The 144,179-nt window shown below is 37.0% G+C and overlaps 13 protein-coding genes, 1 long non-coding RNA gene, 1 other non-coding gene and 3 pseudogenes across 18 annotated transcripts; 8 read left to right on the forward strand and 10 right to left on the reverse strand.

Annotated features, from left to right (window-relative positions):
* Positions 1–12,074: 12,074 nt before the first annotated feature.
* On the reverse strand, positions 12,075–13,892 carry LOC106448354 (transcription factor HHO5-like). 2 transcript variants are annotated; one of them, XM_048762673.1, is made up of 3 exons: positions 12,869–13,892; positions 12,583–12,707; positions 12,075–12,499 (listed from the first exon to the last, which is right to left on the reverse strand). In XM_048762673.1, the coding sequence occupies exons 1-3, from the start codon at positions 12,885–12,887 to the stop codon at positions 12,128–12,130; spliced, it is 516 nt and encodes a 171-aa protein (XP_048618630.1). In that variant the 5' UTR covers positions 12,888–13,892; the 3' UTR covers positions 12,075–12,127. The 2 variants fall into 2 exon arrangements, with proteins under 2 accessions (XP_048618630.1, XP_048618629.1); XM_048762672.1 differs by having other exon boundaries at positions 12,583–13,892.
* Positions 13,893–15,871: 1,979 nt separating this feature from the next.
* LOC125589953 lies at positions 15,872–18,285 on the reverse strand (annotated as a pseudogene).
* A 199-nt stretch (positions 18,286–18,484) lies between these two features.
* BNAC07G12420D lies at positions 18,485–19,727 on the reverse strand. Its single transcript, XM_013876488.3, has 3 exons — positions 19,385–19,727; positions 19,118–19,191; positions 18,485–18,765 (listed from the first exon to the last, which is right to left on the reverse strand). Exons 1-3 carry the CDS (start codon positions 19,649–19,651, stop codon positions 18,687–18,689), a joined length of 420 nt encoding a protein of 139 aa, XP_013731942.1. The 5' UTR covers positions 19,652–19,727; the 3' UTR covers positions 18,485–18,686.
* Positions 19,728–19,830: 103 nt separating this feature from the next.
* BNAC07G12430D lies at positions 19,831–21,430 on the forward strand. Its single transcript, XM_013876484.3, has 4 exons — positions 19,831–20,149; positions 20,350–20,472; positions 20,805–20,907; positions 21,028–21,430. Exons 1-4 carry the CDS (start codon positions 20,055–20,057, stop codon positions 21,283–21,285), a joined length of 579 nt encoding a protein of 192 aa, XP_013731938.1. The 5' UTR covers positions 19,831–20,054; the 3' UTR covers positions 21,286–21,430.
* A 400-nt stretch (positions 21,431–21,830) lies between these two features.
* LOC125589954 lies at positions 21,831–23,598 on the forward strand (annotated as a pseudogene).
* A 2,301-nt stretch (positions 23,599–25,899) lies between these two features.
* Positions 25,900–26,696, forward strand: LOC106435587 (S-protein homolog 5-like). Its single transcript, XM_013876491.3, has one exon. The coding sequence runs from the start codon at positions 25,932–25,934 to the stop codon at positions 26,385–26,387; it is 456 nt and encodes a 151-aa protein (XP_013731945.2). The 5' UTR covers positions 25,900–25,931; the 3' UTR covers positions 26,388–26,696.
* A 5,075-nt stretch (positions 26,697–31,771) lies between these two features.
* On the forward strand, positions 31,772–32,308 carry LOC106435580 (S-protein homolog 5-like). Its single transcript, XM_013876486.3, has one exon. The coding sequence runs from the start codon at positions 31,787–31,789 to the stop codon at positions 32,240–32,242; it is 456 nt and encodes a 151-aa protein (XP_013731940.1). The 5' UTR covers positions 31,772–31,786; the 3' UTR covers positions 32,243–32,308.
* A 3,234-nt stretch (positions 32,309–35,542) lies between these two features.
* Positions 35,543–38,164, reverse strand: LOC106435583. 2 transcript variants are annotated; one of them, XR_001287003.3, is made up of 4 exons: positions 37,017–38,163; positions 36,756–36,843; positions 36,516–36,680; positions 35,543–36,299 (listed from the first exon to the last, which is right to left on the reverse strand). It is a non-coding gene; the product is annotated as an uncharacterized LOC106435583 (long non-coding RNA). The 2 variants fall into 2 exon arrangements; XR_001287002.3 differs by having other exon boundaries at positions 36,516–36,843; positions 37,017–38,164.
* A 2,906-nt stretch (positions 38,165–41,070) lies between these two features.
* LOC106435573 (E3 ubiquitin-protein ligase MPSR1-like) lies at positions 41,071–41,837 on the reverse strand. The gene has a single exon (XM_048762675.1). It carries the CDS (start codon positions 41,835–41,837, stop codon positions 41,184–41,186), a length of 654 nt encoding a protein of 217 aa, XP_048618632.1. The 3' UTR covers positions 41,071–41,183.
* LOC106378582 (beta-1,3-galactosyltransferase GALT1) lies at positions 41,071–45,105 on the reverse strand. The gene is made up of 7 exons (XM_048762674.1): positions 44,826–45,105; positions 43,614–44,671; positions 43,254–43,535; positions 43,049–43,177; positions 42,787–42,966; positions 42,598–42,705; positions 41,071–42,525 (listed from the first exon to the last, which is right to left on the reverse strand). Exons 2-7 carry the CDS (start codon positions 44,613–44,615, stop codon positions 42,313–42,315), a joined length of 1,914 nt encoding a protein of 637 aa, XP_048618631.1. The 5' UTR covers positions 44,616–44,671; positions 44,826–45,105; the 3' UTR covers positions 41,071–42,312.
* Positions 45,106–54,396: 9,291 nt separating this feature from the next.
* LOC106434753 lies at positions 54,397–55,863 on the forward strand. The gene has a single exon (XM_013875609.2). The coding sequence runs from the start codon at positions 54,397–54,399 to the stop codon at positions 55,861–55,863; it is 1,467 nt and encodes a 488-aa protein (XP_013731063.2).
* A 509-nt stretch (positions 55,864–56,372) lies between these two features.
* On the forward strand, positions 56,373–59,987 carry LOC106434754. Its single transcript, XM_013875610.2, has one exon. It carries the CDS (start codon positions 56,373–56,375, stop codon positions 59,985–59,987), a length of 3,615 nt encoding a protein of 1,204 aa, XP_013731064.2.
* A 12,379-nt stretch (positions 59,988–72,366) lies between these two features.
* On the forward strand, positions 72,367–72,963 carry LOC106393228. Its single transcript, XM_013833954.2, has one exon. It carries the CDS (start codon positions 72,367–72,369, stop codon positions 72,961–72,963), a length of 597 nt encoding a protein of 198 aa, XP_013689408.2.
* A 4,376-nt stretch (positions 72,964–77,339) lies between these two features.
* On the reverse strand, positions 77,340–78,564 carry LOC106394500 (ribonuclease 3). Its single transcript, XM_013835061.3, has 4 exons — positions 78,374–78,564; positions 78,130–78,285; positions 77,755–77,953; positions 77,340–77,676 (listed from the first exon to the last, which is right to left on the reverse strand). The coding sequence occupies exons 1-4, from the start codon at positions 78,461–78,463 to the stop codon at positions 77,453–77,455; spliced, it is 669 nt and encodes a 222-aa protein (XP_013690515.1). The 5' UTR covers positions 78,464–78,564; the 3' UTR covers positions 77,340–77,452.
* A 3,450-nt stretch (positions 78,565–82,014) lies between these two features.
* LOC125590504 (purple acid phosphatase 10-like) lies at positions 82,015–82,583 on the reverse strand. The gene is made up of 3 exons (XM_048764090.1): positions 82,500–82,583; positions 82,307–82,428; positions 82,015–82,255 (listed from the first exon to the last, which is right to left on the reverse strand). Exons 1-3 carry the CDS (start codon positions 82,581–82,583, stop codon positions 82,015–82,017), a joined length of 447 nt encoding a protein of 148 aa, XP_048620047.1.
* An 11,237-nt stretch (positions 82,584–93,820) lies between these two features.
* On the forward strand, positions 93,821–101,576 carry LOC111205151 (annotated as a pseudogene). The gene is made up of 3 exons (XR_007326124.1): positions 93,821–93,899; positions 94,029–101,201; positions 101,327–101,576. The product of XR_007326124.1 is annotated as an uncharacterized LOC111205151 (transcript).
* A 3,490-nt stretch (positions 101,577–105,066) lies between these two features.
* On the reverse strand, positions 105,067–105,897 carry LOC125590505. The gene has a single exon (XM_048764091.1). It carries the CDS (start codon positions 105,895–105,897, stop codon positions 105,067–105,069), a length of 831 nt encoding a protein of 276 aa, XP_048620048.1.
* Positions 105,898–131,606: 25,709 nt separating this feature from the next.
* On the reverse strand, positions 131,607–131,713 carry LOC125590869. The gene has a single exon (XR_007326871.1). It is a non-coding gene; the product is annotated as a small nucleolar RNA R71 (small nucleolar RNA).
* Positions 131,714–144,179: the final 12,466 nt, after the last annotated feature.

Genomic DNA, 144,179 nt, shown 5'->3' on the forward strand with positions numbered 1-144,179 from the left:
CAATTGACCGGTATGAAGGTAGCCAGAGCGTGTCCAGCTATCTCTCACTTGCTATTTGCAGATGATAGTTTGTTCTTTTGCAAGGCAAACAAAGAAGAGTGCCACACTATTCTTAGGATACTAAAGGATTATGAGGCTGTATCAGGACAACAAATTAATTTTCAAAAATCCTCAATTCAATTTGGACATAAGATTGAGGAATCAAGCCGTCAGGAATTGCGAGATATATTGGGAATTCAGAATTTAGGAGGAATGGGTTCTTATTTAGGTCTGCCGGAAAGTTTAGGAGGATCCAAGGTTCAAGTGTTTGGTTTTGTACAAGATCGTCTGAATAATAGGGTGAATGGTTGGACCTTTAGATTTTTCACTAAAGGGGGAAAAGAGGTGATTATTAAGTCTGTGATAACTGCGCTACCAAACCATGTGATGTCCGTGTATCGGTTACCGAAAGCTACAGTGAAGAAACTAACGAGTGCGGTAGCCCAGTTTTGGTGGAGTCCAGGAGGAAGCACACGAGGTATGCATTGGAAATCATGGGATAAATTGTGTGAACATAAGGATAATGGTGGGTTAGGGTTCAAGGATCTGAATGATTTTAATACGGCAATGCTTGGAAAGCAATTGTGGAGGCTGATCGAGAAGCCAAATTCTATTTTCTCTCGAGTTTTCAAAGGACGGTATTACAGGAATGCTTCACCCCTGGATCCGATTCGCTCATATTCCCCGTCGTATGGCTGGAGGAGTATCACCTCTGCTAGATCTCTGGTTTGTAAAGGACTAATTAAAAGGGTGGGTACAGGATCATCTATCTCAGTATGGAATGATCCTTGGATCCCATCCACTCGCCCGAGACCAGCTAACAAAAATTCTCATCACAGTTATTCGGACCTTACAGTGGATTCCCTTATTCATCAGGATTCCCGCACTTGGAATTTACAGGCACTTAGGACTTTGGTGGAGCCTAACGATGCAAAGTTGATTGAAAGTATTCCTCTGAGTAGAAATCAGATGGAAGATAGGAATGGTTGGCATTTCACTAATAATGGGAAATATTCGGTACAATCAGGGTATCAAGTAGAAAGGATCTATCCTGACAAGGAAAAACCACCAGATTGTTATGGTCCCAATGTGGATATACTCAAGGCATTTTGTTGGAAAGTGAAGTGTCCTCCAAAACTACGGCATTTTCTATGGCAGTTGGTGACAGGTTGTATAGCAGTGACAAAGAATCTAAAATCTAGAGGAATACAAGGAGATACAGTTTGTGCACGGTGTGGAGACGCAGAGGAATCAATAAATCATGTCTTCTTTGAGTGTCCTCCGGCACGGCAAGTGTGGGCACTATCTAAGATTCCATCAAATCCAAATTTTTTTCCAACTGGTTCTCTTTTTACTAATATGGATCATTTATTTTGGAGAGTTAACCCAAAAATGGAGGATCATCAGTTTGCATGGATACTATGGTATATTTGGAAGGGCCGGAATAATAAAGTTTTCAGTAATATTGATATTGAACCGAGAGAGACGCTAAACTTAGCAGAATTGGAGTCAAGACTTTGGGCTGAGGCACAAAATATCAATAATCCAAGGGTCGTACCTGAAGTACAGCTTAGATTGCCCTTAGTGACCACAGGAAGATGGTGTTTCACGGATGGGTCTTGGAAAGATAAAGATGTTTTTTCAGGACAAGGTTGGCTCAGTACCCTTCCAGGGTTTGAGGGTTTGTTAGGGGCAAGGAATGTAAGGGCAAGTTTATCACCTCTTCATGCGGAGATAGAGGCATTGACTTGGGCAATGGAATGTATGAAAAACTTAAGACAATATCAGGTCACATTTGCAACGGATTGTTCTCAACTGGTGAAGATGGTTTCAGAACCAGAGGAATGGCCAGCATTTGGAAGTTACCTGGAGGATATCAAGCTTTTGAGAAGAAGCTTCATCAACTCAGAAATTGTTCATGTTTCGAGGACGGACAATAAAATGGCGGATCGTTTGGCACGCAGTGCTCGGATACAACCGTCGTTCGTCATACACATGGATGCAGAGTTGCCACTATGGTTTACGGAGTCTATATGAGTCTGTAAATGTTCTTGCTGTCAAAAAAAAAAAAAAAAAAAAAAAAAAAAAAAATTGAACATAAAAGCTTGCGGACATTTAAAATGTCATTCTGAGATTACCAATCAACGCGTTAATGTCGATAAGTTTTATCTTTCACATGGCCCAGATTATAGTATAATAGTATATGGGTTGGTTAAGGCCCTATCCGAGCATTTTTGCTTGTATTTTTGCTTTTCTTAACGGAAGTAGTCACATGTACAATACTCACACTGTCGCCTTATGATTTATGTATAAAAATGCTGCAAAATTGATACATACGACAATGGAAAATTTGGAAGAATTTATTTCAGTATATGGCTAGGATGAAATACGAGTTAATGGAAATTAGTTATTTTTAGAGTCACCAAAATAGATAGTTTTTCAGAAATATACACATTTTTCAGTTCTTAAACATACATGAACAAAACAGTTAGCTCATTATATCATTGTTTTTTTTTATTTTACACCATCAGCTCCAGGGACATTAGCATAATCACAATTATAATTGGGGACTAGGGTGAATTTAGGCTGAAGAATCTCAGACCTACTATTTGGTTACAATGAAACTATGACAACTCGGTTTTATATCATGATTTAGCAATTTAAAAGTTAATTATGGTTACTAGGTCTGTTTCCGCGCTACGCGCGGATTATGTAGTTATATATATATTTTTTAGATAAATATAAATATATGTTATTGATGGTTTAATCATTTTGTAGTAAAAAACTACAAACTTTGTACATGAAGTAGGATAAAATTTTGTTGATGATTTCATTTGGCTGTAATTGGAAAAATTATTGTTGGTCATTTTGAATAGGATTAAGTAAGAAATAAATTATATTATTGATAGATGGTTAACAGTTCTACTTGGTGTAGCATAAAAATAAGAATTATTATAGAATTTTTGTTGAGCAAAGAATAACATCAAATACATGACCTCAAAATATAAACAATGTATTGGTTGTTGAAAGAAATTAACCGAAGACATTGGCTTTGTTAAATCAAGTGGTGGACTTGCATGTGGTGCAGCAGACTTTGGTTCCATTGTTTTTCTTTCTGGTTTTATCTTTATAAATTTGTATGAAGTTCTTAATATTCTCCGTCTTTGGTTAAATTAAATCGGGTTCTTTAAGTAGAAGTGGGTACCAATTTCCCTAAATTTATAACGAAAGTAATAGAATATTGTTAAGTTACAAAAAAAAAGTAATAGGATATTGTTTAAGGTTAAAATTTATATGCTTTATTTTTGAATGTTTGGTTTAATGCTTGTGGCGAAGTCAAATTTATGTTTGCAAGATTGTATGTTTTGCAAAAACAAAATAGTTTACATAATATTTTCCGGTAAATTATTTAGTTATTAAAATTACTCTAAACCTATCTAAGTTACAATGGATTTATAATTTTTTAAAAAAATATATAATTATAATATACTAACTTATTATATTGTAAGTAAATACCTCTAGTAAAATATTTATCTTGTAATTGAAAATAAATAATTATTTGATCTCTATCTAATTATATAAGTAATTGTTTTAAATATACTTATTTATCTTGCATTTATTTAGATGGTTATTTTTTAATAAAAATACATTAATTAAAAATATCCTTAAAATTTAATTTCATTTAATTTTATGAAAATATAGTTTCATATCTTAGATAAAGAACTTAACTAAATGCAATGAAAAAAATTAATCTGATTTGGATGAATTATTATCAGAAATATTGTAATTCAGTTTAGAGCGATATATGTAATTCAACACATCTGAAAGTTAATTACCGAACCAATCTAAAATTCTTATACCAAAATCAAAATTTAAGTAAAATATAAATAGTGTTATTTAAAATAATTTTATTTATTTATATACATTTAAATTACGGAATGATTCAAGATCTATTAATAAATGTAACTGGAATTTTAAGTAAATGTTATTATTTAATTATTTTAGAAAATTATATATATGCATGAGCTTTTAAATTTTAAAATGATCAATACTTTAATTTTTTTTATTTGATTCTCCATAGAACATATATCAAAGAAAACAAAGTGTTACTAAATTCAAATTTACGAATCTAAGACAACAAACTAAACAAAATGCATTAACAAAACTAATCAAAATTTATATTAAAAAAGATTATTATGTTGGTTTATATCTAAAATAATATATTGATCCACCGTTATTTTACATTATTAGACTCTACATCTTAAAACAAAGAGAAAGCCATTTGAGGAAATAAATTTGCAATAATAACTCAAAGATCCACCACTACATTTAGTTTAATAATGTAAAATAGAAAGTGATCCTATAAGATTATTTGAAGCAAACGGAGGTGGACTTCCTTGTCACGTCGACTTGTTTGCTGCATGACGAACGCTTGCTGGTACAGCAGATGAGGATAGTTTAGGGTCGTCACTTGTAGTCTCTCGGACTTTTGCTGTCACACAAAGTAATAACTCTACAACAGTGTTTTGCTCACCAGTCAAGCGGGCCTTGTGGCGAATCCGACCTTGATAAACTTATTAAGTTCTGTGTTTCCCTAGGCTGATCCGAGGCTGAAAAATTCTTTGTTGGATGCAGCGTATGCTTACGGATATACATTCTATATTTCTGCAATTAATTTTCATTTCACACACTATCAAATCATTCATTCACACATCAAAGTTTTTCAAGTTTGTACAAAAAAAAAGATAAGGACTTCTACTTGTAAATGACTCTTGACTTCATCATTAGTTAAACCATCAACTTTCATGATATCTCTAATTTGCTTTGGTGTTGCCACTGGTTTCACCAACAACAAACATAAACAACATTAATCTCAGTATAACCAATCAATGGATAATTGAGAAACAAAGTTGGTTCGTTGTTTGAGTAAGGACTAACCTTGTGACCCTCCAATCTTCTGAAGAGCATCAACGATCCTCCGGTGAAGATCCTCACACTACAAGAAAACACACCGAATTCCGACGGAGGTTCCGACGGACACCAATGTCGTCGGACATTTGTGACGGAATACTGACAAATTTCCGACCAAATCCAAAAAAAAATAAGTCGTCGGAATTCCGTCGGCCATTTCCGACGGAATTCCGACGAAACATGGTTCGTCAGAATTTTCCGACGACTTTTCGACGACATTCCGATAAAAAATGTAACCGTTTTAGTCGTCGGAAGTTCGTCGGTATATTCCGACGAATTTCCGACGACATTCCGATTAACAGCAAAGTCGTCGGAATTCCGTCAGTATTTTCTGACGGAATTCCGACGAACCATGTGACAGTTGCCGACAAATATATATGACCGTTGTATAGCCGTTTGAGATTGGACAATACCGACGGAATTCTGACGGACTGCTTTACATCCGTCGGAATTTCGTCGGAAAGTCGTCGGAGGTCCGTAAGCAATTTCCTATAAATACAACCCCTCCTCATTCAACTCATTCACACTTCATTCTCTCTTCATTCTCTTTAGTCATAACAATTCAGTGAAAATCATGTCTTCAGAAGTTTATTATCGTTCGTGGATGGATAAACCTCATTTGGATCCGAACACCAATTTGCTTACGGAAGAAGACGTTCAAGGGATTAGAGAATTCATGAGGCTTGTTCAACAGCAACCGGATGCAAAAAGTGGTATGTTAAGATGTCCCTGCTCTTCTTACAATAATAATAAGGTTATAAAAGAATTTGATGTTTGGACTCATTTGTATATGAAAGGGTTTTCACGTAATTATAAAGTTTGGTACCTTCATGGGGAAACTGGTTATGAATATGGTAGTACTAGCGAACCCCAGCCTGTTAGTGAACCTCAGCCTGATATTAGGTTAGAAGAATCTAGAATGGATATAGATTATGGTGTAGGTACTGAGCAGATGGTACATGATCATTATAGAGGGGAAGAACCAAACCCCGAATCTAGGAGATTTTTTGACATGTTGGATGCAGGAAAACAACCTTTGTATCAAAATTGTAGAGATGGTCATTCAGTCTTATCATCTGCAACTAGATTAATGGGTATTAAGACAGACTATAATTTGGCTGAAGAATGTATGGATGCGATTACTGATTTTGTCAAAGGTATTCTACCTGAGGATAACCTTGCACCGGGTTCATACTACGAGGTTCAGAAACTTGTTTCAGGTCTTCAACTACCGTATGAAGTGATAGATGTATGTATTGACAACTGCATGATCTACTGGAGAGCGGATAAGACACGGAATGTATGCAAATTTTGTGGGAAACCTCGTTATCAGAAGACGAGGGGAAGAGTTCCGATCCCATTCAAAAGAATGTGGTATTTGCCTTTGACGGAAAGATTGAAGATGTTGTATCAGTGTGAGCGCACAGCAAAAGCAATGAGATGGCATGCAGAGCATTCCATAAATGGTGAGATTAGACATCCTTCAGATGCAAAGGCTTGGAAACATTTCCAGTCAACATATCCAGAATTTGCAGAAGAGAGAAGAAATGTTTATCTTGGATTATCTACTGATGGTTTCAGCCCATTTGGAAAGCATGGAAGACAGTATTCTCTATGGCCAGTTATTGTGACACCGTACAACTTACGGCCGAGCTTGTGCATGCGACGAGAGTTTTTGTTTCTCTCAATTCTCGTCCCCGGGCCAGATCATCCTAAAAGATCACTAGATGTGTTTCTTCAACCACTAATATATGAGTTGCAACAACTATGGGCGCATGGTTTTGAGACATACGATGTTTCGCGCAAAGAAAACTTTCAGATGCGGGCAGTACTTATGTGGACAATAAGTGACTTTCCAGCATATGGTATGTTATCTGGATGGACAACACATGGGAAGCTATCATGTCCATATTGTCAAGATGACACAGATGCTTTCCAACTAAAGAACGGAAGGAAAACGTGTTGGTTTGACTGTCACAGACGATTTCTACCACCTGATCATCCATACCGCAGGAGTAAGACTTCGTTTACGAAGAACAAGCAGGTGTTTGATGGTCCACCTGAGGAAGTTAGTGGGAAAGATTTGTTGAAGCAGTTTAGGTATTTTGATGCAGAAAGGACGCCAGATGTAGGTGGACATGAAAACATTCGAGTCAATGCGGTTGGAGAGCTACATAACTGGCACAAAAAGAGTATTTTCTGGGATCTGCCATATTGGGAGAGTCATCTATTGCGGCATAATTTAGATGTCATGCATATTGAGAAGAACTTCTTCGATAATCTGATGAACACAGTCCTTAACATCCAAGGTAAAACTAAGGATAATTTGAAGTCAAGGTTGGATTTAGTCGATATTTGTGATCGTTCTGAACTTCACGTTGATGAGAACGGTACGACCCCTTTTCCCATTTATCGGCTAGATGGTGCTAGAAAAGAAGAGTTCTTTGATTGGATTACAGATAAAGTGAAATTTCCTGACGGATATGCATCAAATTTGGGGAACTGCGTTGATAGAAGCGAAGGAAAGTTTACTGGCTTGAAGAGTCATGATTGTCATGTAATTATGCAGCGCCTCCTTCTGTTTGCTTTTTCAGCATTATTGCCACGTAATGTTCATGAAGCAATTGCAGGTATATTATATTTTTACAATTTAATTTATTTTTATATTTAATAATTATGCTTATAAAAAGTTAATACTTACGAAAATTATGTCTTTTATCTATGTATGGATTAGTGTTTTCTTCCGCGACTTATGCAGCAGAGTAGTGACTGAAGAGGGTATTAATAATTTGAAGACAAACGCACCAGTCAGCATGTGCAACCTTGAGAAGATATTTCCTCCATCATTCTTTGATGTAATGGAACATCTTGCTATTCATCTCGCAAGAGAATTGGAACTTGGTGGTCATGTGCAGTACAGATGGATGTATATTTTTGAGCGTTATATGCATCATCTGAAGAAGATGGTCAAAAATCAAAGCAGGGTGGAAGGATCTATAGTGGCACAGGTGATCAATGAAGAAACTGCAATCTTTGCTGAAAATTATTTTCCACCAGAAGTGCATACAAAACACCGAAGACCTGCTCGGCATGATGATAGAGGGGAGAGAGCAACATATCATGTTACTGTCCCAAGCATGTTCAAGGAAATAGGACGACTTAGTGGAAAATTCACGAAGCGGAGACTTACGGACACTGAGCACGCTCATTTGCAAACATATTTGCTCACCAACTGTGAAGATGTTCTACAATATGAGAGGTAAAAATATTTATTCATTTATTGTTAGATTAATATTCAATAAATTTATTTCATATTGATAATATTTTTGTATATAGTGTATATATGGCGGAGTTGCGTATGACTCACAGGCATGCAACAGAAGATGAGTTTCGACAACTTAGAGATAACGGATTTTCTGCGTGGCTTCGTAGTTATGTGAGTCATATATCATATTACCCTATGCAAATGATTAGTTTAAATTTAATATATATAAACTAATTAACTTTTCAATCATATATGTTTTTAATTTATAGGTGAATGATGGTTTGGCCAGAGGTCTTGTGTTCGATGATTGGATACGCGAATTTGTGCAGGGACCAAACTATGTGGTCAAATCATATCCTAAATTTTGTACGCGAGGATATGCATTCACAAGGAAAGGTCATTCTAAGACAACATATGATGCTGGTGTTTCATCTTCTTCTGGTGTGAGATGTCTACTACGGCAACATAAAAGAAATATTGGAAATCCAATTTCCTGGAATGGTTGGATTGGGTTGTGTAGTATTCTATTGTGATTGGTATGACACCACCCCAGATAGAGGAGTGAAGATTGATGCGTTTGGTGTTACATCAGTTCATTCGCGGCGGAAACTTCAATATTATGATCCCTTCATTCTTGGTTCGCAAGCTGATCAGGTATGTCAATCTATTCATAATTTTTTACCAATATAATTAATTAATGTTATATATTTTACTTATACTTGTATAATTGATATGTATAGGTGTGCTACATCAGTTACCCTCGGGTGACGTACAGAGACGATCCATGGGTTACTGTAACGCAAATCAACCCAAGAGGACGAGTGGATGGAACTTCTGATGATGATGAACCATTGCAACCAGAGTCTACCAGCAACGCCCAGGCAGTTGAAGATTTGGAAAATGTTCAACTCGTTGAGAATTTGACTGTGTTTGGACATGATGCTGTCGTACATTCAGAGCCGGAAGCCGAGGTTGGGGAGTTTGATGAAGATTCAGAAGATTCTGATTAGTTTTTTTTTTTTTTTTTTTTATAGGTCCGTCGGAAATCCCTCGAAATATACCGACGACATAGCGACGACAATGGGTTTCCGACGAAATACCGACGACATGTGTTTCTATAAAGTTTCAATCATAAAAATCTATAAATTTAGATGCCAAAACTATAAAAATAACACATAATAAGTGTTTAGTATAGTATTAGATCGCAACCGTTCAAATATAACAACTCATTAAAATATTTATGTATGCATATCATTGTTTTCATAACATCTCATCTTAACATTATATACTTATACAATCATATTTATATAAGCTTACACTACAAAAAATGTTATTGTGTAAAATCGTGTTATAAAACATTTTTATTGTTAAATCTTTATGCAAATACTATATATATTATCAAAGATTTGGATTTTGCATTTAGAAACTTGAAATCAACACCCTAAACACTAAGTCGTCGGAATTCCGTCGAAATATACCGACGGAATGTGTCCGTCGGAATATACTGACGGACACATTCCGTCGGAATTTCAATTTGCCCGGGAGAACCAAACCACTTGAAAATTTTCGCGAATTGGCATTTGGTATATTTTAATTATACCGACGGAATACCGACGAACCCGTGTCCGTCGGAATCGTCTGATATAATAACCCTCCTCCTTCTTCTTTCTTCCTTATCTCCGCATCTCTCTCTCTAAATTCCTCTCTCCACCGGCGATTCACCGGCGATTCCTCTCTCCACACCGGCGATTCCTCCCTCTACACCGGCGATTCCTCCCCCAAACCCTAAATCATGTAAGAATCATCCCAAACCTTCTTTAATCTCAATTGTTTAGGGTTTTGGATGTTAGATCTCGGATTTTAGGTTGTTTGATTGATAGTTTAGGATATATAAGTTAGGATTGTTGTTTGGATTGTTGTTTTAGTTTTTTTTGGAACATTTTTTGATTTTTAAAAACGTTTTTTGATTTTTAAAAACGTTTTTTGATTTCTTAAAACGTTTTTTTTTTTATTTTTAAAAACGTTTTTCAAGTTTCCAGTAATGAAATATATATAATAAAACGTTTTTAAAATTTTTAAAAATATTTAACAACATTTTTCTATATTTATAAATTTTTTATAATTTTGTATACATATATATATATATATGTAAATCATGTATAATAAAAAATTTAAATTTTTTTATAATTTTTTATAAGTTTCCACTAATAAACTATGTATAATAAAACATTTTTTTTAAAAAAAATATAAATATTTAACAACATTTTTCTTCATTTATAAATTTTTAACAAAATTTTTCTATATTTATAAATTTTTTATAATTTTGTATACATATATATATATATAAAAGGTTTAATAGTTTTTTTTAAAACGTTTATAAAACCTTTTGTAAATATATAAATGAAAACATTAGGATTGTGTTTGTTTTGTAGCAAGAGTTCTACTGGCACTCCGATCTTACGGAAACACTTCGTAAGAAATTCAACGAAAAGGCCATGGACTCTTACACAAAGCAGATAAACGCGTGGAAGACAGTTTGGCAGAAGGACAAGAAGCCACAGTTCATCAACGGGACGGTGTGGGAGCAGTTGATAGCTCATTGGGAGAAGGAAGAAACTGCAGAGACGTCTTCCCGGAACTCCAGGAACCGGAAGAGCGATCGTGGCGGGAAAGGTATGTATGTGCACAACCTCGGCGCTTGCTCTATGTCTACTAAGGAGGATGAACTTGTAAGTTTTTTTATTATTATTTATCTTTATATTTTTAAAATAAATATTTTATATATTTCTTGGCTAATAATGGCGGTTTTTTTAGATCGAATCAAATGACGGTAATCCCGTTGATCGTCTCCAACTCATTAAGGTGGCTCACACTAACAAGACGACGGGTCAAATTCAGGACCCCGTGATCAAAGGTGTAGTTGATTTGGTGGAAGCTGAAATAGTTTCTCAATCTCAGCCTCTCTCTGATGACGGCGACTCTACGCGAGCTTCAACCAACCTGTCTCTATTGCAAATAAATGAGATGGTTGAAAAGGTAATTTTTTTTATTAATATATTTTTTTTATAATGTCGATTACTTACTTGTCCCTATTTACTTACTTTAAATATTTTTGTAGGCGGTTCCTAAAAGGAAAGAAGGCCGTTTAGTTGGGTTGGCCCGTCGTGCTTCTTCGTATCCGGCATCTTCTTCGCAAGCTCCGTATGCCGATCCCATGATTCTCGAGGAGCTACATGACAAAGATGAACGGATTGGGGCATTGGAGGAGCAGAACACCACTATCCTTTCGGAGAATGCCACTATCCGTTCGAAGAATGCCACTATCCTTGCTGAGTTGGCATCCCAGAAGAAGTTCAACACCGAGATTATGCAGAAGCTAGATCGTTTGATGTCTTCGAGTTCATCTTAGTTTATTTCGGCTTTTTAAAACTTTCGGAATGTTTTTTTTTCTATTTCGGTTTGTATGAATTTTAAACTTTCTGAATGTTTTTTTCCTATTTCGGTTTGTATGAATTTAAATTATATAATATTATTAGTTTTAAATTTCTGATTTTTTTAATTTATTAATATCAAAAAATATATAAAAATGCAAAATCAATTCGTTTTTAAAATTGGTATATACCGACGGATATATATCCGTCGGAATTTACCGACGAACTATTCCGACGACCATTGTCCGTCGGTATATTCCGACGACCAGTGTTCGTTGGAATACACCGAGGAACACCCTACGTCGGAATTGTCCGAGGAACGTTGTCCGTCGGTACGTAGTTTTTCCGATGAACTCTGGTCTCGTGTGTCCGCATCGTAACATCGTCGGAAGTTCGTCAGAATGACGTTTCTTGGTATTTGTCAGAAAGTCGTCGGAAGTACTGACGAAATTCCGACGAATTTTTTTTTTCTGACGAAACGATACCGACGGACGGTTTCGTCGGAAATTCGTCGGAATCGGGCTATTCCGACGAATTTCCGACGATTTCGACCATCAGAATCCCCCTGTTTTCTTGTAGTGTCAGACCATTTCCTTCTCAGCTCTTTCTTCTGAATTGGATGACTCTGCTCAATTCTGCTGCTATAGTCAGTCAATATTTCTGACTTTGGCAGAGACAGAGGAGCTGAAGGAGGAGGAGGTGGAGGACGGTTAAATGACATAATTGCCCCTCGTTGGTTAGCGTTATTATTATTACAGGTCTGAGTCACACACCGGTTTTCTTCTTCGTTTGTCTGTCACAATGATCTCAGAGGTTAAAGATCAATCAAACACAGAACAAAACATCAAAAGGTTTGATTTTTTTTCCTCATCTTACCGATTGCGACTGTGAGTTAGAGTTTGAGATCCATAACTGGGCAGAGCTCATCCAGTTCTTCTTATTATCAGTTTTCAATTCTACCCCTTGTACTGATGAAGCCTCTTGCTTCAACCTCTCAATCGCTACACAGAGAAACCATTTCATTAAATACCAAAACACAAAACAAAATTGAGAATCGAGAGAGAAAGAGAGAGAGAGAGAGAGAGAGAGAGAGAGAGAGAGAGAGAGAGAGAGAGAGAGAGAGAGAGAGAGAGAGAGAGAGAGAGGTGAGAGAGAGAGTCACCTTCGTTCATCAAGAGCATGCATAGAGGGAGTTCACGTTTGAAAACATCGATCTTTTTTGTAAGAGGCCGATTGGAGTTTACTGTAACAATAAGAACTATAAACCAAATTAAAAGTGGAAAAGACCTTTGGAGTTTTCGTTGGCTTCTCTGTTTCCTTTGAATTACAATCACTACTCTACAATTATTGTAAGCCAAATGGAAGTATATATCCAAATCTAAACCAAGTAAAAAACACTAAACCAAAACAAAAAAAACCTAAATCTAAATCTGAGTTGAATAATCATCAGCCGCATAACGTCGTCATCTTCATCCACCGCATCACGCCATACATCCTTTGTTTTCATCACTCTCCGGTGAGCAGATGCTGCTAGCACCACCACCACGCCATACCTCCTCTGTCTTCAAGCTCATGACAACCAACTCTGCTCACGGTCCACCTTCCTGTACCAAATCAAACGAAAATCAGAGGGAGGGAGAGAGAGAGAGAGAGATTGGTTCTCGTGAAGAAATATGCGCAACGAATCCGGAGTGGCCAAGGTGGAGTAGATGACGGCATAAACGCAGAGGCTTGTTGGTGGTAGAGAAGCTTGTCGCTGTCTATGTCGGTGAGTCTGAGAGCTATAACTATCTTCCGGCGGCTGTAGAGCTTCGAGTTGACTCTGACTTCTTGTAGTGGGAGAAAGGGAGGAAGTTGGAAGGGTATTATGGCTCACGCATATAAGATTAAAGAAGAGGAATGAATGATCTGAGAGTGGAGAAACGCAAGAACATGTAGAAAATTGAAACGATTAGAAGAATTAGAAGAGACGCTTGCGACAAAATGCAAAATTGTGAGTAGCAGGTTTGACGTGGCAAAACAACACCTTTTCTATTGGTCGATTTTTTAATCTGACGTGGACACCTTCTCTACTCCTCATATAACCCTTTTAGTATTAGTTAAATGAGAAGTTTACGTTCACGTGCCAATTCTATCTATCTTCAATATTCTTCTCATTTTTGTGTCGCTTTTTTTATTTTGGTTATTGCTCGATATAAATATTGATTTTTGAATTTATTCTCATTTCGTTATTTTGTTTTGGCATGAGATTTAGAAAATATATAAGATTTAAAATTATTAAAGAGATACATACTTAGGTTAAGATCCGCGTCTTGAGCAGAATACACATTTTATATTTATTATTTATTTTATGTTTTTCTGCATATTATGAAATAATAAAATAATAATTATATATTAATTAACTAAGAAATCAGTTACTATTATGTAATAAATTGGTGTGCGCATATAAATCAAACGACCGATCTTGTTTATTCGCAATCATTTTATGGTAAATAAATCAAAACAATCAGTTTTATCTATCGTATATGATAATAACATAGACATATAGTATACTTTTAATATGTATATTTATTAAATGAGGTTTCTACTCATATGATTTTATGATTATTTTCATATTTGTGTAACAAAATTTTACACCAACAATTTTTTTAATGTGGAATGTTTAGTAGTTTCAATAATTTATAATCAATTTTTTAGAAAATGAAGATTTCAAAATTAAAATATTAACTTTTCAATATATGTTCAACGCAAATATCAAAATATAAGTATGTATTTTCATATGATGTATAATTTAATTTAAAAGATATGAAATATATATATATATATATATATTAGCATAAACACGTATTAAAATAAAATTATTTATTCATATGATTTTCTAATAATTGTATCTTATTATAGAAAAAAATAAAACCGTGATCACAAAAGCTTATGTGAAACTTTTAACAGTTTTAGTAATTTATACTCATTTTGAAAAATTGAAAAATACAAAGTATACAAAAAATCTAAATTTTTATCATATGATTAATGTAATTGTGTAATTTATTTTAATAATAAATATTTAATCAAAAATGATAGAAAATATACAGATTGTTAGCAAATCTTTATTATTTAAAATCATTAATTGTCATATATATCTTAGTCACATTGGTTAATTTCGTTGGTTTTATTTAAGGAAAGAATATATAATAATTTCAATTTGATAAATGAATGGTCCATAATGGATATACTATATAATATAACATTCTCTAGTAATTTAATTTTGGACTAACAAAATTTTCAATTGATTCTTAAGCCGCCACATAAGCAAAATTAGCATTCCAATTACGTGACAACTCAGCAGTGCATTTTTTTAATTAATACAAACTATAGGTTATAACTTTTTAAATGTTTCTCTATTAATATATAGGGGATATCTTATCAAACGGGAAAATGGATTTTTTAGACTCCAACAATTTGCGTCATGCCTTTTTTTAGACCCAAACAAAATATAAGTGCGAAATCATTCTTGAACTGAATTTTTTTTAAAAAGATTTCGACCCAAACTTGACTCCGTAACATAAATCATACCTTGACTAACTTATCGTTAGTCAACCATTAAACCATGCTTAGTCGGATAAAGAAAAATTGTCGATTTCAACACGTACAATTTCGCGTGCCTTTTTACACCTAAACAATGAGTAACTGCAATTTCATACTCAAACTGAACAATAATTTGAATTTCATACCCGAACTGAACGATAGTTTGAATTTCATAAAAAAACTATTCAGACTAACGTTTGGTTAGTCAACCATTATTTCTGAGCAAGTGAGTGTCTAGGTAGAAATGACATGTCGAGGGAGAGTTAAAACGACGTCGTTTAGCTAAAATAATAAAATTTTGTCACTTGGAGGGCCGAACGCACGCCAGACAAGTGAATTAAACGAACACTTTATCATCAGGTCAGCAACTTTTGTCATATTTACATATATACTGACTTATATCTTTGTTTTGTTCGCCAATCCGCTCTCTTTCATGTTACACCATTGTTTTACTGCTTCTTGATACTAGGTTTGCTCATGGATTCGTCGAGGATCGATCCCTGATCAAATGGATTCGATTTCTTAGGCTTGATAATGCCTCAGTTCATGCTAATTCATTTTAGACGAAGAAACTAATCTTCGCTGTTGTCTACGTTTTGTAGTCGGAGCTACTCTTTTTGGCTTCCAACATTACTTTTTCATGCGATTTTAAAATGTTCATTACTATCAAAAATAGAACTTTATAAAGACTGAAACTTCTAAAATTGGCAACTGAGAGAGAGATAGCCAGAGGGAAAAGAAACTTTGGTACCTATATAATTTAGTATATATGTATATTTTACAAAATTTGTTTTAGTCCAGTGGTTTAATGCTCAGTTTGGTGCTTCTCTGGTTCAATGGTTTAATGCTCAGATTAGGACCAAAGCTAGTGCTTCACCTCGATTCCTGTGTCTGTAGACCCTTTAATATATTTATAGCAAAATCACTTTCAAAATTTTGTTTTTAGATTGTTTGTCTTCTTTCTTTTTTTCCCGTTAATATTTTAATTAATTTAAACAGGCCGAAGCCCAAGGATTACAAAGCCGAAGCCCAAACTACCAAATAAGCCCAAACCAAAGGGCAACAAAAAGGTCTGAGGCCCAAACCGCTAGAAACCAGACACCTGCTTGCACGCCCACGCGTCAAGGAGGCCGGACACGTGTTCGTATCTTCACCATCTCATCCCGTCCGCCTCGACTTGACCGTCACCGCTTCGAGAGTAGCACCATTGAAACCCTCGTTTCATCGGAGCTCGTATTACCGTCGAGCTTCCATCGAATCAACTTGGAGATCTCATCCCGAGCCTCCCAAACACCCTCCCCATAGAGTTGAAACCACGAACCATCTCTCTTCATTCACGCTTTTTCTTAACATCGGAGAGCTTCATCTATTAAATCGAGATCTCATCCAACAGATCAAAGCCGGGAACCACAGGAACCATGAACCAATAACCACCCCCGATCCAGAATCGGGAACAAACCCTTACCCCCACTAAAAGATTGAAACATCTAAAGCTGGCGACGCAAGATTATGAAAGCCTTCACCCCCCGGAGACAAAAGTCGGCGATGGCGGAGCTGAAGAAGCCCCCACCTCCCGAAGACTATGCCGGCGGCGACGGAGCTGGATAAACCTCCACCTCCCGGATTCGAAACTTAAACTGACAAACCTACTTCACCACGCCAAAATCCTCCACACGACCGCGTCGTTACTCCAGCCGCTTAGCCACCATCGATGTCGGTTCACTCCCCCGAGTTGACGACGACGGTTGGGAGCTGGACCAGAGCTCAGACAAGGCGATCGGGGATAGCAGGCGAAGGAGAAGCAGAGTAAGAGCATCTTAACGAAGAACGGAGGGCTCCGGCGACGGCATGCTCGCTCACGTGCCGGCCGTACGCCGGACCCAAAGTAGATTGTTTGTCTTTTATACTTCAATAAATGTAATGTTTGAAAATATATGTTACATAAAAACTTGTATATGTTCATATATTTATATAAAAGTAATTTTAAAAATAATAGTTGGTTGATTAATCGGATGGCCAGATGAAAAATTCATTGACTTTTTGTTAACCGATTCTTGACTGATTTGGTTTACAACAACTTATTTGTCTCAAAAACCTTAACTAAAGTACTTTATCTACTTATCAGTTTATCATATGCTTTTTATAGTAACTTCAATCTCCAGCGTAACCATCAGGAAAGTGGCAAGGCCTTCAATACTCGGTTCTTAGGATTGGTTGCTCCTCGCTGTATCCGAGCTCGAATCCATCTTTTCCAGGGGAAAGACCAAACTCATGAGTGGTCGCTGGAGTAATTACTATACCTTTAATCTTATCTTTATCGTGTTTTTGTTTATAATGCCCACCGGAGAACCTTCCTTTGGAAAAGGAATCTTCATGATATGAATCAAGAATGTGAAGGAAACTTCTAAACTTACAACCTTTCTTTTTGCTAAGAAACTTTCGGTTCTTTAGAGTTTGTATTGTTACGATTGTATTCTTTGTTTTTGTTTCGGAGACTCGAACCTGGATCAGTTCCTATGTGGATGTGATGCATCTCATGACTTCCAACCGCACCCAAACCAATGTTACTTGAAATGTCTTTAGCTCCGAAATTAGTAACCTGAGCTGTAGTTTCGACATGTTTTGGTGTAATCTGAGTGGCGCGGCGCTCATCTTGTAGGTTGCGGCCAAAGATAGTAAGAACATGAATCCTATGCATAAAAGATTATATGTTGGCGTTGTCATTTTCTCCACTTTCTACTTTTTCAACCGATAGGGCTTATAAAAAAATAAATGCTCCTCAAAGATCATTTCTTTTACGATTGTCGCTTTATTGTGAATACAGGTTAGAGAACGAGCATTTGAATCAGTTCTATTACCATTCAACTACGACCAAGAAGAAGAGATAATTAGGTATTAGATACGATATACTAACGTTTTCAAAATAGCAATGTTCAATTTCTCATGTGGTTATTGCTGTGCTCTGTGCTCTGGCATTTGAGGAAACCAAAAGCAACTAACATTGCACTGTTCCAGTCACAATGTGACCAAATCAGTTTCCAAACCGAGATTCATAGCCCTACAGGATAAATAAAGAAATAATTATCTGTGTTACTACCAGAGAACTGTGTCATGCCTGTGAACTATTATAGCATTCGGCGAACCTGGTAGAAGAGCTTGTTTACTCTTTTGCAGATGTAGCTGTTCGTTTTGAGTCTACGCGAACATATATATTATAAATGGGACTTTGCAATAAGCAATGACAATAATATAATTTGTCAAAAAGAAGCATGAGCATATTGATCATGCAGGAAAAAAACCCAAACAATTTGATCAAAACAGAGTCAACAAAGTCGAGGCTTTCTTCTTCTAGATTATCCAACAAGTAACAATCATAAAGGAAATCTTGAATAGTTTCTCTAATTGCCTTGCTCAGTAGGGTTTCCCCGCTCACCGCTGCAACAGAAGAAATGTGGCAGCTTAACTCTCCCGCAACTCCTGCAAACACAATAGTTTGCACCCGGTGAGATCATAAAGAAGGAAACAAGCGTAGAATCAAGTACATCTAAGGCCAAACAAGTCGACTCATGTTTTGCAAAGCGCTCAACACACCAACTTCCTCCATCAAACTCGTTATACCTTTCTAGTTACTTGAACGTAGCTGCTACCAAGTGAAGATAGTAAGGACATGACACTAAGTCAGAAAGCATATACATTTATTCTCGAGCTATTGCAGCAGCGACAGCCTAGGGAAACTAAAAAAAGAACAAAAATCCATGACAACCCCAAAACTAGACCTCATACCAAAGCTCAAACCTATGGGTAGATCAAGAGAAGCCAAATCAAGTACCTGCAACGGATGATGACAGGAACAGGCTTAAGAGCCTTAGGCCCATTTCGTATCCCTCTCTTGTGTTTAGAAACCTGCATGTTTCATCAACAACAGCTTCCATTAACCCTCCAAGAGGACATGACCATTATAAAAATACAAACTTTCATTTGATTCTAGGTAAGTGTTAACTCCCTAGAGTATACAAACCTCAAGGAACCAACTAGATTGATCTAAAACCCTAGATAAACCCTGAAACCGATTAAGAGACTGTGAGAGTTCCCAAACCTTCTTCTTGGGGACAGCCATTAGCTCAATGGATCCACCGAAGCCGAAATCAGGAAGGCCAAATCCGAAGCTCTTCTCGTCGATCGAACCCGGTTGGTTCTGATTCTGATCGAACTCGGGTGAAATCAGCGGCGGCATAGAAATGGTTCGATCGATGGCGCTGTTCAAAGGCGTAGGCATTGCGGCGACGTGGCTCAAACTCCGGGTTTGGAAGATGCGGCATGACTCAACGGCGGCGCGTTTTAGTGATGTCAGTCTCAACGCCATTGTTGCGCTTCTCTAGAGAGACTCGAGAGATAGAGATCAACCAGGGCTCAAATGAAACCGGAAACGACGTCGTTTTCACCAAGACCTTTTTATTAGTTGTCTCTTTCTAGCAAGGTAACCGACTCTAGACCGAAATTATTAGGTGACGTACCCGGTTTGATTCATAACCATGAAGGAGCTTCTAACCGATCTAATCGTAGCTTCTCCGTTGGCTGAAATTATGTAAAACCGAAACAACCAGCATAATCGAGAGAACCGACTCTAGACCGAAATTATTAGATGATTTACCCGGTTCGTTCATAACCATGAGACGGGCATTTCTAAACCCTCGTCGTGGGTGGCTCGTGTTACAACAGATCAAGGGAAGAAGCGAAAGCTCTGGCGAGCAAGCAAGAAAGCAACCATGTCGTGGATGAAAGGAGATTTACTTTCCAAAACCAGGAGGCTTGTTGGTGGACTCGCTACAAGAGAGCCCGTTTGGCTTAAAGCCATGGAAGCGTAACTCTCCCTCCCTCTCCCTCTCCCTCGATAATGAAATGATTCGGCTTGATCCAGTTAGATACTTCCATATTGATCAATCCTGCTATAGCGTTTCCATTTTGGGTTTCATTTGCATTAGAAAGTTGAGATCTTGTAATTACTTGGACTTGGGATTTGAGGTTTGAAGTTTCTTACTGTTGTGGTTGGTTTAATGGCAGATCACCTCCTCCTGTCTTTCCTCGCTCTAATGGGAACCTCAAGAAGATTGTTCTCCCTGAAGATCCCTACGTTCGTAGGTTCGCCCGTAAGCATCCTGAAGCTAAACTCGTCGAGCCCAACAAGTAAAGTCTCCATCTTTATCTATCTGCATTGCTATTACATTGCATCTCTACCTACTATGTTTTCGTTAATGCGTTATGAGTTTCTTCGTTATAACCTTGTCCTTATATATATATATATATATTTGATTCTAAACAGTTCTGGCTTAGTCTCTTTTGTCTTGCACTAGTACTGTCCATGTGGCTCAGAGTTTCATGTTTCCTTCGCTGTGGATATATCTCTAATATAATGCTTCCCCATCTTGTATCTTGTTCTAGTTTCCTGTGTCCTTCACTGTTCTTTCTAGATGTATCTCTAATACTATTTGTTTATATAATGCTTCACCATCTTATAGGGTTTCGGCGTTTATTCCTGATCCAGCACGGGTATATGGCTGCCGAGTCCTTGAACTGACGAAGAATGGCATCAGCGAGGATGACGCCATGTCTGTAGCTAATGTACGTGCTTTCTTTTCACAGTCTAGCGATCTTTGTTACTAAATCTGCACTTGAATAGATAGAAGAATTGTAATACTGCTGTTCCTTGAACACTGGAAATGTTTTTGATATATTTTTCAGATGGAGTATCTTGCAGAGAGAAAGGAAAAGAAGAAAGCATACAAACGCCTAAAGGAGCTTGCTGTACTGCAGGACAAGGCTCCTCCTCCTAAACCGTACCTTAGTACCAAAAAGGAGATGCAAACTCAAGAGAAGAAACCACCTACAGATCCTCCTAGCGTCCGCAGGCTTGTTAACCAGTTGAAACAGCAGAAAGATGTGTTACTGCAGGATAAACCTGGAGGTAGTGCTAATCAGGATCATTGGATCGACGAATAGTTTCTCCATCATCCTTTTTTTCTTTTATGCAAGTTCAGGTCTTTTCATACATGATGTCAAGTGTTGTTATTCCCATTTGATTGTTTTCAGAACATTTTCAACAAACAAGTGTTACAGGAAAGCACAATGGTTATGTCTCTCTCTCTATGATCCTACAAACAATTAGCTTCTACAGTTACAAAAGTTTTGTCTGCATTGCACCTACTGCATTTACAACAAAAACCCCATTTACAACAATGACGTCGTGGAAAAAGCCAAATGAAACATTCGATTCAGACTTTCAATTTTTTCTGAAGAAATTTACATAGACATAATACCTAAATCTGTATAAAAAATAAACAAATCTTTATTAATTTACATAGACACGAGTTGTTGATGAATGAAACTGTAGTCCATAAAAAGAAGGAAAAAAAAAAGAAGAGGCTGGTAACCTTAACCTGTAATTTCTTAGTTATCCTTCCTCAGTTCTTCTCAATCACTCTGTTTCAAGCAGCCTCCTTCTCAGCCATGCACCCATGACACACATATGGTTGATTCTCAAGTCAAGACTATCCCAGAACATGCATTCATTTTTTTTATAGGAATAACTGAAAAACATACTCCTGAAATTATTAATATTTAACTAATAAAGTATAGGAAGTTAGAAGACTTCGGATTTTTGTTAATTAATATGAAATGTATGTAATAGTTTACTAGAAATATATAGGTGTAAAATAATAAATTAATTAAGTTAAAAATATGAACTAGAAATGCATGGGTAAAGAAAATATTTGTTTAAATTTAGTAGCAAAATCCTAAATATAACATGTAATATTATGATTGTTGTTCAAAAAAAAAACATGTAATATTATGATTAATTGATAGTAATGTTTAAAGTATTGATAAGTTATCACTTTCAGATCTTCACATCTTTTTTAATTCAACCAAAGAATTTGGTATCTCCATAAAAAGAGAAGAGTATTTAAGGATATATATAATAATTGTTTTTAATAAAAAAAAAACATATAATAAACCAGTGAAACACATCCATGGCTTCCTCATCAAACATTCACTTCATTTTCGTTCTAATAACATTTCTAACTATCTTCAAAACTTCTTTATCATTTGTAAACATTTCATCGGTTGAAGGGATACTGCCGTTCTCACCTAAACATGTTGTGATCACTAAATTGGTCTCACAGTTTGGATTGCTCGTGCACTGTACAAACAAAGGGATAGATTTAGGGGTTAGATCGGTTCTAATTGACCAAAGTTTTGATTTCAGGTTTCGTGTCAATCTTCGCAAAACAACGAATTATAGTTGCATTTTCTCATGGCCTGGAATTGTTAGGACGTTTGATATCTTTAGGGCAGATAGGGATGATAGTAAAACAAGTAAATTTGGAATATGTAGTGAATGTATTTGGTATAGAGAAATTCTTGGGTTCACCCCCTACGGTGAACCTGTAGATTCACCGACCAATAGTGTTTGAGTATTTAATATTTGATATCTTTTAAAAAAGGAAACAAAATTGAATTTCCAAATAAGATTATATTTTTAAAATAAAACAATAAAAATACATAAAAATAGTTACAAAAAATAAATAAATAAATATTGTTAAACCGTTAGCAAAATACTAAATCCTATACCCTAAATCCTAAACTCCAAACTCTAAATTATAAACCTTAAATCTTGGATAAACCGTAAACCATTGGAAAATTTTAAACCATAAATCATACATTAAAAACTAAATCTTAATAACACTAAACCCTAAACCCTAATCACTAAACTCTAAACCCTTGGATAAACCCTGAACCCTCGGATAAATCATAAACTCTAAATCAAAAATATTTAAAATTAAACCCTAGAGTTTATGATTTATCCAAGGGTTCAGAGTTTACCCAAGGGTTTAGGGTTTAGTGATTAGGATTTAGGGTTTAGTGTTATTAAAATTTAGTTTTTAATGTATGATTTAGGGTTTAAGATTTTCCAACGGTTTAGAGTTTATCCAAAGTTTAAGGTTTAACGTTTAGGGTTTAGGGTTTAGGATTTACGGTATAGGGTTTAGTATTTTGCCGAAAACTTAACAATATTAATTAATTTATTTTTTGTAACTATTTTTATTATTTTATTTTAAAAATATAATCTAATTTGGATATTCAATTTTATTTTCTTTTTTAAAAGATATCAAATATCAAATATTCGAATACTATTGGATGGTGAATCTTAGGGGGTGAACCCAAAAATTTCTCTTTCGTATATATCTGACCCAGGTCCATGTCGTAAATCGACGCGATGGAGGCTCTCCTTTCTGTTTTTCATGGGCTTCTTAATCATATCAAAAAATATTTCTCCTATATATGTTTATTTCATATCAAAGGGAAAACACGTTTCTTTCATCTATATACGATTTCCTTTATTTTCTTATTAATCCTTTTTAACTTGAGTTCAAAGATTAAAGAAAGAATAAATCTGGCATATTCACTGTTTTTTTTTTTATTTTGCTGATGTTCATTTGATGAAACTGAAATACAACATTGTAAATAGATTCTATAGCTTTTATTTTTATGATTTGTGTCTATATATTCTTGAAATTTATGTATTTTTATTTTAGTTTAAATGTTTTAGGTTTTATTTGTTTTATACAATTATCTTTTTATTTTTTTTGTTTTGATTATGTTTTGGTTTCTGGTAGGGATTTCTTATCAATTGTGTCAATTTCTTTAAATTTGAGTTTGTGATTAAAAGAGAAAATAATTTCTGTTAGATTCACTTTCTTTTAGTTGGTCTAAGTTTGGTGAAATATTAAAAGGAATACTGTAAATAGTTCTTTTATATCTTTCTTTGTATTATAAATAATATTTTTTATTTATTTTTGGAGTTTATATATTATTGTATAATATTTTATATATACATTAAATTATTATTTGTTGATTACTTTCACTAACCTCAAATTATATAATATGTTTACTATATTTTTGTATTTTTTAAATTTTTTTCCTAATTTTTTTTTAAAATTATTATTTATTGATTATGGGTTGTGTTTTTTCTTTATTTCTTTTTAAATTATTATCTCTAAACTTAAGTTTTGTGACCAACAATAGAAAACAATTTTGTTTTGTCAGATTCAGTTTTTTTATTCGTTAGTGTGGATTTGGTGAAACATATAAGATAATTTTATAGTTAATTTTTTTCTCAATTTTTCATATCGATATTTATTTTTATTCTTTTAAATTATGTATTGTTTCTTATATTATGTATTTTTACTAAATTTTTATTTGTTCACCAATTGATGTAAGAATCTTTTTGAACTGAAAATTAACTCTTTATATGAAATATTTATATGTTATGAAATGTTTTATTTAAGGTAATTAAAAATAAAATAAAATGAGTGATGTGGAATAATTGATAAATCTTTTTAAATGATGCTGACCTGTTGCTCTCTAGTTTCTTCCTTGCTAACATAACAACATTTATTTTATGTTTAGTTAGAGAAATGTTTACTTATTAGATTTTATGATATTTGAAACAAATTAATTATATATAAAACGTGTTGAAATATATTTTACTATAGCTTGAAGTTGTTTAAAATTATTCATCAAATCTATGTTCTTAAAAAAAAATTACTTTAATCTTTAGTAAATCAAATATAAATATATTAGTATAACTATATTAATTAATTCAATTATTTTTATAAATTATTTTTATTTTTTATTTTATGGTATAAAATCACATATAACCTATCATAGTTTCAATTTATTTATGTATACTTAAATGCTAAAAATAAATTATTTATTTTAAAGCTGTATATTCATAACTCAATTATTAAATATTATAATAATTTAGCATGTATGATGATTAAACTAAATATATATATTTTATTAAAAATAAAATTTTAATCTTTTAAATATTAAAGAATGTATATCACATTAATGACAAATAAACTTTCAGATTACTCTTTGTTTATTTATAAATAAGTGATTAAGAATAATAAATGTTCTTTATATTTATTAAATTTATAATTTTATAGTAACTATTTATAAATGTGATGTTCTTAAGTGTCAAAATTTTAGATATTATATTTGATGAGGTGTCAATCTTTAGAGCATTTCCAACCCATAACACTATTTTAGTGTCAAAACTACACTATTTTGGTGTAGTTTCAATACTAAAAAAATATTTTTCTCCAACCACAACACTAAACTTCACACTAAAAGTTATTTTATAATATTATATGTATTTAAATTTTTATTTGTCATTTATTTAATTGTACAATTTATTAATAAAATAAGTGAATAATATTTTAGTGGAATGAATAGTGTTATAGTGTAATGAATAGTATCACACAAAATTTGGTGTAAAATTATAGTGTGATACTAAAATGGTGTGATTTTTGCAGTTGGGTTGGAGAAGGTTATAGTGTCAAAATCACACTAAAATAGTGTTTTGGAGTTGGGTTGGAGATGACCTAAGAGAAGTAACAACTTTTTATATATATAGATTTCATCTTTGTAAGTTATCATTTCCAATTTTCCACATCTTTCTTAAACAACAGATTTGTATCCTCATAAAAGAAGAGTAATTAAAGGATATAATAATTTTTTTGAATATATAAATACATTTTTCATAAAAACAAAACCATATAACAAATTAGTAAAAAACATCAATGGCTTCCTCAACAAACATTCACTTCATTTTCGTGCTAATAACATTTTTAATTATTCTTAGAACTTCATTATCATATGGACACATTTCAACCGTCGATGGGATTTTGCCATTCTCACCTAAACACGTTGTGGTCACTAACAAACTGGTTGCACAATTTGGATTGCTCGTGCACTGTACGAGTCAAGAGACAGATTTGGGGGTTATATCGGTCTTAATTGGCCAAAGTTTTGATTTCAGATTTCGTGTTAATATTCGTAAAACAACGAAATTTAGTTGCATTTTCTCGTGGCCTGGAATTGTTAGGACGTTTGATATCTTTAGGGCCGATAGGGACGATAGTTCAACAAGTAAGTGTGGAATATGCAGTGAATGTATTTGGAACATATCGGAGTCAGGTCCATGTCGTATTAGACGTGATGGAGGCCCTCCTTGCTGTTTTCCATGGTCTTCTTAATCATATCAAAATATTTATCCTATCTTTCTTTCATATCAAGGAAAATAAACTATTTCATATATACAACAAATAAAGATTTTTTAGAGAAGATATAAATAAACATTTCTACTATATGAATCTTTTTTTAAATTGTTTGAAATGGTTGACCCATATTTGTCAGTTGTCACTTTTCTCTTCTAATAATTGTTAGTTTTCATATAACCATGACATTTCATTCTGTTTGTTTATGTTCTCTCTAAATCCGAAACGAGATTTAATGATGTTTGTGGTGGATCTACAAAGCTATGTACAACAATCATGAACCGTTCAAAGGAAAGAAAAATAAAATAAAATAAAGAGACTTTGTAGATCCACCACAAATATTGATACATAAGAGTATCTTATATTTTGTGAGAATACAATAGGAAAATGGAGCTTTTAAAAATAATTCCAAAATTTTATTGTATATCCATATACATATATATATATATATATATATATATATATATATATATATTATATTCCATTTTCACATTATGGAGCTCTATAAGTTGTGATACACGATAAATGTCCATTAGGATAAAGATCAGAACCTACTAAATGTGCAAACTTTACAGTATGGTCTCAACAATGCATGATAGATTCTGTTTAACCAAATAAAAAATAAAAAGAGTTGTGTGAAATACGAAAGTTTCTATTTCCATATACTTTGTCCTTTAGAAACCTTGAACTCAAAGAATCAAGTATGCGACGCCTAAGGGTTTGATCTCATTCCTCTTCCTTCCACTCTAACGACAAAGCATCCAATATTTTTCATTCATTTTCACCTCCTCTTTCTTATTTCGTTTGTCTTTCTTTCAGTGGTTCACTTGCTTGTAGAGAAGAATCTTTGTATACATATCTAGCCATAGATCTTGACACATGTCTATTAATATACAAAGAAAGCTAGTTACTTCCTTTTCCTTTTGTGCTGTGCACAGCTTCATTTATTTTGCATGTTACTTAGTCCTTTGATTTCCATATGTCCCGTATTCAATTTGAAATAGATAATCCAACAACAAGAAAATACATTATGGAAATTTCTTTTTTTTTTTGCTAAATTGTAAATATCATTAGAATGAAAAGAAGATTTTACAAGAGAATCTTAAGTTTGGTCCATCTTGGCAAAAAAGAATAAAAACAAGATGGATCACTATTTAGAACTACCATAATCACCTAAAGAGTCATTTCAACCAAGAGGCCATGAGCGATTGGAATTGCTTCCTATGCCTCCTAGCTGAAATAATGTTTCTCATCTCCTTATCAACAAAGTGGAACACTGATGCCGGCGGGAGTGAGATTTGGTTGTGGATCAAATTGTTTCTTTGTTTCCAAAGCTGAAAGATGATCGTTTGAGTAGCCAGCTTCCTCATGAGCTTCAGCTTAGCAGTCCCCGCAGTTCGTATCCATGCATGAAAGTAGTTCCGACCATTCCATGAAGCTTGAGGCCGGAGGATGACATCTGACGAAGACATCTCTCCAAACATCAAGGCTGTACTCACAGCGCAGAAACAGGTGGTCTCTGGTTTCTATACTCCTCGAACAGAAGGGGCAGTCCGTAGCGATGGCTAGTCCCCAAGCCGCTAGCCTACTCCTGGTAGGCAGTCTGTCATAGTTGGCCACCCACATCGTGAAAGAGTGCTTGGGTATCGCTCCCTTAAACCACACAACGTCATGCCAATCTACTTCCTCTTGCCGTGGCCTTAAGATCTCCCATGTCGTCGAGGACCTGAAAACACGCAAGGGAGAATCACCAGCTAACCATTCATATGTATCCTCCTTATTAGGAGACAGAGGTAGAGAGATGGTAGTAAGGTAAGAGTGAAGGTCCACTTCCTGTTGTGATCTTGGATGCGGTAGAAACCAAGATGAGTCATGGATCGCGTCCGCTACCACTGCATCTCGTCTCAGACGTAGAGCTCTAGGGCCATGTGGTCCGATATGCGCTATAAGCTGTCCAAGAGGAGACCAGACATCAAACCAAAAACTTGCTCCCTTCCCATTACCGATAGACATTTTGCAAAACTGAAGAGCCAGGTCGCGCAGCTTGAGTAACCTTCTCCAAGCCCAAGAGTCCGTAGTTGACGGCTCAATGGTCCAAAAAGAGCGATCCTGCAGGTGCTTGTCCCAGTGCCACTCCGACCAGAGTGAAGGAGTTTTTGAAAGGAGGATCCAGATGAACTTTAAGCACAAGACTGTGTTCCAATCCAAAAAACTTCTCACACCTAGGCCACCCTCTGTTTTTGGTAAGCAAACTGTGGTCCAAGCAATTTTTGCTAGTCCACGCTTTTCAATGTTTCCGGACCATAAAAACCGGGAACTTAACGTCTCAATCTGTTTGATGCAGCCCTTCGGTAGCATGAAAGCTGAAGCCCAAAAATTGACTGTCCCAAATATAACCGTTTTGAGGAGTTGCAGCCTTCCAGCAAAGGACAAGAGCTTGACTGACCAAGATTGAAAGCTGAGGGTTAATTTGTTGATCAATGGCGCATACTCCCCAATCTTAAGCTTACGGCTCATCAGTGGGAGGCCAAGATACCGGATGGGAAGAACGGTGGAGGTGAAACCGTATCTTGCGATGGCTGTAGACTCGTCTTGACCAAGACCCGACGTAAAGAGCTTTGTTTTGGTAGGGTTCATCTCCAGCCCTGACCAGGAAGCAAAGTCGTCAAGGCACTCGGAGATCCCATGTAAGCTGTCACTGCTCCCGTCGAAAAAAACCATAACATCATCTGCGAACATAAGATGTGATATCTTTAAATTCTCTAGTAAATTAAACATGTCAATTTAACAAAGTGTAAGAAGTTATAATTAAGGCTGATTATAAACTTGTATAAAAGATCATCAATTCTAACTTAAAACTGTTAAATGAAAACAAAAGTGTACTATGTTTTCAAAAGTTTCAAAGCATCATCAGTGGTGACATATCCTGATATTCATGTTGAATATCTCATGAAAAATGGTAATATTTTTAATCTTTAATTCAGTAATTAAACTTTTAAAAGGTGAACCAATTAAAAGTGACAATTCCTGCAATAGGATCTAAGAAACTTTTAGAGAAATTGGGACATATACATACACATAACAATCTTTATAATTAAGTGAGAGTAACCATAATAAAAAGTAGATGGTACGATATTGTCTGTATTTTCTATACAATGATGAAACTATAATGCGCACATAATAGTTCTGTTGTGGCATTCTATTCTATATATTTATAGTCTAATATAGTATAAAGATGTATTGTTGTAATCTAGTATAAACATGTAATTTATGCTGTATAGAATAGTGAAATATATTTTTGACAAAAAAAAAAAAAGAATAGTGAACTATTTGACCAAAAAAAAGAATAGTGAACTATTTTTTTTTTCAACAAAGAAGCAAAACTAAACTAAGTAGATTCCTGAGCCGATAACCATCTCGGAGGAACGGAGTCAACATATACCATAGCAGAAGGCTGAGTCCTAGCACTTCGTGCTAGCTTATCTGCCATTGTATTTTGTGCCCTTGGAATATGCTGAATAGTGAAAGTGGGGAAGTATTCCTTACATCGTAGAAACTCCTTCATGTGAGTAGTGAACGCCGGCCATTATGTTGGAGTAGACACCATCTTCACCAACTGTGAGCAGTCTGTTGCAAACACCACCTCTGAGATATGTAGGGTCTTCATGCACTCCATCGCCCATATCAAAGCTTCACATTCTGCATGTAAAGGTGATAGACTCCTGCGAATAGACATTGCACCCATCATAGTATCAGTGGATCTTTCGTCTCTGTAAAACCATCCTTGCCCTGTAAAGGGATCTTGTTCCTTCCATGCACCATCAATATAACATCGGTTTACCCCTTGTAAAATAGGACTCCCACCAAATGAAGACCCCCTGTTTATACCCTCTTTAGTCTGGGCCTCAGCCCATATGGTGCCTTCTATCTCCGCAGTCCGAAGAAATTGAGGAGGACTTCCAATTTTATTATTAAAAATCTTAGCATTGCGGGTTTTCCAAATATACCACAATATCCACGGGAAATAACTTAAATCTGGTTCCTTTGGTAACCGCCAAAATAAATAATCCATATTGGTAAAAAGAGATTGGGTAGGGAAAACTCCTCGACGTGAAGAAATATTAGATAAGGCCCATGTTTGGCGCGCAATGGGACATTCAAAAAGCACATGATTAATCGATTCTTCTTCTGCACCACATATATGACATTGCAAATCACACTTGATCCCCCGGGAATGAAGGTTCATTGTAACTGGTAGACTACCAAAGATTATTTGCCACATAAAATGTTGTAATTTTGGCGAGCAGTGAAGTTTCCACGAGTAAGCTAACAAAGGTTTAACAGTGGGGCCCATATCACTGTGTTGAGATCCTAAATCAGGATATATTTTTTCCGTACGGTATCCCGATTTAACAGTATATCTGCCATGATCCGTAAACAACCATCCATATGAGTCCGGTTTTGGATTTCGGCTAATAGCTAAACTCTGTATAATACTCACATCATCCTTGTGAACATATGCATTGAGTAGATCTAGATTCCAAGAGAGATCTACTGGATTAATTAAATCCTCCACTTTAAGTAATTGATTCAAATATTGATTTTGAAGTTTTTGAATTGCTGACCTCGGGCGTTGAGCGGAGATCCAGGGATCATTCCATACTGAAATGCTTGAACCTGTTCCCACTCTTTTGATTAGCCCTTTTTTAACCAGAGATCTAGCTGAAGTAATACTTCTCCACCCATAAGAGGGAGAATATGAACGTATAGCATCCATTGGATCTGATTTCCTATAATAGCGCCCTTTAAAAACTTTTGCGAAGAGAGACTCAGGTTTGTCAATTAGCCTCCATAATTGTTTTGCTAATAAAGTTGTATTGAAGTTCTGAATATCTCTAAAGCCAATGCCACCTTCCTTCTTATCTATGCACATTTTGTCCCACGAAAACCAATGCATTCCTTTTTTATTTCCACTGCCACTCCACCAAAAATGAGAAACCACACTCGTTAGTTTCTTGGTAACCGTTTTGGGTAGACGGAAACAAAACATCACATGAGTTGGCATAGGTGATGCCACTGATTTAATTAAAACTTCCTTTCCCCCCTTTGTAATAAACCTAATTGTCCAATTATTAATTTTATTATTTACTCTTTCATGAAGAAAACCAAAAATTTGAGTCTTTGATCCTCCCAGACTTTCAGGGATCCCTAGGTAAGTTCCCATACCTCCTATTGTGGTGATACCCAAAACCTGTTGGATCTCCAACCGTGCCGGATCAGGAACCTTATGTCCGAACTGAAGTGACGATTTCGCAAAATTTATTTGCTGCCCCGACGCTCTCTCATAATCTTTCAAAATCTGTAATATAATCCCCTCAATGACTTCCTCAAAAAATAACCACTTCATATTAGTGCTATCCACACTTTTATTTATCCTCCAAACACAATCATCTTTAGGAAACCATTCCTCCACCGATGGATTTTTTCCGTGGGCACCTAAACATGTCGTAATTATAAACAAATTGACCACACATGCAAGGTTGATTGTGCATTGCACGAACGAAAATAAAGATCTGGGGATAAAAGAGCTTGCATATGGAGCTAGCTTTGACTTCAGGTTTCATGTCAATTTCCGCAAAACGACGACGTACATATGCAGTTTCGAGTGGCCCAAAAACAAGGTAAGATTTGATATTTTCAGCACATATAGAGACGACAACGTATTCAGTAAAGTTGGAGTTTGCAGAGAATGTATTTGGTACATTTATGAACCAGCCCCTTGTCGTGCTAAACGAGATGGAGGTGCTTCTATATGCTTTGGTTGGGATTCTTAAAAGCATGAAAATATTTATTGCATGGTTTCCTTTTGATTTATAGTTGCAATAAAATAAGCTGATCGATTAAGTGGCTATTATTGTTATTAAATATTACTTACGTAGACCTAGTAGATCATACTTTTCCATACAACCATGAAATTTTCAATGTTTTCGCCACGAGTTGGCGTTTTATTTTCATGATGTATTAATACCTGTAATGAAGCTTTCATATAATTACCTCAAATTATAAATGATACTAGAGCTTGATCCGCGCGCCCGCGCGAAGTTTTAAATTTTTTAGTTTTTTTTTTATAAATAGTTTAAGGACTTTTTTAAACACATAAGTTATTTGAATATTTTTAGGTTCCTACGAACCTATCCGCACCCGGAAGGATCCGACTCGAATCCTGTCCGGAAATTTGTAATATCCAAATGGAGTTTAGTTTTAAAACTCAAAAAATTGTGTTTCCAATAAATGATTCATATTCGAATGGGTACTTGGATGTCCATGTTTAACTGATTCTGTAAACAAATAAAAATTTATTTGTTAACTGGTTTGGATTTTTTTTACGAATGAAGCAATTTCATCCAAATTAGTGAAATTATTATGGTTAACACGTAAAATAAATGATATCAAATTATTATAGTAAGTACAATTAATGAAATAGTTAGGAAGAGCGAAAAAAGAAGATGTAATAAAACAATTTAAAATAGGGAAGTTCTGTTTTATATTTTGTAATAAATATTGTCAAATTAATTAGAAAAGATAATAAATGAAGTGGTTAAAATTAGTTTAAAAATGAATGAAAATCTGTAAGAAACCACTTTAAAATAGGCAAGTATTATTTTGTCATTCAATTTTAATAAAATAGATAGATGTAGATAAATATCTGTTATGAATTTGGATGAAATTTTGGAACATGGCCATCGACTACCAATGTTGGTTTTGGTTAATTTTTTGTTTGTGATGACTGTGCACATTAGGAGAGATGTGTAAAGACCATAACCTAATAAGTGTACAAACTTTATTATTATCTGATCTTGGGACAAAGATTCTGTCTAACCACTTAAAGTCATAGAAGTAAAAGTTTAAAATCAAAAGCGATGTAAAATCAGGAGATATTCAAGGAAAGGGAAACAAATAGTCAAATACTAAAACGTAAAATCGGAAAAGGTAAAACTAAATAAAACCAAAAAAAGAAACAGGAAAGGGTCAAGAGGCATATATTCTCTTCTCCAACAGAACCCACTGATCATGTTTCCAGATATGGTGTTAGAATAATATATATAAAGAACAAGAAGAAAGAGAAGACTCCAACAACTACATGTAGAATATAAAACCTTTTTCTATTTTTCTTGAACCATTCTTGATTGTTGTAACAGCATATGGATAATGATAAGAATGACAATGCAAAGGAATCTAAACCAAGATTGAGGAGTCATGAGCTTCATCACAGATTCATCAAAACCGTTAATCAATTTGGCGGACCAAACAGTTCTGTTACAATTCCATTTTGTCCTTTTGAAATCTTATCAAGGAGTCAAGTTTGTGTAGTTAGGTCTTAATTAGTTGTTGAGTTTTTATTTTATTTTTTTTGTTATGTGTGTTAAGGATATCTCCATTGGTATATCAAAACGAGAGAAAACATTTCTCTATCGATACATCATTTTGAGAAAAAAAAATAAGGATATGAATAGTGTTATACAGTATAAACTCTATAAATTAATACTCGTTAAATTAATAAACACTATGAATTAATAAATTTCTTCGGTTCAGAATTGGGTCCATTCAAAATATGGCACAAATCGATAAAATAATAAGATAATAATTTTTTTAGAAAGTTCTATGTAAATATATAGTCTCATTAAAATAATAAATTAATAATCTATCTATATAGATATATTCCCTATATTTTATATAAGTAATAATTAAACATTATATTGTTAATTTTATATCTACAATGAAATTATCTCTATTATTATTAAAATTTGATAATATTCAGTAAAATTATATTTAGAACCACATTTAAATTTATATGAAACTTAAAAATATAAACTAAATAATAGAATAAAAATATGAAAGTCTAATTTCTAAAATTTAGCTAATGTATATACGGTAAAATGAACTATTTTTTATTTTATATAAAAATATTCATAAATAGAAAAAAAAATTAAAAATAAAATTTTTTGTAAATTAATAACTCTATAAATTAATAAAATACTATAGCTCCAACATTATTAATTTATTGAGATTTTACTGTACATCATAGTTGAGGAAACCCTTCACAAACTCATTTTGATGTTGAACTTTTTTATTTGCATAATAATCCCTAAAGTTTTGAGAAAACTTTGTTTTATGCATAAATAAAAAATATTATACAAAATATTACTTTTAAAACTTTTATTTAATATGTATACAATGATTAAAATTTAAAAGACAATTATAAATAACAAGTTAATTAAATACTTAAATATAAAACTAATAATAAAAATATAATAAAATAACGTTAAAAAACATAACTATTATTTAAAACACACAAAAAAACTTAACCCACATAGAATAATTCTTGAAAAAAAATAGTAATGTTAAAATAGAACTTTACCATTGTATTATATGTGATTATGTAATTTTACTAATGTAATAAATATTTTATTTTAGTAAAGTTAAAATTTACAAATACCATCATTTTTTCTAAATATTTACAAAGGAATGGTCTTATTTTCATTTAACAACATTAAATAATCAGCACTAAAACATAAATCAATTGAGATATTCAAACAAGATCTCGAGTCTTTTAAAATAACCATGGAATATTCATTTCCTATATACATTAATTTCCATTGCTTTCTATTCCACATATCGATTTATAATTTTAAATGTACTTATATCATTATAAAATGCTAAATATACAAAAATTCCAAGAAAGTAAACCACATTGTTCGTATGCTATTTTATTCTTATCAATCTATATCTCTAATCGTAACTACCAAATATGATATTTAATCTATTAAAAGAGGATTACCTTTAGTATTTAACCATGAATTTTTCTAAATATTTACAAAAAATGCCACTGGTCTTGTTTTTCATTTAAAACATGAATCAAAATTCAACAACATCTGAAGGTTCTTCCATGAGCTTTGGGTGAGCTGAAAGCCCTTTCTAAAAAAACATTATCCATTAAAACAGGCACTCCGAATTAAATAAAGAAACCCCAAAAAGTGACACAGTATATGACATCAGCTCATGTGAGAAAATATCGTATCTCAAACAAGAGTGAGTGTACATGACAAAAATAATAAGGGACTCCACTCAGTGTATACCTGCCAGTAATTGATTTTTTCAACAACACCTGCCAGTAATTGATTTTTTCAACAACTCTCATAAGATAAATATAGCTAGCAGATTTTATAAAACTGCAATGACAGAAAAAAATAGCTCCCACCATTAATCACTAAATCAAACAGAAAAAAACAAAAAGCAGTATGAGAATATAATATAGCCCACTATCCCTGATATGTAATATAACTCGAAATTTCTGGATATTATGTCACCAAAATATGTGCAAGAGACTTTAGAGAAAGCATATCTGCCCGGAACAATTCCTTAGTTGACCTTCATCGTTTATATCCATCACTTAAGTCTACTCTTCTGTGGACCATCATTAGAAAGAATTTGGGTTTGTCAAGAGTAGTAGTAATGAGGCAAATTATTTCCTTTACCAACTTTCAGCCGATCAAAACCATGAGCTCTTTACTCTAACCAGAAACCCAAAATGCTTACCGCAGCAGTTATAGCAGTTATAATCATCATCACATGACTCAAACTTCATTCCAACAGCTGGGGCATAACCATCTTCTCTCTAACAGGTTAAATAATCAGTTCATCGCACTCTCTTGTTTCTTCTCCTCCCTCTTCTTGTTAGTTTTATCTTTGTTCGTTTTCACTATCCAACATTGATCTCATGGTCAATACCACAAGCCAGAGCTTCTCCAGTTCTTTAAGTGCACCAACCATCTGACAATGAATTATCTCTTTCGTGGGTATATCAGTCAGTAAATACGCAGATGCATGTACCTGTTATACACCACCACCAATGAAGATCAGTATAAACTCGCAAAACCCAAAAAACTACCCAATGAAATCAAAATCACAAACCAAACATCTAAAAACATGAACTTGTTAAATTTAAATATTTTGATATATGTTATTCAAATTTATATGCAATTAATATTTTGATATATGTTATTCAAATCTCGCAAATCATATTTTGATATATGTTATTCAAATCACCTCTCCATTGGAGCTTTGGATCTCTTTCTTTTTCCTCTTTCGCAATTCGCGGCTTTATTCAATTTTCCGGAGAACAGAGATGGACCTATGAGCAGAAGATCCAACCCAAGAGTGACTACTGCAAAACTCAAATCAGATTCGCAATAATAGAACAAACAGAGAGACCTGAAAAAGAAAAACATGACCTAGGTTGTCACATACTATGATCATTCGTTAATCCCTATCTAGTTGTTGCCATACATGTAACCTGCGTAGGTTAAATCTGGAGATGTATTAGGCTGTGAGTTACAAGTCGGTTTACATTCACTGTCGCCGGCATCATGATCGCCTGCACATATGGCAAACAAAAAAAATAATCAGAAAAGCTTGTTAATTAAGATTCAACACGACGGACCGTCCGTATATATAATCAGGAAAATATTCGATTGAAGACGACGGAAAAAGTTAGATTGTAATAAATAGAAAAAAATCAGTTATGAAAAGCGGAGGAACAAAACAAACCTGGAAATCAAGCAGCAACATATCGACTCCCATAGTTTCCCACCGCGTCGGACGTTCCTGGCATCCCAAAAACAGAGCAACCTCACTTGAACGGTGGAGGAGCATCGGCCGGTCTTCCAATCAGAAAAAAATATTGGAGCGTTATTCGTCTCGAGCTGGGACAAAAGTGAAAGATAATTAAAGCAATGATATGAAGCCCATATGTCAACCAAAATTAATGAAACGCTGCGCATTATTTTTTGGACACGTGTCACGCATACGGGAATCGACTTTCTGACGTAGACGTTGAGGTGTTTTAACCAGGAGAGAGCAAACATGTTTTTATTATATAAGATAATTTAACAATTCAAACCAATTCTGTAATTGACACTAATACTCAAATCATTTCGCAAATCTATATTTTTAAAACTGAAGTAGCTGACAAAAAAAAAGAACTAAAGTACCTTTCGAAATTGTTTGGAAACATTGATAACAATATAAATGAGAATTTGTTTGGAAACACGGATAACACAGCACTATAAAAAAAAGAAGTATAGTGTCACTTTAGTAATTTCAATAATATATTTATATTATTAAAACTAGGGCTGGGCTTTCGGGTAGGCCTGTCCAATTTGGTAAAACCGAACCGTACTAAACCGAACCGAACGAAATAGACAATATGGTGCGGTTTTGGTATATACAATATAAACCGAATTGATATGATTTTATAAAAGACGTAGGATTCGGATATGATTTGGTTTATAACCGATTAAACTGAATAAACCGAACAAAACCGATCAAAAGTAGAAACATGTAAATATGTACATATTTTATAATGTCACATGAAAATTTATTTGTTATATAAGTTATTCTTTTCTTAATAATTATTACCATGTTTTTATAGCAATAAAGAATCCTAATTTGAAAAACACTTATAATATAATTAAATAACAATTCATCGCAACTGAGGCTTCTTATTTTCTTAGTCTTATTCTTTTAATCATTTTGTTTTCTTTTAGCATTGATTAAATTGAAGTTAAGGTTATAAATTTGTTGGATAATAACTAGAAAAAATTCTTCACAACTTTTTATTTATTTATAAATGAACAGAGTTTCACTCGAAGAAGCATGACTTTGATGAACACTAAATATGGAAGAATGGAAAAACTTTTCTTTCATACTTCTCTTTTGTTTTTTATTTTTATTTTCAAAATTTCGAGCTTTGATTTTAATTCTAGATTTGATTATTTCATCTGAAGGTATAAGCGTTTATATTTTTTATGTTCTTTTATTTGAAAATATAATATCTTTTTAATAAATGACTGCGATGACAATATGGCTCTAAAATTTATATACTATGATCCCAAACTAAATAATTATGTTTTGGTATAAAACCGAATAAACCGAAAACTGATGGTATATAAACCGAACCGAACCAAAGTAAATATGGAGTTAGAATGGTAGTTATATTTTACTAACCGAAACACCAAAAAACTGAAAAACCGAACTGATATCCGGAGTGAACACCCCTACTTTCGGGTACCCATTCGGGTTCGGTTCAGGTCTATTCGAATTTCGGGTTTTCGGGGTCAAAGATTTCAGCCCCATTCGGATATTTCTAAATTTTGGTTTGGGTTCGGTTCGGATCTTTGCGGGTTCGGTTCGGGTTCGGATAACTCATTTAAATGATTTTTAAAATTTTAAAATTCATTATATATTTAAAAAATTTCAAAATCTATAAATAAAATAATAAATCGCATATAAATTTCAATAACATATATCAAAATATTTAAATTTAACATATAAATTGGTTTGGTTTGAAAATTTTGATAGATAGTAAATAGATATTTCAAGTATTTTTGGTGTTTTGAGTACATTTTAGCTATTTTAAACAATTACTTTTGACTATTTGTATATATTTTCAAGTATTTTAGACAACTTAAAAAATATATTATATATTTTGGATGGTTTTTTATTTACATTAAATCTAAAAATAATTAATATATTTAGGTATATAAATCTATTTTGGATATATTCGGGTACCCGAAATACTTTGGTTCGGATCACGTTCGGTTTCGGTTCTCCAGATACCAAATTTTTGAACCTTTTCAGATATTTAATCAATTTCGGTTCGGGTTCGCTATTACTTTTTTGGATTGGGTTCGGTTCGGTTCTTCGGATTCAATATTTTTTTTCTCAGTCCTAATTAAAACTGAAGTACCTTTTGGAAATTGTTTGGAAACAAGGATATCAATATAAATGTGAATTTGTTTGGAAACATAGATAGCAGTGTAAAAAGAAGTATAATGTCCTTTTAGTAATTTCATTAATTGTCCTTCCATATTTCACTCAGTTTGACAATTTCATTAATTATTTTACCTTAACAATACATCACATCATTAATTATATTATCATAATAAAAATATTGCAAATTTTTATTTATTAGTTTTCAACATTAACTTTGTGCCAATTATAAAATAAAAAATATAAAATAATTAAGTTTTGTATATGGTTAAACGTTCGGCTTAGTTTATTTTACTAAAACATTTTTTATTTTAGTTTCAACCGGTGAAAAATTACGTAGCAAAAAGCATAATTCAAAGACATGTTTTTGTAAATAAAATAATAACTTAAATCAAAATAATGAAAATGTATTACAATTATTTTCACTTAATTTTTCACTCCATATAATTATTTTACTCAAAAAAACGCTTTCTATTTCACTTAATTTAGCAAAACACATAGAAAAAGTCATTTTTATTAGTTTATAATATCAGTTAGGCATGAAATTGGTTATTCATTTAGGTACGGGTTGTCCCTTTCGGGTATCATGTCTTTTTTTTTTGAAATTAAGCTCTTTTTGAATATTATAAATTTATGTGTGGGTTTTGAATTGAGTCATTCTAGATCTGGATGAGTTCGGTTCTAATATATAGGAACCTAAAAATATCTATATAACAAATATATCTAAAGCGGGTTCGAGTATTTGTATCAAATATATAATAATAATTATGAAAAACAATTATAAATGTATAAAAATATAAGAACCAATATCTGCGCGGATGTGCGGTTCAATTTTTAGTTGATGTCAAAAGTTAACATCATTTTCCTACAAATGATACTTTTTACAATCATTTAAAATAATTGATGTTAATATATAATATTATTGCATAAGTTTTAGATAAAATGATGTAAATTATTTGCATCACTATTTTTAGAGTCATTTATTTAATATTTTTTTGTAGTGGTTGTTTGATATCCTGATCTTTGCTTGTTAATTATGTTTAAGTTTCCCGCCAAATCCCTAAGATTGTGAGAGTCAAAAATATTCTGGAGATCAACAAGAAATTAATGTTACTGTCGATGACCAACCTAACAAGTAATGTCATATGTGGAATCACCGTAACCTATTGGTTAAGGTTTAAAAGTTTCTACACCTAGGTCTCAGGTTCGATTCTCAAATTATGTAATTTCTTGCCGATTATATGATGCGAAGTTTATTGGAGTTTCCAGAGTACTGTTGGCAAAGCCGTTCGTTGTGGTCGTCTGCTGTGGAGAGAGCCTGTCCATCGAAGATGTACATGCAGAACCGTCCGTCGATCCAAGTGTTTCGGGGAAAGCTTCATCGTGGAATCCTTATCTGTGGAGCTGTTCATCAATATTGCATATGTTGTAGGTAATTGATCATCATATCTAATAGAAGAAAAGATTATAGATGATGTAATGGGTAACTTATAGATGATGCAATGTGTTACCCAGTGTTAAAAAAGGAAAAAACAAGTAATGTCATCATAAGATAATTACCATTCTGTTTTCATAGCTAGATTCCAGCCTCCTTGAATTTATTTTCTTCTTAACATTAACATTATTCTTCTAGATGAACCACAGTATGCACAGTGAAAGCTTTCTTGCTTTAGAAACTTGAACGTTTCTGCTTTTGTTTTAGGTGCAGAGCAGTACTTAAAAGTGAGGGTAGATATGCACAAGGGAAATGTCTCAACTTGGAAATTTGCAAGATTTGATCATATCACGTAGAAACATGGTTAGGGTTCTACGGGACTTGTCGTGAAAAGTGTTTTGCAGTAGGAAATTTTCTAAAAAAGATTTTCATTATAATACAAGAATTTAAGAAACAAAACATAGAACAAAGGGAGCAAAAGAGTGGCGCAAGTTCCTTCTTCTGTAACTCTAATTCTCGGACTCGAGAACAGGTCTTGTTACACCAGATCTAACAGTGTTACCATCACCGTCACTGTTTCCATGGTCATGACCAGAAGAATCTCTCACACTCCGACCACCACCGTTGAAACTAAACCTAACCCAAATCTCTCGCCCATCATTACTTTTCTTCCCAGCCTCATCTCCATCAACAGGCATCTCGAACCTACAAACAGGACACGACCGACGAAGCCCTAGCCATTTCTCTATACATCCTCCATGAAACCGATGCTTACAAGGCATCTCCTTCACCGTCTCCCCCGCCTGCCACTCCTCTAGACAAATCACACACTCACCTTGGCAGTCCTCGATATCAACGACCGGCATCGCATCGATGGAAGCCTTGGACGCTGGAGGATGACCTTCCTCACGTGATTCAATTAAGCCGCGAAGCAGAGGATTCAATCCCGATGACTCCTCGAGGACGATCATTCCTTGCGTAAAAGGGTTGACTAGAATGACACGGTCACGCGTCGAAGCAACATCACCGTCTCTGTCTGGTGATTCTTGATTAGAAAAGCCTAGGAAGAAAGGCAAGAAGAGGTACAAGTCTCTGTTCCTTGGAAATCTTCCGGAAACAGAGGAAGTCTCTCTTACAGTTTCAGCTTCTTGTTCTGTCGCCATAGGAAACAAAAGAATAGAAGATCCTAGCTGATCGAATAGATGGCCTTTGACGATTTAAGAGTTGCAAAAGAGAGTGGTGGAAAGATCTAGAAAATATTAAACTGGCAGACTTTCTTCTCAAATAATTATGAATAATTTGAGTTGTAAGACAGTGATTGCTCTTATCCATTAGCAATAAACGTGTCACTATGAAGTGGAGAACACCTCACACATGTGAATACTAAGCAATAACAATTGATTTTTTCGAGATGATGTGAAAATATACAAGTATAATATGCTTCTCCTACGTCTCTACACCACCCGTCGAATAAAAGAGATCAAAAGAAAATTTAGATATACAACTAAAACTAAACTACATATCTTCTAATCTACTTTGTACTAACAAACCAAATCAGATGTTTTACAACAAAGAATTAACTGACAAAACCACATTCTCTTTCTGTACCTGTGAACGCAGACGTGAATAATGTTCGTTTTACCAACCGCGGCAGCAAAGAGACCGTTTGGTTTCTTGGTATTTACGCCAGAGGCAAGTCATTTCAGCAGGGCTTTGGTAATGAGCAACCACATAACCGTCTTTGCATCCCTCACTAATGATCCTTCCATCATTTTCGTAATGAGGCTCGAGTCCCTGTTTCCTTAGGTCAGCGATCCATATACCCATCGCCACGTCTTCTAGCTTGAACATCTATTTACAGTTTCGAGATTTCACAATCCATTCTATGTACATTTCGAAATGTACTTAACATAAGAGTAGTACCTTTAGATTTCCTTCTTTGAAAAGCTTGCTCACCGATTCTGCTATGTCCCGGGACACAATGTAGCCTGGACCATGCGCCCATGGTGGATATTTCTCTTCTGGCCATTCCTGTTTTTGAGTAGAAACATAACATTGTCAAATGAAATAGGCAATCATGAATATACATGGCTATGTCAAGTTGTGTTGTACCTCATAACTGATGTACCATTTGCTAGCAGGGTTTCGGATTGGTTGAGAGTCAGAATTGATCAGTCCATATATTAACCCGCGAGTGTTGTTGATCAATGACAAAGAAAGTAATACTTCATCAACACGAACAAAGGCATCATCATCCGTTTTCATGATGAACTTGGCTGAGTCAACTTCTGTCTGTTCAAGATATATCGTTGGTGAGGCAAAATGGTGAAGACAACACAATCTCGTATAGGAAGAGACATGACACAATTATTACCCCGAAGATGCAGATTGCTAGTGTTTTCCAACTGATGAGACTGTAGTAATCAACAAAGGGCATTAGCTGAACGTCACCGTAAGTCCGAGCCTCGTTCCATAGTTCCAAGTTAACAATAGGACTCTTGTGCTGCATATTAAACATGATTAAGAACTCAGAAACTTCAATATACACCTGATGATTTCAACAGAGGGCGAAAGCTTACAAGGCCAACAAAAAAGCGTACTGCAACCCTTCCAGATCTTACATCATCATACTGCATCCAAGTTCTTCTCACAGCCATCCGTCGTTTAAAATTGTTTGCTGTGGAGAAAACGCCAATGACAAGATCTAATGGCCTTAATGGTGAAAGGGGAGGTGCCTTCAGTGCCTCTAGATCAACAACATGCTCTGATTCTTCTGATGTGGGTAAACCGCTAGCGAGAATGGATAGTAACTTCAAATCACCTGCAATCCGTACTTCACTAACAAGCCATGGCTCCAGTGTCTGTACCAAAGATGAAGAACCAACATAAGAATCTAAGAGCAGTAAAATATTAAAGAAGTGTGATGATGATGATATTACATCACGGAAAGCGAATGAGGTTATATGTTTGCCATCAACTGTCATCTGCATTCCTTCAGTTCCCACCCTAAGCGTAGCAACCGATAAGAAACCTTGCTTAAAAGGAAAATATTTTTCATGTTTAGATGCTGCAACCCCTCTTGTAGTGTTGGACTGCAAGCTAGTGGAAGAAGTTCGGTTGACTTCTCTACCCACCACCTTGTCGCATTGATCCAAGTCATCAACTTTCTTATTCAAATCAGGATCATAATTTGGACACCGCTCCTCAACGCCCCAGTCACGAGCCACCGTCCAGCTGTTTTGGACAATGACAGGATCTTCAGTCCACTTGTCTCCAAGGAGCCTAACGTTGTAATGCACAATAATGGGCGGATCAGGCTCCCCTGGAAGCGGTTGTCCCGTTAGATCAATCCTGAAGCTACCAACAAGACCATCAGGGATGCCAATGACTGTGATAGAGGAGCCTTGAGTCAAACCGCAAGGGATCTTCAACTTGAGACTAGTTCCATCATCTTCGGTAGCATTCATTTTACTAAGAAACTGAGGACAAAGCTCCTCTTTTTCTTTCTTCGTTTGGTTCACGTTAGCATCAGCAAGCTTCTTGGCTTCAACAACAGCTGAGAGAAGACTCTCCCAAACAATGCCAGCTTCCTTAATAGCATCAACTCCGTTCGCTAAGCTCTGAGCGTTATCAACCAAGCTTTGGAGACGGTTCCACGTAAGCAGAGGCTCTCTCTCTTCCTTGGAGACGTTCTGCTCAACGAATAGAGTCGAGACAGTGACAATCTCATCTCCAGACAACGCTTCTTGAGTGTTCCTAGCTTCGTTCATGAAGTCAGGGACGGTGATTCGAAGCCATTCGAGAGGGAGAGTGGTGTTGGGAGTGAGAACAGTGGCAGTGATGTAAGGCTTCTCAACGGGAGGCTTCAAGTCGATGTATCTGTACACCGTGAAGAACATACACATTGATGCAACAAGAAGCCCTCCATAAAATCTCTTCATTTATAGAATGTTGCTGCTGTTTATAGTTAGAATCAATGTGCATATCATACGGATCCCTGAAACACAAGAAGAATCAACATTACACTCGATTTCAAAGTCAACTAACAGATTCAAGATAATACACAATAGGTCCAAGTGACTATCGGCAACTCAGTGGGAGAGACGATGCTCACTTCATAGAACTCAAATCAAAAGTGAGATCGAACTTACTGAATCAACTCCAAAACTCGCGAAATCTACTCGAAGCAGAATCGGAATCTGCTTGCAGGCGTTGAAGGAAGCAATGTCGGTTCCAGAATTAGATTCCGGTACACCGGAGTGTCGCGAGATGGTGACGGAGAGATTTTCTGAGTAGAATCTGGCTCAGATCTCTGTAGGCTTTCTTCTAGTTTATCTCTGTGTCGTCGTATAGTGGAAGCACCGCACCTCACCTTCCTCCACCAGCAAGAGAGAGCGATAGTTCACGCACCTTCGCTTCGCCTCTTTGTATTTTTAAATTGTTTTCTCTCTCTCTGTAGGAAAAAGGAAACGGTAAAATGGTGAAAAGTGAAAACTGCAAGGAGACACGAAGTGTAAAAGGAGAAGTTACCGGGGTAATGGGCCCGATTTCGCCAGACACTAGTCCGTTTCTCATACGTGGCGCATTGAGTTTCACCATATTTGTCTTTATTTGTTCTTGAAGCAATTTAAATATGAATTAGTTAACAAATCGTAAATCAATTGTATTACAAAATAAAATGTATGGCTAAACATTTTCGGTTGATACTATGATGATTACTAACCACATCGAATGGAGACGTTTGAACTATCAAAATTTGAACATTAGTTGCGCCTTGTAGTGATTTTTTGAGCTCTAGATAAATTACATAAAGGAGAAAAAACAAAAGAGAGATTTGGCAAGCAAACTTCAAAGGGATTAAGCAAGTTCCCAAGTCATGATAGCGTGAGATGCATGTGAGGTTGTTTTCATTTGTAAGTTGTAACGCATCACCACCATACATCGCCAAGTCATATCACTTTTCCCTGTTTGTAGGAAAAGAACAATCGGACTGTAGTTTTCACGTTGGTCTTTCGGTTTGATACAAAGTCATTATATGCAAGATTCAACGTTAAACTTTTCTATTCACCATTTATTATAAAATAACTTATGATTTTATAGTATTGAGAAATTTAAATAAGGGCAAAATTTATACCCGTAGGAAGAAGATAACACTGATAACAAGAGAAGATGTGTTATTAGAAAGATAAGGAATTGTGTGTTACAATCGATCGAAATGATCGATTTATATAGAAATGAAAAAGTTGAAGTTACTGTACGTGCATAGTGACAGCGGGACCCATATTGATTATAAAGTCAAAAACTTATGCGCCTCCTCCATTTTCAACACGGCGCTTTTATAACACTCCCCCTTGGGGACCGGTGTCGCTATTATCTCTCGCTTAACGTCTATATTGCCTCGTTAAAAATCTTTCTAGGAAAACCCAATTGGAAAAACCATAGTAAGGTAAAAAGAGTACAACTACGTAAGCTCCTCCTCGAATGAGCAGTCATAGATCCTTATGATGACGCATTCCAATGTTACAAACATGTTTTTTGAATACCGAAGTCGGAAGTGATTTTGTGAAGAGGTCAGCTGCATTGTCGCATGATTGGACATATCTTACTTCAATCTCTTTCTTCTTTACGAGCTCTTGAGTGTATGAGAAGAACTTCGGATGAATATGCTTCGTTCTATCGCTTTTAATATATCCGTCCTTTGTTTGAGCAACACATGCTGCATTATCTTCATATAGAATAGTTGGCTCCATATTTTTGCCAATCCCACTGCTTGAACAGATGTGTCGGCTTATTGATCTTAGCCATACACATTCTCTACTTGCTTCATGGAGTGCAATGATCTCAGCATGATTTGAAGAAGTAGCCACAAGCGTTTGTTTCTGAGAACGCCAAGATATAGCAGTGCCTCCGATCGTAAAAATGTATCCTGTTTGCGATCGGGCTTTGTGTGGATCTGAAAGATATCCTGCATCTGCAAAACCAAAAATTTGACCTTTTGAACTTTTAAGATAAAACAAGCCTAAATCAATGGTCCCTTGGAGGTAACGAAAAACATGTTTAATCCCATTCCAATGCCTTCGAGTTGGAGATGAGCTGAATCTTGCCAAAAGATTCACAGCAAATGATATATCAGGCCGTGTACAATTTGCAAGGTACATCAGCGCTCCAATTGCACTTAGATATGGTACTTCCGGACCAAGTATCTCTTCTTTCTCCTCAGGTGGTCGAAATGGATCACTTTCAATATTAAGTGATCTAACGACCATTGGGGTGCTAAGAAGAGTTGATTTATCCATGTTAAATCGTTTCAACACTCTTTCAGTGTATGTGGATTGATGCACAAATATACCATTTTGTGAATGTTCTATTTGTAGGCCAAGACAATACTGTGTCTGTCCAAGATCTTTCATCTCAAATTCTCCTTTGAGATAGTCTGATGCCTTTTGTATTTCCTTTTGAGTTCCGATAATGTTAAGATCATCAACATATACCGCGATTATTACAAATCCGGATATTGTTTTCTTGATGAAAACACATGGGCATATAGGATCATTCACATATCCTTCTTTTATTAAATGATCACTGAGACGATTATACCACATACGTCCAGATTGCTTTAACCCATATAATGATCTTTGCAATTTTATTGCACATAACTCTTTAGGTTTGGAACTTAATGCTTCTGGCATTTTAAATCCATCAGGGAAATTCATGTAGATATCAGTATCTAATGATCCATATAGATAAGCTGTAACAACATCCATGAGACGCATTTCTAGATTTTTATCAGCTGGTAGACTCATCAGGAATCTAAACGTAATGGCATCCATAACTGGAGAATACGTTTCTTCATAATCGATTCCAGGTCTTTGAGAAAAACCTTGAGCCACTAGACGAGCTTTGTATCTCGTAACCTCATTTTTCTCATTTCGTTTTCGAACGAAAACCCATTTGTACCCAACTGGTCTCACATCTGCAGGTGTGAGCACAATAGATCCAAATACTTCTCGTTTATTAAGCGAATCAAGTTCAACTTGTATTGCATTTTTCCATTGTTCCCAATCATGTCTCTTTTGACATTCATAGACAGATCTTGGTTCTGGATCATCGACTTCTTCATTTATTTCACTTGACACAATATATGAGACAGCATCATTAAGATCATTTTGTTCATTTCTATTCCATATCCTTTTATTATGGATGTAGTTGATAGAAATTTCATGATTACTTTCCGACTCATGATGCTCAACTTTCTCAGTATCCTCATTATTTGTTTCTTCCAAAATACTTTCTGCTATTTTGGATGTGTCATTTATCTTGACATCCTTTTGTTTTCTAGGATTTTTATTCTTAGAACCATCAGGCCTGCCACGCTGCAAGCGTGTTTTAGACTCTTGTGTATCGTCCGCTTTTCCTTGCTCATTTGATATTTTGATACAAGCAGGAGCATTCACGGCTGGTATATGAGATTTAGTTACCGTCTTGGTATCCGCAAATGCATCAGGTAGCTGATTAGCTATACTCTGTAAATGCATGATTCGTCGAACTTCTAGTTCAGACTCTTTAGTAGGAGGGTCAAGATATAGTAATGAAGGTACACTCCATTTGATGTCATTTTCTACATTTTTGTTTTCTCCCCCTAGAACTGGGAATATTTTCTCATCAAAATGACAATCGGCGAAACGTGCCGTAAAAACGTCACCAGTCTGTGGTTCTAGATATCGTATAATTGATGGAGAATCACAACCAACATATATTTCCAATCTTCTTTGTGGTCCCATCTTTGTACGTTGTGGTGGTGCTACAGGCACATATACCGCACAACCAAAGATTCTAAAGTGGTAAATGTTTGGTTCTCGACCAAACGCTAACTGTAGTGGGGAATACTTATGGTATGCACTCGGTCTGATCCGAATGAGTGCTTCTGCATGCAAAATGACATGTCCCCATACAGAGGTTGGAAGTTTTGATCTACTGATCAATGGTCTTGCAATCAATTGCAGACGCTTAATTAAAGATTCAGCCAAACCATTTTGCGTATGAACATGAGCAACCGAATGTTCAACTTCAATTCCCATTACCATACAATAGTCATTGAATGCTTGGGATGTGAATTCACCAGCGTTATCTAGTCTAACTCTTTTAATAGGATAATCAGAAAACTGCGCTCGCAGTTTGATTATCTGAGTTAGAAATCTCGCAAATGCCACATTTCGAGATGATAATAGACAAACGTGTGACCATCTACTGGATGCGTCAATTAATACCATAAAATAGTGGAATGGTCCACAAGGTGGGTGTATAGGTCCACATATATTGCCTTGAATTCTTTCAAGGAACTTTGGTGATTCTTTATTGATTTTGGTTGGCGATGGCCTTACGATCAATTTTCCTAGAGAACATGCAACACATGTCATTTTATTCCCTTGAGAAATCTCCTGGATTTTCAGTGAATGACCATCTGAACTTTCTATGATTTTACGCATCATTGTAGTGCCTGGATGGCCAAGGCGATCATGCCATAATGTGAACTCTTCTGGGTTCCGTTTTACTACAAGATTTGATTCGATTTTATCGATATAAGTATGGTGTAGCCCCGAAGGAAGTTCTGGAAACTTTTCCAATATGTGTTTTCTGCCACATTTCTCAGAAGTTACGTACATGTATTTCTTTCCATCCTCAGTTGCAGACTGAGTATCATATCCGTGAAGATATATGTCTTTGAAACTCAACAAATTCCTTTTAGAACTTGGAGAATATAGAGCATTATTTATGGAAAATTTTGTTTCATTCGGCAAAGTAAAGTTTGCTTTACCAGTTCCTTCAATCACGTCTGCAGGACCTGATATTGTATTGACGACAATTCTTGTCGGTTTTATATCAGAGAAATATCTCTTTTGTCTCAGAATAGTGTGCGTTGTTCCACTATCTGGTATGCATATTTCACGAATCCGTTTCTTGGATATTGTTCCATTAGCATTTTGATCCATTTCTGAAATTGTCATAAATATTAACAAAACAAAAACATAAAATTCATTCATATAATAATTATATAAGGAAACACACAATAATTATATATTAAGGTGATGTTAAAACATCATTATTTGTTTAAAACAGGAAATGTAATAATTATACATGACAATATTGAAAACTATTCAATAGTCTTATTATAAGCATTTCGGCTCTCTTCAGGAGTAATCTAGTCCAGCTCATTAGCGAAGTCGGAGGCATCGAGGTACGATGTCCCTTCAAAGTTTTCAGTGAGGTTCACTTCTTTAGCTTTGCCTTTCGTGGACTCTTGATATAACTTACAGAGATGTGGAGGAGTACGACAGGTACGGGACCAATGTCCTTTACATCCACATCTGTAACACACTGTCCCACGCTTCTGGGTGGTATCCTCTTGAGTTTCTTTACCCTTAGAAACTTGTTCGGATCTAACCCACTTGTTAGATCCCTTCCATTTGGGATTGTAAGTTTTTCCACGTTTATTATTGAAGCGGCGACCATAACCTCGGTTGGTCTGGTTCCTTCTTTCTGAATTTTCTACCGCCGTAGCATTCACTTCAGGGAATGCTTTGGCTCCCGTAGGTCGGGAATTGTGGTTTTTGATTAAGAGCTCATTGTTCTTTTCAGCCAACATGAGCGCAACCATCAATTCAGAAAATCTCGTGTACCCGCATTTTCTGTAAATTTCGGGCAAGAAGTGAAGCTGTTTGTGGAAAGTGATATATGTTTTATTCATCATTTCTGCCTTAGAGACAGGATTACCACAATACTTCAGGAGTGCAACTATCCTCAGGACAGCGGAATTGTAATCCTCAACCTTTTGAAAATCTTGGAACCTCAGATTTTTCCACTCTTCTAGAGCGTGAGGGAGGTTGATTTGTCTCTGGTTATCGAACATTTCTTTTAAAGTTTGCCACAGTTCAGCTGGGTCCTCGACGTTTGCATAGTCGTGCGTTAGATTTTCATCTAAATGCTTCTTCAGGAAGATTATCGCTTCGGCTATATGCTCGGGTGGTGATTTGTTACCGATTACAATTGTTTTGGTTATCTTTTTCATCACCAGATATGGTTTCACGTTTGTGACCCACCCGACGTAATTTTCGCCAGTTATTTTCGGGCCGGGAACTGGAGTTTCTCGATGTTTGCCATTTGTATTTCTAAAAACACAAAATAAAATATTTTATTAGAATTTCGTAATTTTAAAACGAACCATTTATATTGATAATACACGCAATTACAAGGAGAAGCGATGTAAAGAAAATTAAACCGATATTCATCTTAAATTCACTTTGAGTAAATTCTCCAACGAATAAACCATAAATAGAAACACAAATAAAAATGGCACATAAAAACAAAAGTGCGCGAATCATCTTTCTTGAAATGAAAAATCGGAGGAGAGCGATTTGAAATTTTTGAGAGGAGATGAAATGTTTTGGATGATGAAATGGAGTGAAAATGAGTTGTATTTATAGATGAAAATCACTGTTCATGACCGTTGGAGAAAGGAGAAATTTTTGAAAAATTTTCTTTGTGACCGTTGGTGTTAAATCGAGTGCACCAAAAATCAGTCTAAAAATATCGTATTAAACAGTCAATCAAATCTATAAAATTTCATAAATGTAAAAAAAATTATGACAATGAAATATTTATGTTATGACAATAAATCATGCGACGGCTCAGCCGATCATTGCAGAGTAATAAATTACACGGCGGCTCGGCCGACCAATTAATAATAAACAGAATATAAGGCGGCTCGGCCGACCAATAAATAAATTAAATTACTAGTAAATAATATAGGCGGTATTCCGGCCATTATAACATGATATAAATAATAGTAGAGGCGGTATACTGACTATTATAACAGGGTATAAATGATACAAATAAATTTTACCGAATCGCAGAGTGATCGTGCTGATAACGTGCTATAAAATAACTTATGATTTTATAGTATTGAGAAATTTAAATAAGGGCAAAATTTTATACCCATAGGAAGAAGATAACCCTGATAACAAGAGAAGATGTGTTATTAGAAAGATAAGGAATTGTGTGTTACAATCGATCGAAATGATCGATTTATATAGAAGTGAAAAAGTTGAAGTTACTGTGCGTGCATAGTGACAGCGAGACCCGTATTAATTATAAAGTCAAAAACTTCTGCGTCTCCTCCATTTTCAACATGGCACTTTTATAACACCCTTTAATTATTCCCAATAATGCATCCCCAGCCCATCAGATCAATTATTTATAGTTTAGTGATGTTCTCGTTTCCATCCAACACATATAGAAAGCTTTATAATTCGCATAGAAAATCAATATGCGTGTTAGTTTTGTATATAAACACATAGAGTTCTAATGGTAAAAACAGTTCAAGCGGATCAAATGCAGATCAAAACAGATCAAGTGGATCAAGTGCTGATCAAACAGATCAAACAACTTATTACAGTTATTATAGTCGGGTCAATGATCAAACGGATCTAACCGGATTTTAAATTTTAATTTAATTTTAAATTAAGTAACTATATATATAAGTATAACTATAAATTATTTTGATACAATTTTATATCATTGTTAGAATCTAAAATGATATGAAAATAGAAAAAAATAAATGATATAAAATATGACGAAAACTAATTTGTTTAGACAGATATTAGAAAGATGTGAAATTTTTATGATTTTTAAAGAACTGCAAATTTTTACTTGAATTTAAAAATATATGATTTTGATATCGAATCAGGTTACAATTTTAACGTCTTATAACAGTTTATAATGAGAAAAACAATTTAAAAATAGAATATATATTTGAATAATAAAAATTACAATAAAATACATAATATATAAATACAATAATAAATAACAATAAATAGTGCATTAAAATTGTGAAACTGTATTTTTAAAATTAAAATATGAAAATATTAGTAATTGACCAAATGTGTCTATCTTCCATTAATACATATATATATATATATATATTTACATAATATATATTTGTTTATTTAAGTACAATATTATACATTTGCATAATTAAAAACGCACACATCATATAAATAATTTAGATAAATGTTCTAACAAAAATAAAAAAAATAAGTTGACAATTAAATTTTTTTGTATTGTAAAAGTTGTAAGTTAAATAGAATGAAAATGTGTTTTTATATAAGAATATTAAATATATCATTACTTTGTAATAAAATTATTTATTGGTCAAAGGAAAAAAATTAGTGAACCACCACCAAATGCTAGCAGACAAAACTGCATGTAGAAGATCTGTCTTTTTTCATAAAAAGACAAAAAAATCTAATCTACATGCAGATCTCCTGAAAAACAAGTTTAAAATAAAGGCTTCGAATGGTATGCAGATCAAGAAAACGCAGATCAAACCAAAAATGTAGATCAAACAGAACAAATGAGATCATGCAGAACAAATGCAGATCTAACTAGTTAAGCTAATTTATCGAATTAGTGTATTTAACCAAATGTTAAAAATAATTTTATAAATTAAATAATCTAAAACAAAAATACAAATGTTTATCAATTGTTTTTTATTAATTTAATATATACAAAGAAATTTTAAACATTATATAAAAGGTAAACACGATTACAACAAAAAACCCGTAAAAAAGATTTATCATTCTAATAAATATATTGAAATTTAAAAATTATATAAAATTCATTAAAATGACAAAGAGTATTCCATTTCTAATTAATTATTTTTATAATCCAAATTAAAATATAATTAAGATCCAAAGACGTTAATTAGGGATGAACATAAAATCCTTAACCTGAATTTCGAACTGAACCCGAACAGAAATATTGACTTGTACCAAGTCCAAAATGTAAAAAAAAAAAAAAAACTTGAATGTGTTTTCTTGGGTGTTATAAAACATATATGAACCAAAAGTGTTATTAACCGAACCTAAACGGGTGAAAATCTGAAAACTATTATACAAATTTTTATATAAACAATTATTATTATTATTTTAAATAAAAGAAACATTTTATAAAAAAATTATTTAAAAATATATAAAATCCATTCATTTGTTATATGTTAACAAAAAGCGTTATAATATATATGAATGAACAATATATATATATACATAAGACAATATATTTTATTCTATAAAAATATAAAGTGATTTTATGAAAATTTATGAATATACAAACTAAATATATATTATTTTGTATAATTATATTTATAAAATATAATATATATAAGAAAATATATATTTTATACATTATTTCTATAAATAAATTCATCTAACAATAAATTATTACATAAGTATGAGAAATGAAAATGTTAAATTATACTTTTAAAGTGATTTATGTTTGGTTTAAAAGTTAATGAATTTAATGAAATAATCTATACAATTAACAATGATGACAAAAAACTATACAATTAATAAGGAAATAAATAAAGTTGTGTGTAGTGTAGTATTTATAGGTGGAGTGAGGAGAAGTTGTTGAGAAGTCTTTTTCTCTCTAGGAACCCCAAGTGGGTATGAGTTGTATCCAGTAAACTAAAGGGTGAGTGCATCGATAAGTGAGATTTAAAAGTCTAAACACGTTTGATTAAAGATTTCTTAACCACTTTCATTGGTTTTCGAGTGCTTCCGCTTGCTTTTAACAAAAGAAAAGGTGTTTCTTATCTCTGTTCTTAGAGAGTAAGAAGGTTTTGGTGGTGGAAAAATTTATTTCGAAGTTCCTGTGCCCATTTAAGCCATGTCGTTAGCCATGGACAGAGCCTTAATGGCTTTGTCGTTAGATGAAGAAGATACCCCGTTTGAGATGCCAGATCTACCAGGTTTCACCTCTGCTGAAGAAAATAAACTCAGCCTGATGGGAAGGCTCTTAAACCCAGAGAGACAAAGGATGTCTAATCTCATTATCCAAATGCCCAGAAAATGGCAAAAAGAAGGTAAAGTCAGAGGTATAGCCCTGTCTCAAGAGAAGTTCCAGTTCATCTTCAACTCCGAACACGACCTTCAAGATGTTCTGGACAAGGGAGTTCAGACACATTACGAGTGGGTCATAGTCTTAGAGCGATGGATGGAAAACCCACCGGAAGATTATCTGCAGTACATCCCGCTCTGGGTCAGAATAAGTAACATTTCGGAGACTTTTTACACGGTGGAGGCGATAGGAAAGCTAGGTGACTTTGTGGGAAAGGTTGAACTAGTAGCTTTCGACCCCTCCAAGCCGGTCACGCAGAACTACATCAGGGTGCTGGTGAAATTCAACGTGGCTAACCCTCTAAGGATGTCTAAAGCTCTCACTTACAAAGGCAAATCTTTTGTTATCCACTACAACTATGAGAATGTGCAGAAAAGATGCTTTGAATGCTTCAGACTGAATCATGAGAAGGACTACTGTCCCTTAGTAGTCAGGAAAAGACAAGAAGAAGCGGCCGAAAGGAGAAGTAAAGTCTCCCCCCAGTCTACCCCGCTGCAACCCTTTTTCAAAGAAGGTGATCCACTCAAAGGTGTGCTTGCTGATTACCAAGTCGGTATCAACCCAATGAATGGCAGACCTAAAATTTCAAAAGAGGTTCTTGAAGAGTTGCGAAGATATCTGCTTGCTGACACTGGGGAAAACAGAGAGATAAAGGAGTATAAAATCAAACAATCTGTCAGTCTTGCTGAAAAAGATCCAGTGGCTCAAAAGCTGTGTCTACAGCTGGAGGCTCCACCTCAAGTGACCAAAGAACTCAACAAAGGAAAAGGGCTAGTCTTCGACTACTCCAAGAAATCAGAAACAGAGCAGTCCGGTGCAAGGAGAGAACCAGCTGAGAAACTGATGGCAGCCTCGATCAAAGCCCACTCTTCTCTGATCCTCAAAAGAGACAATGAAGTCTTGCTGTTGCGTGACAAAGAAGAGAGTGATGGTGGGTATTTCTCTTCGCATTCTGATGAACCTACGGGCTTCAGTGCTGGATTCTATGAGTCTGGTTCTGCCGGGTTTGTCAAGAAGCGCTCTTACCAGAGGAAAAGACCCCCCAAAGCTAGAAGAATGCAAAGGAAGTTCACAGAGAAAGAGAGGGGAGAGATACTGGAAGGTCACAGGAGAGAAGGAAAACAAGAGGTGGGATGCAAGAAAAGGAAGTGGGACGGTGAAGGGGAGAGGAGTAGGTCAATCAGCAAGGCACCTTGCATTAAGGTGATCCCAAATGAGGGATCGCCCAAGCTTTAATGAGTATTTTGAGCTGGAATTGTCAAGGCTTGGGACGGCCTCAAGGTTTGACGATTCAGAGACTCCGGGAGATGCGTCAATACCATTTTCCGGAAATTTTATTTCTTATGGAAACGAAAAACTGTCGGAATGTTGTGGAAGATTTAAAAGTTTGGTTGGGTTATGATCGATACCATATTGTAAGTCCAAGAGGCCTCAGTGGTGGATTGGCAATTTTGTGGAAGAAATCGGTTTCTCTAGATATTAAATTTTCAGACAGAAATGTTATCGACTGTCTTGTAAATTATGGAGATTTCTCCTTTTTTCTCTCTTGCATCTATGGGGAGCCTTCGGCGGTAGGGAAAGATGTGATTTGGGAAAGATTGAATCGCATTGGAGTGCTGAGGAAGGAACCGTGGTGTCTAGTGGGAGACTTTAATGAAATTCAAAATAATGATGAAAAATCGGGAGGCCCCTCGAGACCGGTGGAGTCTTTCTTATCTTTCACTTCCATGCTCAAGATCTGTGGGATGGAGGAACTGGATGCGAAAGGAGATCGCTTCACATGGAGTGGCAAGAGAGGTAATCACTGGGTTCAATGCTGTTTGGACCGCTGTTTTGGAAATAAGGAATGGTTCAAATTATTTCCGTCTTCGAATCAAACTTTCATGGACAAAAGGGGATCAGATCACAGGCCAGTGTGGGTCAAGTTCCGTGCAATGCAAGATAGATTCAGAGGGCAGTTCCGCTTTGATAAAAGGCTGATGCTCAGTATGGAAGTCAAAAAGGAAGTTGAGGGTGCCTGGTCTTGTGCTCGGGGAGATGGGTCTTTATCCTCCAAGATCACAAACTGCAGGAAAGTTCTCAGTGGCTGGAAGAAGAAGCGCATCTTTAATGCAAAAGATAAAATCAACCTCTTACAACAACGGCTGGAGTGGTTCGAATCGAAACCGTACCAATGTCGCTTCATGGTCAATAATCTAAAGAAGGAGTTGATTAGGGCATACAAAGAAGAGGAGATGTTCTGGTGGCAAAAAAGCAGAGATAAATGGCTTACTAGAGGAGATAGAAACACAGATTTCTTCCACAATTCAGTCAAGGTAAGACGCTCTTCAAATCAACTCACAAAGCTAAAGAACAGTCATGGAGTGGAGCAGCGATCTGATGGGGCGAAAGCAGAGGTGGCCATTGAGTACTTCACTAATCTCTTCGAATCCTCCAATCCTAGTTCGTATGAGGATGCTTTTGCAAGTATGATCCCGAAGGTGACTGTCAACATGAACGCTTCTCTCCTTCTCAAAGTCTCAAAGGAAGAAGTTCGTGAAGCCATTTTCTCAATCAAACCAGAGAGTGCCCCTGGACCCGATGGAATGAATGGGCTGTTCTTCCAAAAATACTGGAACATCATAGGAGAGGATGTTACAAAAGAGATCATGAGTGTGTTTGAGTCAGGTACAATGCCTTCAGAATGGAACTTCACATATCTCTGTTTGATTCCTAAAGTCCCAGACCCGGAAAACATGATTGAGATCAGGCCAATAAGCCTTTGCTCAGTTCTATATAAAGCAGTCTCAAACATCATGGTGAAGCGTTTACAACCGTTCCTCAAAGACTTAGTTTCACCCAATCAGTCTGCGTTTGTGAGTGATCGCTCAATCACTGACAATATACTGATTGCACATGAAGCGGTTCATGCGTTGAGAACTCACACTAAGACCTCAAAGGAGTACATGGCTATAAAAACGGACATGTCGAAAGCGTACGATAGAGTGGAATGGTCCTACATATGTTCCCTTCTGAAGGCGATGGGCTTCGACAGTGTATGGGTGAACCTCATAATGATGTGTATCTCTACTGTGACTTATGCTGTCCTCATCAACGACCAACCATTTGGTTTGATCTCTCCTAAACGAGGCATAAGACAGGGTGACCCTCTGTCCCCTTTCTTGTTTGTCTTATGCTCTGAAGGTTTATCCCACCTTTTGGAAGTGGCGGAGAGAAATGGCTTCCTGGAAGGTATGAAATTTCATGAAGCTGGGCCATCTATCCATCACCTATTCTTCGCCGACGATAGCCTCTTTATATGCAAAGCCTCCTGCTCACAAGGAAGAAATCTGAAGCGCATCCTAAACTACTACGGTGAAGCTACGGGCCAAGTAATAAACCTGCAGAAATCTTCGTTAACCTTTGGTAATAACATTCCAGAGTTGACAAAGATGAGCCTCAAACGGATCTTTGGTATTTATCAAGAAGGTGGAGCTAGTAAATACCTTGGATTGCCAGAATGCTTCTCAGGCTCGAAGGTGGACCTTCTGGAGTACCTCAAGGACAGAACACAAAACAGACTGGAAGCTTGGTATATAAGGAATCTATCACAAGGTGGAAAGGAGGTACTCATCAAATCCACAGCCTCAGCTATTCCAAGTTTTGCTATGGCTAGCTTCCGGCTCCCCAAAACTCTTCTCAAAAAACTAGCGAGCATCATGGCAAATTTCTGGTGGAGCTCAGACCCTAACCAAAGGAAAATCCATTGGGTATCATGGGAGAAGTTATGCCTACCAAAGAATCTGGGGGGAATGGGGTTCAGAGAGCTTGAATGTTTCAACCAGGCCATGTTAGCCAAACAGGGATGGAATATGATCACTCAACCGGAAGGACTCTTGCAGTCCTTTCTAAAGAGCAGGTACTTCCCAACTGGTGATTTTCTATATGCAGCAGAAGGGATTAGACCTTCTTTTGGCTGGCGTAGTCTATTACATGGAAGGGCCTTGCTGATCAAGGGATTGCAAAAGAGAATTGGCAACGGTGAGAACACTTGTGTATGGACGGACCGATGGGTGAATGACCCGGTTGAGGGGCTGAGAGCTCCTTGGATGATGAACAATCACTTTGAGGTTAATCATAAGGTAGCTTCTCTTATTGATAACACTTCGAAGAGGTGGAATGTGGAGGCTCTACTTCAGGTCTTTGCGATAGGAGACATAGAAATCCTTTTGAGGAACCAGCCGGCTGTAAACAGAGAGGATTTCTATGCTTGGAAATTCAATAAATCAGGAAAATTCTCTGTGAAATCAGCTTACTGGCTCGCATGTGATACCAAGACCAGGGAGAATTGCCCAGAGATGCTAGCTCTTCCCTCTTTGAACCCTCTCAAGGACTCTATATGGAAGGTACTCACTGCTCCGAAAATTAGGATCTTCATATGGAAATCCTTGAGTGATGCAATCTCAGTAGCGGATTTGCTCAGCTCGAGAGGGGTGAAGATGGATAGTCGATGTCAAATTTGTGGGAATGAGGGAGAATCGATTAATCACTTGTTGTTTCAGTGCACCCTTTCTCGTCAAGTGTGGGCTGAAGCAGGCATTCCACAACCTGAATTTGGCTTTCATGAAACGTCTATCTACCAGAACATCTCGTACCTGGTGGACTTGAAAAAGAGACGGTTGGGAGTGAATGAGAACAAAAGAGCTTGGCCTTGGATAATATGGAGGATTTGGAAGAGCAGGAATGAATTTCTATTCAAAGGGTATGAGTGGTCTGCAAAGGAGATAGCTCAAAAGGCCTTTGAGGATTCGGAAGAGTGGTTTTTGGCTCAGACTATGGAGGAAGAAATAACACAAGCAGAACCTACTCAGGAGAAGAGAGAAAACTTGAAATGGAGTCCTCCACCAAAGGACTGGACCATGTGCAATATTGGATATGATTGGAACAAACATTCTCGAATCTTGGGTGTGGCCTGGGTAGTAAGGAACCACAGAGGGGTGGTTTTATTTCACAGTAGAAGTTCCTTTGCTCAAATCCCAAACAAGGAAGAGGCTAGACTTCAAGCCATTCTATGGGCAGTGGAGAGTATGGCTAGTCTCAAACTTAGCAAGGTGGTTTTTGCAGGTCAATTTAAGGAGGAATTTGAAGCGGTGATGAAACCTATGGACTGGCCATTGTATGCGTTTCAGAGCGGGGAGATCTCAAAGGCTTTACTGGCGGTGAAGGATGCTCAACTATTGGTAGTTTATCGAAATTCTAATAGATGTGCATCCCTCATTGCTACAAGTGTAACCAGAGAAAATCGTCACCAATCCTATGTGGCTTCGGGTCCTCCTTGTTGGCTTTTTGAGTTGTTCGTGAATGAGAGCAGGTTTTTGTAATCTTGATTGTCTTGGGGTTGAAGTTTGGAGAGATCAAGATTTCTAGTTGTTTTGGGATGGGGTTTGTTGGTGTTGTAGTTTGATGTTGTATCGTTCCCTTCCTTTGAGAGGGTCCATATCTGTGACTTTTTATATATAATCAAAACCAGTGTTAAAAAAAAAAAAGTGTAGTATTTATAGGTAAAAATAAAATAATTAGAAAAAAAAAGAAAATTGCTCATTGGACATATGTGTTTCCCCCGACCTCTTTTCTTCCTTTCACGCAGTACAATTTTCTTAACACATAAAATGGTCTGCTTGCAGTTCATTAATTTTTTTAATATTTTTTTTCTGGATCTTCGTATCAATGTGTGAATGGGGAATAACTGCAGATAGAACTGCATCACTTTTGGTTCTGCTATTCTTCTGCTTTTTCTTCTGCGTTGCATTCAAACCCAAAAAAATAGTGAATAGGTGTTAAAATGCAGTTCTCCTGCAACCCATATGATCTGCATCTCTCCTGCCCTTCCCATTCATAACCATAATCATTGGCTTCGATTTAGTTATAAGCACGGCGAAGCTATGGCGTGGGAAGGGGGTGCCTGTACACCCATAATCTTGTAAATAATTAATGTATTTTATACCAAAATATTTATGTGCACCCATAATAATATATAAATTGCACCCATAAAAATAGATAAAGTATGATAGAAGAAAATAAATTTAATCTATTGGGCAAGGTTAAACATAATTTAGCCAACTTAAAAATCAATATAACTTGAATTTTAAAGCCAATGTATGTCTAAAATCTTTATAGATTAAAAATTTCTAATTATTAAAAAACTTAGCCGATTTAAGAAATCAGAAATAACTCAAACTATTTACCTAGGTTTTGAATTTTTCTAAATATCTAAATTACTAGTTTACGATTAAACTCTAAAACAACAAATTTTATGCATCACAGTACAAACAGTTCTACGCAAACTAGTTTTTTAAAATGTACATAAACTTTATAAATGATTATCTGATTTATTTTATTAAAATATGATAACGAAATAATGCTAAACTGATCGAAATAATTAAATATTGAAGATATTTAAATGATATCAGCTTGCTCCAGTCTTTTGACTTCATCTTCCTTCAATCTTTCTTGATACGCGTCTGGATCTTCTTCTTTCTTAATCGGCTTCGGATCTGGGATTGATTCCTCAAGAGCATCCTTCAATCCCAAGATCGATAGGTGAGCCAACATCCTCTTCTTCCACATCAAGGATAGGCTTACTGGACTGACCTATCCTAAGTTATTTCTTGTGAACAAAAAAGGGTTAAGAAAAAAAATATAATATAGTTGTTTAAAATAAAAATGTAGTTATTATTTAGCTAATACATAGCATTATATATAAATTAGTATTTGAATTATGAATATATTTATAAAATTGTGCCTCCCGCTAAAAGAGTTTCTAGATCCGCTACTGGACTGACCTACCCTACGCAGGGGCGGACCCACATTGATGGGTATGGGCCACGTGCCCCTAACTGATTATATAAAATTTGTGTTTACAACTGCCATGTTTTGCTCCTATATCTCAGTGGTGTTAGTGTATCCACATTTTTGCTTGTGTGAAAGGTTCAATACCCCGTAACTGAAGCTTTTAACATACCATATTGTTTCGTCCTATATTATTGTCTGCGGATCCCATTGAAAGAAACATCATTTTGTCGCAAAAAAAAAAGAAACATCATTTCCATGTAATTTGTTTTTGGTACATTTATTTTGTTATGCATGATTTTCTTTTTGTTTCTTTTTCTTTTAAACTAGTTCGTACCTTCATTCGTTTCTTTTATACTAGAGTCTGTTGAAAAAATTCTAGAACAACTAAGTTATTTCTTGACAACAAAAAAGATTAACAAAAAAATATAATATAGTTGTTTAAAATAAAAATATAGTTATTATTTAGCTAATACATAGCATTATATATAAATTAGTATTTGAAATATGAATATATTTATAATATTGTGTCTCCGGCTAAAAGAGTTTCTAGATCCGCCACTGGACTGACCTACCCTACGCAGGGGCGGACCCACATTGATGGGTACGGGATTACGTGCGCGTAACTGATTATATAAAATTTGTGTTTACAACTATCATGTTTTGCTTCTATATCTCAGTGGTGTTAGTTTGTCCTCGTTTTTTGCTTATGTAAAGGGCTTTTAACATACCATATTGTTTCGTCCTACATTATTGTCTGCGGATCCCATTAAAAGACACATCATTTTGTCGCAAAAAAAAGAAACATCATTTCCATGTAATTTGTTTTTTGTGCATTTATTTTGTTATGTATGATTTTCTTTTTGTTTCATTTTCTTTGAAACTAGTGCATACCTTCGTTCATTTCTTTTATACTAGAGTCTATTGAAAAAAAATTCTAGAGCAACTAAGTTATTTCTCGTGAAGAAAAAGGATTAACAAAAAAATATAATATAATATTTTAAAATAAAAATGTAGTTATTATTTAGCTAATACACAACATTATATATAAATTAGTATTTGAATTATGAATATATTTATAATATTGTGCCCCCGGTTAAAAGAGTTTCTAGATCCGCTACTGGTTATAAGCTTCCAATGATGTATTCGAGATTTAAACTCGCAGCTTTGATTCTTTAGGAGAAACTGTATGAATGAAATTATCTAATAAGAATCCAAAAGAACACAAGTTTAGAGCTTAGAAGCTATGTGGTAACACAATGATGCATATTTCTTTGTTCCTCACACTTTTGCGTTTGCATATAAGCTTTGAAGCCAATGTTTTATGATTGAGTGATTTTTTAAGAGGTTGATCTTTGGTTTGATGAAGTCTTTGGGTTGATGGCTCATCAAGGCTCCTTGTGAATTTTCAAGAGAAAGAACAAAGAATGTAGAAAGTATAAAAAGCAAAAACAAATTGAGGTGAATATCCTTTTACATAAGGGTGATGATTGGTTCGACTGTGGCTTTAAAAATTTAGCTGTAGATGATTATCTGTAGATAAATCGGTTGTACCTGTAAAGTTGTTAGTGTAAACTTTTTCTGCAGAGACTTTTGCTGTAGTTAAATTTGTTATACCTGTAAGCTGTAGGCCGTAGATATTTTAAAATAAAATATATGAAATATGTGTTGTATATATAAAATTATTATTTTATATCAATTAAAATAATTTATATTAATATTTTTTAATAAATTATCAAAATTTATTGTAATTTAAAATGTGATATGTAAATAATATTTATATTATTTAAATATCTTAATAATTTAAAAAACTCAAATTCAAAATTAAAATATTTATAAAAGTTTTTATTATGATTATATAATTTATTTGATATTATAGATATTTTTTTTTCATTTACAGATTCTACAGCCTATAAAAAGAAGATGTAGGGTTTTTGCCTAAAATACATAAGAAAAAGTTTTACTTTATTTTTTTTGCTGTAACTTTAAAAATAAAACTAAAGCATAATTGATAAAACTAAATAAAAACTTGATGTAGACTTTAATTTTTAAAAGTAAAGCTACATGATTGGTAAAATTTAGTGATTTAAAAATAAATAAAGCTAAAGTAGGGAGATAAATGGGGTGATTGGTAGTTGGTGTAGGTGCTGTCCACATCCATATTTATTCTACAGCACCAAATTCAGAGCAATCAAGCTTTAATTTTTTTTTGAAACCACAACTCTTGAAATAACCTACAGCTGTACAAGTGCTCTGCAGAGCCAAATATCCAAAGCAATTTTTTAGTGCTTTCCATAAAATTCTACGGCAATAAAATTTAAAGCCACAGCAAAATGTCTACAGATTTTTTTCTACGGCAAAATTTTTAAAGTTACAGCCATTACCAATCGGACCCAAAGCCCAACCAATCACCCCCAACGTTTATTATTAATCGTACGAATGAATCAACTTTTTTTTTTTTGTTGAACACACACGAATATATTGGATTATACCGATTATGCAATAAAAACCGGTTTACTAAACCTTACTATATAAAGCTCTGTACAATGTAAAATGAAGGAATCGGGTTTAGATCAATAATATCTGTAACAAACTTTATCTTCTACCTTGAGCTCGATATCAATCTCTCTGATTCTAATATGGTATAAGAGCTATTGCTCGTCTTTTCCGCACTTTTCTGTTGAATCGGAGTGTTTTTTTTTTTTGAGCTCATCGTCCTCGTTATTCATCGATTCGAGCTTTCAATCTCTCAAATCCAAATCGAATCACCATTTCATCTTCTTTTCGTCTTCGCGATGCCGATCTCGTACGCGAATGTAGTTGCATTGACCCCGCCTCCAGTTTCGCCATCTGTTTCGCACGGTAGAACCGATGCGACGGCGTCTCTTCGAGATCCGAACTCGAATCCCTTATAAGTTCACAGTGCCAATCACACTAGTATTCTCCTTGTCTCTGATAAACTTACTTGTGTTAGGCAACTTCAAAACTTGGCACACATCTATGATGATGGCGTTAGGAGCTCGGAACAAAGTAGTTTTTGTTGATGGAACCTTTCTTGAGTTAGAGAAATCTCATCTGGATTATCAATCTTGGTTTCGTTGCAATAGCATTGTATGTATTTGGATTGTTAATTCTATGGATAAATCTATTGGAAAGAGCATCATGTATCTTGATACAGCAAGGCAAATGTGGTTCGATATTCACGATCAATTCAAGCAGAGTGATGGACCTAGGTCTGCGGATTTTAAACATCAGATTTTTTTTCGAGGTTCAAGGTTCACAGAGTGTTAATGAGTATTACACTAAGCTCAAACAACTTTGGGAGGAGCTGAAGAACCATGAATCTCCTTACAGATGTTGTTGTGGCCGTGAGAATTGTGACAGTTATAAGCGCTTGATTGAACGTGATGAACAGGACAGAGTGCTCAAGTTTCTCATGGGACTTAGTGACACTTATACAGCAACTCGAGGTCAAATCTTGATGATGGAACCGAAACCTTCAATCACAAAGGTCTTCAATTTGGTTTCTCAGGAAGAAAGATAACGTACAATGAAGCATGGTCAGACTACGAGTGTTGTTGCTTTCTAAACATCACAAGTTCCTCAACAATCTGATTCTGTTGTTGCAGCTTATTCTGGTGGATATAGTAAACAGAAGAATCTTCCTATTTGTTCTCACTGTGGTATTGCTGGTCACACAGCCAACATATGTTACAAATTATATGGATATCCACCAGGCTACAAACCTCAGAATACTGGTTGCAAGATGCAGTCTCAGTCCAGAAACAATCCCAACTCTGCTAAAAAGAATGATTCTTGGAACGCGAAGAAAGAGAATGTTGCTTCTATGGTCGTTGAGTCTCAGCGAAATCCCACAAACAATCAACAGAATGTGAACTTGGAGAGTCTCACATCAGATTAGATCCGGCAGATTCTTGGTGTTCTGAACATTAACTCCACCGTTCAAAATCACATTTCTCAGATTTCTGGTAGTCAGTTGGCTCTTGCAGATGGATCAGTCTCTACCTCTAAACCACAACCACATTTATCCACTCAAATTCATGCCCCATCTGGTAATTTCCGTAACTCTTTTCTTTTACTTTCTGCGAGAATCCAAAACAGCCTTAATTCTCGCACAAACACTCATGTTTGCACAGGAGCTAGCTGTCATGTTTGCACAGGAGCTAGCTGTCATGTTTGCTCTCACTCAACTATGTTTACTAACCTTGAACCTGTCCATAATACTTCTTTAACTCTTCCTGATGGAACTCATATTTCCGTAACACTTTCTGGAACTATTTTCATCTCTGATACTCTTACACTTCATCGTGGGAACCGAAATTCACACCGACGATTTCCATAATCGGAGGAAAGCTAAGAAATCCTAACTTTCCTTGAAGTCCCATATTCTCTGCGAGAACCAACAACAAGTGACCAAATAATGCGGAAAATATGAAAAGAAAAGAAAACAAATTTACAGAGAAAATAGATCTTTATTTCGAATCCGTGTAAGAGCGTTGCGATTATTAAAAAAAAATTATAAAAACTTCGGCCGCAAGAGCTGTTAACGAGTTTCCTAGTTCTAGCCACCAAAAACCTTAAACCTAGTTGAGTCGCAGCTCGATAGCGACAAACGAAAAAAGATACGAAAAAAGTTTTGTTTATTTTTGGATTGATATTTAACTATTTTTTAAAAAAAATATATATATTTTTAAGTATTTATTTATATATATACTAGAATCCTAGATTTTACATTCTAAAAACTCTATCCCACACCTCAACTCTAAACCCTAAGTCTAGATTAATTAACCACATGGTTATAAATGTCTTTTTCTTTCTTTAAAAGTGAGAGTAAAGTGGTTAGTGTAAAGATGAAAAGTGGTATTGTGAATGTGGTATTTTTGCAATTTTCCATGATTTTTTTGCTTGTTAATGAAAGAGACATTTTCTTTAGTGGTGGTAAACATAAATAATAGTACCAACAATGTGGTAAACATGAAAATTCCCCAAATTTTTAACCAAATAAAAAGTATAAAACTACAAAATACATTTATGGTTTTTTTTTTCAAACCGATAAAGTTAAAATAAAAAAAGTTATAATGTTCGAATTTAAAATAAACTTTAAAAAAGAAAAATAATATCATATTTAAAATTTTTATTTTTGCGCTTGGCGCAAGAAAAATACTAGCTAGAAAACATATAAAAGGATAAGGGGAAATTTCCTTTTTACATTCCTTTTGATACCACAATTTATGCTTACCTACATTAAATAAACATTTTCACAAATATTTTATTTTCTTAACTTCACAAATACCTTTTAATTAAAGAGGTAAAAGACTTTTCCACACTTGCTTTATAGTTATATAAATATAAATAAATAATTAAAAAAATTATAGTTTTTCCATTTATACGTTTTCAAATTCGAACTTTTATATAAAAAAACATTTTTGATTTTTTTCGAAATAATTTTCTTCGATTTTTTTTTTAAATTCAAAACTTTTTTTGAAACTATTTTTAAAACATCTTAACAAATTTTTAGATGTTTATTTATATATTTAATAAAATCCTAAACCCTACCTTCCAAAAGGGGAAATTTCACTTTTACTTTGATTTTCGTATCTCAATTCATATTTACCTTCGTTAAAGGGATATTTTCACAAATATTTTCTTCATTAAAGAGGCAAAAAAACCCTTCTATCCTTGCTTTATAGATATACTAGGGTTGGCTCGCCCTACGGACGGGATATGATTTACTTGTGATCTAGGTTATTATTTTTTTTTATGATTTTGTGATTTATTTTATAGATTTTCATTTGCAAGAAATGTGTATGATAATGATTTTCGTCTTTTAGAAAGTTTTAGGTGAGAGATTTATATGTGATAAAATATATTTTGCTTGTTTACAATAGTTGTTTCTGTCTTCCAAAACAATTAATTTTATGATACTATATGTTAGTTAAATTTTATGTACTTAATTAAGTTATTTGATATATAATGTGAGTTGAATTTGATGATAGTATATAAATATATTTTATTTGTAGTTCAATGAAAACATCAGAGTTGTGAATTTTTTTTAAAAAAGATGATGAATTCATTTTTTAAAAGATGATTTGTTTATGTTATTACTATTTTATCGAATTAAGTTATATTTTACATATGTCCAATTCACAATCAGTAAAATTTATTAATTATTGTGTCTATTCATTTACCGAGTATTAATTTATAGACTTTTTACTATATATATATATATATATTTTTTTTTTTCATTATTTTGTGTCGATATAATGAATCTCCATGTTATCAGTTAAATATTTTTATTGCCAAACATTATCGACTAAAGCAAGAACATCACTGATTGTACAATTTCTTAACAAAATACATTTGAAACTGAAACGAACATATAATGGAATACGAACCAAAACCAAATTGTTTCGTGTTAAGAGCGTCTCCTAATTCTATCAATTGTCAATACAAATAGTACATTTGTATAATGGAGATCTCCTATTTTTATAATGGGTATGTAATATTTACATGGACTCATCATATTCCACGCACGGGAAGTTTCTCTATTATATTTTGCTTAACATTTGTTTTTAGTTTAAATTCTTTTATTCTAATTAATGTATGGATTTTTTTTTATAATTTCTTTTTTGTTGAACTCATTTACTGTAAAAGACACAAATTTAGTTTCGTTAGGTGACTAAATTTTCTAATATAATTGTTGTGATTATCGATGAAAACATGTCTATATTTATTATGTCTATATATATATATATAAACATAATAAATATAACATGGAGATTGAGTTTAACCGCCATGAATTACGTACTTTCTTTTACGGTAAATAAAAGAAAGTAGGTAATTCATTGATAGCATCAAAACCTAATATCATTTTTTACTACTTAGAAATATAGATATTTATTTGAATTTTGTATATGCTATTATATTTGGACACCAAACAAAACCATGTTATCGGAATAACTAATTATAATTTTTAATATAATATTTATTGATTAATTTTCGGTATAAGAATTTACATTGACTTTATTTTATAAGTTATTTATTATAGTAACAATTTTACTATATTTTGTTATTGAATTTAATAAGTTATATTTTAAATTTGTTACAATTTTTTTAATTTAATAATTCTTTTTGCTCTAGTTTATTTTTCTATTAAGAGTTCTTTGGTGATGCAATTAAAATGAGTTCATCATATACCTATAGTTCAAATAGAAATTCTATATAAGTTTGCTGCAGTAGTAAATATTCCACGGGTGTTTAGGACCGAATAAAAAACTTATAAAAGCTTACATTATAGGGAGAATGTCTTGTATACAATCTTCGTCAATGCAAAAAAGGATACACATATTGGTCTAATACAATGTAAACAATCAACGTGATCATAAAAGAAACATTCTCATAAAACTATATTAAACCAATTCTCTTTCACTTGCTATCGCCGATGTAATGGTCTCGACCGCTGTAGGACGCCACCATGACTTCTGAACAGAGATCACTCCTTCTCCATATCTGGAATGTGTCATTATTACATTCAATTTCAGTGATTTCATCATCTTCTCAATTTCTCCTATCTTTTCCATGTCATCACTTACTATAAATGTTCCTTGTGGTCTAAGAATTCGGTCCACTTCAGCCATTACAGACACCAAGCTGCACCTAAAGGTTTTGTAACACATCAGATTTTGCATTCATAAATATAAAAAAAAGGCAATATAGATGCATATATGTGAGAGCGCTGTATATATACATACCTCTTCTTCAGTGCAGAGAATAGATGAATCATCATGAAGGTCGTATGTTTGAGGAAAGTACATTAATCACACAAAGTCTCAGATCCTTCAATGCAGCACTAAAACTGAAAGCCAGAAAGAGAGATATATCAGATCCTTCAATGCAGCACTAAAACTCAGATCCTTCAATGCAGCACTAAAACTGAAAGCCTGAAGAATATCGAAGCAAATATTGTCATAGACATCCACACTGGGATGGAAGCAGAAATTCTCAAACATGATTTTGGGCGTTTAGAAAAGACAATCGTTGGAGAAAGCGAGTGAGAATATTTTTGTCTTCCTTAACTCTGTAATCAGCTCCTTCAGAATATGTTGTCTTCCTCTGAGAAAGCTGATACCCCCAATCACCTCCCATCCAGCGACCATCAAATCAAAATTTCACACACATATACATGTTTAACTCTGAATCAACAGGTTCAGCTTTGTTTCTTTTCACTGAAAATAAAAGGGAAGGTAAGATAGCTTACCAGTAAACCCATTAGTCCAGATTGATCATACATATTTAATAAAAGGCCAATAATGGGCTACAAAAAATCATAAATTTTGCTTAACAAATGAAGAGGTATGGAAATCACTGAGAGTAGAAGAAAAGAAAAATCAAAGGAAGATGATAAATCTTTGTTCTTCGAAGCTGAAATCATATACCAACATTGATGACCTTTGGAAAGAGATGATTTCTCATCTTCTCTTAGCTTACTCCTGAAAAGACGTCGTTGAAGAAAACGATAGGAGAGGTCGCGACGATAGATCTAGAGCTTTAGGAAACATTGACGGGCATATAATTGTGATGTGGAAAGGACAAGGATAGACCTGGCTATTGTTTTAGGAATATCAAGATTGAGACTATTAGAGTGATGAATTTCACGGGATAAAGCACACTTTTTATCGTGGAAGATTCTGGAAAAGAAAGTAAAGGGAGGGGGGTGTTTTCAAAGGTAGATCGTGTGAGGAGTAGAGACCAATGGCTAATGAGTACATTGAAGACGACGCTTCAACTCAGCCTAACACCGTAACGTTTCTAGATTTTTTTCGTTTGGAAGATGAACAAAAGCAGAACTTAGAATTGAGAAGTTTCGGCCGAGGACTCAAGAGGAGGAAAAAAGGATGATGCCGACTGATGTGGAGCCCAATAACTTTCACTTCAGGCCCAAACATAAACATCACGTAGTCCACAGAGAAGGTGTTTCACAATTAAATGAAACGCTGAGTTTTGTTCCCCTGGGACACGTGTCGCGCCGTCAGGAGCCGATTTTCTGGCGTGGCATCCTATATGGCGCAACCAGTAAGAAGTAAAGCATTTTTTATAATAATAAATAAATATAAAAAAAAATGTAAAAATGTTATAAATCATTAAGTGGATGGCCCATAACCAATGACCAAGACAAGACCCAAGCCGTGGCCAAAGGAGGAGAGAGAGAGAGGCGGTCGTCCGAGGAGAGAGAGACGGTCGGTTTAGACCGTCTTAGTCTTAGGACGTTTTCCTTTTCTGTTTTAGATCTTTTCCTATTTCATGTTGTATTAGGTTTTGGATAATTTCTCTTTTCCTATACTTTGTAATTCCTATATAAGGAACCTCTATTGTTCATTAATAATACAAAGACAATTCCCCATTCTTTTACAACACGTTATCAGCACGTTAGTCTTTAGATCCCTGAGACAAAATCGAAACCTCTAAACCCTAAAAGCCAAAACCGGCGACCACACCTAAAACCCTAGTCACGTTCTTAGTTCATCCAAGAACACGATCCCTCTTGAATCCTAGACGTTCTCAGCTCACGTTCTCAGCTCAGAAGAACCTGTCCAGCTCGCGACCGAACCCGAGACGCGATCGCACCCGAGACGACCCGATCTCCACGCAGCTCGCACCCGAGACAAGCCGACAGCCCGCGATCGTCCCGGTCCCGCGACCCGATTGCATCCGATCGATTCTCTCTCTCTAAAGGTGGTCCGGTTCTAAACCCCTACAAAACAAAGGTATAACTTGATCTGAGAACCTAGATTTATCAAAACCCTAATCCATTATTATGGAAACTTTGTCCTTGATCAAAACCCTAAAACCTACAATCTAAAATCGACAATCTTATGACTAGTAATATGGAAATCGATTCCTTAGAAACTTAATTGATTGTTCCTGATTTGATTTTGAGAAACCCTAATTACTGGAATCGAAACCCTAAACCCTAAAGGACTGAATCCGATTTTAATTGATTGAATGTTTGATGATCTGAGGTTTTAGGATTGTTAGATTGATTGAAGTAATCTGATCTAGAACTTGAATCCTAGAGGCCATGAAACCTTGAAATCACATTAATTGAAACCGGCAGCCTTAGTGTTTAAAATTGAAACCCTAAATCAAATTGCTAAGATTGTTTGCATTACATCCAAATCTGAATTGAATTGCATTCATACTGTTTGAAATCGACCAGCATGTAGAAACATATGAATTCGAATCTGATTGCATTGAAATTCATATGGCCGTGTGGCCTTAATCTCTCTGGTACATGTAGAATCATATATTAGGATTGTTCGCACCATGGTCAATTTGTTTTACATGTTCGATCCTATTGCTTGTCTACATAGCCGTATGGCTTGTTTGTTCGCACCATGGTCGATTAGATTGATTGTTTTTCATAGATGTGTAAGACAAGTTTGTGGCCGAGCTTGTTAATATACCATGCGGCCACATGATCACATTATGAACCTAAATTGAAATGATGATGTGATTCAGATGTCGAAAATCTCAAATAGAGACTATGTAGCCCTTAATCTCTCCGGAGAAAACTACTTGCAGTGGGCGCTAGATACAAAGATCAGCTTAAGGTCAAAAGGACTTGGTGATACAATCATCAAAGGCAACAATGAGACCGATAAGAATCGGTACAGGGCTATAAGTATTATACGCCATCACCTCATTGAAGGTCTAAAAGATCAATACATTACGATGGAAAATCCACTAGAGCTTTGGGATGCTTTACAGCATAGATATGATCACCAGAAAACGGTGTTACTCCCAAAGGCTAGAAATGACTGGAAGAATCTAAGATTCATGGATTATAAGTCAGTGGATGAGTACAATTCAGTCTTGTTTAAGACGGTCTCGATGCTGAGACTTTGTGGTGAAATAGTAACCGAAGAAGAGTTACTCGAGAAAACATTCTCTACGTTTCATTCCTCAAACATAATCCTGCAGCAGCAGTACCGAATGAAAGGCTTCGCCACATACACTGATCTGATCTCGTGCCTGCTACTGGCCGAAGCAAACAATGAGCTCCTGATGAAGAACAGTGAAGCTAGATCTGTTGGAACAGCCCCATTACCAGAAGCCAATGAAATTGAAAAGAAAAATCCCAACGAGTGCAATTACATCCAGAATGATAAGAGATCACATGGCAAAGGCCGTGGTGGATACATGAACCGTGACAATTACTCGAACGGCCGAGATAGGTACTTGGCCGGCCGGAAAAGAAACCACAATAACCGTGGTCGTGGTTCCAATCCCGGCCGTGGCCGAGGCAGTTATGGCCGAGGTCGAGGCGGTATATCCAAACCGTCTTACTCGACCAAATCCGTTTGTCACAGATGTGGGATGAGCAACCATTGGACCAAGAATTGTAGAACTCCTAAGCACTTATGTGAGCTCTACCAAGAAAGTCTTAAAGACAAGAACCCGGAGGCTCATATGGTCCATGATTCCTGATATGAGGCTGATAAAGAATCCGATGTTGCTAATGACGACCTGATGGATTTTGAGACTTCTGATTGTCTCAAAGACTAAAATTTTCGATACGACTTGTTTTATTGCTTTATGATTGTTTTATGATTGTTTTGGTGTTTTTAATTTTGGTGTTCTGCAACTTTAATAAATGAAAGTTTTGAAGTCTCTGAGAAATGAAATCTTATTTATAGAAATGAATGATGAGATGAGCATACTCGTGGTGGATAGTGGCACAAGTCACACAATACTTAGAGATAAAAAATATTTCTTAAATCTCACAATGCAAAGTGCAAACGTACACACCATTGCAGGTGTAGCCGGCCTGATTGAAGGTCACGGCCAGGCTTATGTATTGATGCCTAAGGGCACTCATCTAGAGATCAAAAATGCCTTGTATTCCCCAAGCTCTAAAAGAAGCTTATTGAGTTTCAAAGACATAAGATTGAACGGTTTCCATCTTGAAACATGGGAAGAAGGAAATAAAGAATTCCTTAACATAATTTCGATCACCAAAGGCTATAAAAGGATCCTAGAAACCTTACCTGCAATGTCTACTGGCCTATACTATGCAAAGGTCAGTATGATCGAGGCTAATGCCTGCGACAATTTCACTTTATGGCATAACCGGCTTGGCCATCCCGGTACCAATATGATGCGAAAGTTGATGATAAACTCACAAGGGCACACATTCAAAGAAGTTGTCCCATACAATCTCACATGTGCAGCATGTGCACAAGGGGAACTCATAACAAGGCCGTCACCAGCCAAAGTTAATAAAAAGATCATAAATTTTCTGGAAAGGATTCAGGGAGACATATGTGGACCAATACACCCACCTAGTGGAACGTTTCGGTATTTCATGGTCCTGATTGATGCATCGACCAGATGGTCGCATGTCTATTTACTGTCCACACGAAACTTGGCATTTGCACGCCTGCTTGCTCAGATAATAAGACTGAGAGCACACTTTCCAGACTTTCCTTTAAAGACTATACGTCTAGACAATGCTGGTGAGTTTACGTCCCAGACGTTTAATGACTATTGTATGTCCATGGGGGTAAGTGTAGAACACTCCGTGGCACATGTACATACACAGAACGGCTTGGCCGAATCATTCATTAAACGTATCCAGCTGATAGCCAGACCATTGCTCATGCGGTCTCAGCTCCCGGTATCAGCGTGGGGACATGCCGTATTACATGCATCAGAACTGATTTGCATCAGGCCATCTAGTGAGCATAGATATTCACCATCCCAGTTACTCACGGGTCATGAGGCAGACGTGTCCCACATCAAAATATTTGGATGTGCCATTTACGTTCCAATTGCACCACCACAGAGAACTAAAATGGGACCACAAAGGAGGATGGGAATATACGTAGGATATGACTCCCCAAGTATTATAAAGTATCTTGAGCCAACAACCGGTGATTTGTTTAAAGCCAGATACGCAGACTCACAGTTTGATGAGTCCACATATCCGACCTTAGGGGGAGATAACGGCCGGTTGAGCAAAGAAATCAAATGGTTTCGACCATCAATATCTTGGCAAGATCCTCGGACTAAAGAATGTGATATGGAAGTCCACAAGATTATACATCTTCAAAAGCTAGCTAATCAACTGCCATATTCATTTGCTGACCCAAATCGAGTGACAAAATCGTATATCCCGGCTTGTAATGCACCAATACGAATAGATGTCCAGAAGGGACAAGGTCAAGTGGCTACATAGTCTAAACAACGCCTCAAACGTGGTAGACCTATTGGTTCCAAAGATAAACAGCCTCGGAAGTCCAAGAGAGGTGCTGGATCCGAGAGCATCAAAGAAACCGTCCAGAACAATGATGGACCGGCCGAGCCGACCCAGACGGTCGAGCCAAGTGAGCCGGCCATGCCAAATGATCCGACCGTTCCAAATAATGGGGTTCGGGACGCCGAACTTCATGGGACACAAGGGCCGGACAATCAAGAGATCTCTATAAACTATATAATGTCTGGAACGAAATGGAACAGAAATGATATCGACGTCGATGATATTTTTGCTTATAAAGTAGCACTTGAGATCATGGAAAAAGATGAGGATCTAGAACCCACGTCCATATATGAATGCATGCAAAGATCAGATTGGATCAAATGGAAAGAAGCTATAAACGTGGAGTTAGAATCATTAAAGAAAAGAGGCGTTTTTGGCCCTATAACCGTGACACCTAAAGATGTCAAACCAGTGGGATACAAATGGGTCTTTGTGAGAAAGAGAAATGAGAAAGGAGAAGTAGTGAGATACAAAGCACGGCTTGTAGCACAAGGATTCTCACAGAGACCAGGAATAGATTATGAGGAAACTTATTCCCCTGTGGTGGACGCAACTACATTACGATACTTGATCAGTCTGGCCATGAAAGAGAAACTTGATATGCGCCTAATGGATGTAGTAACAGCGTATCTGTACGGTCCACTGGATAATGAAATTCATATGAGAGTTCCAGAGGGTATTGAGCTCAAAGATAAGAAAGGTTCTCGAGAACAGCATTGCATTAAGCTGAATAAAGCCTTGTACGGTTTGAAACAATCAGGTCGAATGTGGTACAACAGATTATCAGAGTACCTAATGAAAGAGGGTTATAAGAACGATCCAATAAGTCCATGTATTTTCATAAAGATATTTGACAGCAAGGGCTTCGTGATCATGTCTGTCAATGTGGACGACCTGAATGTAATTGGAACCCCTGGAGAGATTTCCCAAACGGTCGAATGTCTAAAGAAAGAATTCGAAATGAAAGACTTAGGAAAAACTAAGTTCTGTTTGGGACTGCAATTTGAGTATGTGGATAATAGAATCCTTGTGCATCAAAAGACATATACAGAAAGATACTCAAGCAATTTAATATGGACAAGGCTCATTCCTTGTCGAGTCCTATGGTCGTGAGGTCCTTAGACCTGGAGAAGGACCCATTCGGACCAAAGAAGCCAGACGAGGAAATGCTCGGGCCGGAAATGCCTTACCTAAGTGCCATTGGAGCCTTAATGTATTTGGCTAGTCATACTAGACCGGACATCAGTTTTGCCGTGAGTTTACTGTCTAGATTCAGTTCATGTCCAACACTTAGGCACTGGAACGGAATAAAACATCTGTTCAGATATCTGCAAGGAACAACCGACCTCGGATTGCTCTATACCGATCGGCCAGGAGAGAACATGGCTGGGTATGCAGATGCTGGATACTTATCTGACCCACACAATGCTAGATCTCAGAAAGGTTACGTGTTTATACACGGTGGGGCTGCAGTAAGTTGGCGGTCCACAAAACAAACCTTAGTGGCAACATCATCTAATCATGCCGAGATCATAGCCATGTATGAAGCAAGCTGAGAGCTTGTGTGGTTGAGGAACATGACCGGCCATATCCTAAGGGAAAGTGGCTTGGCCGTGGGAAAGGAAAAGGAAGAACCAACGATCATCTATGAGGACAATGCATCTTGCATAGCTCAGCTAAAAGATAGATACGTTAAGGGAGATAGAACGAAACACATCTTGCCCAAGTTCTTCTTCACCCACGACCTGCAGAAGGCTAAAGAAGTTCAAGTGGTTCAAGTTCGGTCCAGTGACAATTCGGCCGATATGTTCACTAAGTCTCTGCCAACCTCAACGTTCAGGAAGCTGGTTCATCAGATAGGAATGCGTCAGCTGAAGGATCTTCAGTGATGCCTTCATCAGGGGGAGTGTCATATGTTGTACTATTTTTCCTGTCTACGGTTTCCATTTTTTCCCACCTTGGGTTTTTGGTTTTCCTAGAGAGGTTTTAATGAGGCAACGTCGTGCATGATACAAACCCATATGGTTATGGCATCCAAAGGGGAGTGTTATAAATCATTAAGTGGATGGCCCATAACCAATGACCAAGACAAGACCGAAGCCGTGGCCAAAGGGGAGAGAGAGAGGCGGTCGTCCGAGGATAGAGAGACGGTCGGTTTAGACCGTCTTAGTCTTAGGACGTTTTCCTTTTCTGTTTTAGATCTTTTCCTATTTCATGTTGTATTAGTTTTTGGATAATTTTCTTTTTCCTATACTTTGTAATTCCTATATAAGGAACCTATATTGTTCATTAATAATACACGGACAATTCCCCATTCTTTTACAACAAAAAATGGTTTATTTTGTAACTGTCTCCTTTTATATTAGAAATTTTAAAACACTATAAAATTCTCAACATAAAATAAAAAATGTAAAGTAACATTCTAAGTAGAGATAAATACGTTGACAAAAAAGTAGAGATAAATAATAAACTCAATGATACGTTTTTTTTTTTTTGCTAAAACAGTTGTAATTCTGTTACCAAGCAAATAAAGGGGGTATCAATATCATCCGATCATATATTTTTATTGCAATTAAAAGTTGCAGAGAAACACAAACAAAAACCAAATAAGTACAATAATGTTTTCGTAAATAGATAAAAAAAAATCAGCAGTGAGATCTAGAACTTGGGAAATTGAACTCGAGAGTCGCATCGACCATGTGGCATAACAGGACAGTTGATGAAGTTGGAGGCCGAAGTGTCAACGCATAGATAAATCTGATAAAGTTGGCTATTATGCGATGAATCCTTGTTACATTCTATTCCCGGAGCAAATCCAATTGCTTCCTTGATCGCCCTCTCAATATCTTTTATTTCATAAAATTTATCATCTGGTTTGATCCCTGCATCATGAAAACAATATATAATATATATATATATATATATATATATTTGAAGGGCATAAGAAATGAATATTGTACCAGCATTGGTGAGGGCATGAAGGAGGTTAGCTTTCTGTTTGAGTTTGAGACCGGCTTCAAAATAATCGTGTTGGTCGAGCTCAGACTCAGCACAAGTCCCGTGCTTCTCCCATTCGTGTGTCCAAAAGTGGACACCATCGTTGCTGGGACACGACAATGTTGGCCATTCTCTTCGTAAGTTGCTCATCAGATCAGATACCTTCATTTTTCATTTTTCATTTTTTCATTATTAAATGTTTCACAACATTATTAATCTATAAGTTTCTTTTGCTTGCGAAACCAAACAAAACGTATATAACGCTCCCAAAATATTAATGTCCTAGTTAAAAAGAATTACTTTAAAAAAATATAATATGTTTAAAGTTAAAAACAAACCCGTAATTCATCAAATGTGCTATCAGGATTACAGTTTTGAGGCCATCCACCAGTTTTGTAGTTAGGCCAAAGACCATGAATTCCAAAATCCGCAGCTGGTTTCCCGGTTTTCGGATAGCAACAACTATGTCTTGAATCACAATACGCTCCAGGCCACTGCATTGCAATACATAAACATAAATTTATCACTATATTGATCATTCTTGTAGAGAGACATACGTTATAAGATTTAGATCAACTTTACCTGTACAACAAAGTAGAAGAAATCGAAATCTTGAGCGACACTTAGCACGTACAGTTGTTGTAACGCAAGAATACAAAGGAAGAATTTCATTTTTCTCAGAGAAAATAATGTGGAGGAAGAATTAAATAGTTTGTGGAAACCAAAGTAGTCACAAAATAAAATGAAGGATGAATGAATCAGAAAAGAAAAGGTTAAGTTTTGCTTTTATAAAGCCATATAACGTGACGTGTGATATTTGTTTTGGGTACAAAAATGTGACGTGTGATTGTTAATAGGGAAAGGCTTAATTGTATTAGGTTAGTGTTTCGTGCAAGCGTTTTATTTCCAGCTCCAATGCTTTTGAAAGTGATAACGTAAGTCGAACGTATTATCCTGAACTATAAAATAATTCATTTAATGTATTTTTTTAATCCCAAAAAGTATACATGTTCATAGAACTCATATGGCCAAACTTCAGAACAGTAACCACATAAGAGACACAAAAGAGTGAAGAGTCATTCCACGAAGAAAAATCACAAACCAAGTCGATTAAATCCAAAACAAGATGTAAGAAAATACCAGAAGATTTGCATTGGTTGAAGATGCAATGCATTCCCAGAAAAGAATAAGCATGTTCAAAACCACCACCACCACGGCGAAAGGAATGATCACCATCACTCAAACTCGAGCTAAAACTCAATCTTCGGCTCGAAACCTGATTAGCACTCCGTAAATCCTATGAATAAAAAAAACACCTGATAAGTTAAATGAACTTCCTTTTATAGTTCCAAGAAACTGAATATTGCAAGTCTACTTACTCTACTAGAACTGAAGCTCTCTGCTTCAAATTGATGGGAGAGTGGACCTGGTGAAGGTAACCATCGACCACTGATGCATTGACCAGTAAAAGGTCACCAATTTTACAGTGTGAAAACAAACTAACTTGTTGTTAGAATCGAACCTGTTCCCTGGACTACTTAAGAGGCTTGGCGTTCTCAGATTCTCCCATTTTCTAGGTCTGCTTATGAAATTACGATACGCAACATATCATTTACCATTGCATCTCCAATCCTTCAACGAAACAACAATCAAATCAGATAGCAAGCTCAACGTTTTGAAGTGAGAAGTTAAAGAGAGCTCGCATAACGACGAGAGATGGCGCCGGATTCTGATTTCCGGTGGAGAAGAATTCGGCGGATTCCGATGTACTGTGGATCTGACTCGGCTGTTGCCGGCTGCATCATGCAGCTTAGAAACTCGAGATCTTCGGCTTCTCTTCATCTTTGTCGTTGATGGTAGCACCGATCACTACCTCTGATCCGTGTTTCGCAAGGATCGTCTCCTTCTCCATTCGGAAAATGATGAAGATTTTACCATCAGAAACGAAACTAACTGATTGATAGCTTCGAACTCGACGTATCATTAATTAATTGTTATTTACATAATACAATACTATACTTTCTTTTAGTTCGTTTTAATCTCTCATGTTTTTATTTTATCTGAAATAATCAGGTTCACAGTTTTGCCAAATTTTCAAAAAAAAAGTAGATTATTTTTGTTGTCTTGTTTCAACTATATAGCACTATTACAAAATACAAAGCGCATCAATTTATACTTGGCTCACTCAAAATATGATCAAACTTTGGTACAAACTAAATTTGAAAGACTTTGCTTAACAAGACATCTAGAAACATGACTTGGAGTTTTTCTTTCTTTTTTTTTTGGATACAAATCTCATACATTGCATGAATTGGTTTCACATAGGCAGACAATATTTGACTTGTTTGCGGTTAAGACATACACCATGCTAACATTCATTAACTATTATGTGCTATATTAACAACGGCAACATATTATGATAACTGAAAAATGTGTCTGATTTAAAATCCAACAAAATTTATTGAGAAGTCATTTCAACCAAACTCTCAAAAATGGACTGTAGTACACATGCAAAAGATTAAGCGTTTGAATGAAAATGCAGAATATATGTAGATAAATGAAGATTCTTTATTATACAGATCGTATTGCATATGTTTTCCATTCAAGCTTTAAATTACAGAACCAAAAAAAAAATGCTTACTTGCATGCAGATTATTATTACACATGAATTTGTTGATCTGCAAAATGTAAGGAAAAGTACTGTCGGGAATCATGGAGAGGACCAATCAGATAAATTTATTTTTTTTCATAAATATTTTATTTAACCCATTTCACATATTTTTAAAATCAAAATATCAAATCTTTCAAAATTATTGTTAATATCTTATATCGTTTTATGCAATATATTATTTTAACGAGTATTATAAAACATAATATATAAGATATGTATTTATTTATTTATTTATATTTTATTTTCTATTAATTTTTTAATAAAATATTATTACATTTAGTTACATATGAATAATTACAACTTTTTCTACAATAAGTAGTAATGTATATTTTTATCATCCAACTTACATTACTTCACTAAAAATCTTATATAATATTTATATAGATAGAGAAATATATAACTTATACTTTCTTTTATTTTATTATTGACAATAATTAACATAAATTAAATACTTAGTACTTTTGACGAAAACTAGTTCTTGTCTTATAATATTTTCATGCAAATTAGTCTAATGAGGACAATCGAGGTTCTATAACACAAGATTTCGTCAATTCGCCGCTGATCGCTGAAGCGCTTGCGGTGAGATCGGGTCTGTGTATGGCAGCAACAAAAGGATCCACAAAGCTCCAGTTTTCCTCCGACAATTCAACGCTTATAGCAGCAATCAACAACAAACACCATATGAAGGAGATTATGGGTATCGTCAGAGATATTCAGAAAATTTCCTCTGGTTTTGATTTCATTTTGTTTTCTCATTTTCCCCGCAAGAACAATGAAAAAGCAGATCTTTTGGTTAAACCGGCCCTTAGAGAAACTTTAATATAATATTCTCGCCGTTGGGCCGACTTTTGCATGATGGGTTTTTCAATTAAGTATTTTCGTGACAAAAAAAAGTCTAATGAATTCATGCATGTTATTTGATAATTTATATTCTACTCGCATATAATTATAATTTAAGTCACTTAATATTTTTTATAAATTTAAATAAATTGATTTTATGTGAATTATTTGATAATTTATGTTTTTTGTTAAAAAAAAAAATTCATATTAGGTTATCTTATATATTTTACATCTATAAAATTCTAAACGTTAATGTACTATTTTTGAATTTATTGTGTTTTAACTTTTAATGAATTATGAGACAACAGTGAAGAGGGTGATAATTTTCTGAATTATGAAACCACATGCGTAGAGGGTGACACCATGTATAGTAAAGATCTTGGCATGCCAATGATAATTCTATTCCTCGGCTTTTGCAAACTAACTTGGAGAAGAACACTATTTCCAATTTAGAAAACAACAGTTCATACTGTTTTAATTCCTGTTCAGAAACACTACATGCAGCTTATGTCAGGAAACAACATAGCTTTTAATCCTTTTCATGGCCAATAAGAATCTAGTATTACCAGTCTTCTTAGTTCTTACTACACTTTTTGTTGGACTAACGTTTGCTCTTCTTACACAAGTTCAGGCAAAAGAACTCACCCACACTGCGTTTATTTATAGTTATTCAATCATAAATGATGCATACAGCAAAACAAATTAGAGATTCTCAAGAATGGAAAGAAGGAGAATCATTAATAGGATGCCAGAATCGGTTGTAAAACCACATGGTGTCAGCCTCCACGGTGTAACTATCCTGGTTCCTATGCCATCCATAGTGTGTGTGCGTCCTGTTCTTTATCGAGAGTATCGTGTGCCCGAAACTGGCTTCTCTGAAGGCAGAGTACTTAGGCTGAGGCTCAGTCATTCTCCAGAAACCATATAACACATCAAATCTCATTATACTGAATCTAAAAGAAAAAATTGGTTTGCAATAATCATAAGTCCTTTATATAGCTTACTTTGTAGCCAGTCCTTCAATATTTCCTCCATCACCAATGGTGATATAGACAGGAGCAGATTGATCTCTCACTGGACTGCAAATGCCATTAACCACATTGTATGCAATGTTTGATATCCGTTCCTGGTTTCATAAAAGCTCAAAGTTGTTAGAATCTATAAGAGACATGATGAGCTAAAGCTTTGTGTTCTTACTGATCTTTCGTAGGCGTGGACGTGACCTGAAAAAACAATATCTACTTTGTTTTTGACGAACCACAGCTCATACATCACTCTCATGGTTTCGCCTTCCATGTAATGGTAATCGTAGCTGTTGTACCAAGGTGAATGGTTCAGAACAATCAACCATGGAGTTTCCGTTCTGTTAACCTTTGGGAATTCCTCTTAATTAGAGCCACGTGTATTGCGGCGTGTGTTTAACTGTCCAAGAAAAGATGGAACAAATTAGAGTATGGCATGAAAAAAAGGGTGTGAAAGATTTTAAAGCTGCGTTTACCATATGCTAAAAATGAAGAAAGCACAATGATGTAAGCTGGTCCTCTTTTTATAGAGTTCCAGAATGTTTCTGTGCTGCCTGATGCTCGGTAAGGAGTACGGTACCTATGCGTGAATGGCGTAAACGGTTTATTTTCTCCCTGCAACCCGCATAAAAATAATACTTCTCAGTCTAATCAATGTATAATGTTGGTCTAACTACATTCTCTTGTATCTCTTTGTGCTATAGCATTTAAGCCTAAGGCTAAAAAAATGAAGAAAGAAGCTAACAATCTCGGGGGCAAAATCGAGTTCATGGCAGGGGCGGATCCAGAAAGTTATTTAACTTGGGACACAATATATATATTATTTTTTATATAAATTTTATTTTGTATATATTGAAATATAACTATAAATTTGTAAATTAGATTATTTAAATTTTTTTTAGTATACTAATTTATATTAGATTATATTATGATTAAAAATTACATTACTTTAATATTTTACATTTTATTTTAAAAACTTAAATCAACTAAAAATTTAAATAATGTTCATAATGTTGAATAGTGTTGAGTAATATTACGTAATTATATACCATACATAATTTTATTGCAATTTTTTAATTATAGTCACAAATACTTGTCAAGTAAAACATAAATAAAGAACTTTTTATAAAAAAACTAACATTAACAAAAGAAAAAGAATATATTGCGTAGGAGAAAATAAAATTTGTTTTATGAAAAAATGACTAAAATATTAATTGTGTAAAAAAAATTTGGAAAAAAAAAGGCTCAACGAGTCGAACAAGAGTTATATGGGGCACTAATCAGCCTTTTAAGCCAAATGAACTGAATCATTCATCCATAAATTATTTTGTACAAGAACTTTTATAATTTGGCCCGTGGCACGTGCCACACCCCATCAAAGGCTGGGTCCGCCCCTGGTTCATGGTTTCCTGTGGTCCAAATTCAGGGCTGGATTCAGTTAGGATGGATTCAGGGTGAGATGCAAGCTATCGCTTATGTCTACAACTCCTAGGGCAAGTTCTAGATAGCTAATCTAGAAACATGCATTAATGGTAATCCTAATGATGAATATCACAACTTTGCAATCTATAGTTGGGGCTAATCCCTCATAACCTATTTAAACCCTAAAATCTAACAAGAGAACTACTCAGACATGACCAAGCAATTCATAACAGCAATAAGGTATAAATACTGCATAGATAAATAGATAGATATCAATGGAGTTTCAATCACAAATCTCTTTGGATCTTCTCTCCAATCTACTAAAAATCCTAGAAAATATCTGCTGTAAAATCAGTAAAACAAGAAAGCACACTTTGTCTCTAACATGTTGGCAAAGCTTATATAATTATGTTAGAACTCGTCAGGGGTAATCTTGTAAATTGGTGAAGACTTGAGCTCTAAATCGGCTGAGACCAAACGGGCTTTCTGCGCGCTTCGCTGTCGATCGATGTCAAGATGTGAACATCGATCGATTATTCCTCTTAAATGTCGACCAATGGTCGATCGATAGTCATCTCGGGTGCTTACTCCATATATCTCCAAAATGCTCTAAGATCATCATTTCCTCTAAATCACTCTTGATCCTATAAATATACTAAATAGACTCTATAATATAATAATTAGTAGTTAAAACACTTATAAACCATGGGTAAAAGTAGGTCAAATCCATGGTCTATCAACTCTCCAGACTTACCCTTTTGCTTGTCCTCAAGCAAAACATATAGGGAGTCTCTCTGAAGGAGGTTTGATAACAGCAGGACTCACATAATTTAAAATTTAGAATCAACATCTTAAACAGTCCTAGTCTCAGAAGCAAACTATACCATATTCTAGTCTAGCAACCAAGTTCATGTAGTCAACAACTTAGAAAATCATGTCTGACAATACCCTCTACCAACCTCAATTCTTACATAAATAAAGTGTAGGCTTTACCTTGGGGGTATCGATCACAAGATGCACAGATGCTCAAAAAAGTATCTTGACCTGCAAGTAAACAATAGTTCTTATCCTCTCTCTACTAATTATCTCTCTCAGTGAAAGTCTGCTTATATTGCAAGATCATTAACCAAGATTGGACAGACTTCCATGAATCAAGCTTTAATGGTTGTAGCCACCAAATCCTGTTCACTTCTTTTTTATGGTTGTAGCCTCCAAATCGTGTTCAGTTCTTTTTGACATATATGCTAGGATTATTTGTGAAGCAAGCCTTAATGGTTGTAGCTACTAAGTCATGTTCTAATCCTTTACCTATAGAATTCTTATGAAGCAAGCCTTAATGGTTGTAGCCACCAAGTCATGTTCGAATCTCTTCCTAATAAATCTATTATATATATATATATATATATTTTTTTTTTTTGCATAACTATATCTATAATTTTATCTATATTTCGAAAATAGAGAGAGAGAAAGAAGGTGATAAATCTACACAAGGCTTTACCTTCCAGACTTGTTTGAAGAATCTGATCCCATGTATACCAAGCCCCAAGACAAGTAGAGTCTCAATTAGGTTCCTTCAAACACTCTTAGCAAGTGTAACATAATTGACAAGTTGATCCACTTTGGTATCTTTAGTACTATCTGCAACTAGTAAATCTAGAATTGTGTGGTTAGATAACAAGCAAAATCAATAAGTTCATCATCTCCTTTTTGACTCAATAAAAACTTTTTGAAAACATTTTAATAAGACTCATGAATAAACTACTATCAGTAAACCTCCCCCAAGACTTAAACTACACTGTCTCTAGTGTATATTCAGTCGGAGTTATGGTGATAACTAAATCATAAGGACTCAATTTAACAAGTTAAAACGATATACCAGACCGGAATGGATGTCGATCGATGTAAATGTGTTGATATCGGTCGCGGCAGGGGATGTTCTGTCCTTGGTGTAGATTAATCTCGTCCTTGGTGTAGATTTCTGGTACCAGCTTGGTCTGTGTGAATGAGCTAGCATGTTCTGGAAGACGTATGTAGCTGTGCTCATCTCTCGAAGCTCTTTCCATTAGCTTTTTGATATCATCCTTGGACACTTTGATGATGTGTCCATCCACATATCTTGTATGTCCCTGATCGTCTCTGTAGACTCCATACTCATCCTTCTCTTCCCAGTAAAATTCCCTAGTTCCAAAAAGGTCAAAGACTCTTTTGCCAAATTTCTGACGTCTGTCGATTGATGGAGGACGTCAACGTCGATCGACGGTCGAGTAGGATGTCTATACTTCTGCTTGAAGCGTTTGTCTATGCCACCAGCTGTGTCATAGAACTCTTTTATAACCCTCTGCTGATGTGCTGGGGCGGTGCGTTGTTGCATGAAGAGATTATCTGCTCCATTAGCCATCTGAAGAATGTCTGCAATGTCTTCTCTGGATACTTGCAGTGCATGTCCATCTATTGCTCTTGCATATCCATCTGGGTCCCTGAAAATACCAAACTCATCCTGTGATAGATACTGATTATCAAAATTAGGGTTTTCGCTTACGGTGGATGGTGGTTTTGGACGAATGTCGATCGATGATCGAGGGTTGTTGTCGATTGACGGACGGTTGGCTCTGTCGATAGGATGGCTGAAACGTGTTCTTTTCCAAGTAGCTTCTGCTCGTTGATCTGCTTCATCACGTCTTTGCATGTTGAGAAGTTCCTCATATGTGAAACCCTCATGAAGTTCATCTGCTCCTGGCTCATGAATTGTCGTTTCTATTGCATAGCTTTCGTGATGGTGGTCATCTGCCCAACTGCCAATCGAGTAGTCTCCTTCTCGTACACGGTCGACTATAGTGTCGATCGATGGATAGTAGGCAATGTCGGCCGATGCCCGTTTTCGGCTTGTTTGATGAGGATGAGTATCGATCGATGTTGAGACTGATCTGTCGATCAACGGCACATTCCTTTTACAAGAGAAATGATGTAGAAGTTTGTCTTCCTCATCAAAAATGGCCCAGTACTCTGTAGCTCATTCCTCCTCATAATCTTCATCATACTCTTCTGCATGCATGGTGTCTTTGGTGTGTGCTGCCATGGTGGGATTGTAGTAGTCGTTCTCCCAATCGTTTGGACTACTGTCGACCGATTCTTCTTTGGTTGTGTCGATCGATTTCTGGTGGGCACTATCGATCGATGTGGCTGTGTGAATTTCGATCGACACCGAGTACTCTGTCTCATACTCAGCTCCATAGTGGTATGCTGCGATGAGTCCTGGATCATCAATTCTTCTGGAGGACGTCTGTGGTTTCTTGACTGGAATATGGTTGTAGTGGACATGAGGATCTATGAGCATCAGGCACCAATGGTTGGTTTGCATGTTGCACACTGCTCCTACTGTTGACAAGAAAGCTCTCCCAAGTAATAGAGAAGAGTTCCAGTTTAGCTTGATATCGAAGACATGAAAATCAACTGGAACTAGGGCATTACCAATCTGCACCTCTAGGTCTCTCACAATTTCTCTTGAGCTCCTCTGAGAACAATCCAAAAAAGTGAATGATTCCTTGGAAGGCTCCACCTGCAGACCCAGATGGTCTCCCATAACCGTAGGTAGGATGATGACTGATGCTCATTTGTCGCACATGGCATGTGGGAACTCAATACCCTTCACCGTACATGGTATTGCAAATTGCCTAGGATCACTCTTTTTCTTCAGTGTAATCATCTTCTTCATCTTTTCTCTAACTTCATAGAACATTCTCCAAATGTTCTCTTCGGTCTCTCTGGTTTCTCTGAAGAGCATCCACAATCTGTGGGTATAATAAGCCTCCTCGAATGGCTTTTTTAAAAGGAATCCTGAAGACTCTCTTTTGGAAACTTTCCTTTTCCTTTTCATTAGCTCCCCTCTTCAAATGTTTTGCCACTTTTTCCTTTCTTTTCCTCAGGGTTCTTCCCATAGGAACCCTATCAACTTCCATAGGATCTGCTGCATCATCTGAATGTGCACTATTTGCCTCTGGTGGGTTATCTGAAGGTTTAGGTTGTGGCCTGAGTGCATTGAGACGGGGAACGTCTATCTTTGGCATTTGCACTTGGTATGTAAGTGGTGCGCGTCGACCGATGGGCGCTGGAGGTTGTCGATCGATGGCGGTCTCTTTCTGTCGATCGACGGCAGTTACAGAATGTCGATCAATTTTGACATAAACAGGGCTGGGCGGATGTGGGTGTCTTGCTGCTAACTCTTCGTGAGTCAGGATCCTTACGACATTCCAAGATGCGGTCAAATCCGTAAGTGTCATCGATCGATGCTCTGGAGAGCCTGTCGATTGGTTTTGATTGAAGTTCGTCGATCGATGTTCAAAGTCCGGCGTCGATCGACACCAATGCGATCCGCCGAAACTCATCGAGCTTTCTACTTTGAAATCTCCTTCTTGCAGCTTCTCCTACTTCACCACTTGCCAGAAATCATCATCTATGATGGCATTCACGTGGTGCTTTGTCAAATCATCTCCTACCCCTCTTGTTAAGGCTTCTTGTCTCTTAACAGCTTCTCCTGTCTGAACAACCTGCATCTCCAGCTTCTTCACATGAGTGCTCAAAGTCTCAAACTTTGTGTTCAGGTTGGTGTAGACAGAGTCAATATTCCCATTGAAGTCCACCGTCATGCGATGTTGTCCCTCAAGAACCCTATCAAGCATCTCTTCAATCTTGTTTTCTTGAGTAGGTGGTGGTCGCTTCTGGTAGTAGGAGTTTCCGTAACTCATGTTGTTGCTGATGCTGCGAATTCTGGTTGAAATCACTTCTCTGTCCGTAGAAGTTTCCATTCTTGTTTCCAGACCTCTGAAATCCTGTCCCACTAATGAAGTTCACATCTTCTTCCACCTCTGCTTCCCTCTGTGTCTACAGCCTCTGCATCCTGAGAAGCTTGTGAACATTGTCTAGCTTTGCCTTCACTTCATCCATTTGATCATTCCCAAGAATGGTTGTGGATCTCTTCCTCTCAAAGTCAGTGTTCTTCGTGCTGCTGCTGGATGCTAAGTTTTCAATAACTCTCACAGCTTCTTCTGGATTCGTGGTGTTGAAGTTTCCATTGCTGGAAGCATCAAGAGCCATCTGATATTGCACCGCGATGCCTCTGTAGAAAGTACAGAGCAACTGTACTACATTGAATCCATGGTGTGGACAATCTCTCTGATAAGACCTGAATATGATCCAGGAGCTTCTGAATGATTCTGCAGGCTCCTGAGTGAATGTAGCGATCTTGCTCCTCAAGTCTTCAGCATGCGCCTCATCTAAGAAGTTGCATAGGAATGCATTCTTGATGTCGCTTCAGGATGTGAGAGATTCTGGTGGTAACTGTTTAAGCAAATGCGAAACATCTCCAGCAAGTGAGTACTTGAAGAGCTTGCATAGGAGGTAGTCTTCAGATACTCCCTCGACTTTAATAGTAGATATAAGATCCTTTAACCTCTCTAGATGGTCCATAGGATGCTCATGAGATAACCCATAGTAGAGTGTCTGCCCCACGAGTGTGTAGTACTGCGGCTTCAACTCGAAATTCCCCTTCTGAATAGTTGGAGGACAAATGGCTGATCTGTTGGTGTAGAAATTATCAGGACGGTTGTAATCAGCCAACGTTCTGGGTAGAGCAGCCTCATCTACATGTAGAATAGTGCATGTAGTATCAGTATCAGACTCAGGGATTGCAGCCCCCTGAGCGTCTATCCTCTGACCTGCTGCATTACGCAGATGACCTTCCTGGTCATGCAGGTCTCCCTTCTCATCACGTACAAGTATCAAGGTCGCAACTATGTCTCGCGGTTCAGTATCGATCGATGTTCGGGCTGAAGTATCGATCGACGTCGGATGGAAGATGTTGATCGACGAAAGAAGAGTGTCTTCGGTCGATGGTGGTGAGCGAGTGTCGGTCGACGAGACTGGTGTCTGGGTCGACGGTGGCTGACGAAAATCGAGCAACGAACAAGTGTTGTTCTCGATCGCTGAGGAATGTAGTCCTTTGCTGATTGAATGCTCCAAGCTTGCAGGATCTGATGAGAATAGCAGTTGAGTTTCCTTATTTCTTCTGGTACTGCTGGGCATGTACCTAAAATATTCATATGTCAACAAAGGTCGAGTGTTCGGTATTCCCTACGGCTCTCTAGGTTTTGGTTTTTAGGTCTTGAAATATAGCTACTGTTAGGTTATTTATGAAATTTGTTTTGGTTTTTAGTTTTTTTTTGGTTATCGGTTTTTATGCATGGGCCTATATTAACATATTGTTTTTGGTTTATCGTAACGTTATATATATATTAAAATTTTAGTTTTAAACATTTGTTCAAATCTAAATTATTAATATTTTTTTATCCAAAATATTCATTATTTTAATTGTTTATGTGTGACTTAATTAAATTCTTTATAATACTAAATTTTTGTGAATATTTTTTATTTAATATATGACTTTCAGATTTATGGTTTTATTATTACAACAAAAGGGGAGAAATCGAATCTAAAAATATGGATAGAAAATAAGTTTAAAATAAAGTTCTATATACAAAGTTAAATACCCAAACACATATGGTAATGTGACTAGTCGGTTACTTTGCTTGTGGGACAATGTGGCTAGTCGGTTACTAGGTAAACGAATGGATCCAGACTGATATGATACTCTAAGGTCGCTTCATCACATCCGGTTCCATCCTATGGACTCGATTTTGGTGAGATTGGTTTTTCAGATGACGATTTATCATGTCTGGAGGGAGCGTAACGGGCGGAGACATTAGAAACCTTGGTCAACAACAGCTCAGATTACCCGTTCCATTGATAGGAAAATGAGGAATCGTATCTCATCCCTCACGTATGGACCAAATCACAAGTTTGAAGGCCTATTGTGTAGATGGTTTGAAGTAGCTCCCTAGTCTTTTCAAATCACATTTGATTTCTCTTTTGGTCTATATATTATATATTCTTTAGGTAGCCAATTCTTTTGTAAAGTTTATCCCACAGCTTAATAAATTTGAAATTTCATCCAAAAAAATATATATATGGTAATAAACCACTGTAATTATTGGTAATTGTATCCTTTCGTGATTATAACATTTGATGATTGTTGTATTCGGTGATTAGCCACTGCAAATTTTTGTATTAACCATTGCAACAATTAACAAACCATTGCAATGTTTGATTGTCAACCATTGCAACCTTTAGTCTTCTATAAAAAACATTACGGACAATGATAAATCACAGATAAACTAACAAAAAGAAAAATAAAAAATTCACAAAATAGATTAATTTTTAAAAATCCATTAAAGATCTTGTTCATATTTTTAGATTATATTAAAATGATGAAAAAAAATATTATGTTACTATATATATATGTTAAAAATATTATGATAATTTGGTTTATTGTGTAATTTAATTATTTTTATAATATTATATATTTACAAAATTAAATATATGGTTTTATATCATCTTATATGGCTTATAATATCATGTTTTTTGTGGATTCTTTTTGTCTGCTTTGGTTTTATTTATTCGGATTTCAGATAAAATGTTCGGGTCTATTTAGGAAATTTTATTTATTAATAGATCAATATTAAAAATGTAAACCATGAAAAAACTATTTTCATATAATGCAGATTTTAATTAATGTATGAGTTTGTTATATGTGCTATTTATTAATTGAATTTCTAATTACACATAAATAGGAATATTTTGTGGAGATTTAGGTGATTCTTGCCAACCGTTTAAGTAAACTATTATATTTTTTTTAGAATGAACAGTTAAAACTAACTAAATAAGAAATTGCAATTGTTGGTGATTACAAGTATTGGTGATGGACCATTGTAATAGAATATGGTAATGAACCATTGTAATTGCAGGTAATTGTATCCTGTTGTGATTATAACATTTGGTGATTGTTTTATTCATGATGAGCCATTGCAAGTTTTTGTATTATCAATTGCAACAATTAACTAACTGTTGCAATGTTTGATTGTCAACCATTGCAACCTTTAGCCTTCTATATAAAAATATTATGGACAATGATAAATCACAACTAAACTAACAAAAAGAAAAATAATAAATTAACAAAATAGATTGATTTTTAAAAATTCATTAAAGATCTGATCATATCTTTAGATTATATTAAAAGTTTGATCATGACTACGTTATTTTTGATTATGTTACTATATATATATATATATATATATATATATATATATATATGTTAAAATATTATGATAATTATTTTGTTGTGTAATTTAATTGTTTTATAATATTATATATTTAAAAAATTAAATATATTATTTTATATTATCTTATATGGTTTATAATATCATGTTTTGCTGTTGTTTTTTTGTCTGCTTTGGTTTTATTTATTCGGGTTTCACAGTAAATGTATGGGTCTATTAATGCAACATAAAATGTTAACCATGAACAAATATTTTCATATGTGCAGATTTTAATTTATGTATGAGTTTGTTATATGTGCTATTTATTAATTGAATTTCTGATTACACATATATGGGAATAATTTGTAAAGATTTAGGTGATTCTTCGAAACCGTTTAAGTGAACTATTATATTTTTTCAGATGAACAATTGAAACTAACTAAATAAAACATTGCAATTGTTGGTGATTGCAACTATTGGCGATGGACCATTGTAATAGAATATGTTAATGAACCATTGTAATTTCTGGTAAATGTATCCTCTTGTAATTATAGATTTGGTGATTGTTGTATTATGTGATGAGACATTGCAAATTTTGTTATTATCCATTGCAACAATTAACTAACCATTGCAATGTTTGATTGTCAACCATTTCAACATTTAGCCTTCTATATAAAAAGTTATGGACAATGATAAATCACAGCTAAACAAACAACAAGGAAAATAAAACAAATCACAAAATAGATTAATTTTTAAAAATCCATCAAAGATCTTATCATATCTTTAGATTATATTAAAAGTTTGATCATGACTACGTTATTTTTGACTATGTTAATATATATATATGTTAAAAATTTTATGATAATTTGCTTTGTTGTGTAATTTAATTATTTTTCTAATATTATAATTTTAAAAAATTAAATATATGGTTTATATTATCTTATATGGTTTATAATACCATGTTTTGGTGTGGATTTGTTTTGTCTGCTTTGGTTTTATTTATTTGGGTTTCAGATAAAATGTCCATGTCTATTTAGGTAATTTTATTTATTAATATATCCGTGTGATATTTATTAATTGAATTTTAATTACACATACATGGGAATAATTTGTGGAGATTTAGGTGATTCTTTGAAACCGTTTAAGTGAACTATAATAATTTTCTAGATGAACAGTTGAAACTAACTAAATTAGACATTGCAATTGTTGGTGATTGCAACTATTGGTGATGGACCATTATAATATAGGGTAATAAACCATTGTAATTGTATCCTCTCGTGATTATACAATTTGGTGCTTGTTGTATTCGCTGATGAGCCATTGCAAAATTTGGTATTAACCATTGCAACAATTAACTAACCATTGCAATGTTTCATTGTCAACCATTGCAACCTTTAGCCTTCTATATAAAAAATTATGGACAATGATAAATCACAACTAAACGAACAAGAAAAATAAAAAATTCATAAAATAGATTAATTATTGGTTTACAATAATTGATTAATGATAACAGATACGTTATTTTATAAAAAAGTTATAGTTTTATTAAACTTTTTACTTTGAAATAGGAAAAACTAAAATAAGTAAACCATACAATGAATGCATAATTTAGCAATTTATCCATACAATTCAATGAATATCTAAGTAATAAAGGACAAATTGAGAAAATAGACAAAAAATGTATTTAAGATATTATGAAATATTCTTAAGACCTTTAATTACATTTGTTAATATATATTTCTTACACTATTTTATAGATTTATGTTACTTAATTTATTTATTTTTATTAAAAGAAAATCTTTTATGATTTATATTTTAGATACTAGAGTAATAAGGTTGCTCTTACATAATTATATATATATAGTCTCAACTGTACATCCTTAGGAAATACAACCATCAATTAGCAAACAAACACAAAGTTAAGTAGAAGAGTATTAGGATAATGTCATCATCACATCTTGCTATCATGTGCCTCATCATGATTTCTCTTGTTCCTCTACATCAATGTATGTACAATACAATTATGCATATACAAAATATATTCAATTTTTCATCATTTTATCATGATAGGAATTGCAACTATGCTTATACTATTATATTCCCATTTTTAATCCTATTTTTTCTTATATAGTGGGAAACGCCGATGGTTTAGACTTCGATAGAAAATGCGTCCGTCTCCTTGGATGTACCGGAAGACGTTGTATTTGCTGTAACAACGCACCGGAAATATTAAAATGTTATGATACGCAAGCAGCATGTATGGCTCATTGCACGAACCCAACTATTTGAGTGGCTAAAGAAACTTTAAGAAATTAAAACATAATCATGTGGAATATCTCAATAAATATAATATATAATATAAAATAAATATGTTAATAAAATTTTACTTTGTGTATCAAAATATTATATATATCTAGCATCTAATTTATAATATAATTATGATTAAGAATAATACAGATTTGTGTAGCAGAAAAAAATAGAATGATTTTGGGGTTGTGTTCAATACTGTTGACATGCTTCAACATTCACATTTTATCTTTTTATCCTTGTAGTTTGTATTCTTGATCTGCTCTTTTTTTCTCTACTTGTAGTTTGTATTTGATATGTTCTATTTTTATAGATATTTTATCTTGCTTTCTTTTGCTAAATCGAAGAGAAAATATCATACCTTAACAGATCAATGGGATAATCATGGTTATAAGCTTCTCAGTCAAAAAAAAATATTTTTTCAGCTTTTTCTTTCTCTCTAAAGCTTCCCCTACTATATACTACCATATTCCTCATTACTTCCACACATACACGTAGAATACCAAATGACACAAACCTCTTGTCGTTGATCGACAGTGACGGGCCAACTTGTTCGTGGCCGACTTAAGCCTAGAAGATCCACATAATTACAAGACTACCCCTGGTCGCCGTTTACCTAGTATTTATGTACTCTGCCGTTGTCTTAGGCAACATACAATCTTTTATCATCTTTTATTCACAGCATATAGTTTTAGGGTTTTCAGTAGATTTGTAGAGAAGACCAATATTCCTTCAAAGTTTGTATTGGAACTCCATTGATTTCTTACTCTGTTCTATTTATGAATTCAATTCAGACTATTGCTATGTTTTGCTTTATCATGTAGGAGTCGTTTCTCTTGTTACATTTAGGATAAATTAGTGTTTTGATGGATTAGCCAAAACTATAGAATTACTAGGGTGATTACATAGATACCAATCATTAGAATTTCTATTAATTAATGCTTATGTTTTGGAGTAGCTAATTAGAACCACCTGTGTTGATTCTCTTGATTTAGGTTGCTAGATACATGCAGAAACTCGTCTAGGAACATTAGTGAACTTATCAAATGAGACTATTAAACCGATCTAAGGTACTGTCGACCGAGACTAGAAAAATAGCATTGATCGACACTCATTACGTGTTCACAAGCGAGAGCTGCAACACTGGACTTAGATAATTAATCAGACTCGCAGCGACAGCGGGATATATTTACAGTAGAGTTCGAGTTCTAGAAATATCGCACTCACACCCTTAACTTCTATATTTCTCTAATCCTGATTGCATGACCCTAGATTTTGTTATTTTCTCATATGCTCACAAAACAACCAAACAACCAATCCTGATTTCCTTCCACCGTCGACCGAAACTACTTTTCCGTAGACCGCCCATACCCACCCGATGTTTATCACAAGCTTGAGAACTCTTTTTTCTATTATGAATGGGTTTCAATAAGTAGGATATTTTATCGGCAGATATGTCCTTGGGAAGGGCTTCTTAAGTTCTTAGAGTTCACTCAGCTTTGTTGAGTCTGAGGATTCGAGTTCATCATGTTTCCAAGAGAAGAATAAGTGGCTGGCCAATCTGAGAAAACGCTTTTCCTTGGCGAAGTTGCTGCAAAGGTTAGTATTTATAATCCTACTATGCTCTCACATATCGCTCTTCTTATAACTTCTCCATTAATGTCTACAACTGAAACTTTTGTGATTGAAACCCCATATTTCAATGTGCTAAAGTAGATTGATTGTGTTCCGTGATCACATGACTTCTCATAATCGCTGGGATCGGATGGTTGTGTTTTCCAGGACAAACCTTGAATAGAGTGGCATTATATTTTCCATTCCGGTCTTCAGGCACGATGAGTTATACATGCTTAATGCTTAAAGTCTTGGACACATCCAAAAACACACAAGTGAAGACATAATATCAAAATTTGTCTACAAATATTTCTAGGGAAGGTCAGTGGACTAACGGAAGTGCTATGATTGATGGCTTGGTTTGCGCCAAGAAGAAATTAAAGAAAAAGATTCAAACGCTCTGACGCTTTGAGGCTCTGTTTTTTTTCAGGGTAAATATTTTTCTTCTGCAAACTGACTTCAAACTAAAAGTTACTGACATACACAGCCATTGTAAAGTGTTTTTTTTAGATGAGTATAAACTAAAACAATAAGCAATCAATAATACATTTACTAGAAAACATCAGCATAAAACACAGACACCATAGTGAAATTTTGAGAAACAGAATGGAAGACGACCAAAATGAAAAAACAATACCATAACAAAAACCCAAGTTTGCTAGTAAAAATCTATACGATTTATTCACACTTATTATCAGCTAAGCTCATATAAAAAAATTAAAAAAACAAAATTAGATCAATCACAATACGCACTACACAAAAGACATAATTGGCTTACAAGTTTAATACGATTCAGATCTTTTAAGACCTGGTTAATTGGTTTAACTATATAAATAAATTATTTATTGTATTTATAATTAGTTTTCTTTGATATTTTGGACTATAACCCTCTTTTCACTCATCAAATACATAGTCTATAGATGTTGAAATGAAAGTATATGCAAAGAAAGCGAGTAGATTTGGTAATAGATCATTTTAATGAGAAATAAAACTATGGGAAAGCTATTGGAGATCGATGGCAAACAATATATAATTGAAGAATAACAAGCGGAGAATACACCAACTATCCTAAAGTAATCTCTGTATAATATGATGCTATGAAGTTTTCTTATTCTTTAGACTTTGTCATACTTGCTTCAGAGTGATAAGGATAGCAAAATAAAACTAGAAAGCAGTATGGAAACACTTTCCATGCAAGCATAGCTAAGTCAAGTTCAAGAAGTCAATAGTGACAACATAAAATCTCAACCTATCTTCGTTTTTTAAAAATTATTTTAGATATTTTTACGGTTTACCAGTTCACTATTATGTTGAACTATTTTATTACACGGAGGGCAAAAATGGTGTAAAGCTTTTTTAATTATAACTAGATTTTGACCCGCGCTTAGAAAGCGCGGGTTTTTTTCCGGCTAAAACCAAAGTTTACGTAGATTATTATTGTGTTTATATAGATTTTTTAAGTTTAAAGTCATCATGATTTATATGGATTTGATCAAGCGTTTGCGTTTTTGAAATTTGGTTGAAATATTTTTTAAAATGATGTTTGTTTGTTTAATAGTATAGAAATTATGAAATGTAATTATATCTGTCGCTATTGGAAAGATTGTTGCACACACATATATATATATATATATATATATCATATTCAAAATAGAAAACCAAATATATAAAAGGGATTTAATCTGTAGTTATTATAAATTTTTTTTTCTAAACATGGTCAATATTTAAATTATACTTGAAAAATTAAAATCTAATTTTTTAATTTATGATTTATTAAAATGGGTTTTGAAAGAATGGGTTTTTGATGACTTTTTTTTTAAATATTGGGTTTTAAAAAAATGAGTTTAAATGTTAACAAATTCAATTCTTATATCGAGGCCCAAGCCTATGCGTGATCTTGTAAGTTACGACAACATCTGGACATATCGAACAAAGAAATAAAAACGAAAGTCTTCTCCGATCGATGGCGATTCAGCGACCGCAGGAGGACACCACAGACCCGTTCCTCTCCGATATGAACCGGTAACCTTTGCAAAAAAAAATATACAGGAACAGTTTGATTGTTGTTTCCGAACTAAGAACATATCTGGACATATATAAGCTGAGGATATTGATGTGTTTGAAGAAGATCTGAAGCACTATCCGACAAAACATGCAACCGGATTGGTATTAGAGATATTAGTTTTTTTTAATGTGTTAGTAGATTTCTATATATTTTTTATTATAAGATTGTTAAAGACCTTTGTTTAAACTCACCTGCTTCTGGTATTTCAGGATTGACAAACATCTGACTTGCATCATAAGCATTTGAGATTTGAACTTCACTTAATAAATAAAATATGAAGAGCCTCTTAAGTTGAACAAAATGCCGTGTTCTAGGTTAATATCTATTATTGCAATATATAAATGTGTAGATCAAAACATAAGTTGAATATTAGATATCTCTATATTTCCCAATCTTAGCAAATCGTAGAAGACATATTACCATGCCTTCTGTTTACTGGCTAGCTGTGTGAAGATTCTCTGCAAAATTTCCCCACCGGCAGAACCCCAATCTTTGCCCACTAAAAAGATTAAATATATACTTATCTATACTCCAAGACAGACATGTTTGGCAAATTAAGCAATGTATGTCTTATTACACGAGGCATGGATTTTTGTTCCCTTTAAAAAGATAAAAAGAATTATATCCGTTAGCTTGTATCTTAACAAAATCAATATATAGAAATCACAAATCGATATAGAACGTTAAATTTACATTTGCATCACATAGGATTAGTTCCATAGATTCTCCAACGTCTTTCATGAAATGTCTCCATGTATGAATAATCTTCACTTGGATGCGACATGCAGTCTTGGGTGGTTTGATATCGTTCAAGAAAGTTAGCTGCATATTGTTCGCCATTTTTTTTTCTGTATCCATAGGTTTGATGAATATTGTGGTATTCTGATGCTATATTTATAATTGGTAGGTGGTACAACGGATTTAGGTTACGCAAATGTAGGTCACAATATTTTAAAGATTTGATAAATATGTTACTTTGTGGAATAAGGAATATTATGCGAGTATATTGTAATTAGAATATACTTTTTTTAATTTGTAAGAGTTAATGCTAATCCAATTAAAGTAGGTTAGCGAAAATTCTGTAAGTATAACGAAAATATAACTAATTGTGATATTAAATAAAACTTGTAGACGAAGCAATATAAATATTTCCGGATTTTGTTATTAAATATTGTATCTACAATATATTGTTAACAAAAATATTTGCACAATACATTTGAATTGATTTTTTTAGATAGTTGGTAACAATTAAGGCAATAACATCGCAGAGTTTAAAATTTGAATTTTTGTCAAATTTTTCGCTATACCAACGTTATAAGACTGTTTGAATCATACCAAGTATGCGCTAAAATGTTTCGCGTTACCTCTCTACGCTATGTCGGTGTTCCGGTTACCGAAAGACCTGTGTAGGAAGCTCACAAGTGTGATGTCGGAGTTCTGGTGGAGTAGTGGAGTGCGTAAAAAGAAGATCGCTTGGGTATCATGGCAAAAGCTCTGTTGGAAAAAAGAGGAGGGTGGTTTAGGTTTTCATGACATCGAGAAATTCAACCAAGCGCTGCTCTGTAAACAAGCATGGAGGATTTCGTCTCGCCCTGAATCTCTTGTGGCTCGGGTTCTCAAAAGTAGATATTACATGCGGAGCTCCTTTCTTGAATGTGACATGGGTGCTCGCCCATCCTTTGCTTGGCGTAGTCTCATGTTTGGAAGAGAGTTGTTAATATGAATGAGATCGAAATATTGAAGAAGCATTTTTATTTTTCGTGTACTATAAGTTATACCAACTACAGCATTTTCATATATACATCTTTTCTTGTTTGGTCCTTGATGTAGGTGATGGCAGAGATACTAACGTCTGGTGTGAGAAGTGGATCATTGATGGTGTGCCTAAAATTCCAATGTACAGGCAAGATAGTGTCATTGATCTCACTCTGACGATAGCTGATCTCTTGGTAGAAGGGTCGTGTCAATGGAATGTCAATTTGGTGAGGCAGACGTTCACAGATGAGGACGCCGAGTTAGTTCTCAAACTGAAACCTCACATGAGTAGGAAGGACTCTTTTAAATGGGGTTACACTGCCAATGGTTGCTATTCTTCTCAGTCGGGTAGGAAACTTTTGGAACTTTTGAAAGAGCATCAACAACCTCTTCACGTTGGTCTCCCACCTATTGAAAATAATCTGTGGAAAGCTATCTGGAAAATCAGAGCACCACCGAAGTTAAAACATTTTTTGTGGAGAGTATTGGCAGGAGCTGTGCCAGTGAAAGAACGCCTGAATTCAAGAGGCTTGCATTTGGATTCCAGATGCTGACTATGTCAAGCTAGCTCTGAGTCTATTTGTCATCTTTTGTTCTCATGTCCCTTTGCCAAGGAGGTATGGGATCGTTCAGGTGTGCAATTACCACTAAATGGTTTCTCAAGGTCTTCTGTTTTCCTCAATGTTTATCATCTCATCTTCGCCAATGGGAGACGTTCACACTATACACAGAACAGAGTCTTCCCCTGGGTACTGTGGCAGATTTGGAAAACTAGAAACGCCCTGATCTTTGAAAATGTGCAAGCAAGTTCTTGTACTGCAGCAGCTAAGGCACTGGAAGAGGCTGACGAGTGGTCGTCAACTTCAAGGTTCCTCAAGCTTAGCCAGTGCAGGTGGAGACTTTTAACAGTTCTGTTTCGTGGTCTCCTCCTCCTGCAGGCTTGTTAAAATGCAATGTTGGTGTGAGCTGGAATAGTGCTGAACGTATATGTGGAGCTGCTTGGATAATTAGGAATCACGATGGAAAAGCTCTTTTACACAGTAGAAGAGCCTTTACTGGTGTTAATTCCAAGCTTGAAGCAGAGTTGCAGGGATTTTGCTGGGTGATGGAAAGTCGTATATCGACGCACCATACGAATATCATTGTGGAATGGCCAGGGAGGCCCTTTTGAACCCAACCAGATTCCCTTGGTTTGGTTACCTGCTAGAAAAGATTATTTATGCACTTCCGTTCTTGTATCCGTGCTCTCTAGAACATGTTGAAGGTGCAAGGAATAAGGTTGCAGAGGAAATTGCAGTAAGCGTGACTAGAGACCATCGGTGCCAATCATATGTAGCTTCTGGTGGTCCTCGTTGGTTATTGAATAGATTGGAGTCGGAAGCACGAAGAGCTAGTACTTGATGCTATTAGCTAGTGTTACGGTTGTGTGTTTGGCTTTGGGTTAGGAAATACAACCATCAATTAGCAAACAAACACAAAGTTAAGTAGAAGAGTATTAGGATAATGTCATCATCACATCTTGCTATCATGTGCCTCATCATGATTTCTCTTGTTCCTCTACATCAATGTATGTACAATACAATTATGCATATACAAAATATATTCAATTTTTCATCATTTTATCATGATAGGAATTGCAACTATGCTTATACTATTATATTCCCATTTTTAATCCTATTTTTTCTTATATAGTGGGAAACGCCGATGGTTTAGACTTCGATAGAAAATGCGTCCGTCTCCTTGGATGTACCGGAAGACGTTGTATTTGCTGTAACAACGCACCGGAAATATTAAAATGTTATGATACGCAAGCAGCATGTATGGCTCATTGCACGAACCCAACTATTTGAGTGGCTAAAGAAACTTTAAGAAATTAAAACATAATCATGTGGAATATCTCAATAAATATAATATATAATATAAAATAAATATGTTAATAAAATTTTACTTTTTGTATCAAAATATTATATATATCTAGCATCTAATTTATAATATAATTATGATTAAGAATAATACAGATTTGTGTAGCAGAAAAAACTAGAATGATTTTGGGGTTGTGTTCAATACTGTTGACATGCTTCAACATTCACATTTTATCTTTTTATCCTTGTAGTTTGTATTCTTGATCTGCTCTTTTTTTCTCTACTTGTAGTTTGTATTTGATATGTTCTATTTTTATAGATATTTTATCTTGCTTTCTTTTGCTAAATCGAAGAGAAAATATCATACCTTAACAGATCAATGGGATAATCATGGTTATAAGCTTCTCAGTCAAAAAAAATATTTTTTCAGCTTTTTCTTTCTCTCTAAAGCTTCCCCTACTATATACTACCATATTCCTCATTACTTCCACACATACACGTAGAATACCAAATGACACAAACCTCTTGTCGTTGATCGACAGTGACGGACCAACTTGTTCGTGGCCGACTTAAGCCTAGAAGATCCACATAATTACAAGACTACCCCTGGTCGCCGTTTACCTAGTATTTATGTACTCTGCCGTTGTCTTAGGCAACATACAATCTTTTATCATCTTTTATTCACAGCATATAGTTTTAGGGTTTTCAGTAGATTTGTAGAGAAGACCAATATTCCTTCAAAGTTTGTATTGGAACTCCATTGATTTCTTACTCTGTTCTATTTATGAATTCAATTCAGACTATTGCTATGTTTTGCTTTATCATGTAGGAGTCGTTTCTCTTGTTACATTTAGGATAAATTAGTGTTTTGATGTATTAGCCAAAACTATAGAATTGCTAGGGTGATTACATAGATACCAATCATTAGAATTTCTATTAATGCTTATGTTCTGGAGTAGCTAATTAGAACCACCTGTGTTGATTCTCTTGATTTAGGTTGCTAGATACATGCAGAAACTCGTCTAGGAACATTAGTGAACTTATCAAATGAGACTATTAAACCGATCTAAGGTACTGTCGACCGAGACTAGAAAAATAGCATTGATCGACACTCATTACGTGTTCACAAGCGAGAGCTGCAACACTGGACTTAGATAATTAATCAGACTCGCAGTGACAGCGGGATATATTTACAGTAGAGTTCGAGTTCTAGAAATATCACACTCACACCCTTAACTTCTATATTTCTTTAATCCTGATTGCATGACCCTAGATTTTGTTATTTTCTCATATGCTCACAAAACAACCAAACAACCAATCCTGATTTCCTTCCACCGTCGACCGAAACTACTTTTCCGTAGACCGCCCATACCCACCCGATGTTTATCACAAGCTTGAGAACTCTTTTTTCTATTATGAATGGGTTTCAATAAGTAGGATATTTTATCGGCAGATATGTCCTTGGGAAGGGCTTCTTAAGTTCTTAGAGTTCACTCAGCTTTGTTGAGTCTGAGGATTCGAGTTCATCATGTTTCCAAGAGAAGAATAAGTGGCTGGCCAATCTGAGAAAACGCTTTTCCTTGGCGAAGTTGCTGCAAAGGTTAGTATTTATAATCCTACTATGCTCTCACATATCGCTCTTCTTATAACTTCTCCATTAATGTCTACAACTGAAACTTTTGTGATTGAAACCCCATATTTCAATGTGCTAAAGTAGATTGATTGTGTTCCGTGATCACATGACTTCTCATAATCGCTGGGATTGGATGGTTGTGTTTTCCAGGACAAACCTTGAATAGAGTGGCATTATATTTTCCATTCCGGTCTTCAGGCACGATGAGTTATACATGCTTAATGCTTAAAGTCTTGGACACATCCAAAAACACACAAGTGAAGACATAATATCAAAATTTGTCTACAAATATTTCTAGGGAAGGTCAGTGGACTAACGGAAGTGCTATGATTGATGGCTTGGTTTGCGCCAAGAAGAAATTAAAGAAAAAGATTCAAACGCTCTGACGCTTTGAGGCTCTGTTTTTTTTCAGGGTAAATATTTTTCTTCTGCAAACTGACTTCAAACTAAAAGTTACTGACATACACAGTCATTGTAAAGTGTTTTTTTTAGATGAGTATAAACTAAAAAAATAAGCAATCAATAATACATTTACTAGAAAACATCAGCATAAAACACAGACACCATAGTGAAATTTTGAGAAACAGAATGGAAGACGACCAAAATGAAAAAACAATACCATAACAAAAACCCAAGTTTGCTAGTAAAAATCTATACGATTTATTCACACTTATTATCAGCTAAGCTCATATAAAAAAAATAAAAAACAAAATTAGATCAATCACAATACGCACTACACAAGAGACATAATTGGCTTACAAGTTTAATACGATTCAGATCTTTTAAGACCTGGTCTGCTCTATCTTCAGACCCAAATAATCTGCCATTACCTTGGGTAGTATGCTGAATGATGAACCGGTGTCACACATCGCACATGGAATTTCAATGCCCTTGACCAAGAAAGGCACTGCAAATTTCCCAGGATCACTCTTCTTCTTCAGTGTAATCCTCTGCTTCATCTTCTCTTTGATCTGATTGAAGATCCTATGTATGTCCTGCTCAGTTTCCTTGGTTTCCCTGCAGAACATCCACAACCTGTGGGTAAAGTAAACCTCCTCGAATGGCTTGTCCAATGGTATCCTGTGAACTCTTTTTGTGAAGCTATCCATCTCCTTCTCATTAACGCCTCACTTGAGATGCTCAGGAACCTTTTCCTTTCTTTTCCTCAAGGTTCTCCTCTTAGAAGTCTTATCAACTTGCATGGGCTCTGGTGCATTATCTGAAAGCTGTTCGAAGTTATCTGCCAAGTGTTCTAAAGGTTGAGATAGGTTTCTGAGTGCATTCAGTCGTGCTACATCTATCTTTGGTAACTGGAGTCGGTAGGTTAGAAGTGGTCATCAATCGACGGTAGATGCATTGTGTCAATCGTCGTTTGAGTGTTGCTGTCGATCGGCGGCTGGATCTTGGTGTCGATCGATGTCAGACTTCTTGATACGGAAGGGTTTGAGTGGATGATGGTGTTTAGCTGCGAACGCCTCGTGAGTTAGGATTCTGACCGTCGCGCATGTTGCAACTTCCTCTGTGGATCGATGTGGAGAAACCGATGTCGATCGATGTTCGTCTATCTCCGTCAGTCGATGCTCAAAGCTTTGTGTCGATCGACACCAATGTGAACCGCCGAAACTCATGGAGTTTTCGACTTGGAAGTCACCTTCCTGAAGCTTCTCCTCCTTAACCACTTGCCAGAAATCATCATCCATGATGGCATTCACATGGTGCTTTAGTGAGTCATCTCCTTTACCCTTCATGATGACTTCCTGCCTTTTAATAGTGTTTGCTGTCTAAACCACTTGTGTCTCCAACTTCCTCACATGTGTGTTCAAAGACTCAAACTTTGAGTTCAGCTCTGAGTGGATAGCATCTATCTTCCCATTGAAATTCACCATCTTCTGCTGACCCTCAAGAACTTGATCAATCATGGACTCTATCTTGCTCTCTCAAGTCTGCTGTGGTTGATTTTGGTAGTATGAATTTTCATAAGGTTTGTTGCTGATGTTGTAGTTTCTGCTGTAGGTTTTCTGGTACTGTGAACTCTGGTTGTATCCACTCTTCTGGCCATTGCCATAGCAGTTTCTGTATCCACTCTGATTTCCAGACCTCTGATTCTGAAAACCTGAACCACTGACAAAGTTCACATCCTCCTCTTCGTCCATGTCGTTGTTGACATGTACAGCTTCTACATCCTCTGCAAAGCTAACTTGTTTCTTGAGAAGCTTGTGAACACTATCCAGCTTAGCTTTTACATCTTCCAACTGCTCCTTCCCTAGGGCATGGGTGATTTTTTTCTTCTTGAAATCAGTGTTCTTGGTGCTGTTGTTGGATGCCAAGTTCTCAATAAGTCTGATCGCCTCCTCTGGATTCCTAGTGTTGAAGTTTCCATCCCTAGCTGAGTCTAGAGCCATCTGATATGCCATGCCGCTGAAGAAAGTGCTGAGTAGCTGCACTCGATTGAATCCATGGTGTGGACAATCTCTCTGATATGACTTTAATCTGATCCAGGAGCTTCTGAATGACTCTGTAGGCTCCTTCGTGAATGTAGCAATATTACTCCTTAAGTCTTCAGCGTGTGCCTCATCAAAGAAGTGGCATAGGAATGCATTCTTGATTTCGACCCTGGATGTAAGAGATCCTGGTGGTAACTGCTTAAGCCAGTGTGAGGCCTCTCCAGCAAGTGAGTACTTGAAGAGCTTGCAAAACATATAGTCCTCAGGAACTCCATTGGCTTTGATAGCAGAAACTAGATCCTCGAACCTCTCCAGATGGTCCATAGGATGCTCGTGTGATAACCCCACAGTAGGGTGTCTATCCCACGAGTGTAAAGTATTCAGGCTTCAACTCAAAGTCTTGCCTCTGTATGGCTGGAGGACGGATGGCAGATATGTTCTCGTAGTACTGATCTGGCCTGTTGTAATCAGCTAATGTCCTTGGTCTAGTAACCTCGTCTACAACTTGAGCAGCTGCAATATCAGCATCATTATCAGGGATCACAGCCCCCTGATCATCTATCTTCTGACCTGCTGCATTACGCAGATGACCCTCCTGGTCATGCAGGTTCCCAGTCGCATCCTAAATTAGAACTAGTGTCACAACCATGTTTCGCGGCTCAGTATCGATCGATGTCCGAGGTGGAGTGTCGATCCATGTCGGGTGGGTATAGGCGGGTGGGTATGGGCGGTCGACAGAAGAGTAGTCTTGGTCGACGGTGGAAGGTGAGTGTCGGTCGACTAATAGGTGTTGTTGTCGATCGATGCGGTACGTTTGCCTTTGCGGATGGTCCGTTCTAGTTGTGCATGTCTGAAAAGAGAAGTGTATGTTCCTTGTTGCTTCTGGTACTGCTGGGCATGCACCTGAAAAGACAAGAAAATTTTTTATCAATTTTTTGCAAGTAACAAAAACTTAGATTAAACCTAACAAAATTTGATCTAATGGCGATCAAAGCTCCCCGGAAATGGCGCCAAATTTGATATTATTCAAATTACCCTATAAGTGATTTGTACTCTCTCAAATAAGAGGTTCAATTGTAGTACTTAGGGATCGAATTCACAGGGAGCTAAGGCACACAACAGATATAATCTAGTTATGTAGTTAAGCTAAGTCGAATGGTTTAAATGTAAATAAGCAGGGGTGAACATGTAATTGTTCAGTTGATTGATTTGGTTTTAAGGATTGATATGGAAGACGTTAGACTTAGGGTTTCTATTCAGACAATCAGGATTATAGAGATATAGTCTACTTAATATATATGGATATTCTAGAACTCAAACAATTAGAATAGTCGATCAACTTCCATATATTTAGACTATCTGTCATCGGATCTAGGACCTCAGCTATTACTTGTTGGTCCTGAGAAAGTGTTAATCGATTCCAACAACGGGGTGTTGATCGATACACCTTTCAGCTCGTCGATCAATGCAACTAGTGAGTTATCGATCGATGTTCCTTCCAGGGAGCGTTACGAACGGGTTTGAACGTATTCACTAGGTTTACTAAATCAGCCTCCGCTTGTTTCTAGCAATCCTAGCACAACCTAAACTATTTCAGACAAAGAACCAAACTTCAGAATGCGCCCTAATGTCTATAGACAAGGTCCTAGTTAGCTACTCTAGAACACATACATTAAGAACAATTTAGTTGATTAAATCCTAACACTTAGCAATTCTATATTTTGGGTTAATCCCTCATGAATATATGAACCCTAAATCTAACAAGATGAACTACTCAGACATGGCTAATCAATTCATAACAATAGAATAAGTAAATTGCATACATAGAATAAAGTAAAGAAACTGGAGTTCCAGTCACAAAGCTATGAAGGAGTTCTTGGTCCTCTCTCCAAACCTAAGACTCTAAGTATTTTGCTGTGTGAAAATTAGAAAGTATGAAAGTGTATGTTGCCTAGAGCAATGGCAGAGCACATAAATATTAGGTTAAATCTCGTCAGGGGTAATCTGGTAATTTTTGTGGGACTTGGGCTTTAAGTCGGCTGGAACCCAATCTGGTTTCTGCGCGCTTCGCCGTCGATCGACACCACAAAGTCTGTGTCGATCGATTGTTGCCTTCGCCCATCGATTGATAGTCATGGTCGATGGTCAACTTCGGGTCTTTGTCATTTTATCTCCAAAATCACCACTTTCCTCCAAATCACTCCAAAACCTGAAAACAGACTAATAAAACTCCAAAAAACCTATAATGTATTAAAAAAAACCTATATACCATGGTTAAAAATGGGTAAAATCCATGGTATATCATTAAGCTTGGGTTATATTTGTATGGTGGATGGTTCATGGACCTCTATAACACAATTTAGTGGAAGTGGATGGGTATGAAAGGATAGCATGGGAAAGACCCAACTCATGGGAACACGAAACTCAAAAAGGCGCGAGTCGGCACTACATTCAGAATTGGAGACGCTAAGGTGGGCAATGGAGGGAATGCTTCAACATTCGACCTGCCAGAGCTTTGAGACAAATTGCAAGGACCTGATTGCAATGATTAAGGATCCACAGGCTTGGCCAAACTTCTCAACATAGTTGGAGGTTATTCAAACACTTAAGATATGCTTCACGGAATTCAAAATCTCCTACATTCCGAGAGCACAAAATGATATTGCTGCTTGTGCGCGTTCGTCTGGTAATCGCTTGCTAGTCATTGAAATAGAGAATGTCGAGAATAATGTCTAAAAGTTTCTAAGTGCAGAGAGTTTTAAGTCTAAAAGAATTTTCCCCTTGCCTCTTCAACCTCGACGTCCTTATATACTCCTCCTAGAGGCGGTTTGCTCTTTCCCTTTTTGCCCTTGGTCGAGTTTATCGCTTCGCGGAAATATTCCATTTTTCTTCAATATTCGTGTTTATCTTTGGAAACTTCACATTTATCCTACGAACTTGACATTTATCTTCTCCTGCATAACAAAAGATAAACCGTCATAACGATTGGGCTTGATTTGGTATAACATCTTAAGTGGGCTCTTAGCCGCGTTCTGGACCCTTTCGGGCCGTTTTCCGACTTAGGCATTTTTACGATTTTATAAAATGAGCCCTTTCGAAGCGACGTCGATTCCGAAGAAAATTCAAATTCCTCATATAGCGCAGACAATTCGATGTGTTCAGCTAACCGACGCCATTTTATATGATCAATCCGAACGTTATTCGAGAGAATGAGTTCTTGTGGTTTTTAAATCGTAAAGTTCCAGCGGTGACTCCGATCGAGATGAAACAAGAGCCGGTTCGTTCTAATCCCGAAGGGGGGGGGGGAGCTGCGAGGACAGGATGAAGACAGCATGATCGTTCCAGCTCGACCATCCGCCGATCTGGACATGGCCGAGCTGGTCGCGTGTTTGGTCCAGCTCGGCCATCCGCCGAGCTGTACTGGTTCAGCTCGGTGGATGGCTGAGCTGGTCGTATTGTCGATCGGCCGAGCTTGACGGTGTGCTCTGTCCACCCTTAACTAAAACGGGCATAACTTATGCTACAGGATGCTGATTTACCTCAGGCCGATGGAATTGGAAAGCTAACTAAAAGCTCTATTTTGTGTCAAAAGATGGGCTCAATCAAACAATGTGAAGGTCATCATCCATAGCTAAACATTAGACGCGTCTGTGCAGTTCTGCACCTCAAAAGGTCCGAACGAACGAGTCGGACTGCGTGTTTGGTTCTGTGATCCATTTCTCTCGAGTCTTTTTCTCAGGAACTTTTCTCGAGAGTGTGCCGAGAAAGCTTTTGTACGGAAACGCAATTTTTGGACGTTTATTTCGAGATAACTGTTTTTGTCCCCAACAATGTTTGCTTCTTGTTGTTGACAAAATATATCAAGAACGCGTCGTATAACCTTTTCAATAAAAAATATACAAAATTTTTATTGCGAGAAAAATTTTCCGGGGACTTTTAGACATTGATTCCGTCGTGACTGATTTTGACCCAAACACTTTCTTTTGCGAAATCAAAGAGAAAATATCAAACTATAACAGATCAATTAGATAATCATGGTTTTAAGCTTCTCAATAAAAAAAATTATCTTAACCTTTTTGGTTCACCTAAAGCTTCCCCTACTATATCCTACCATATTCTCGTTACTTTTCCTCATACTTCCACACATACACACATAATATCGATCGACACAAACCTCTTGTCGTTGATCGACGTTGACGCGATAAGACAGGCCGACTTGTTCGTGGCCGACTTAAGCCAGAAGATCCACATAATTACAAGACCACTCTGGCCGCCTTTGACCTAGTATTTATGTGCTCTGCAATATTATTAGGCAATATAGAGTCTTTTATCATATTTTATTCACAGCATATAGTTTTAGGGTTTTCAATAGATTTGGAGAGAAGATCCAAGACTCCTTCAGAGCTTGTATTGGACTCCATTGATTTCATACTATATTCTATTAATGCATTCTATTCAGACTATTGCTATGTTTTGCTTTATCATGTCTGAATAGTTTTACTTGTTATATTTAGGGTTAATTAGTGTTTTGATGGATTAGCCAAAACTATAGAATTGCTAGGGTAATTACATAGATACCATTCATTAGAACTGGAGTTAATGCTTATGTTTTGGAGTAGCTAATTAGAACCTTGAACTTAGAACTCGCAACGTTTCATTTAGTGCGTCATTGGCAAAGCAGAGCAGGGAGGAACCGCTGAAGCAGAAGAGGGGAGCTGTGATCGTGAGCTGTTAACAAAAATTGAGAAATAAACTGTATTTTTCAATTTTTTTAAAATAAATATTTAAGTTAATTTAAATATTAAAATAAATATTTAAGCTAAATTAAATATTAAAATAAATATTGAGAAAACATTAAACAAATTTGAAACACAAATAAAAACATAATAAAATGAAACTAGTTCATAATTATTTGATAACCTAAAAACAATAAGTGACCATAAAATAGTCACGATTATTAGGAAACAATAAAAAATATAAAAACCATAAAACGAATTTTAATTTATGTTGTCAAATTAATTCTTCCCGTTTTTCTTTCTAGAAACTTAATTTTTTCTTCATCATTTGGCTGCGACATGAAGATCTGGCGGGCCACTTTTTTTAACGGATATATGTCATTCATGATATGACATTAGTATGCATATGATGATGTAATTGTTTTCATATTTAATGTATTTTTTTCATGTTTATATTCATTTCATATATATATATATATATATATATATATATATTGTTCGTCCATTTATGGTTGAAGTAGGAGATATAAAATTTTATATACAGTGATTAATAAACCAATTGGGTATAGTTTTTAAATATTAAAATGAAATGGTTTTAAACTCAATGGAATATATAAACACTAACAATAGTTGACTAAAATTTTATATATATGATATGAGGTTAAATATTTCATTTATGAAGGAAGTGTAAATTAAAATTCAACCATTAATAAGAATATTAGATATGTGTCAAACTTTATTGACATATATTGAAATGTTACATGATAGAAGCATTTAAAGTTAGGACATCTAAGAGATAGTTTAAATTTTAAAAAATCAAACATCTAATAAGTCATGATTTAAGTGTTTAATAAAAAATATATTTTTATTAAAAATTTTAGTAGAAATGGATACAGCTTTCCAACAAAATCTTAGTAAAATGTATTTTTGAAAAGTAATAATTTTAAGTTGTTATTATCACGAAATATAGTTTATATAAATTTTAAATTTCGTTTATAAATTAAAACTAAATTAATTAAATTTAAATTTCTGATTATATTTTATGATAACTAAAATTTAAACTAATTAATTTTCGAAAATAAATTTTAAAATCATTCTGATTTTTTTTTAAAAATAATGTTAGAATTTTCTTAAATAAATATTTATTTTATTTTAAATAAAAATAAATATATTAAAAGATATTATAGTTAAGTTACGTACATTTGATAAAAAATTTAAATAATTGTTCAACTTAAAATATCACACATGAAATGAAGTTGTGTTCGTAGAAGTTTAATTTTGTGGGCACAACAATTTCCATTATTTTTAAAAGTTCTAAATGAGCGTTACGTATGATTCTGGACATATGGTGATTGGGGGAATAATTATTGAAAATTTGAAAAATAAACTGTATTTTTTTAATTTTGTTAAAATACATATTTAAGTTAATTTAAATATCAAAATAAATATTTAAGCTTAATTAAATATTAAAATAAATATTGATAAATATTAAACAAATTTGAAACACAAATAAAAACATAATAAAATGAAACTAGTTCGTAATTATTTGATAACCTAAAAAAAATAAGTGACCATAAAATAGTCACGATTATTAGGAAACAATAAGAAATCTAAAAACCATAAAACGAAATTTGCTTTATGATGCCCAATTAGTTCTCCCCATTTTTCTTTCTAGAAACTTAATTTTTTCTTCTTCATTTGGCAGCGACATGAAGATCTGGAGGCCACTTTTGTCTGAGGCAAGATAATCAATTGCAGTCCAATACAACTCACTCTCGTGATTTAGAGTGGTCATCTTTAGCTCCTGCGTACACACTGCACAACTAAATGGATGTAGAGATTCAGATGTCTCTCGGCCGCCTTTCCAAAATTTTCCTTGATCCTCACAACGCTCCCACTTATTTGGATTCACTTGTTTGCGAGAGGCCACAGCTTTTCCCTTTCCACGTGGTCCAGATTTTCTAATCGGTTCAGCTGGTTCGACTTCTTCGTCAGAGGGTTTGGTGCATCACGTAATTTACTTGGTCCATCACGAGGTTGCCATCCTTCATTAACAGAAACAGTGACTCAGGCATACAGACGATCAAGTAAAGGTATATCCTTAAGAAGATGTGTTCGCAACTTGGATGCTTCTAGACAACCCTACAATTAAAAAAATATTAATTTATTTTTATTATATATTTGTTATATATTTAAAAGTATGGGAAAACATTTAAAACAAAATTACTTACTTTTATTAGCTCATTCCACCAATATGATGTTATGTCAATCTCTCCAGATTCATTGAACCCCAAACCAGTAGCATTTCGTGTGATGCGTTTGTAAACATCATACTGCTTCTTTAAATGATCCATGCGATGTTTGATATTTACAATGGAAGATCCAAGCAAAAATGTTTGAGAAATTCAGCCCGGATACTTTATCGACCAATTTTATCAAGGCACGTACCTTTCCAATGGCCTTTTATCATTTTGATCATTGCATAATTGCAATAGTTCATGACTCAATTGTAGAATTCACACAAATTTTTGCTGAATATAAAAGACACATCAGATTTAATCAATCATGTTATTCATACGGTAAAAAATATAAAACATCAAACAGTGACGAAAAATAAACAAGATTTTGCAGAGAAATAAAAACTATATAAACGTTAAAAAATAAAACAAAAATAATCAAAGAAGAGAATCACCTCACCATTGGGGGTGGGGGGAGCTTGCGTTTGATCTGCCATATCATCTCTACATAAAAAAAGAAATAATAATGAAACTGGTTTGAATTTATGTACAGTCACAAATGGTGGAGTGGCCTTACCTTTTCTGTTGCTTTGGTGTATAAAAGGTTTCAGATTGGGCAAATCTCCAAAATAGCACCTTTCTAAGTTTATATCACAAAAATAGCACTCAAAACCTAAAATGACCAAAATAGCACCTTTCTAAGTTTATCCTTTGAAAATTTTAATTTTTTTATTTTTCAAAATTTGAAATCTTATCCCCAAAACCTCATTTCTCAACTCTAAACCCTAAACCCTAAATTCTAAACCCTAAACCCTAAACCATAAACTCTAAACCCTAAACTCTAAACCCTAAACCCTAAACCCTAAACCCTAAACCCTAAACCCTAAACCATAAAATCTAAATCCTAAACCCTAAACTCTAAACCCTAAACCCTAAACCCTAAATCCTAAACCCCACCCTTTAACTTTAAACCCTAAGTTTGTGACTTTTGATAAAACATTAAGTGCTATTTTTGTGACTTTTGACCTTGAGTGCTAGTTTGGGAACATAAACTTGATTTAGTGCTATTTTTGTCTTTTTCTCTTTCAGATTTGACAAGAAAAGATAGGAAGGAAGCTTATGCTTTACTGAACTTCATTCATTTCTTAATGATTAAAATGTTTACAAGAGTTACTTATTTATACAAGAAGCTGAAAGCCCTAAAGACTCTAGACAAATGTCAAGATCAGAGTGCTTCTAAAGATCAATGGCTGCAAAGCGATTGGACAGCTTCAAGCCATTATGGTCTTCATTACTTGATATCGTCATGGTCTGTCCTTGTACTTTGCTTTTCAGATTCTTGTCTTCATTTCCCACACAGAGCCGTTGCGAAGCAGGCGTTTTGAATTCAGGGCCATGGAAGTGTGCTTGTTGCTTGGGCTTCTGCTCGTGGCCCATCTTCTCTTTACTCTTGTGATCTTTCTTCAAAACTACATCGTTTGATGCTCTGTCTTCAATAGCCCCTCTCAAACTAGGGGTGGGTGATGAGTCCACACCAAGTTTGCATCGCAGTGAATCAAACGCCTTGAACGTCAAAGGTTTTGTAAATATATCTGCAAGCTGAAGATGAGCTGGAACATGCTTCACAAGAAGAGCGCCAAGAGCTACCCTTTCACGCACGTAATGATAATCTAACTCAAAATGCTTAGACCGTTTGTGATATGCGGGATTCGTAGTCAGATAGACAGCCGATAAGTTGTCACAGTACATCTCAGGTGTGACCTTTATTGGTACTCCTATCTCACGCAGAATTGAGCACATCCAACTAAGCTCAGACGTTGTTTCTGACAGTGACCGGTACTCTGCCTCCGTTGAACTTCTTGAAACTGTTGGCTGCTTCTTTGAGGACCATGAGATGATGTTTGATCCAAGATAAGTACAGAACCCTCCGGTTGATCGTCTGGTGGTGTGACATCCGGCCCAGTCACTATCACTGTACGCACGCAAGGTGAAATCAGTGTCTTTGATGATGTTGACGCCGTAGGCTAGTGTTCCTTGAACATAGCGGATGATTCTTTTTGACAACACGAAGTCAGAGACAGTTGGCTCATGCATCTTCTGACACACATAGTTCACAGATAACTGAAGGTCTGGCCTTGTTAAAGTCAAATACTGCAGCTTCCCGGCCAGGCTTTTGAAGTAAGTTGGATTCTCAAACTTCTTGTCTTGATGCGGGACTCTGCTCAGTTGCAATGGCAAAGGTGTTGCAACAGCGGTGCAATCAGACATTCCAGCAACAGCAAGAAGATCTTTGGCGTACCTTTCTTGTGAAAGAAACATTCCAGATGCATGAAACGTTGCCTGAACCCCAAGAAAGTAGTGCATCCTCCCAAGATCCTTCATGCAAAATTGCTTGTTTAACTCATCAAGTAGTCTGTTAAGTACTGTGGAGCTGTTTCCTGTAAGCAACATGTCGTCCACATATAGCAACAGCATGATAATATCTTTGTCCCTTCGGTAGATAAAGAGAGAAGGATCTTTGATACTGCACACAAAACCAAACTCAATCAGATATGTGCTGAATTTGTCAAACCACGCCCTCGAAGATTGCTTCAAACCATAGAGGGATTTGTGTAGTAGACACACATGGTCAGGGTTACTCTCATCAACAAACCCTTTAGGCTGACTCATGTAGACAATCTCGTTGAGATCACCATGAAGAAAAGCATTAGCTACATCCATTTGCTTGATATCCCATTGAAACACCGTGGCAATATGAAGAACAATCCTGATGGTTGCGGTCCTGACCACTGGTTTCCAGATAGTCGATACCCTCTTCTTGGCTACAACCCTGAGCAACCAGGCCAGATCTCTGCAATTTTACTGTACCATCTGCATTTAACTTCTCTCGAAAGACCCAACTGTTGTCTATAACATGCATGTCTGGTGTATACGGAACCAGAGACCAATCTCTTCCTTCATAGAATTTTTCCAGCCTGGATGTTTCAGTGCTTCTGCAACTGTCCTCGGTCTACGACACAACACCTTTTGTGTAAGAACCGCATATCTTGGATTTGGTTTCGTTATGCCTGCCTTTAATCTTGTTGTCATCTGATGATTGTTGACATATGTATCTACTCTTGTTGATGTAGTCACACTGTGCTCAGACTGTTGTGAGTTACTTCCATGCTCCGAGACACTCTGAGAAGTCCCTTCTGTGATAGGCAGGGGAGTGTTTGTTGTCTCGGTAACGTGAAACTGAACAGCTTTCGGAGCTTGAACTGATCGGTGCAGCAAAGAGTTAAGGTTTGATAACACACAGCCTGTCCTGCATTGTCTCAGGTCTTCCTTGTGTTGTGTGGACTGAGACTGTGATGCTGCACTGGAATTACTCTTCAGCCAGGCTTCCATCAGTGGTGTAGCGGCTTGTGGATGCAAGTGTCCATACATGTCAGCAAAGGGAAACTTTGATTCATCGAAGATAACATGCCTACTGATGTATACTCTTCCTGTCACTAGAAGCAAGCATCTGTATCCTTTATATTTTTTGCTATAGCCAAGGAACACACATTTCAGTGAACGAGGATCCAGTTTGTTTTGAGTATAAGGACGCAGCATTGGGAAACAAGCGCATCCAAAGATCCGTAGAGCATCATATGTGGGACTTTTATCATGTAGCATCTCATACGGACTTGTGTTGGAGTTCGCAGAGTGGGGAAGCAAGTTGCTGAGGAAGTTCACAGTCGTAAATGCTTCAACCCAGTATTTTTGAGGTGCTCGACTCTGAAACAGAAGAGAAAGACCAAGCTCAACTATGTGTTTGTGCCTTCTCTCTGCCAAGCAATTCTGTTGAGGCGTGTGTGGGCAAGAGAGAAGTTGTTGTATCCCATTATTTTGTAAATGAAGAAGGAACTGATTGCTTATAAACTCCCCACCACCATCACATTGAAAGGTTACAATGGTGGTTTGGAATGGATTTTGAACAAGCAATTGAAAGGCAACGAATATTGAATGAAAATCAGACTTCTTTTTCATAGGATACATCGAACAGTACCGAGAATAGTTATCAATAAGAACAACATAATATTTAAATCCTTGGACTGACACTACAGGAGACGGACCCCAGACGTCGCAATGTATCCTCTCAAGCGGCCGTGTAGCTACAAACTGAGACGCAGAGAACGGAAGCCTGGAGCTCTTAGCCATCTGACAGGACACACACAATGACTTGGATCTCTTATTGATTAAAATAGACTTGATAGAAGCTAGACGTTAAAGAACAGGCGGATTGGGATGTCCCAACCTTTGATGCCAGACCTCATCACTCGCAGCAACCTGTCTTGAACTGAAGAAGGTATGAAAGGCTGGTCCCTTTATTGAATACAGACCCTTAGTGTTTCTTCCCCGTAACAGAACCCTCTTGGTGGCCTTATCATATACGCAGACATTATCAGCATCAAAGTTGAAACCGCAAGGATAATCCTTTGTGAACTTAGACACTGAAAGCAATGGTTTAGCAATCTTAGGACAAACTAAAACATCATTCAGTATAAGGTTACCTGAGGTAGAAGCTCTGCTTGTTGCACCGGTGTGAGTGATTGGAAGATATTCCCCGTTTCCAACCATCACTGAGTCTGATCCCATGTAAGCTTGAGCATTCTGGAGATGGTGAGGAGAGTTGGTGATATGAGCTGAAGCTCCTGTATCAGGAAACCACTCGCCTCCACCAGAGTCAAACATGTCAGAAACCCGCATTGCAGCAAGTGCGTTGTGCATCTCATCGATCTGATAGCTGTTATCAAATCTGTGCCAGCACCTCATGGCCACATGACCTGTTTTTCCACAAATCTGACAGACAGGGCGACCTTCTGAATCAGCTGACACCAAGGACCTTGAAGAAAACGCTGATGAAAGATGTTGAGGAAATCCTCTTCCTCTAGTAGAGAAGAAGTTGCGCCCTCCTCTGTTTCGACCTCTGTTCCTTGTGAAGAAAGGTCTTCCACGGACAGTGTTGAAAGCAAGATGTGGTGTAACAGCTGTGTCTACGGAGTAGCTCTTGAGGCTGTCTTCGAACGCAACAAGGCGTGGTACCACATCTTCGAATGAAGGATGATACTGAGTATCCATTGAACATTCAATGCTTGTCTTGATGGGCTCATACTCCTTGCCAAGACCCAACAACGCCGCAAAAATCTTCATCCTTTCATTAACAGGATGACCTATCAACGTGAGTTGGTCACAGACTGTTTTGATGTCACGAAGATAGTCATCCATAGATTTGTCTTGTTTGACGGTTGTCTGAAGTTTCCTCTGGAGCTCTAAGAGTCTAGCTGATGTTGGGCGGTTTAAATGGCTAGCAAGCGTCATCCATATCTCATACGAACTGGTACAGTGGATGACTGAGCTTTGGACATCTTCGGAGAAGGAGCCAAGATGCCAAGACTGTATGGCTTGGTCGGTTTGGAATCAGAGTGCATAGTCAGGGTTTGGCGCCGGAGTTGTCGTCTCATTTATCGTAGGAGCTGGTATTGTCGCAGCCGGCTGCGGAGTAGATCCGGTGACAAATCCGAGAAATCTCTGATTGAGGAGAGCTTCAAATTGCCGTTTCCATAGGATGTAGTTCTTCTCCGTGAGTTTGACTGTAACTGCGTCGGTGACTTTAAGAGAGGGTGGGGTATAAGGTTCCATAGATCTGTTATCCATGGTGCTCTGATACCATTTAAAGGTTTCAGATTTGACAAGAAAAGATAGGAAGGAAGCTTATGCTTCACTGAACTTCTTTCATTTTTTAATGATTAAAATGTTTACAAGAGTTACTTATTTATACAAGAAGCTGAAAGCCCTAAAGACTCTAGACAGATGTCAAGATCAGAGTGCTTCTAAAGATCAAGGGCTGCAAAGCGATTGGACAGCTTCAAGCCATTATGGTCTTCAGTACTTGCTATCGTCATGGTCTGTCCTTGTACTTTGCTTTTCAGATTCTTGTCTTCATTTCCCACACAGAGCCGTTGCGCGCGGGCGTTTTGAATTCAGGGCCGTTGAAGTGTGTTTGTTGCTTGGGCTTCTGCTCGTGGCCCATCTTCTCTTTACTCTGTGATCTTTCTTTAAAACTACATCGTTTGATGCTCTGTCTTCAATATGGTGAACATCAAATGATTGTCGTTAGTACTTATAGAGTTTTTTTTACTAGGGAATAGAATAAAAGGTTGTATGCATAAAATAAACGATTTTGTTAACAATATCTTTTAAAATTCTGTTATTAAAATATTTTAAATTTAAAATATGAAAATATTCTTAGCATATCCAAATAATTTTGGTGAATTTTAATTTAAAACGAGAATATATAACACAAAAGATTACAAAATTTGAATTTTTTTTTGTAAACAATTAGGACATCTCTAACTCCACTCTATTTTCTACACTAAACTCTATTATAGCGTAAAAACCTTCTCCAACCCCACTCTATATCCCATTCTAAAATTGTACAATTCTATTTTTCACTCTATATTTGGAATAACTCTATTTCTTACTCTATTATAGAGTGTAATTTAGACACTGAAAGCAATGGTTTAGCAATCTTAGGACAAACTAAAACATCATTCAGTATAAGGTTACCTGAGGTAGAAGCTCTGCTTGTTGCACCGGTGTGAGTGATTGGAAGATATTCCCCGTTTCCAACCATCACTGAGTCTGATCCCATGTAAGCTTGAGCATTCTGGAGATGGTGAGGAGAGTTGGTGATATGAGCTGAAGCTCCTGTATCAGGAAACCACTCGCCTCCACCAGAGTCAAACATGTCAGAAACCCGCATTGCAGCAAGTGCGTTGTGCATCTCATCGATCTGATAGTTGTTATCAAATCTGTGCCAGCACCTCATGGCCACATGACCTTTTTTCCACAAATCTGACAGACAGGGCGACCTTCTGAATCAGCTGACACCAAGGACCTTGAAGAAAACGCTGATGAAAGATGTTGAGGAAATCCTCTTCCTCTAGTAGAGAAGAAGTTGCGCCCTCCTCTGTTTCGACCTCTGTTCCTTGTGAAGAAAGGTCTTCCACGGACAGTGTTGAAAGCAAGATGTGGTGTAACAGCTGTGTCTACGGAGTAGCTCTTGAGGCTGTCTTCGAACGCAACAAGGCGTGGTACCACATCTTCGAATGAAGGATGATACTGAGTATCCATTGAACATTCAATGCTTGTCTTGATGGGCTCATACTCCTTGCCAAGACCCAACAACGCCGCAAAAATCTTCATCCTTTCATTAACAGGATGACCTATCAACGTGAGTTGGTCACAGACTGTTTTGATGTCACGAAGATAGTCATCCATAGATTTGTCTTGTTTGACGGTTGTCTGAAGTTTCCTCTGGAGCTCTAAGAGTCTAGCTGATGTTGGGCGGTTTAAATGGCTAGCAAGCGTCATCCATATCTCATACGAACTGGTACAGTGGATGACTGAGCTTTGGACATCTTCGGAGAAGGAGCCAAGATGCCAAGACTGTATGGCTTGGTCGGTTTGGAATCAGAGTGCATAGTCAGGGTTTGGCGCCGGAGTTGTCGTCTCATTTATCGTAGGAGCTGGTATTGTCGCAGCCGGCTGCGGAGTAGATCCGGTGACAAATCCGAGAAATCTCTGATTGAGGAGAGCTTCAAATTGCCGTTTCCATAGGATGTAGTTCTTCTCCGTGAGTTTGACTGTAACTGCGTCGGTGACTTTAAGAGAGGGTGGGGTATAAGGTTCCATAGATCTGTTATCCATGGTGCTCTGATACCATTTAAAGGTTTCAGATTTGACAAGAAAAGATAGGAAGGAAGCTTATGCTTCACTGAACTTCTTTCATTTTTTAATGATTAAAATGTTTACAAGAGTTACTTATTTATACAAGAAGCTGAAAGCCCTAAAGACTCTAGACAGATGTCAAGATCAGAGTGCTTCTAAAGATCAAGGGCTGCAAAGCGATTGGACAGCTTCAAGCCATTATGGTCTTCAGTACTTGCTATCGTCATGGTCTGTCCTTGTACTTTGCTTTTCAGATTCTTGTCTTCATTTCCCACACAGAGCCGTTGCGCGCGGGCGTTTTGAATTCAGGGCCGTTGAAGTGTGTTTGTTGCTTGGGCTTCTGCTCGTGGCCCATCTTCTCTTTACTCTGTGATCTTTCTTTAAAACTACATCGTTTGATGCTCTGTCTTCAATATGGTGAACATCAAATGATTGTCGTTAGTACTTATAGAGTTTTTTTTACTAGGGAATAGAATAAAAGGTTGTATGCATAAAATAAACGATTTTGTTAACAATATCTTTTAAAATTCTGTTATTAAAATATTTTAAATTTAAAATATGAAAATATTCTTAGCATATCCAAATAATTTTGGTGAATTTTAATTTAAAACGAGAATATATAACACAAAAGATTACAAAATTTGAATTTTTTTTGTAAACAATTAGGACATCTCTAACTCCACTCTATTTTCTACACTAAACTCTATTATAGCGTAAAAACCTTCTCCAACCCCACTCTATATCCCATTCTAAAATTGTACAATTCTATTTTTCACTCTATATTTGGAATAACTCTATTTCTTACTCTATTATAGAGTGTAATTTAGACACTGAAAGCAATGGTTTAGCAATCTTAGGACAAACTAAAACATCATTCAGTATAAGGTTACCTGAGGTAGAAGCTCTGCTTGTTGCACCGGTGTGAGTGATTGGAAGATATTCCCCGTTTCCAACCATCACTGAGTCTGATCCCATGTAAGCTTGAGCATTCTGGAGATGGTGAGGAGAGTTGGTGATATGAGCTGAAGCTCCTGTATCAGGAAACCACTCGCCTCCACCAGAGTCAAACATGTCAGAAACCCGCATTGCAGCAAGTGCGTTGTGCATCTCATCGATCTGATAGCTGTTATCAAATCTGTGCCAGCACCTCATGGCCACATGACCTGTTTTTCCACAAATCTGACAGACAGGGCGACCTTCTGAATCAGCTGACACCAAGGACCTTGAAGAAAACGCTGATGAAAGATGTTGAGGAAATCCTCTTCCTCTAGTAGAGAAGAAGTTGCGCCCTCCTCTGTTTCGACCTCTGTTCCTTGTGAAGAAAGGTCTTCCACGGACAGTGTTGAAAGCAAGATGTGGTGTAACAGCTGTGTCTACGGAGTAGCTCTTGAGGCTGTCTTCGAACGCAACAAGGCGTGGTACCACATCTTCGAATGAAGGATGATACTGAGTATCCATTGAACATTCAATGCTTGTCTTGATGGGCTCATACTCCTTGCCAAGACCCAACAACGCCGCAAAAATCTTCATCCTTTCATTAACAGGATGACCTATCAACGTGAGTTGGTCACAGACTGTTTTGATGTCACGAAGATAGTCATCCATAGATTTGTCTTGTTTGACGGTTGTCTGAAGTTTCCTCTGGAGCTCTAAGAGTCTAGCTGATGTTGGGCGGTTTAAATGGCTAGCAAGCGTCATCCATATCTCATACGAACTGGTACAGTGGATGACTGAGCTTTGGACATCTTCGGAGAAGGAGCCAAGATGCCAAGACTGTATGGCTTGGTCGGTTTGGAATCAGAGTGCATAGTCAGGGTTTGGCGCCGGAGTTGTCGTCTCATTTATCGTAGGAGCTGGTATTGTCGCAGCCGGCTGCGGAGTAGATCCGGTGACAAATCCGAGAAATCTCTGATTGAGGAGAGCTTCAAATTGCCGTTTCCATAGGATGTAGTTCTTCTCCGTGAGTTTGACTGTAACTGCGTCGGTGACTTTAAGAGAGGGTGGGGTATAAGGTTCCATAGATCTGTTATCCATGGTGCTCTGATACCATTTAAAGGTTTCAGATTTGACAAGAAAAGATAGGAAGGAAGCTTATGCTTCACTGAACTTCTTTCATTTTTTAATGATTAAAATGTTTACAAGAGTTACTTATTTATACAAGAAGCTGAAAGCCCTAAAGACTCTAGACAGATGTCAAGATCAGAGTGCTTCTAAAGATCAAGGGCTGCAAAGCGATTGGACAGCTTCAAGCCATTATGGTCTTCAGTACTTGCTATCGTCATGGTCTGTCCTTGTACTTTGCTTTTCAGATTCTTGTCTTCATTTCCCACACAGAGCCGTTGCGCGCGGGCGTTTTGAATTCAGGGCCGTTGAAGTGTGTTTGTTGCTTGGGCTTCTGCTCGTGGCCCATCTTCTCTTTACTCTGTGATCTTTCTTTAAAACTACATCGTTTGATGCTCTGTCTTCAATATGGTGAACATCAAATGATTGTCGTTAGTACTTATAGAGTTTTTTTTACTAGGGAATAGAATAAAAGGTTGTATGCATAAAATAAACGATTTTGTTAACAATATCTTTTAAAATTCTGTTATTAAAATATTTTAAATTTAAAATATGAAAATATTCTTAGCATATCCAAATAATTTTGGTGAATTTTAATTTAAAACGAGAATATATAACACAAAAGATTACAAAATTTGAATTTTTTTTGTAAACAATTAGGACATCTCTAACTCCACTCTATTTTCTACACTAAACTCTATTATAGCGTAAAAACCTTCTCCAACCCCACTCTATATCCCATTCTAAAATTGTACAATTCTATTTTTCACTCTATATTTGGAATAACTCTATTTCTTACTCTATTATAGAGTGTAATTTAGACACTGAAAGCAATGGTTTAGCAATCTTAGGACAAACTAAAACATCATTCAGTATAAGGTTACCTGAGGTAGAAGCTCTGCTTGTTGCACCGGTGTGAGTGATTGGAAGATATTCCCCGTTTCCAACCATCACTGAGTCTGATCCCATGTAAGCTTGAGCATTCTGGAGATGGTGAGGAGAGTTGGTGATATGAGCTGAAGCTCCTGTATCAGGAAACCACTCGCCTCCACCAGAGTCAAACATGTCAGAAACCCGCATTGCAGCAAGTGCGTTGTGCATCTCATCGATCTGATAGCTGTTATCAAATCTGTGCCAGCACCTCATGGCCACATGACCTGTTTTTCCACAAATCTGACAGACAGGGCGACCTTCTGAATCAGCTGACACCAAGGACCTTGAAGAAAACGCTGATGAAAGATGTTGAGGAAATCCTCTTCCTCTAGTAGAGAAGAAGTTGCGCCCTCCTCTGTTTCGACCTCTGTTCCTTGTGAAGAAAGGTCTTCCACGGACAGTGTTGAAAGCAAGATGTGGTGTAACAGCTGTGTCTACGGAGTAGCTCTTGAGGCTGTCTTCGAACGCAACAAGGCGTGGTACCACATCTTCGAATGAAGGATGATACTGAGTATCCATTGAACATTCAATGCTTGTCTTGATGGGCTCATACTCCTTGCCAAGACCCAACAACGCCGCAAAAATCTTCATCCTTTCATTAACAGGATGACCTATCAACGTGAGTTGGTCACAGACTGTTTTGATGTCACGAAGATAGTCATCCATAGATTTGTCTTGTTTGACGGTTGTCTGAAGTTTCCTCTGGAGCTCTAAGAGTCTAGCTGATGTTGGGCGGTTTAAATGGCTAGCAAGCGTCATCCATATCTCATACGAACTGGTACAGTGGATGACTGAGCTTTGGACATCTTCGGAGAAGGAGCCAAGATGCCAAGACTGTATGGCTTGGTCGGTTTGGAATCAGAGTGCATAGTCAGGGTTTGGCGCCGGAGTTGTCGTCTCATTTATCGTAGGAGCTGGTATTGTCGCAGCCGGCTGCGGAGTAGATCCGGTGACAAATCCGAGAAATCTCTGATTGAGGAGAGCTTCAAATTGCCGTTTCCATAGGATGTGGTTCTTCTCCGTGAGTTTGACTGTAACTGCGTCGGTGACTTTAAGAGAGGGTGGGGTATAAGGTTCCATAGATCTGTTATCCATGGTGCTCTGATACCATTTAAAGGTTTCAGATTTGACAAGAAAAGATAGGAAGGAAGCTTATGCTTCACTGAACTTCTTTCATTTTTTAATGATTAAAATGTTTACAAGAGTTACTTATTTATACAAGAAGCTGAAAGCCCTAAAGACTCTAGACAGATGTCAAGATCAGAGTGCTTCTAAAGATCAAGGGCTGCAAAGCGATTGGACAGCTTCAAGCCATTATGGTCTTCAGTACTTGCTATCGTCATGGTCTGTCCTTGTACTTTGCTTTTCAGATTCTTGTCTTCATTTCCCACACAGAGCCGTTGCGCGCGGGCGTTTTGAATTCAGGGCCGTTGAAGTGTGTTTGTTGCTTGGGCTTCTGCTCGTGGCCCATCTTCTCTTTACTCTGTGATCTTTCTTTAAAACTACATCGTTTGATGCTCTGTCTTCAATATGGTGAACATCAAATGATTGTCGTTAGTACTTATAGAGTTTTTTTTACTAGGGAATAGAATAAAAGGTTGTATGCATAAAATAAACGATTTTGTTAACAATATCTTTTAAAATTCTGTTATTAAAATATTTTAAATTTAAAATATGAAAATATTCTTAGCATATCCAAATAATTTTGGTGAATTTTAATTTAAAACGAGAATATATAACACAAAAGATTACAAAATTTGAATTTTTTTGTAAACAATTAGGACATCTCTAACTCCACTCTATTTTCTACACTAAACTCTATTATAGCGTAAAAACCTTCTCCAACCCCACTCTATATCCCATTCTAAAATTGTACAATTCTATTTTTCACTCTATATTTGGAATAACTCTATTTCTTACTCTATTATAGAGTGTAATTTAGACACTGAAAGCAATGGTTTAGCAATCTTAGGACAAACTAAAACATCATTCAGTATAAGGTTACCTGAGGTAGAAGCTCTGCTTGTTGCACCGGTGTGAGTGATTGGAAGATATTCCCCGTTTCCAACCATCACTGAGTCTGATCCCATGTAAGCTTGAGCATTCTGGAGATGGTGAGGAGAGTTGGTGATATGAGCTGAAGCTCCTGTATCAGGAAACCACTCGCCTCCACCAGAGTCAAACATGTCAGAAACCTGCATTGCAGCAAGTGCGTTGTGCATCTCATCGATCTGATAGCTGTTATCAAATCTGTGCCAGCACCTCATGGCCACATGACCTGTTTTTCCACAAATCTGACAGACAGGGCGACCTTCTGAATCAGCTGACACCAAGGACCTTGAAGAAAACGCTGATGAAAGATGTTGAGGAAATCCTCTTCCTCTAGTAGAGAAGAAGTTGCGCCCTCCTCTGTTTCGACCTCTGTTCCTTGTGAAGAAAGGTCTTCCACGGACAGTGTTGAAAGCAAGATGTGGTGTAACAGCTGTGTCTACGGAGTAGCTCTTGAGGCTGTCTTCGAACACAACAAGGCGTGGTACCACATCTTCGAATGAAGGATGATACTGAGTATCCATTGAACATTCAATGCTTGTCTTGATGGGCTCATACTCCTTGCCAAGACCCAACAACGCCGCAAAAATCTTCATCCTTTCATTAACAGGATGATCTATCAACGTGAGTTGGTCACAGACTGTTTTGATGTCACGAAGATAGTCATCCATAGATTTGTCTTGTTTGACGGTTGTCTGAAGTTTCCTCTGGAGCTCTAAGAGTCTAGCTGATGTTGGGCGGTTTAAATGGCTAGCAAGCGTCATCCATATCTCATACGAACTGGTACAGTGGATGACTGAGCTTTGGACATCTTCGGAGAAGGAGCCAATTGGAATCAGAGTGCATAGTCAGGGTTTGGCGCCGGAGTTGTCGTCTCATTTATCGTAGGAGCTGGTATTGTCGCAGCCGGCTGCGGAGTAGATCCGGTGACAAATCCGAGAAATCTCTGATTGAGGAGAGCTTCAAATTGCCGTTTCCATAGGATGTAGTTCTTCTCCGTGAGTTTGACTGTAACTGCGTCGGTGACTTTAAGAGAGGGTGGGGTATAAGGTTCCATAGATCTGTTATCCATGGTGCTCTGATACCATTTAAAGGTTTCAGATTTGACAAGAAAAGATAGGAAGGAAGCTTATGCTTCACTGAACTTCTTTCATTTTTTAATGATTAAAATGTTTACAAGAGTTACTTATTTATACAAGAAGCTGAAAGCCCTAAAGACTCTAGACAGATGTCAAGATCAGAGTGCTTCTAAAGATCAAGGGCTGCAAAGCGATTGGACAGCTTCAAGCCATTATGGTCTTCAGTACTTGCTATCGTCATGGTCTGTCCTTGTACTTTGCTTTTCAGATTCTTGTCTTCATTTCCCACACATAGCCGTTGCGCGCGGGCGTTTTGAATTCAGGGCCGTTGAAGTGTGTTTGTTGCTTGGGCTTCTGCTCGTGGCCCATCTTCTCTTTACTCTGTGATCTTTCTTTAAAACTACATCGTTTGATGCTCTGTCTTCAATATGGTGAACATCAAATGATTGTCGTTAGTACTTATAGAGTTTTTTTTACTAGGGAATAGAATAAAAGGTTGTATGCATAAAATAAACGATTTTGTTAACAATATCTTTTAAAATTCTGTTATTAAAATATTTTAAATTTAAAATATGAAAATATTCTTAGCATATCCAAATAATTTTGGTGAATTTTAATTTAAAACGAGAATATATAACACAAAAGATTACAAAATTTGAATTTTTTTTTGTAAACAATTAGGACATCTCTAACTCCACTCTATTTTCTACACTAAACTCTATTATAGCGTAAAAACCTTCTCCAACCCCACTCTATATCCCATTCTAAAATTGTACAATTCTATTTTTCACTCTATATTTGGAATAACTCTATTTCTTACTCTATTATAGAGTGTAATTTTTTATTTATACTTTAGTCTTTTTATTCGTTAATATTTTTACTTTTTAACTATTTATTTGTGTAATTTAATTATACAAACAACACATTAAGTTCAACACAATATATATAAACGATGGAAACTTATTTTATTAGCCAAATAAAATAAGCAGCAAATTAAAAATAATTTTATAAGATTAGCCAAAGAAAAAAGTACTAAAATTAAAAATAAGTAACATAACATAAAATTAAAATTATAGATAATACTGACTTAATTTTCTGGTAAATTGCTCCAAGATCCACCATGATTGTGAAATATTATCCAAATGATGTTCCGTTTGAATCGTTTCTTGGTCGATTTAGAAAAATCAAAGATAAAGAAGCTCATTTCACATTTGAAATTTCTTAATTGATCATTTGTGGAAAAGATACACTAATAGTGATATTTAAGTTAAAATGTATTATGTTTTTAATATAATGTAATGTAATTTTAAATATTATAAATGTTTGATATATATATATATATATATATATATATATATATAATTTATGAGAACTTTATGAAAAACAAAATATAAGGTATCAATTTGTAATTTTGTTAGTAAAAAGTATTAGTCATAAAATAGAAAAAGAATATGTTTAAGAATACTTTTTTAGAATCAAATATAGAGTAAACTATTGAAGAGAAATCATACTTTATTTTAAAGTTACTCTGTTTTAGAATTACTCTATTTCAGAGTGAAAACTACTTTAAAATAAAGTAAACTATCGGGGAGATGGTCTTGGATATAGTAAACCATCGGAGATGGTGTTGGATATAGCAAACTCTCTATTATTCAGCGTAATCACGCACTAACTTAAATTGCAGTTACATTTCATCTGCACACGTGTACCATATACAAAACAATATCATGATTGGTGTTAACACTTGGCGGAGACTCTCCATAACGTTCCTGTAAACGTGAAGCCAACCATGCTTTACGAACTTACAACTTCCTAGGTCCAAAAGATTGGAGACGTCGAAGCCGTCGTTTTAGTTTCACAGACAGTTAGACTTCCTTTAGTTCTTTCGAACTATGTTAGTTACACAACCCATGTTTGTTTTACTAGAATTTATTGATCACCCTTTGCTTAGTAGTTGATATATGATGTTTTTTACATCTTGTATATATGTTTTCTAATTGGTTTTCAAGTCTTTATCGAGTCTTCCTAGTTCTTTTCAAATTATTATAGGTTTGGAATTGCATTGGATGGGAGATGGACCAGCTGGAGCAAAAGAGTCAGAAAGAACCCGAATTGGAGATTTTCACGAGCGGAACAACCTTGCAGGCTGTTCTCGAGAGTGTGGAGCAACCCGAGTGCATGTTCCCGCGGCATAGGTTTTTATGGAAACTTCTAATATTTCGGGATTTGCCCTAATCAACCCAATTTTATCTTATGCAGCCGCCAGAGACCTGCAGTATATCTTTTCTTATTTTCTACTCCCTCCGGATTTGAATATATGATGTTTTAGTTTTTTTTTCTTGTATACAAATGTATGATGTTCTACTTTTCATTAATGCATTTTGCTTTTAAAATCAAATGTAAAAAATATAAGTGGTTGAATTTTATTGGGATTCAAATAAATCTTTAAACTAACTAAAAGTAAAACCAAAAAGTATTTGATATAAGTAAGTATTTAATTTCTCTTAATATGTGTGCACAACCTTAAACATCATATATTCAAATCCGGAGGGAGTATTATTTTACTACGTTAGTTTTTGGAGAAGAAATAAGACTTGAGAGCTTTGTACCTTGCAATTTCATACTTTGTAAAGGGAGAAGGATCTCTCTCTCACCTTAGAGAAGAACCCCCTGAACCCTATCTCTATTTTTTTTTATAATTGGAGTGATGTATTATTCAATTTCAATCTCTGTGTTTTCTTGCTTCATAGCTGAGTACTCAACTTGCTTAGTCTAGGGTGTTAGGGTGTTAGATCCGTGGGCTAAACATGAATAAGTTATAAATCGATTGTCTTCATTCATTGCAACACTTACTGCTTGTGTTAAACTGGCCATTTAGCATATGATCACAGGTTTAATCTATTCATCAAAAGTGTTATAGGTTGCTAGACATTGAATGAATGCGCATTGCATCCCTAACTAGCGAAAGTAGATGTTAGGGTGTTTTGTGAACAGATCGGACTTGATCTTAATGTTTATCATCGCATCTCAGTCCAAACGAGAGCTTAGGTACTGAGATCGATTGACAAAAGGTGAAACACCACGATAGTGGGCTGATCTATCTTAAGTGATCCAAGTTCTAGACTAGTGCTAAATTGAACTTGAATAATTTTTTGGCTCACAACTGTTTAACACCCGATCAAACCACTGTAGGCTAGCATTCTTAATCATCTGAAAACCTTAAATCAATCTCTTACTTGCTTGTTACGATATCAACTTTAAAACTCATTCATTGTTTTAGCTTAATGATATATGGTGTTTTTGACATCATTGTGTATATGCTTTCTAACTTGTTTTCATTATTTTATCGAGTTAGTCTAGTCTTTTTAGAGTCATTTCAGTTCTGGAGAAGATTGAAAAACTAAAGGAAGAGGCATGAAGAAAGGAGCAAGAATTGGAGATTTCTCCCGAAGAACAATCAGCGGAGCAGTCTGACGGTTGATCCTACCAGGAACAGCCAGACGATTGTTCTCGATAATTATGGAAGTTTCCATATCTTTCAAAGATTTGCCCTAGTTACCGATTCTCCACTCTGAAGTCTATGTGCGCTTCCATATAAAAGCGGCCCCTATCTATTTTATTTGACTACGCTAGTTTTGCAAGAGACCTAGACCTATTCTTGGATATTTGCTATTGTAAGGGAGACAACTCCTCTTCTTGACAGAGAAGATCATCCTGAACCCCATTGATTTACCTTTGATTTATATGCAATATTATTCAGTTATTATGTCTTGTTCATCTTGTGTTATGGCTGAGTAGTCAGCTAGCTTGTCTAGGGTTCTAGGGTGCTAATCGCAAGGCTAAACATAAATAAGCAACTCTTTTGTGTCTTCGTTCACTTTAGTTATAATGCTAGCCCTAACCTGATCACTTACTGCTAGATCTTAGGCTCGATCACTCACTAACCGTGCAGTAGTTTACCTGATATCGATGAATGAGCTGAGCATCTCTAGTCAGCGAAAGTAGATACTAGAGTGTTCAGTGAACCTATCGGACTTGATCTCTATAGCTTGCGATCGACCCTTGATCCAAACGACAGTTTAGGCGTCAAGGTCGAACCGCAAAAGGAACAGCACCACGACAGTGGGTTGTTCTACTAAGAGTGATCCGTGTTCTAGATTATGCCTCAATGAGCTTGAATAAATGTTTGGCTGAGTTTTAACACCCGATGAGAAATCCTAGATCGGCTTATCTCTAATAATGAATTTAAATCTTTTAAAACCCTTTTACTTTACTTGCACGTCACCACTTAATTCCAAAACCCCATTCTTAGTTTTAGCTAAGTTGAAAACTCATAAGAATAAAGTGTAGACTGGTCCTCTGGATTGAATCTCAAATACTACAATTATCACTGTTAACTTGACAGTAGGAAAGGTTCAGTTTTAGTGTATCAAGTTTTGGCGCCGTTGCGACAGGGACCAGATATTTTACCTTTTTTTTCAGTTCTATACTTAGTCTAAAGCATCTAACTTGCTTTTCTCTCTTTGTTCCAGCTGATGATCCAGGTGCATGACCAGTAGACATACTCGGAGCAATGCACAAGGACCATTATTCACGCTAAGTAACGAGGAGCTCGCAAGACTTGAAAGACAGAACATACAACAACCGTGGCCTACTAACAACACAATGGTTGATCACGGAGGCCAAGATGATCTCGCTGCTGCAATGGCGCTCATGCAACAACAGATGCATCAGATGCAACAGACAATCAACGCACAAGAAGCTGCTCGCCAAGCAGCTGCCGACCTCGCTGCTCAGCAAGTCGAGCAACAAGGCGCTCCCATCGGAGAGCGGAACCTTCCGCGTAACTTCTCCACCACTCGCTCCGCCATCAATCCGCCTCCCTGCACTAGACAGAACTATGAAATCAAACCCGCTTTGATCAGCTTGGTGCAGAAGAAAACGTTCAACGGTCTCGCAGCTGAAATCCCTTTGGACCACATTGAGAATTTCGAGAGAGTCTGCAATTTCTCTCACGCGAATGGAGTGTCAACAGATTACACAAGTGCACGTTGTTCCCATTCTCCTTGGAAGGGAAAGCAGCTCGCTGGCTTGGCTCGCTCCCAACCGGTACGCTCACTACATGGGAACAAGTCAGAGCGGCGTTCTTGAGCCACTTCTATACGAAGTCCAAAACCGCAGCTCTAAGGCATAAGATCTCGAATTTCAAGCAAAAGACCGACGAACCTTTCTATGATGCTTGGGAACGTTACAAGGAGTATCGAAGGGAGTGCCCTCACCATGGGTTTGAGGATGACTATATTCTGGAAGTGTTCTATGATGGAGTGAGCTATGAGTTTCATAATGCTCTGGATTCCTCGAGTAAAGGGGATTTCATGACCCAAACAACACCAGGCGCATTCACACTGATTGAAAATATGGCGTCCAGCTCCCTCAACAAGAACAAGTGTTGGGGTCGAAAACGGATACGACGAAGTTAATGTCCAAACCTCCGCAAAAATGAGTGTGAGAATCTTTCTACGACAGTTATACTTCGTAAAAAATGTTACGAAAAAGAATCTCGCGATAAAACCTTGTTCGAGTCTCGATTGAATCAAACACCGGCTGTCCCAAGGTAACGGACACGTATCAAAACCAGCCAAGGACAAGTTAGAGTATGGCGATCGGAACACGGACAAGCCAAGCACGGTCAGTACGCAGCAACCAAGCATGCACACTGCTCGGTCTCTACGTAGCGACCGAGCTCAAGCCAAGCTCGGTCGCTGCGTAGCGACCGAGCACGTGCACGTTTCGATTGTTACGAAGCGATCGAGCTTTCCCGAAACGTCGATACGACACGAATCCATGCATTCTCGTCTACTCTTTGATGCTATCTCCCGAAGACCGTAGCAAACCCATTTCATGTTTCTCGTCATTTGAAGTCATCAATCGAACTTTACGATAAAAACCGCGGAAAGTTCATTTTTATCGAAAGAAGCCGTGATAAACGTTTCGAGCCAAAAGATGGCCCAAAGAGACCTAAGACGTGACTCGAAGCCCATTTACAATTTCTTAACCAAAAGCCCGTAAACCGTAGGATGGTTTACAATAAGTTCGCAAGCAAAGATAAATGTCAAGTTTCCGCGGATAAATACGAAGTTTTGGAAGATAACTACGAACATCGGGAAAAATGGAATATCTTCATTTTTAAGCTATGACATCTTAAGGGCAGAAGGGGAAAAGCGTAAACCGACCTAGGAGCGAGTATATAAGGAGTCCTAGGCGAGAGGCAAAAAGGAGGAATTTTTCACAGCAAACTTAGCACTTAGAGCAATTAGGCAACTTTCCGTTTTTGTTATTTCGAGCTACGACTCAATTAGGTTTAGCCGTCTTAGGGTTGTTAGAACTAGGAATCTCGCCGACAGCTCTCGAGCCCAGGCTTATACCTTGTTGTAAACGCTCATATGCAAATTTAGAATAAGACTTCTCTTTGCTCTCTTTTTACGATTCCATATACTTTATCGTTGTTATCTCGTGTTCTGATTGCTTGGCGTGTGGTATTAGCAGATATTCGGGACCTCTGGGAAATTAGGGTTTTCCTAGTTTCCTAATTTAAACGGAAATCGACAGTGCAAATTTTGGTTCCCATAGTTTGGCGCTAGAAGGAGAGGGGGGGGGGGTACGGATCAATCTAACTCTCAACCACATCACGCTCGACCAGACATGTCGACTGAGGACGCAGACAACGTGCAAACTCCTCTCAACGGCGGAAGCGACACTAATCTCCACACTCCAGCAGCGGATGTCTCCGCGGCCAGCGCACCAGCCAACGCCGCGACGCTCGAGGAGTTTAAAAAGATGTTCGCCACCTATGAAAAAAGGTCGGAAGAACAGGATAAGCTCGTGAACACCTTGACCAAACAGGTCGAAACCTTAACAGCAAGGACTCGAGCAATCCGTCCCCGCGGAACCACGAAAATTTGGGGAAAAGACTCGACTTCGCAACCCCACTCGACAGGCCTGGAACATCGCGGGAACGACCTTCGGGCCAAAACCCTAGCGAAACATCCCATGCCGAGAAAAGGAACTCTGAGAGTCCTCCACCTTCTGCGAAGGGCTCGGAGGTTAATGAAGTCGAGCACGTCGACTTGGATCCCAGCGACGTCTTCAACGATACCGAGGAGGACACCGACATACATCCAAGAAGGAACAGAAGCCGATCTGCTCGGGAAAGCTCTCCGTTCGATAAGCCAATGACGGAAGAGAAGGAAATCCTCTATTGGAACGAGCAGGAAGAGCTAGCTGAAAAGCAAACCGAGATCACTCGCAGGAAACGCCGACAAGCTTGGAAATCTGCTAACGAGACGTCGGACATTCGCAATATTCGCGATTACATCACCAAAACTGCAGTGGAAGTAAGGTCCGTGAAATCACGCTACCAGTGCTTCCCCTGAGATCGATAGACTGCTCGAGGGGGCTCGGAAGACACCCTTTACCGCTCGTATCTCCGATATGAGGGTATCTGACCCGGGAAAAATCAAAGTACCAAAGTATGATGGTACGACTGATCCTAAAGCGCACCTTCAGGCTTTCCACATCATGATGGGAAGGGCCAAACTGAAGGACGGCAAAAAGGACGCCGGCTACTGCCGTTTATTCGTCGAGAATCTAGAAGGAGCGGTGCTCTAATGGTTCGCACGCCTTAAGAGAAACTCTATCGGAAGTTTCCGACAGCTCGCATCATAATTCCTCAAGCAATACTCTATGTTCATACACAAAGAAACGTCCGATGTCGACCTCTGGAGTCTGTCCCAGAGGGGAGACGAACCCCTCCGTGAGTTCATAAGCCGGTTCAAGCTGGTAATGTCCAGGGTCAGCGGGATAAGCGACAAAGTGGCCATCGACGCGCTCAAAAAGACGCTCTGGTACAAGTCAAAATTCAGAAAATGGATAACCCTCGACAAACCGCGGACGATCCAAGACGCCCTCCACAAGGCAACAGACTACATCATAATCGAAGAGGAAACGAAAGTTTTGTCGCAAAAGCATAGGTCGACAAAACCATCCTCGAAAGATGTAGACCCAAAGACGAAAAAGAAAAACTCTTGTAACGACAAGTACGTCCATCACGAGGGGGAATAACTCCAAGGGGCGCATAACTACGCGATCAGTTCGAATCAAGGTCTAACCACGGGGAATGCATGGACTCGCCATCAAGGATACGACGAAAACACCTTCTGCGAGTTCCACCAGTCCCGAGGACACTCCACGACCAACTGTAAAGTCTTAGGAGCAAGATTGGCCGCGTAAAAGATCTCATCTTCGAGACCGATCGCCCCACAAAGACGGACAGAAATCCGCCCGCGGAGAAGTCCCCTCAAAGAAATAAATCCAGGGATAAACGTGGAAGAAGGCCGGACGACAAAGGAAACGACAACAATCGTCGCAGAGTCAACATGATCATCGGAGGATCGCAATATTGCAACGATACGGTTTCGGCCATCAAGGCTTACCTACGGAAGGCCGAATCAAGTGTAAACTGGCCAACATGGTCTCCTCCCCGAGATGGTCAAAGCAACTCGATAACTTTTACGGTGGGATCAATCAACCTCACTGCGACCCACTCATCATAGATCTTGTCATACGACATCTGGAATTCAGGAGAGTCCTCATCAACACGGGAAGCACGGTCAATGTTATCTTCCGCGACACTCTCAATCGGATGAACATCGAGCTCGGGGAAGTAACTCCAACGCCAAAACCACTTATGGTTTTTTCGGGTGAAGTATCGATGACTCTGGGATCGATCCAGCTTCCAGTCATGGCCAAGGAGATCACAAAAATCATCGATTTCGCGGTGGTCGATCATCCTGCCATCTAAAATGTGATCATGGGAACCCCATGGCTCAACGCCAAGAAAGCCGTTCCATCTACATACCACCTCGCCATCAAATTTTCGACCCAGAGCGGAGTCGTAGCCATCTGGGGTTGTCAAAAACAGTCGCAGCTTTGCTTCTGCAATGGCAACTTGCAAGCGCATGAAGTTAGCTCAGCCTTCGGCCGAAAACACTTCAAAGAAAGACGATTCGATTTTGTCTGCTGACGCGAACGCTTCGGACATCAAAACTCAGCACGATTCTGAAGTCGACACCACGATTTAACCGGAAAACCCGGACAAAAACATTGACCCTGCCACGGTCACCACGATCAAGGCGGTCAGCAAGGCGACAACCACCGAGTAAGAATACTCGCGGCATAAAACATAACTACGAGATGGCTTGATCCTCGAAAGAGGTGCGTAGGCTGCTTGTCAAAAGACGAGTTCAGCTATCCCCCTCTCTAAAAAGGGGGGGGGGAGTGGGTACGTATACTCGCATACTCCTATGTAAAAAAAAACGCATCATTGTAATCGAGTTTTAAAAAAAAAAAAACTTTACTACAATACACATTTTTTCTTTTTTTTTTATGAACATTTACGCTCCAATTAACGCAAAAAGTCTCAGGACACGCTTAAAATGACTACAAACATTAGACTCTTGTCAACGTCCTTATCTGGCCCAAATCGCAAAGCAATCATTCTTCAGCACCTAAAATATACGTATAGTCTTCGAAACAACTGCGAGACGTCGCCAAGTTAAAATTCGAAACTCTGCAAACAATTGTCCGAACGCGACCATAAAAACCCGACAAATATTTACACCCCGTTCGTTGATTGGCTCCGACGAACACGCCAGCCGTCTTAAACAAACGCAACCTAATAACTCTTTTGATCCTCGAACATCCAACACAAGGATAAAAGCGCGCTACAAAAAAAATCCGAAATTTTGGTCTAGCACTTCCAGTTGGCTTAAAAATTGTCTCTGGAAAGATGCTCGATTCGTGCCACACAAGTCATCTAAGCCGAGAACCTATCGCGGACTTTAAATCGGTACGAATCAGGTAGAAATCGCCACAGGAAAATTGATAGCCGGCTAGTCACCGCAAAAACCCTAAAACCGAGAGTAAACCTAGGTCTTGCCCTAAACCCATCGCATTGGTCTCTAACATCTCAAGACATGATATCTAAAAATGATACGAGATCCTAAAACATGTCTCTCCGTTCATATCTTAACGTTCCCGAAAGTTCGTAAGAATAAATAATTTTTACGAAAACTCACGTCTCGAACAAACCAACAGATTGAACGCCTCAACGGAATTAAATATGAGAAGACAACTCATGTTTACTTCAAACCCACTCGAAACAAAGTAACTTAAACAAACATCCGTTATATATATATATATAAACCGCATAGCGGTAGGGATTCAAAGCCACCAACGGCCAGTCCCAATAAAGATAAAAGCGGCCAAAACAGGCCCATACAAAGTTCAAAGGCCACACTCGGCCGGACATATATGAACGAAAGCCACACTCGGTGTGGGAACCGAAATTTGCACTGTCGATTTCCGTTTAAATAAGGAAACTAGGAAAACCCTAATTTTCCAGAGGACCCGGATATCTGCTAATTACCACACGTCAAGCAATCGAAAAAAGAGAGCAAAGTAGATCTTATTCCGAATCTGCGTATGAGCGTTTACAACAAGGTATAAGCCTGGGCTCGAGAGCTGTCGGCGAGATTCCTAGTTCTAGCAACCCTAAGACGGCTAAACCTAATTGAGTCGCAGCTCGAAATAACAAAAACAGAAGATTACCTAAATTGCTCTAGGTGCTAAGTTTGCTCTGAAAAAGTGCTCTTCCCCATGCTCCTCGCCTAGGACTCCTTATATACTAGCTCCAAGGTCGGTTTACGCTTTTACTCTTCTGCCCTTAAGCCGTCATAGCATAAAAATGGAGATATTCCATTTTTCCCGATCTTCCAATTATCTTCAAAACTTTCGTATTTATCCGCGGAAACTTGACATTTATCCTTCCTTGTGGACCAAACGTAAACCGTGCCACGGTTTACGGGCTTTTGGTTAAGAAATCGTAGGATGGGCCTCGAGTCGTGTTTTAGATCCCTTTGGGCCGTCTTCCGATTCGAAACGTTTACTACGAATTCTTTTTGATAAAGAACGAACTTTCCGCGGTTTCTAACCCGCGAAGTTTGATCGATGAATTTGAATAGCGGAAAACATGGACTGAGGTTGCTACGGTCATCGGGAGATAGCATTCGAAGGTTTGACGAGAATGCATGGATTGATGTCGTATCGATGTTCGGAAAGGTTCAATCGCTACACAGCTACTGAACTTTGGCTCGAGCCCGGCTGCTACGTAGCGACCGAGCAGGACGAACGCTCGGTTGCTACGTAGCGACCGAGATTTGGCTTGAGCTCGGTCGCTACGTAGCAACCGAGCGGGACGAGTGCTCGGTCGCTACGTAGCGACCGAGCTTTGGCTCGAGCTCGGTCGCTACGTGACCGAGCGGGACGAGTGCTCGAGCTCGGTTGCTACATAGCGACCGAGCTTGGCTGAGCTCGGTCGCTACATAGCGACCGAGCTTCGGCTCGAGCTCGGTCGCTATGTAGCGAATGAGCGGGACGATCGCTCGGCCGTGACGTAGCGACGGAGATTTGGCTTGCGCTCAGTCGCTATGTAGCGACCGAGCTTTGGCTCGAGCTCGGTCGCTACGTAGCGACCGAGCGGGACGATCGCTCGGTCGCTACGTAGCGACCAAGCTTCGGGTCGAGCTTGGTCACTACGTAGCGACCGAGCGGGACGAGCGCTCGGTCGCTACATAGCGACCGAGCTTTGGCTCGGACTTGGTTGCTATGCAGCGACCGGACAGCGTGTATGTGTGGTAATTACGTAGCGACCGAGCTTCGGCTCGAGCTCGGTCGCTACGTAGCGACCGAGCGGGACGAGTGCTTGGTCGCTACGAAGCGACCGAGCTTTGGCTCGGACTTGGTTGCTACGCAGCGACCGGACAGCGTGTATGCGTGGTAATTACGCAACGGTCGAGCTTGGTTAGTTTGGTTTGAATCTTCAAGGATACTTTTTCGTAAAAACTTCGTGTTTGGTTATATTTTACGAAAGTTACATCTTCCTATTACTATCTCTTTCAGAAATACGATCTCCGAGGATTTTCGGGCGGTAATTCCGTCGTAACCGTTTTTGACCCCAACAGTTAGCCCCCCAGCCCGTTAGGATCATGCATCGTAGGATCCTAGCGTGCGGTTAGGCATGTTCGGCAAGTTAGGCGTGATAGATGGAATTAATATCCGAAAGTCCGAGCTTGAACAGTAAATCCTCATGCTTATAAGAAGGGAGGTAACTTGTTTCATAATTTTTTCACTTTCTTGTCTTTCTCTAAGATCTTTCTTAAGAAAAAAAAAATTTCTTTCTTTCTCTCCACCCTTTTCCTCTATTTTCTTAGGAGAAGTTTAAAGATGTCGAGCAAGAAAAAGATTGCGAAAAAAGGGTCTTCATCCGCGAGTGCTTACGAAGAGCTCATTGTTCCGAAGATAGAGTTCGTGCCTCACTCGGTACATCCTGCCGAGAATGAGGCATGGTGGGTTGCTCATTATGGCTCGTTGACCCCTCCCAAGGAGAAGTCGTTCCCGGTCCTGACCCATCGTGGAGTCGAGAAAGGGGATGCAAGCAGGAGTACCGACGAGTTTCTCGCGATCATGCGATCATTCTACCATATCCCGGATGCTGTGGAGTTACGGGTTCCTCGCCGTGGGGAATGTGCTAACAGCCCCCCAGAGGGTTACTTCACTTGCTACGAGGCGTTCGTAGTGCGTTGTCGCCTATGGTTCCCAATACCCGAAATTCTCGTCCGAGTGTTGGACCGTTTCGAAGTTGCGATAAGCCAGTTGACTCCCCTTGCCATTCAGCATCTTATTGGGATCCTGATCCTAAACCACGAGCATGGCCTTTCCCTTTCCGTAGATCATTATGAAGCGCTTTTGAGGCTTCAACTTGTCACAGATACGGATAAGCATAGGTTGGTCCCTCGGAAATTTATGTCAGTGGTTAAGAAGTTCATTTCGAACTTCAACTCGTGGAAGAAGTTCTTTTTCTTCGTTCGTATAGACGCTGCGTCCGTCGAAGAGAGTTGCATTCCACTGTTCCGGAGGTTGCCGAATGATCGTCCCTTCATCAACCCTCTTGCTCCGTTCCCTGAGGACATCATTGCGGTGAGGGATCTTCTCAGGAACGGTCCCTTCTTCTTGACTTCTTTTACGCCGAAGAGGGTTCGGAAGGCACTGAGATTCGTGCAACCCGGTCCTGCTTTGGCTGCGGACACGGGAAGTGACTCCGAATCTGACGACCAGAATCCCGTCGAAGCTCCAACAGCTGTGCCGGAGTCGAGCTCTTGGAAGGGAAAAGATGTTGATCTTGGCGACATAGAATTTTCGATGGATGACTCTATGCTTCCAGGATGGGATCCGAACCTTGCTTACGGCGATGGGAGTGGTTCGAGCGAGGTTCCTATTTCGGATTTCGATGATTTCTTTGCTGATCTGCCACCGGGTTTCGATGCTCCTCCTCTTACGAAAGAATCGGCGAGGCCGAGAGTCGTTGCGGAAGGATCTCGCATCATTAATGGGGTTAGTTTTTTGAGAATTTTTTGGTGATTGTCCTATGTATATATATATTTATAACATGTCAATCGATTTTGCAGGGCCTGAGCTTGCTGGGCTCGGCCATTGAGGCGGGTCATAGAGAAGCCATGGTCTACCGCTTCAAGGCGGAGAAAGCGGAGCGGGATCTCGCTCGTGTGCAAGGCGAGATGTTGGAGCGAGAGGCGCAACTTACTCGTGATCATGCGCGGGCCATCCGCAAAGCGGAAAGGAAAGGCAAGAGGGAAATCGTCGAGGTGATGAAGACTCGTGCCTCTCAATTCCAGGTTGAGTATGGGAACCTCAAGAATGCCTTTACCTTGGTGGGTGACTTTCGTGAGTGCCGCGGTTCGGTCAGAAGTCTTCGGAGGACGCGAGCCGATGACTATGCGTTCAAGGAGGAAATGAGCTTGATGAAGAGTGGGATGAATGAACGTGCCCACGCTGAGGCGCTTATCCCTACGATCGACGAGCGGATTCAAGGGTTCTGGGATTCCATCCCGGTTTCCCCTGATACCGAGGAGGTTTCGACTGGGTTTCCCGATGATGGCGAGGAAGTGGATCGTCCCGCGGATGCATTCGGTGCTTCGTTGTCCGGGGACTTTGACTTTGGATTATGAGAAGTGGAATACTTATCGAGAGAGAGATGCTCGTCTTTCTGTTTCATGTTTATAGCCGATTGTGGCCGAGAGATTTGTACGGGCCTGTTTTGGCCGTTTTTATCGTTTATCGGGATTGGCCGTTGGTGGCTTTGAATCCCCCTACCGCTTTACGCGGTTATTTATATGATGAATGTTTTCATTTTCGAGTTTTCCTGAGTAGGTTTGAAGTAAATATGAGTTGTCGTCTCAATTCCAGGTTGAGTATGGGAACCTCAAGAATGCCTTTACCTTGGTGGGTGACTTTCGTGAGTGCCGCGGTTCGGTCAGAAGTCTTCGGAGGACGCGAGCCGATGACTATGCGTTCAAGGAGGAAATGAGCTTGATGAAGAGTGGGATGAATGAACGTGCCCACGCTGAGGCGCTTATCCCTACGATCGACGAGCGGATTCAAGGGTTCTGGGATTCCATCCCGGTTTCCCCTGATACCGAGGAGGTTTCGACTGGGTTTCCCGATGATGGCGAGGAAGTGGATCGTCCCGCGGATGCATTCGGTGCTTCGTTGTCCGGGGACTTTGACTTTGGATTATGAGAAGTGGAATACTTATCGAGAGAGAGATGCTCGTCTTTCTGTTTCATGTTTATAGCCGATTGTGGCCGAGAGATTTGTACGGGCCTGTTTTGGCCGTTTTTATCGTTTATCGGGATTGGCCGTTGGTGGCTTTGAATCCCCCTACCGCTTTACGCGGTTATTTATATGATGAATGTTTTCATTTTCGAGTTTTCCTGAGTAGGTTTGAAGTAAATATGAGTTGTCGTCTCATATTTAATTCCGATGAGATGTTCAATTCTGTTGGTTCGTTCGTGATTTTTGTAAAAATTATTTATCTTTACGATTTTCGAGAACATTGAGATACGAACGGAGAGACATGGTTTAGGATCTCGTATCTTTTAGATATCATGCCTTGAGATGTTTGAGACCAGAGCGTTGGGTTTAGGGCAAGACCTAGGTTTACTTTCGGTTAAGGTTTATGCGGTGACTAGCCGGCTATCGTTTTTCCTGTTGCGATTTCTTCATGATTCGCATCGATTTAAAGTCCGCGATATGTTCTCGGCTTATATGACTTGTATGGTACGAATCGAGCATCTTCTCAGAATTAACTGGAAGTGCTAAACCAAAATTTCGGATTTTTGTTGTAGCGCGCTTTTGTCCTTGTGCTGGACGTTTTTAAAGATCAAAAGAGTGATCAAATTGCGTTTGTTTAAGACGGCTGGCGTAACGGGGTGTAAGGTTTTGGTGGTCGCGTTCGGACAATTTGTTCGCATTATCTTCGAATTTTAACTTTGCGATGTCTCGCAGTTGTTTCGAGGATTATACGTGTATCTTTGTGCGTTTGAAGGATGATGATTTTTTTTACGATTTTTGGGCCGGATGAGGCTGCAGACAAGAGTCTTAATGTTTCCAGGCGTGTGCTGAAAATGTTTTGTGTTTAACTGAAGCGTAAACGTTTTCCGATAAAATGGACAACGTATATTGTAGTAAAAGTTTTTGAAGTTTCTTAAAAACTCGATTACAATAATGGCGATTTTTTAAGTGGGAGTATACGAGTATACGCACCCACTCCCCCCCCCCTTTTAGAGAGGGGGATAGCTGAACTCGTCTTTTGACGAGCTGCCTACGTACCCCTTCCGAGGATCAAGCCATCTCGTAGTTCTGTTTCATGCCGCGAGTGTTCTTACTCGGCGGTAGATGTCGCGATGTCCGCCTTGACCTTGTCGATCGTGGCTGGGTCAACGCTATTTTCCGGATGTTCCGGTTGGGTTGTAGCGTGGGCTTCAGACTTGTGTCGAGCTTCGACGTCCGATCTGTTTGCGTTGGTAAACGTTTTTAATTCGTTTTTTCCCGGGGTACTTTTGGCCGAAGATTGGTCTATCTTCGTGCGCTTGCCGTTTACAGCTGCAGAAGTCATGATTTGCCTTAACTTATGCTCTGCGAGGAAGCATAGCCGCGACTTTTTTTGGCACCCCCAGATGGCCGCGACTCCGCTTGGGGTTGGGAGTTTGAGACCCAGGTGGAAGGTTGACGGAACTGCCTGCATGGCGTTGAGCCATGGGGTTCCCATGATCACGTTGTAGATAGCGGGATGATCGACCACCGCGAACTCGATGATTTTCGTGATCTCCTTGGCCATGACTGGCAATTGGATCGATCCAAGAGTCATCGATACTTCGCCTGAAAAACCCGTGAGTGGTTTTGGCGTCGGAATTACTTCTCCGAGTTCGATGCTCATCCGTCTGCGAGTGTCACGGAAGATTACGTTGACCGTGCTTCCCGTGTCGACGAGTACCCTTCTGACTTCTAAGTCTCGTATAACGAGATCTATGACGAGCGGGTCGCAGTGAGGTTGATCGATGCCGCCGGCCTCTTCCTTTGTGAAGGTGATCGAGCAATTTTGGTCATCTCGGGGAGGAGACCATGTAGACCAATTTGCGCTCGACTCCGCCTTCCGTTGGTAAGCCTTGATAGCCGACACAGTGTCGCCGCAGTATTGTGATCCTCCGATGATCATATTGACTCTGCGGCGATTGTTATCGTTCCCTTTGTCGTCTGGCCTCCTGCCGCGTTTATCCCCAGGCTGGTTTTGTTGAGGGGATTTTCAGCGGACGGATTTCTGTCCGTCTTTGGAGGGTGATCAGAATCGAGGATCAGATCCTTGACGCTAGTTACTTCCGAGAGCTCTCCAGCGAGTAGCTTCGCGGCCAGTCTTGCTCCCAAGACTTTGCAGTTGGTTGTGGAATGTCCTCGGGATTGGTGGAACTCGCAGAAGGTGTTTTCGTCATACCCTTGATTGCGAGTCCATGTGTTGCCCGTGGTCCGACCCTGATCCGAGTTGATCGCATAGTTATGCGCCCCCTGGAGATCTTCCCCCTCGTGATGGACATACTTGCCGTTACGAGAGTTCTTCTTTTTCCCTTTTGGGTCCACGTCTTTCGAGGATGGTCTTACGGCCTTATGTTTTTGCGATAAGACTTTAGTTTCCTCCTCTACTATGATGTAGTCCGTTGCTTTGTGGAGGGCGTCCTGGATCATTCGTGGTTTGTCGAGAGTTATCCACTTTCTGAATTTCGACTTGTACCAGAGCGTCTTTCTCAGCGCGTCGATGGCCACTTTGTCGCTTATACCACTGACCCTTGACATTATCAGCTTGAACCGACTGATAAACTCGCGGAGGGGTTCGTCTTCCCTCTGGGAGAGACTCCAGAGGTCTACATCGGAAGTTTCTCTGTCCATGAATACAGAGTATTGCTTGAGAAATTCCAATGCGAGCTGTCGGAAACTCCCGATGGTGTTACGACGAAGGCGTGCGAACCATTCAAGTGCTGCTCCTTCCAGATTTTCAACGAACAGACGGCAGTAGCTGGCATACTTTTCGCCGTCCTTCAGTCTAGCTCTTCCCATCGCGATGTGGAAAGCCTGAAGGTGCGCTTTTGGATCGGCCGTACCGGTACTTTGATTTTTCCCGGATCGGACACCCTCATGTCCGAAATGCGATTGGTAAAAGGGGTCTTCCGAGCTCCTTCCAACAGTCGATCGATTTCGTGGGCAGCACTAGTAGCAAGATGGATTTGAGA

This window comes from Brassica napus, chromosome C7 (assembly GCF_020379485.1).
Source record: "Brassica napus cultivar Da-Ae chromosome C7, Da-Ae, whole genome shotgun sequence".
NCBI lineage: Eukaryota > Viridiplantae > Streptophyta > Magnoliopsida > Brassicales > Brassicaceae > Brassica > Brassica napus.

Bases quoted from the DNA above. Each gene is read 5' to 3' on its own strand.
- LOC106448354 (XM_048762672.1), bottom strand. From the start codon at position 12,729: ATGAAATGGTTTCTCTGTGTAGCGATTGAGAGGTTGAAGCAAGAGGCT. The intron at 12,500-12,582 runs GTAAGATGAGGA...TCATTGTGACAG, and splicing joins CTAACTCACAGTCGCAATCG to ACAAACGAAGAAGAAAACCG.
- BNAC07G12420D (XM_013876488.3), bottom strand. From the start codon at position 19,651: ATGGCGTTGAGACTGACATCACTAAAACGCGCCGCCGTTGAGTCATGC. The intron at 19,192-19,384 runs GTTTGGGAACTC...TGAAACATGCAG, and splicing joins TGGCTGTCCCCAAGAAGAAG to GTTTCTAAACACAAGAGAGG. The intron at 18,766-19,117 runs GTACTTGATTTG...TTGTGTTTGCAG, and splicing joins CCTGTCATCATCCGTTGCAG to GAGTTGCGGGAGAGTTAAGC.
- BNAC07G12430D (XM_013876484.3), top strand. From the start codon at position 20,055: ATGTCGTGGATGAAAGGAGATTTACTTTCCAAAACCAGGAGGCTTGTT. The intron at 20,473-20,804 runs GTAAAGTCTCCA...ACCATCTTATAG, and splicing joins AAACTCGTCGAGCCCAACAA to GGTTTCGGCGTTTATTCCTG. The intron at 20,908-21,027 runs GTACGTGCTTTC...TATATTTTTCAG, and splicing joins ACGCCATGTCTGTAGCTAAT to ATGGAGTATCTTGCAGAGAG.
- LOC106435587 (XM_013876491.3), top strand. From the start codon at position 25,932: ATGGCTTCCTCAACAAACATTCACTTCATTTTCGTGCTAATAACATTT.
- LOC106435580 (XM_013876486.3), top strand. From the start codon at position 31,787: ATGACTTCCTCAAAAAATAACCACTTCATATTAGTGCTATCCACACTT.
- LOC106435573 (XM_048762675.1), bottom strand. From the start codon at position 41,837: ATGGCGACAGAACAAGAAGCTGAAACTGTAAGAGAGACTTCCTCTGTT.
- LOC106378582 (XM_048762674.1), bottom strand. From the start codon at position 44,615: ATGAAGAGATTTTATGGAGGGCTTCTTGTTGCATCAATGTGTATGTTC. The intron at 43,536-43,613 runs GTAATATCATCA...TCTTTGGTACAG, and splicing joins CCTCATTCGCTTTCCGTGAT to ACACTGGAGCCATGGCTTGT. The intron at 42,967-43,048 runs GTAATAATTGTG...TATCTTGAACAG, and splicing joins TAGCAATCTGCATCTTCGGG to ACAGAAGTTGACTCAGCCAA.
- LOC106434753 (XM_013875609.2), top strand. From the start codon at position 54,397: ATGTCGTTAGCCATGGACAGAGCCTTAATGGCTTTGTCGTTAGATGAA.
- LOC106434754 (XM_013875610.2), top strand. From the start codon at position 56,373: ATGGAGGAACTGGATGCGAAAGGAGATCGCTTCACATGGAGTGGCAAG.
- LOC106393228 (XM_013833954.2), top strand. From the start codon at position 72,367: ATGCTGAGACTTTGTGGTGAAATAGTAACCGAAGAAGAGTTACTCGAG.
- LOC106394500 (XM_013835061.3), bottom strand. From the start codon at position 78,463: ATGAAATTCTTCCTTTGTATTCTTGCGTTACAACAACTGTACGTGCTA. The intron at 78,286-78,373 runs GTAAAGTTGATC...ATTGCAATGCAG, and splicing joins TCTTCTACTTTGTTGTACAG to TGGCCTGGAGCGTATTGTGA. The intron at 77,677-77,754 runs GTACAATATTCA...TTCATGATGCAG, and splicing joins TCATGCCCTCACCAATGCTG to GGATCAAACCAGATGATAAA.
- LOC125590504 (XM_048764090.1), bottom strand. From the start codon at position 82,583: ATGAGAGTGATGTATGAGCTGTGGTTCGTCAAAAACAAAGTAGATATT. The intron at 82,429-82,499 runs GTAAGAACACAA...TTATGAAACCAG, and splicing joins TCCACGCCTACGAAAGATCA to GAACGGATATCAAACATTGC. The intron at 82,256-82,306 runs GTAAGCTATATA...TTTTTCTTTTAG, and splicing joins ATTGAAGGACTGGCTACAAA to ATTCAGTATAATGAGATTTG.
- LOC125590505 (XM_048764091.1), bottom strand. From the start codon at position 105,897: ATGGACCATCTGGAGAGGTTCGAGGATCTAGTTTCTGCTATCAAAGCC.